This window comes from Ailuropoda melanoleuca, chromosome 14, assembly GCF_002007445.2.
Source record: "Ailuropoda melanoleuca isolate Jingjing chromosome 14, ASM200744v2, whole genome shotgun sequence".
Taxonomy (NCBI): Eukaryota; Metazoa; Chordata; class Mammalia; order Carnivora; family Ursidae; genus Ailuropoda; species Ailuropoda melanoleuca.
Window position 1 is genome coordinate 26,809,979 of NC_048231.1, and position 130,178 is coordinate 26,940,156.

General features: G+C 41.9%; 1 protein-coding gene across 4 annotated transcripts; it reads right to left on the reverse strand.

The window, feature by feature from the left end:
* Positions 1-55,903: 55,903 nt before the first annotated feature.
* GALC (galactosylceramidase) lies at positions 55,904-114,730 on the reverse strand. 4 transcript variants are annotated; one of them, XM_034642383.1, is made up of 17 exons: positions 114,535-114,730; positions 106,941-107,009; positions 106,642-106,705; positions 104,969-105,082; positions 102,655-102,794; positions 100,341-100,379; positions 97,712-97,842; positions 87,033-87,188; positions 83,669-83,793; positions 81,650-81,777; positions 72,810-72,899; positions 71,937-72,023; positions 69,666-69,816; positions 67,518-67,698; positions 63,196-63,359; positions 61,743-61,819; positions 55,904-57,774 (listed from the first exon to the last, which is right to left on the reverse strand). In XM_034642383.1, the coding sequence occupies exons 1-17, from the start codon at positions 114,712-114,714 to the stop codon at positions 57,628-57,630; spliced, it is 2,043 nt and encodes a 680-aa protein (XP_034498274.1). In that variant the 5' UTR covers positions 114,715-114,730; the 3' UTR covers positions 55,904-57,627. The 4 variants fall into 4 exon arrangements, 3 of the variants coding, with proteins under 3 accessions (XP_034498274.1, XP_002926962.2, XP_034498275.1); XM_002926916.4 differs by having other exon boundaries at positions 114,520-114,730; XM_034642384.1 differs by lacking the exon at positions 114,535-114,730 and adding an exon at positions 114,014-114,462.
* Positions 114,731-130,178: the final 15,448 nt, after the last annotated feature.

Here is a 130,178-nt window from a genome sequence, read left to right on the forward strand (position 1 = left end):
AGTCTGGGATATTATCCACAATGCTTTTCAGCAGGTGTTGGCAAACTGCAGCCCAGGACAAAGAGAGTAAGGTCCACAAACCCTAAGATATTTACTCTCTGGCCCTTTACAAAAAAGTTTGCAGAGCCTTTCTCCATGGCCTATTATTGTGCATGCACGCGCCATTTAATTGCACGGGAAAGACTTGCCACAGGGAAGCGCTATGGCTGCTACCATAAAGCCTGAAGGAAGGAGACCAGGAGCCATGCTTTCCCACTGAGAGAGCTTCCCGGAAGGCAAGAGTAGCTGAAGGCCTGTGAACAATGGTCACACTCGCTTTCTTTTATCGTTAGGGTTATTTATGCTACTTCATTTGTTATTACCACGTTTCCAGCCCTCAGGAGGAGCTTAGAAGGGAGAGAAGGAGGAGCAGAGAGCTACGGAGGAAAACACACAGGACAAGAAGAGACGTGGTCACGCTTCAGCAATGGGGGCTGTCGAGGCAAACTACTTACAAGCTTCAGGAAGAGGGTTAGGAAACACAGCATTTTAAATGGATTCCTTAGAGACCCCCGAGAGATGATGTACTCAAGGGAGGCCTTGAAAGGGTCACAGAGGCATAGGGAACCCGGCCTCATTACTTGCCTGCACAGCTATTCTGAATTTTTTTTTTAAAGATTTTATTTATTTATTTGACAGAGATAGAGACAGATAGGGAGAGAGGGAACACAAGCAGGGGGAGTGGGAGAGGAAGAAGCAGGCTCATAGCAGAGGAGCCTGATGTGGGGCTCAAACCCATAACGCCGGATCACGCCCTGAGCCGAAGGCAGATGCTTAACCGCTGTGCCACCCAGGCACCCCCTGCACAGCTATTCTAAACCCTCAGCTCCAGTGCCCTTAGTTGCAAACCCCATCAGGGGAGGGACACCTGCTATTTCTTCTCATACCGCCCTCTAGCTCAGCAGCACTGCAGAAACCCCCGTGGCTATCCTGCTCACTAGTTCACCTCGTAAACCCAGCACCCTACCTAGGATCTGCTCTTTGGTAGGCACTCAATAAATATTAGCTGAATTACTAAATGAACGCTGTGAGAATTAAATTGGATGTGTGAAAGTCAATGCAAATTTAGATATATGTTAAAACCCCTAGCCGGACACAGTACATTCAAAAGACTCAATAGATTATGTTAGTTTCGTTTTGCCCTTCTCTTTCATCTAGGAAAGAAGCCAGATCAAATTGCCCCCCTCCTTGCTAGTGGTTGCAATTTCACAAGCTTGTCATGCTAAACACCAAAATGCCACCTGCTGTGGTTTCATAAACCCCAGGGAAAAGAATAGAGTCAAAAGCAGTTTCCTTGATAAATTACCCTGGGTGTTTCTTTCACAAGCTGTTTGCACATGACATAGTCATGCATAGGAACAGACTCGAATTCTCTGCTACCATTCTCAGAAACAATGACTCATTTTCTAGAGAAAATCGAAGAAGGAAAATGTGTCTTCCTTTTCTGCAATTCCTCCTGGAAAACAGACATTCTCTTTTTTGGTTGTTTCATATTTTTAATGACAAACATTTTGAACAAGGTGATCAAAAATCTGTAACTCACATGGTCTAGAGTCTGAGTAGTGGGGCTGAAAGAATGAGTGTAGCCCCTGAAAGAGATTCCAGAATCACTCCCGTTCTTTATGTGAATTCTCCAAACTTGTGACAAACTTCTTTAAAATCCCCTCTTTCCTTTCCCTTCCACTTACTTCTCTAATTGCAGCTGCCCCCCCACCTGCACAGGTGAGACTAGGGATACCTGGGCTTTCCTTGTTTTAAAGGCCACAGGGAAGTTGAAACAATTAGTGGCCTGTCTTCCCACTGACCAGCTGTTAGATTTTGGCAAAGCTAAGTACCTTGCGAAGGCTCAGATGCCTCATCTGCAGAATGGGAATGGCCATGCCTATCTCCTGAACCGTTGTAATGAATGGTTGTATTAATGACACATGTATGTAATGCATTTGTTACCTTGCACTCGCTAACTTATGTCTTTGCAAATTATATTAATGATGTAATTAGAAGCAGTCTCCTGTCATCTAATAACAAGCGATCATCGTTTGGGTGCTTTCTATGTTCTAAGCACTATTTAAAGTGTTTTGCCCATATTTTCATGTTCTCCTTGCAATTGTTATGAGAGAAGTTTTCTAACCCCCACTTTACCCATGAGGAAACTGTTCTGGAACTGGGACACTTGACCACTAGCCTGGACTGCTCCCCTTTGGTTTTATAGTCCTGAGAAATGAGAAGAGATGCTAACGACCAACCAGGAAAGAACGTTCTCACAGTAAAAACAGATTCTCTTTTTAAATTCTTACAGTCTTTTGATCTGATTTACAAGGAGGTTAACTCTTCTCCTTGGATAATGTAGCCACACTTCCATAAATTTTCAATAAATATTTATTTTACATAAACAGAAAAACAGAAGAACACAAATTATTTTATGTATTACAACATAACACAACTATGTAAAATCAAAACACTAAGAAAAGTCCTAGAAAAGAAAGAAAATACCCCAAAATATTGACAATAATCATCTTTTAAAAGTGATTACCACCCTACTTTCTATCTTTCTGTATTTGCTAAATTGTCTTTACTTTCTAATGCATCGCCTTTATGAAGGAAAGAACACCATTTCATGAAATGAACATTACACATTCCACCAGTTGATGGCACAGAAACCAGCATCTCTCTGATTATCCTCTCCATTGACACAGAAACCAGCATCTCTCTGATTATCTGAACTCTCCATTGGAGGCCAATTGTGCTTATATAAATACTCCGAAGTTCCCTTAAACATGTAAAAAATTAACATCTTCTATTTAAATTCAACAATCTCTACTCTTCCATTTCTCACATGTGCTAGTTTAAGCCTGACATTGAGAAACTGCCCAAAACCATTTCTGTNATACCAAGGTGGTTATCTCTGGATGGTGGGATTCAGGGGTGCATTTTATTCACATTTTAATTATCTGCATTTTATAGCTTTTATGTGACACACACATAGGGCTTTGGATATTGGAAAAAAGTTTACCTTTTTTATTTTTAAAAAATGTTAAAAAGCAAACTCTCAGGGGAAATTAATCTATGAAACAAGACAAAGAGCCACAACGGTGGGCCCGCCAGAGGGTCTATGGGGGCACAGGTTGATGATGGCTGTAATTCAACTCCAGGCAAAAGTGTGGCAGGAAAAAGAAATGCATGCTGATTCTCAATTGGTTGGCTTGGCCATTTTATCCCAGGCACCCCCAAGGTGGCCAGAAAAATAAAGTGCATAGCCACTCGAGCCCAGCAGACTGGATGGTCTTCAGGCGATTCCTTGTGACTCAGATAAAGAAGAGAATGGGCACACGCAGCGGGCTTCTGTCAGGCATGAAGGCAGCAAGGGAAGACTTGTGTTCCTTGGCCTTTGCGAGCTCGAACTACACCACTTACTCTCTGTGTGAACAAATAGGGAAACGATAATGGGGGGCCCCTGGGAACCCAGCCGGAGCCTTCTCAGTGGGATGAAGCACATGACGCTGTTACCACACAACTTAATAACAGTTTTTAGGCAAATGACAGAAAGCTCATTGAAGCCACATTACCCACTGAATAGGGAAAAAAATAAATAACACAGTTTATTAACTGGTAGAGAAAATGATTATAGGGTAAATAAAGTGACTCCAGAAAACGGAGATGAGGACGTATTAAGGAAGAAAGAAAGATATTCAGCCAAAGAGGGTCTGCGGAATGAGGTGGGGAAGGGGCAGGCCGCCAGGGAAGCAAGGCTGGCTGGAAACACCAAGTGAGAACTCATTCATGGCTTTCTTAACACAATGGGGGGCAAGATGGGAAATAAAATGGGGCTCCCTTGTGCACACATTGTCCTGAAATGCAGAAATCACAGTCCTGGAGTGGCCCAGACGGGGCATACGAAGGGATGGACGCCTTTAGGAGGAAGAATGTACCCAACTGCTGGAAGAGAGCATGAAGCGGACTGCTCAGAGAAACCCAACCGCTTCTTCGAGCAATTTCTTACGTACCTCCTGCTGTGCAACCAGGGAAGGTCACCCACAACCGGTGGAGAAATAAACGCCACAGAGCCCACCTGTCCGTCCGTGGCTGCGAGAGCCGGATGGTAGCTTCCTAGGTCGACACTCATCCATCCTGACTCCAGTCTGGAGGAGATTCTCTGGAGACAGACTGGGTCTAAGTCAGTCAGAGACGCGGGCTTCACTCTGCCAAGTGCTTACTGCTTTGGGCTTTGGGTGTCCCAACTCGTACTCCACACGACACATCCCCACGCAAAGCACTTCACCTAAGATTTTGTTGGTGAAAGAAGTAATAATCGTGACCAAGCTGCTGTTCCCTCAACACCTATCTCCTTCACATGGGACACAGCTTACTTTCTGTACTTTTGCTGTTGTTCAACTAATGAAAAATTCCCCGATGCCCTCACAACCAGGTCTTTCACAATGTTGAGCCTTCAGGGTGACGCTCCCTACTTAGACAGCTGGTTTTCACCTCGCTAACTCACAGACTAAACTCCAGAGCATTGCCTCTCAGGAGGCTTCCATGCCAGCCCTTCCGTACTGGTACATTTCCATGGCGACCTGCCATAGCGTCCTTCCAGGACTGGACTGATAGCTCTCTGAAGATGTGGCTTGAGTCTTTTTCCACTTTCACTTCCGATCACCAAGCCCAGAGGCTGGCACTTTGATGAGCCTCAAAACGGCTTGCTAAGTGAGTGAGAAGTTGAGCATGCAAATGACTTCCTCTCAAAGCCATGCCTCCCTCCTTTTGTTCATGTTTTAGGAAGAAGAACACGGATTCGAGGAGAGAATGGCTAAGATAAAGTCTTGCACTGTGGTCTTCGACCCTTCCCGAGTTTCCAGGTAGATTTCATCTCAATCTCCTTGCTGTCTATTCATCCGTTCAGTATAGGGATGAAGTGCTTATCAGGAATAAGGCCTATCCTTGGCACAGTGGAGCCCAGTTGCCTTGTCCTTTGGAAGTCTGTACTTCTAAATTTATGGCTCATACTACTCATGCAAGTTTAAATATTAGCTCCTATTTATTTAACACCTGCTACTAACTCCCTGCAGGTCAAGCCCCCTTGGCTGCTGCTGGGGCCTTGCCAGTAGCCATCATGATGATTTTGGCCTCCTGGTTTCCAGGGGTTAAGCCCTGCTCCCTCACCTTTATTATTTGGGTGTTCCTTCATAAATGGAGCTTCTATACAAATTATTTTCCCCAACGCTTGTGGCATTATCATTACTTTTTCCAGATGTGAATATGAAGGTACATAGGCGTTTCAAAACTCACCAAGGTCAAGCAGAGAAAGACAATTATCCTATGGTTTCACTCATTTGTGGAACATAAGGAATATCAGGGAGATCGGTAGGAGAAGGAAGGTAAAAGTGAAGGGGGTTAAACAGAGGGGGTAATGAACCATGAGAGACTATGGACTCCGGGAAACAATCTGAGTGTTTTAGAGGGGAGGGCAGTGAGGGATGGGCTAGCCCAGTGATGGGTATTAAGGAGGGCGCGTATTGCATGGAGCACTGGGTGTTATATGCAAATAATGAATCATGGAACATTGCATCAAAAACTAAGGATGTACTGCGTGGTCACTAACATATCACAATAAACTTAAAAAATAAAAAAATTAAAAACTCACCACAGGGCATATGGTCAGTGGATGTCTGAGCTGGGATCAGAACCTGTGTCTTCCCAAAATACCAGAATGCCACTCCAACTCTATAGACCCTCCCTCTCTTAACCCTTGGCTCTCTTAACTCTTTTTGTGTGTATGTGTGTGGTTCCTTTTAAGCATTTTCTTGAAACTAGAAAAACAGTACAATAGCTGTCACAAAACGCAACAGTCAGTAAAAGGCAAGCTCGCGGCCTAGGTAATAACCGCTCTGTGCCTTGAAGTTGGAGAAATCACTTTGAGCAGGGGATGGAGCAGGTCTCTTTATAAACTAGTTTATGAACTTAGCACTTGGAGCTATGTTGTCAGGAGGAGAGAGAAGGATCACAAATTGCTTCAGAAGGAAACCGATCAATGTGGAGTCCCTGGGAAAGGTGTTTGATTTGTTGCATCTTGACAAAAAGAAATGTCCCAATGAGGAGTTGTTCCCAGATATTGAGAGACGTTCTTTGGCAAAACCCACGTTACTAAAGAGCAGGCATAACCCCTTTGAGCAAGCTATTGTGGCGCAAATATGTCAGAGGACCATGTGGCACGTTATCACCTGCCGGGGTGACCACAGCCCTGCCAGCGTCTGCATACATTTCACTCGGCTGCTTTGTATTAATTAAAGGAGCAAGTGATGTGACCCACCTGTTACTAAGGCAAGACTCCAGCCGCATGGCGTGTTCAGCCACGTGCATAAACAAGGCCTTGCCTACAAATCCTATTGTGTTTGGAACCTCCCAGAAGCAGATGCTACGCTGAGATTAGATGTGCAAGATATTTATTGGGGAAAGTGCTGGTAAGGGAAAATGGAAAGGCAGCAAGTAGAACTGGAAGAGCCATCAGAGCGCAGTGCAGATCTGACCTGTCTGAAGGGGACAGGGAAGAAGGCAGGTGTGAGTGAGCGGTCCTCATCTGTCATGCGGTCTGACCAAAGTTTCAACAGGCTATCTGGGAATCCTGAAGCCTAGGTTGCCCGTCAGAGGAGCCTTAACGTCTTGCAGAAGTGGGACTGCATCCATGTGGCCCCTGTGCTTAGCCATTGGCTGGAACAGCCCAGGGAAAGCCTAGGGACATGATCACTGAGGGAGCCCATGGAGCCCGCAGGCCACTGTGAGCTAGACTTTATCCAGGACAATACTCAGTACCTGCCGCCTTAGGCCTTCACTGTAACAGAGAGCCATGATGATGCTTTTGGTCTCTCAGTAGCTATGTCAACTCAGACCCCATGTCTAACTGTCCTCAAAATGTCCCCTTTCCCCAGTGTACAGTCTGTTCTCAGTGAAGAAAGCTCTTTTCACAGGAAATATTGAACAGCCTCAGGCTGAATGTCAGTCAGTTACTGGGAAAAAAAGAATCTGTCTCTCATTTTCTTTTTATAAAGTCACCATTCCTTTCTGATTAGGATCCCACCCTTTTCATCATTTAACTGTGATTACCTCCTAAGGGCCCCATCTTCAAATACAGTCACACTGGGGGCTAGGGATTCAACAGATGAGTTTAGAGGGAATACAATTCAGTCCATAGCAGTCCACCTTGTGCCAGGGACTATCTGTGCCCCACAACCCAGTCAGAACAAGATCCCGTTTGCTATCAGGTCACAAGGGAGCCTGTCCCAGAACCCCAACTTACTACCTGTTTCCTGGGACATCTCCGGCATCACCTGCATTGATTCAGGGTTTCCAACAAGTGGATGCCAAGACAGGATTAGATATGCAAGAGATGTATTGGGGGGAAATGCCTGTGAGGAAAACAGCATGGTCCAGAGGAGGTGGGGAAAGCCATCAGACCACAGTGTCTGGGCCCTGTGAGGGATGGAGGGAAGAAGGGGGTTTCAAAAGAAAATCCCAGACCGCAGTGTAGTTCTAGAAAGTTTCAACCAGGCTGAAGGGGAGTCCTCAAAGGATGAGCCAAAACAGATTTCTGCTGAGCAGTCATTGGCTGGAGCAGTCCATGGAAAACAAAGCTTTGTAGGAGGCCAGGGAAGGATTCCAAGCTAAAGCCATCAGTCAGGGACCTTCTCTGCAGCCACGATTCTAAGCGATATATGGGCATGGTCACCAAACCTATCTACTAGAGAGATTTTATTAGAAAACATACAAAGTATTCAGGGTCCACCAGGAAACCAGGAGACAATCAGAACTGAAAACCAAGCAAAAATGTACTTGCCATTGTTAGTGGAACTGCTGAAAATATCTATCCCCTTATGGCAGAGAGAATTCTATGACCCCCGGGGTCCTTGTCTGTGGATATGGTGAGATCCTTCCTGTGACTCTGTGACATTAGATGGCAAAAAGAATTCTTGTAGATGTAATTAAGAATACCAACCAGTTGATAATCTTTGGTTGCCTTTGGTTAATTAAAAAGTACATTATCCGAGCAGGCTTAACCTAAGCATTAATTGGCAGGCCAGAGAGTTTTCTCCAGCTGGTAGCAGAGGGAGTCATTCACAGAGTGAAGAGGATTCAGCTTGAGGCGTCTCACTACCAGCTGAGATGAGGTGGGAGGGTATGTGAGGTGCCCAACAAGGAACCACAAATGGACCTCATGACAGAGCAACCCTGCTGACAGCCAGGCAGAGGGGCCCTCAGTGCTACATCTCAAGGAACAGAATTCTACCAGCGACCTCAATGTGCTTGGAAGCGTATTCTTCCTCAGAGCCTCAGATGAGATTGCCGCCACCTGAGACACCTTTGGAATGGGACCCCAAGCAGACAACCAGTAGAGCCATGCTGGGCTTCTGACCTAAGAAACTGTGGGCTAATGATTGGGTATTGCTTTAAGCCACTATGCATTTGGTGAATTGTTACATAGGGAAAGGAAACCAATATGCCCTTCCCCAAAATATACAAATTAACTATGTATGTATGATGGATGGATGGATGAATGGATGGATGGATGGATGGATGGATGGACAGACGGTTGGATGGATGGATGGACTGTCAGATGGATGGACTGCTGGATGGATGGATGGATGCATAGATAGATAATACTCATCACATGCTCTCAAAAGCTTGTGTCTTCAAAAACGTTGCTTAAGTTCTACCATAACCCAGTTTCCTTATGTGCAAAAAGTAAGGATGAACAAAAACAAAAGATGGTTCATCTTGCAAATTAATCTCTATGCTCCTTCCTGATTCTAAGACTACAAAAGCTCTGTTATAATAACTTGCATAGCTCTGCAGATCTCATTTTATTATTTTATTATTTACTAATTTCTCTTTACTGATGTTTCTTCATAATCATTTTAATAAAAAGGCTAACCTTTCCTAAGCCTTTACGTTGTAGCAAGTGCATGTGTCATTTCATTTACTGCTCACCAAAATCCTATAAAGTAGAAGTCCTATGATGTAGAATGAAGAAATCATCTTACGGACTTGTTTGTTCCCAGTATTTATTGAGCATCTACTAGATGTTGAACACCAATCTAGGCACTCAGGATACAGTGGCAAATAAAGTTAAAAAAAATCTTGCTTTATTCATAAAACTTCTAATAGGAGGGAACTAGACCATAAATGAGTAAGCAAATACACGTATACGATGGTTTCAGATTTGATAAATGCTATGAGGGAAATAAAGCAAGGTAACAGGTTGGCGGTGACTGAGATAGAAGGAGGCCACTTCCGGCTGAGGTCTGATTAATGAAAGGAGGTCCCATAACCCAAAATTCTGAAGGAAGAGCAGGCCCCACGGAAAACACCACACGGGCGAAGCACAGAGGCCTAGTAGGGAAGAGTCTGGCATAGTCACAAAAATAAAGGCCAATGTAGAAACTGAGGGTCAAAGAAGCTGAGTTAAGTGGCCAGCTAGTAACTTATGGAAGTGGGAGTTGAATGCAGGTCTAGCTTCTGAGTCTGGGGTATTATCCACAATGCTTTTCAGCAGGTGTTGGCAAACTGCAGCCCAGGACAAAGAGAGTAAGGTCCACAAACCCTAAGATATTTACTCTCTGGCCCTTTACAAAAAAGTTTGCAGAGCCTTTCTCCATGGCCTATTATTGTGCATGCACGCGCCATTTAATTGCACGGGAAAGACTTGCCACAGGGAAGCGCTATGGCTGCTACCATAAAGCCTGAAGGAAGGAGACCCAGGAGCCATGCTTTCCCGCTGAGAGAGCTTCCTGGAAGGCAAGAGTAGCTGAAGGCCTGTGAACAATGGTCACACTCGCTTTCTTTTATCGTTAGGGTTATTTATGCTACTTCATTTGTTATTACCACGTTTCCAGCCCTCAGGAGGAGCTTAGAAGGGAGAGAAGGAGGAGCAGAGAGCTACGGAGGAAAACACACAGGACAAGAAGAGACGTGGTCACGCTTCAGCAATGGGGGCTGTCGAGGCAAACTACTTACAAGCTTCAGGAAGAGGGTTAGGAAACACAGCATTTTAAATGGATTCCTTAGAGACCCCCGAGAGATGATGTACTCAAGGGAGGCCTTGAAAGGGTCACAGAGGCATAGGGAACCCGGCCTCATTACTTGCCTGCACAGCTATTCTGAATTTTTTTTTTAAAGATTTTATTTATTTATTTGACAGAGATAGAGACAGATAGGGAGAGAGGGAACACAAGCAGGGGGAGTGGGAGAGGAAGAAGCAGGCTCATAGCAGAGGAGCCTGATGTGGGGCTCAAACCCATAACGCCGGATCACGCCCTGAGCCGAAGGCAGANCAAAAATGTACTTGCCATTGTTAGTGGAACTGCTGAAAATATCTATCCCCTTATGGCAGAGAGAATTCTATGACCCCCGGGGTCCTTGTCTGTGGATATGGTGAGATCCTTCCTGTGACTCTGTGACATTAGATGGCAAAAAGAATTCTTGTAGATGTAATTAAGAATACCAACCAGTTGATAATCTTTGGTTGCCTTTGGTTAATTAAAAAGTACATTATCCGAGCAGGCTTAACCTAAGCATTAATTGGCAGGCCAGAGAGTTTTCTCCAGCTGGTAGCAGAGGGAGTCATTCACAGAGTGAAGAGGATTCAGCTTGAGGCGTCTCACTACCAGCTGAGATGAGGTGGGAGGGTATGTGAGGTNTGCTTAACCGCTGTGCCACCCAGGCACCCCCTGCACAGCTATTCTAAACCCTCAGCTCCAGTGCCCTTAGTTGCAAACCCCATCAGGGGAGGGACACCTGCTATTTCTTCTCATACCGCCCTCTAGCTCAGCAGCACTGCAGAAACCCCCGTGGCTATCCTGCTCACTAGTTCACCTCGTAAACCCAGCACCCTACCTAGGATCTGCTCTTTGGTAGGCACTCAATAAATATTAGCTGAATTACTAAATGAACGCTGTGAGAATTAAATTGGATGTGTGAAAGTCAATGCAAATTTAGATATATGTTAAAACCCCTAGCCGGACACAGTACATTCAAAAGACTCAATAGATTATGTTAGTTTCGTTTTGCCCTTCTCTTTCATCTAGGAAAGAAGCCAGATCAAATTGCCCCCCTCCTTGCTAGTGGTTGCAATTTCACAAGCTTGTCATGCTAAACACCAAAATGCCACCTGCTGTGGTTTCATAAACCCCAGGGAAAAGAATAGAGTCAAAAGCAGTTTCCTTGATAAATTACCCTGGGTGTTTCTTTCACAAGCTGTTTGCACATGACATAGTCATGCATAGGAACAGACTCGAATTCTCTGCTACCATTCTCAGAAACAATGACTCATTTTCTAGAGAAAATCGAAGAAGGAAAATGTGTCTTCCTTTTCTGCAATTCCTCCTGGAAAACAGACATTCTCTTTTTTGGTTGTTTCATATTTTTAATGACAAACATTTTGAACAAGGTGATCAAAAATCTGTAACTCACATGGTCTAGAGTCTGAGTAGTGGGGCTGAAAGAATGAGTGTAGCCCCTGAAAGAGATTCCAGAATCACTCCCGTTCTTTATGTGAATTCTCCAAACTTGTGACAAACTTCTTTAAAATCCCCTCTTTCCTTTCCCTTCCACTTACTTCTCTAATTGCAGCTGCCCCCCCACCTGCACAGGTGAGACTAGGGATACCTGGGCTTTCCTTGTTTTAAAGGCCACAGGGAAGTTGAAACAATTAGTGGCCTGTCTTCCCACTGACCAGCTGTTAGATTTTGGCAAAGCTAAGTACCTTGCGAAGGCTCAGATGCCTCATCTGCAGAATGGGAATGGCCATGCCTATCTCCTGAACCGTTGTAATGAATGGTTGTATTAATGACATATGTATGTAATGCATTTGTTACCTTGCACTCGCTAACTTATGTCTTTGCAAATTATATTAATGATGTAATTAGAAGCAGTCTCCTGTCATCTAATAACAAGCGATCATCGTTTGGGTGCTTTCTATGTTCTAAGCACTATTTAAAGTGTTTTGCCCATATTTTCATGTTCTCCTTGCAATTGTTATGAGAGAAGTTTTCTAATCCCCACTTTACCCATGAGGAAACTGTTCTGGAACTGGGACACTTGACCACTAGCCTGGACTGCTCCCCTTTGGTTTTATAGTCCTGAGAAATGAGAAGAGATGCTAACGACCAACCAGGAAAGAACGTTCTCACAGTAAAAACAGATTCTCTTTTTAAATTCTTACAGTCTTTTGATCTGATTTCCAAGGAGGTTAACTCTTCTCCTTGGATAATGTAGCCACACTTCCATAAATTTTCAATAAATATTTATTTTACATAAACAGAAAAACAGAAGAACACAAATTATTTTATGTATTACAACATAACACAACTATGTAAAATCAAAACACTAAGAAAAGTCCTAGAAAAGAAAGAAAATGCCCCAAAATATTGACAATAATCATCTTTTAAAAGTGATTACCACCCTACTTTCTATCTTTCTGTATTTGCCAAATTGTCTTTACTTTCTAATGCATCGCCTTTATGAAGGAAAGAACACCATTTCATGAAATGAACATTACACATTCCACCAGTTGATGGCACAGAAACCAGCATCTCTCTGATTATCTGAACTCTCCATTGGAGGCCAATTGTGCTTATATAAATACTCCGAAGTTCCCTTAAACATGTAAAAAATTAACATCTTCTATTTAAANCTCTCCATTGAAGGCCAATTGTGCTTATATAAATACTCCGAAGTTCCCTTAAACATGTAAAAAATTAACATCTTCTATTTAAATTCAACAATCTCTACTCTTCCATTTCTCACATGTGCTAGTTTAAGCCTGACATTGAGAAACTGCCCAAAACCATTTCTGTGGGTGGAAACCTGCCACAAAATAAAAGTTTATTTTCTCTCTGGTTTTGTGCCATTGGATTGCTTTGCCCTCTCCNTGAACTCTCCATTGGAGGCCAATTGTGCTTATATAAATACTCCGAAGTTCCCTTAAACATGTAAAAAATTAACATCTTCTATTTAAATTCAACAATCTCTACTCTTCCATTTCTCACATGTGCTAGTTTAAGCCTGACATTGAGAAACTGCCCAAAACCATTTCTGTGGGTGGAAACCTGCCACAAAATAAAAGTTTATTTTCTCTCTGGTTTTGTGCCATTGGATTGCTTTGCCCTCTCCCGTTCAGGTGTTCTCTAAAATTCTTGCATATGTTTACTAACCATGACCATTGTGCTAAATACTATACAAGCATCAAACAGAAAATAAAGACAAACTTTATTAAATGTCATTCTTCATCACTCTAAAAGCTGGCCAACTCACCACACATAGAAAGCTTTAAACAATCATTTTCTAAAATGTGCCAAGGGGCGCCTGGGTGGCACAGCGGTTAAGCGTCTGCCTTCGGCTCAGGGCGTGATCCCGGCGTTATGGGATCGAGCCCCACATCAGGCTCCTCCGCTATGAGCCTGCTTCTTCCTCTCCCTCTCCGCCTGCTTATGTTCCCTCTCTCGCTGGCTGTCTCTATCTCTGTCAAATAAATAAAGAAAATCTTTTAAAAAAAAAAATAAATAAAAAATAAAAAATAAAATGTGCCAAGCATGGTGCTAGGTACTTTCTCAGACAGTTAATATTCTGAGAAGCCTCTTGTATTAGGGTTCTCTAGAGAACAAACAAGATCTATATCTAAATCTATAGACATGTATATTTGGGGGGATGAGATCTATGCTAGAGAATTAGCCCATATAATTGTGGAGGTGCATGTCCAAAATCTACAGGGTAGGCCAGCAAGCTTGAAACTCAGGAAGAGTTGCAGCTCAGTTCAAAGGCCAATTGCTGGCAGAATTCTTTCTTGCTCGGGGGAGACCAGGCTTTTTTCTCCTAGGGTCTGCAAGTGATTGGACGAGACCCATTACATCATGAAGGATAATCTGCTTTACTCAAAGTCTACCAGTTTAAATATTAATCTCATCCAAAAAATACCTTCCTAGAAGCATCTAGAGTAATGTTTTACCAGCTATCTAGGCACCATGGCCCAGCCAAGTTGACTCATAAAATCAACCATCATGAAGCTGTGATACTAACCAAGATTAAGAAACGAGCTTCAAAGCGTCTACAACTTTCTTTACTAAACACTACATAGTTGGCGTTTGTTAATATTTTCAAAACCCCCATGTAATCTGTTTTTATGTCTAGGAATAAAAATTCTCGAATATAATTTAAATATATGAAAAGGAAGCTGTCAACAGTGAAATATAGAAGAATCTCCGTAATTAGATGGGCTCTGCCCAAGACTGGTCGGAGACAAAGTCCTGAATTACTGGATATTCAAAGAAATGCAAGCTTATTAAGTACAACTATGTATTTTATCCAAAAATGCAATCACTACAAATTAGCAAGTCAATTTCCTTCTGGATTTGTTTTAATAATCAGATTTAAATGATGAGTAAACAGCACATTCAATTATTGATATGGAAATAGGTGTCAAATGGACTTTCAAAACTGTGTTCTCAGGGGAAGTCAAGCATGTGCATGTAGCCTGGTTTTTAATATTAATGAACATAACGTTTCAAACATATGTCTGATTGGAAAACACCTTACATAGGTGAGGCCCAAATTACTAAGATTCTTCTAAGTCTAACAATTTCACCAGGCACCTGGATTTTCTTTTCTAAGACACAAAAATTTCCATTAGTGCAACGCCAGAGAAAAAGCCAGAAAATGTTCCTTGTCTTCCACAGTGAGGGATGCTCCTTTTAGTGTGGTCAATAGAATTCTTGAGGGGAGGAATCTTTCAGAAGGACGTATAAGCAAATGTCTAGTGCAGGAATAAATGCCTGCTGGGAAAGAGACCGAGTCCTCTTCCAGGAGGCCACACTGAGGAACAATGCGCAGGCTGATTCAAGTGCAAAACTGTTTTGTGATAGACAAGAGAGAAACAGACGAAAGAGGCAGTTTATCAAAGGGGAAGGGAAGGGTGACTCTAACAATAAAACGTGATTGATGGAATCTCCTTTCAAAAGTTTTCTTTTCAAAATTCCAGAGTTCTTCTAGAAACATGACTTTGTCCATACATAGTTTCAACCCCCCCCTTTTATTATCAGAGACACAGTAAAAAAAAAAAAATGCTTTGAAATCTTTAAGTGCGTCTTACACGCAGGACACGCCCAGCCTTAACTTCTCGGTAACACCGTGCTTAATGCTTTGCCTGGATAGCCAATCATCTTTCCGTTCAAGACTCTGTTTTTTTAAAAGTCTTCAAACAGGTAACATATAACAGAATCACTACAGTTAGCCACACTCTTCTCAATTTCAGTTTATCCCATTCTGCATCCTTTTTGCCTTCAACTGCGCTGAGTGACGATTGACCTTGCATCTTCTCCATAATGTGTTGGCAAGGAGACTGGGATTCCATTTCCTACTTAAAAAAACAAAAAACAAAAAAACTGCTGGGCAAACAGGGGGTGTGGTTTGAAGCCCTCTGCAAAGATTCTGCATCTGGATGGACCTCAGAACTGAACAGCTTTGAATATATTGCCCAGATGTTTATTTTTGCTCAGAAAGTCCCCCAAAATTCAGGAGCAGGCATTTTCTGGGCATTCCCCTGAGGTGATGGGCCCAAAATGGACTGGGGGTGGGGGCGGGGCAGGCAGAAAACCTGGGTTCAAACTCTTGCTTTGGCACTGAGCTGGTTAGGTTACGTAGTCTCCTCACTAGTCAAGTGGGGATAACTCCTCATGCTTTGCAGGCCCAGCTAGAGACAAGGTCAAGTGTGAATGATGAACATGGTGCCAGATATCCCAACTGGCTGCCTGGGAATTCAGCTCAGTCCTTGAAGGCCATGCTGCCTCAGAAAGTTGCAGAGACAAAGATGCACATGTCCTTCTAGGTAGGGGCCAGAGTGGTCTTAGAAAGCCCTGCTGATACCGGCCACTGATGCCAGTGATCTTCCCATTTTTCTTCCATGGAGCCCACTTCCCTGCTCACCTTCCTTCACCCACCAGACAGTTGCTAAAAATCCTGGCCACTTATTTCCAACGCAGCATTACAAGGTTTCTACCAAAAGGGGAAGGAACATCAAAGACATCCAAACTTGAGCCTTTACTGATTGTGGGGACACGACCTCCTTTTGATTTTAGAGCTCAAAGACTCATGTGGCCCAGCAAACCCCCAAGAGAGAAGTGTCGGGCGCGCTCCAGCATAGGCTGCCCACCGAGCGGAAGTGGATGCTGAAATCCGATTGATGTATTTATGGAACCTGCTCCGTGTGTTACCTTCAAAGCATGTGATGACCAAATGCCACAAAGCTTCCTCAGAAATGCACTGTGGGCCCAATAACTATATACATAATTTGACATTTCTTTGACATTTATTGGGTTCCCAGAGGCTCACGGTATATGGAAGACAGGCCACTTGAATGTTAAACAGTATCCTACCGACGTGGCTTGCGTTACTGTTGAAAGCAGTTTGACCGAGGCACCCGCCCCCCGATACAAGTTACATAAAAGAAATGGGGATTGAAGGACTGCGACCGTGGATATTGGCAGCTGCTTGATGGTAGATGGAGACACACACCCACCTCCTCCCGGAGAGATGGAGAGCAGGGCTGCAGAACGTGCTCCCCCCCGCCCAGGAGTCTGGCCTCCCGTCCGGTAGGAAAGAGGCCTTTACTGGAAAGGTTTAATGGCATCCAGTTTGTCTGGGGTGAACTTCACATGCCGTATCAGCCAGAACATAAAGGCTCTCCTTTGATATAGGTGATGATTGTGCTGTGAATGACTAACATCACTTCGGGGCTCAGAATCAAGTCGCGGGTTTCCATTGGAACCACCTGCCCCAAGAGTGAACATAAAATCCCCAAGGAGAAGCACCAGGCAGAGGCACTGACGTGCTCCCTTCTGACATCTTGCTCCAATATGCTACGACCCATCGAGGAAGCCGTATCTCATCCTCAAATGGCTGAGCTTTCCACTGCAGCTCTTAAAAAATGCTATTTGTAATTGTAACCAGATTGTTGCCCCCCAACACACCATAGAATTTGGTAATAAAGGTAATGCTCTTCTATAAAACAACGGTTTCGTAAAATGATCAGAGCCTGGCCCAGTGTCCTAAACACTTACCTACCCCCTTCAAGCTCGGGATTAGATTAAAGTGCCATGGGGACATAACTGATGTAATGTTTCAAAATCATAAATGCAGGGGGAGGGATTTTAAAGCTGGATAATGGAGAGAATGGAATAATGCAATAAAAGCTGGCGCAAATGCTGAGTCTGTGATACTTGATTTATTGTTTTAATATAATGCCGTAAAGGCCAGGCTTGAATATACAGCAGTATTTTATTTATCTGATGGTCGTGACCCTAACAATGGGTGTTTAACAACTCCAGGCTTTCCTGGAGTCAGTGGCACACACAGACGAAGCTGGTTTCGGGACACTCCCTGAGAAAGGTAATAGAACAGCAGGGAGAGGTTGATAGGCCGTGTTTCAGGGGTACCTGAGAGCCCCACTGAAAAACAATTCCTCACCTCTCCCGCATGGCTCTGCAGTTTTAGGAACTGCCCCCAGCCCTGCAAAGCTCGGCCAATTGGACACAAGGTGAAGAGCGTTGGTGAAGAGTCAGGGCCCACAGGACTGGCCCTGAACTTTCAGGTTCTGAAGGTAGCAGTGGTGAGCACACACCAGCCATGGGAAGAGGGTCATGGGGAGGTGGGAAGAAAGCAACACCTCCACGTTTCTCGTCTCCCTGAAGACCCAGCTCTGCCCTCTTGGAATGTGCCAGAGAAAATACCATGAGCAGTGGGACCCAGGTCCCACTTTAAGTTCTCAACTGAGAGATGGAAAATTCAGCTTGATGTATTGGCCAAAATCCTTCTTTCTTTAAAAAAAAAAAATGAAATCAAACCCCACCACCTGTGAACGATTTCCAGCAGTTCATTGTCAGACTGCCCATGGCAGGGCCCTGCACTGCTTCCCCAGCAGCATGGTGCAGTGGCTCAGAGAAGCTCTGGGTTCAAGCCCTGTTGTGTGGCCTTGTGCTGATCAGTGGAAACTCTCCAAGCCTTAACTTCTTCACCTTTTCAATGGGAATAAAAAGATTACCCACCTCAGAGAAAGTTCAGTAAAATACCATCTATAACCAGTATTGATGGAACAAGCGTGGTTCAGAGGTTAGAAGCAGAACTCAACACTTCCCTTTATGATGTCTTCAGTGGCGGATGTTGTTTCTTTGCCCGTGGTGGAAGACTGTCTGAAGCATGGCCCACAACACATACACCTTAGGTCATACAATGTCCTCAAATTCATCTCAAATATGGTCTCATTTCAGAAATTTGAAGGTCCAGTTCTAGACAATAATCACATTTGACTTGCCTTCAAAACTTGTGCTCTCCCAAGTCAGTGTCCACCCCAGGAAGAACTCAATCCCTCCACATTATTCTCTTGGGCAGTCTCCTTCTAAATGATCCTAGACCCAACATTTTAAATGACCTAGACCCTGACCAGTCTGCACCTCTGGCCCACCATTCATATACCTTTGACCTACTTCCCTACTTCCTTCTCTTTCACCTCTCCTCTCCTCCATCCTGCCCACTCTCCCATATCAGACCCAGGCTCAGCATGCCCCCAAATGCCAACCAGACAACACCTTCTCCAAGTAGTCTCACTGAAGGCCCTCATCGTGGGGGGGGGGGTGGAGAATAAACCCCCTCCTTGCACTCACCTGCCAGCTCTTGCCCATTGCCCAGACATCCCTTCCAACCACACACTACTCTGTGCCTTTCCTCCAGCCACACTGGCCGTCTTCTCCTGCTGTTTCCCCAACACCCAAGCTCTTTCCTGTCTCAGGGCCTCTGCCCTCTTACTGCTGTGGCCTGAATACTCCTGCCAGACCTCTGCCCTCGGATCCCAGCCAAAAAAGCCCACCTGACCAGCCAACTGGAGTAGGCTTCTCCATCCTACCCCAAACCCAGGCACAAAAGAGCCCATTCTTAGAAAACCTTTACTTCATAGCAATTTCCACAATCTGAAACCATCTTCTTAATTTTTCCATGTGCTAATATCATGGACTGAATGTTAGTGTGGTCCTAAAATGTGTAAAGCCCTAACCCTCAGTGTGATGGTATTTAGAGGTGAGACATTTGGGAGGGAAGCAGGTTTAGATGAGGTCATGAAGATTGGGCTCTATGATGGGATCACTGCCCTTATCAGAAGAGGAAGAGAGGCCAAGTCTTCCTTCTCTCTGCCATGTGAGAAGATGGTCATCTGCAGGCCAGGAGGAAGGCTCTCACCAGGAAGCAGCCATGGTGGCCCCCTGCTCTCAGACCTCCAGCCTCCAGACTATGAGAAATACATGTCTGTTGGGTAAGCCACCTATTACGGTATTTCGTTACAGCGGCCCAAGCTAAGACAATTTATTATCTCTTCTCTCCCTCAGACAATGAGTGATTCCCTCCCTTATGATTTCCTTCTAAAGAAAAACATTTCAAGGGCGCCTGGGTGGCTCAGCTGTTAAGAGTCTGCCTTTGGCTCAGGTCATGATCCCAGGGTCCTGGGATCAAGCCCCGCCATCAGGCTCCCTGCTCGGCAGGAAGCCTGCTTCTCCCTCTCCCACTTCCACTCTCCTTGCTTGTGTTCCCTCTCTTGCTGTCTCTTTCTATCAAATAAATAAATAAAATCTTTAAAAAAAAAAGAAAAAAAGAAAAAGAAAAAATTGCCCTCTTCCCAAATGCATGGCATGCTCCTAAGACTACCCCCTGTGATGAGGGAACAGTAATAACTATTACACACACGACAATTTACAGGGGAGGCAAATGGTCTGGAGAATTAGCATACTTAACAAACTCTAGAAGGTAGGTACTTACTATGCTCATTTTCTACTGAGAAAATGAAGGCACAGAAAAGTTCAATAACCACTGTAAGTGTTACAGAGCTAATAAGCGGTGGGGTCAGAATTTGAACACAGACTGTCTGGTCCAGAATCTGGATCGTCGCCCATCATGCGGTCTGCCATCTTGTTCTTCCATCACCTCCGTGTGCGGAGTGGAGGTCTGCCAAAGAGGGGATGGGCACCCTCTCCCCTCCCCACTCCACCCACTCTCTGTCTTTCCAAATCCTCAGCATGGCTATAGATTTAAGACTGAATTTTTACACAAATGCACAGAGTAGTCATAAATTTATAGATTTAAGACTCTAAGTTTTTACCATTCAAATTCTTTTTAGCTTAATCACTATTTTATGATGTTTCTCTGAAATCTTTCTATCAACATCTGCTTGGCACTAGCTTCACTGCTAGATGACGAAACATGTTAACTGCTTACACGTGGTGTCACCCATATGCCTGTGGCACACCCATGAGATGGGGCGACTTCGAGATCAAGTCAGTGAGAATGTCTCTCTCACTCTCTCTTTGTTTTGTTTTGTTTTGTTTTGTTTTGTTTTGTTTTGTTTTGTTTTGGGGGGTTTGTTTCTGAGACAAAGCAGAGCAGAACTACGGGAGCAAACTCCAAAATATTTTTTTGTGGGCTCGATGAAAACATTAGTAGTGACCATTTGGTGAGGACTTGTCACAGAGAGACAGTGGAATACAGTGGTTTAAAGTGTGGGCTTTGTAGGCAGACATGCTCTGGACACTCACTTGAGATTCTGAGCAAGTTCCATCTCTCAGTGCCTCAGTTCCCTAATCTGAAAGATGAGGATATATTTATCATAGAATATTCTGACTATTAAATGAGTTAATATATATAAAAGTGTTTAGAACAATGCTGATATAAACGTGATGGGCCCATCCATTTGGAGCAAGCAAGGGCAAAAAAGGGATGTGTCAGAAGAGGGGGGAAACCCCCCCCAAAAAAGTAAGAGAGGAGCTCAACCAGCCTGTGGATTAGTATAAATTCGATGAAACATAACCCCAAGACAATGCATTTACAGAGAAAAGGTTTGCTGAGGTGAGCTGGAACATTACAGCACAGGGCAGAGAGGAAAAGAGAAATGCTTTCATGTTACCCAGTACAGTTTTCCCTCTTGTTGCCCATTTGCAATCACAGATTCTAAGTCCCCACATGTCCCTCCTAAAGAAGCTTCCAGCCAGCACAGGAATCACCCTCTGCCCTGTCCCCCACGGTATCCACACCCTAATCCTCAGAACCTACGAGCATTACTTCAAATGGTTAAAAGGACTTTGCAGGGTGACTAACTTAGGGATTCTGAGAGGGGGAGATTATCTTGGGTTATGCATAAATAATGAATAAATCCACCACAGAAAAATAAATATTAATAACAGTTACCAGTTTTTAAAAACATACCATTGTCTTAGTCCATTTGGGCAGCTATAACAAAATACCATAGACTGGGTCACTTAAAAAAAAAAAGCCAGAAATTTATTTCTCATAGATCTGGAGGCATGAAGATTGAGGTGCCAACATGGCTGCCTATGGCTGAGGACCCTTTCTGGTTCACAACTGGCTCCTTCTCACTGCGTCCTCACAGGGTGGAAGGGGACCATGTTCTCTCTGGAGCCTCATTTAGAAGGCACTAATGTCATTCATAAGGGCTTCCCCCTCACGACTTAAGCACCTCCCGAAAGCCTCTCTGACTAATAACCATCACCTTTGGGGATGAGGATTTCAACATATGGATTTTGAGAATACCCGTTCAGACCATCGCAACCGTTAAGCTTTTCTCTGTATATTTTCATTATATTTAACCCTTACCATAATTCCCTTTCTACAGGTGAGCAAACAAGTTTAAAGTGGTTAAGTCATCGGTCCAAAGTCATGAAGCTAATGAAATAGCCAGATGGGAATTCAAACCCAGTTTGAGTCCCTAAATAATAACACTGAATTGAACAAATAAAAATATATAAAATTTAAGTTTTCTCTCACTTTTCTTATACTTATGAGGTCTACTATCACTTATCAGTTGGCATATGCTAGCAGAGGTCCACACAAAAGAACTAGAAAAAAATAATAATATTAACAGCAAAACTCAGAATCATCCATGCCTAATAGCAAATCACTGCTTTAAAAATACTAGGTACTTGACTTGTACTGTTACTTTCTTTAATACAATGTACCATTTAGTTATATTCAGTGTTTCTAAGCATCATATACTGGAAACAAATACTGAGCGCCCTTTGAGACCTGCCATTTGTCTGTAAGTGCCTGCTTTTGTCAGGTGCCAGGCCATGATAAGCATTTAATTCTCACCGCTACACTAGGATGCCAGTGATTTTTTTATTCTTCCCATTTTACACATGGGGAAACTGAGGCCCGGGAGGTTAAGTAACTGGCCTGAAATCACCCACATTATGAACAGCAGAGCCACAGTCGAAAACAACAGCCATCTGATTCCAAAATCCTTGCTCTTTTCTGTAACACCTCTGAGAGGGGAGAAAACTAGCAAACTCTACCCATTGCCCCACACACACACACACAAAAGATGTCACCGAGAAGGACATTCCCACCCTCAGGCCCTTAGAGGGACTGGCAGATAGCAGATCAAGGAGCTCTGAGGAGAGACTTAGAGAAGCAGCCAGAGGCAAGACAGAACAGCTTAGTCTGTTGTCTTGTGGGGTTCCACAAAAACACAGTGACTTCTAGGTATGAGGCGCCCCAAGCTAGCACATTATCCGTTTTGTTGAGCCCGAGTCTGTTTGCCTGTGACCTCAACCCCCTTCCCTGGATCTTACCTCTGAGGTCACAGGAAACAAACCCACTTTCTTTCCCACCAACGGACCTGCTGTGCCTCCCTGAGTTTTTGTGTCTGAGCTAACCGATACTCCTCTTCTTCAGATGCCCTTGACAGAATCATAGAAGGTCGATAGTAGAAGGCTTCTGTGCCAGAATCTGTTACCATCGGAGATGACACCCTACCTGGCTGCTTTCTAGACTTGAGTCCTGCCAATTTATAGCATCTCAGCAAGATGGATGCCGCAGGACTTGGAGGGAGAGACCGGTCAGAGATTTTGTGTTTGTTTTTGTTTTCCTTTAGTTACTATTCGAGAGAGTATGATATAATATGCGGTTCTTCCAGTTGCTGCTTCCAGCTCCTGGCCAAGGGAGTGGTGAGTGGAATGAAGGGCAGCCGGGCCCCCAAGCTGGCACTGCTCACCTGTGCACAGGGGGTGACACATAGTAGTGGCCTGCACCTGACAGCCTACCCCATGGGCGTGAGCAGGCCTCCCTGGAGAGGGGGAGGGTCCCTTATATTTCCTCCTCTGGGCAAGAATGTTCCTACCTCCTCTAAAGTGTTAAGGAGTGGTCCCTCTCCATCTCCAGAGACGTGAGCCAGCATAATTTCTGGACAAGGAGCTTCCGGTCACAATGCCGTAACATCCCCAGGGAAAGGGCCCTGAGCACAGGTACAATGCCCACACTCAGGTAAGCCAGTTTGCCCTTGCATTAAAAGGGAAAAGTTATTCCTTTCAGGGTGAGCCCCAGTGGGTTCTTTGGGTTCCTGAAAAGAATTTGACCTGTGATCTCCTATAGCAGTTTCCATTTGTAACTTTTTGGTTCTCCTCCAGCTAATTCCATTTCAGATGGCCTCATTCACACAGTGGTAAAGTAGAGGTATTGCAGAAAATAAATGACTTACGGTACATTCTTCTCTAAGAAAGATGACAAGGCGTTAAGACCTTGCCACAAATGCCAACCAAAATACCCTAGAAGACATCGTCCTAAAAGAAAAGAGCATAGACTTGATCTGGATTTCATTTAAACACATATTGACCCAGGACGAAGGATACCATGTTGCAAACCAGATGCAAGACTTCTGACAAATCTCTGACTCTATGCCAGTATGCTTTGGGTTCCAGGGTCCCCAAGGACTTTGGTTCTGCTGCCATTTCTGACCAGGATGTGGGAGCTCTGTGGTGAGGTGGGACATGTAGAATCATGAACTCAGGGTCCAAGGCCTGCCTCCGCTTGCTTTCCATCTGGGATTTTGCACCCACCCCTCACCCTTCTGAGCTTTGATCACTTCATCCTTGGAAACATTGTCTCTTCTCACAGTAAGACTTACCCCCCTGGGGTTATTGTGAGAAATAATGACAGAATCGCTGCATTGCACAAGAGTAACTGGTGGGACACAATCAAGAAGCAGCTCTTGGTTCTTCCAGTTCATTCCATGGGACTGGCTTTTTCTGGCCCCTGTATCAAATTTAGGGTAAGTGTCAGAATCCCTCAGACGCTTTAAAGTACAGTTGAAGCATGAAAGACTATGGACTATGAGAGACAAACTGGGGGCCTCAGAGGGGAGGGGGGTGGGGGAATGCGATAGACTGGTGATGGGTAGTAAAGAGGGCACGTATTGCATGGTGCACTGGGTGTTATATGCAACTAATAAATCATCGAGCTTTACATCGGAAGCCGGGGATGTACTGTATAGTGACTAACATAATATAATAAAAAATCATTAAAAAAATAAATAAATAAAGTACAGTTGGCCCTTCAACAAAGCAGGGGTTAGGGGCACTGACCCCGCCCAGTGGAAAAACCACATATAACTTTTGACACCCAAAAACTTAACCACTAATAGCCTATCGTCCGCTGGAAGCCTTATTGATAACATAAACACTCGATTAACAGATATTTTGTATGTTATATATATTATATATCCTGTATTTTTACAATAATGAAAGCTAAAGAGAAGAAAATGTGATTGAGAAAATCATGAGGAAAATATACTTACTATACTATAAAACAATCCTTGTATACGTAGACTCACTCAGTTCAAACCTGTGCTGTTGATGGGTCAACTGTAATGAAAGCAGTCGTGGTTGGGTAATTCATAGTTTTGGGTCCAAAGGAATAAATAAAACTTTCCACTTTTATGTTCTCACTCATGACCTCTCCGTGTTCACAGCTGGCTGGGCAGGCTGGCCGCCTGCCTGGGAAAAGATGATGTTTGACTTCTTCCCCATCTTGCACATTCATCCCTTCTCCTCAAACGTGTTAATTATGGTTTCTGACCCTTTCTGGATCGGAATGTAAGGGAAGGAGAGAAGAAAAGGTGTCTCATCTTGGGATGACCTAGTGTGAGGCCCTCAGCTTCTCTCCAGGGAATTTTCCCTGAGTCTCACCCCATAGGTGAGCATTTCTCTCCTGTAGCTCTGTTGACTTGGGCAGATGCTTCCCTTCCAGCAACACTTAGAGATTCAGACCTCTGCTTCCTCCTGGGGGTGGGACCGGACTCACCCCTGCTGGTGGCCATCTTGGTCAGGATCTGAGATAGCCCCACCACTCACAAGCACGGTCCCCATCTGCTCCACAACACATACTGCCTTTGTCTAGAAAAATGCAGGAAGTGCAGCTAGCCCCAAGGCAGTGCAATTGCTCCTTCACTCCTTTCTGTCAGCAACTAGCCAGTCAGTCTCACATGCACTAAGTTCTAGAGACAAGTCACGCACCAGTCCATCTTGTCCACCAAACTTCCAGAGACACATATTACATTTTCTGGGTGAATTCCTTGCATCCCCTCTCTCTGGACCTAATGAGAATCACCCCAGCCTTCCTCCTATGGGAGCGACTCACCCCACCAACAACTCTGTGCACCATCCCCCTTCTCATACATTCATCTTTCCAGCCTCTTCTAGGCTGGTGGTCAGGAGTGAGTCAGAACTGATGTCTTGCTCATCTCCATTTTTAAGTCTTTCTTGTGGTTTTGCATCTCCCTTTGGACAGTAGCCTTTATTAACTTGAATGCACAACTGCAATTGGAAATGGTAGAGCTTGGTGTTAATACCTTATTACAAGGAGAGTTATAATGGCAGCCAATGATCATCTCTGCAACACACCGAGCCCTCTACCAAGTGCTTTTTGGGTATTCTCTTATTGACTCCTCCCTGTCCCCTATGAGGGAACTGCGATGTTTGTTTCACCCGACACAGATGATGAAAGCTGAGGTCCAGAGAGGGTTTGCGACTTGGCTGGGATCACAGAGTTTGTAAGGGGTGATGGCAGGAATGGAAAGCAGGTCGGTCTGATTCTGAGGCCAGAGCTCCAACCTCTGTCCTCACACTGGAACGCCGGTGGGGCCATCAAATCAGTCATTTATTTGATAGTCTATGAGAAAGCCTTTTGTAAAACCATAAAGTATTCCTCAATTATTTATACTGTTATTGTAGTTATAAAAAAACAATAATTTTTATTATTCCATTCTATCGGTATGGCTTTAGGCTGCTTGTATAAGATACATTAAACACTCCAGAATGATTTAAATGGGGGCTGGGGACTGGGAGGTGATAGAGTAAGTGTTACACGGCCATTAAAATGTCTTAGACACTAAGGTGCCTAAAAATGGAATTTTTAGCTGTATTAAGATCACCAAATTAAATTGGCTGTCTTCCCAAGCATGATCCGTAGCAATTGCCACTTGACTGAAAAGTGAACCAACAGAATGAAATGTGGGCAACACAAATTAGGTTCAAGGCCCCTGCTGTGCAGCCCACGAAGCTTTACTGATTGCTCAGAAAACAGAACACCTATGCTTTGCTTTGCATTCACACAAACATCAGAAACATTTGCACAAGTTTCCCTCAAAAGGACTTAAAAAGATAGCTTTCCATTAAAACACGGCATGGATACCGTACCCACAGCTAGCGGGTCATGAGTCGCTGCTGTGTGCAGGGCACTGGACTGAGCTCTTCCCGAGAATGACTCCTTCAACCTTCTCAACAACATATGTGAAACCGTGAGGATTCCTGAGTTACAGAGGGAGCTTAGAATAGGCACGTGGGAGGCAGAATAATTCCCCGAGAGTGATTCTTGATGTGGGGAGAGGCTACTAGATTGTCCAGGTGGTAATCACAAGGCTTCTTAGAATCACAATAGGATCCCAAGGATCCTTGAAAGATGGGAGAGAGAGGCAGAAGGTCTAGGTCAAATTCAAAGAGATTTGAAGATTGTAAATTCCTGTCTTTGAAGGAGGAAGAAGGGGCCGTGAGCTGAGGAATACAAGCAGCTCCTAGAGGCTGAAAAAAGCAGAAAACCAATTCTCCCCTGGAAACTCTGCTAGGCACACAGCCCTGCTGACACCTCGATTTTAGCTCAGGGGCACTCATTTGGACATCGGACCTCTAGAACTCGCAGAGAGTGAGTATGTATTGTTCTAAGCCATTAAATGTACTTTGTGTCAGCCACACAGAACACTAATACAGTCACCTGCATTAATCAGCCATGGAGGCTGCATTTGGACTCTGGTGTGCCTGACTCCAAAGTTCATCCCTGGGCTTTCTCACTGTTGCGGGTTAAAGGTGTCCCCACCAACCCCCTCAGAAAAATAATAGTACTAATATTAAAGTCCTAATCCCCAGTATCTGTAAATGTAACCTTAATTGGAAATAAGATCTTTACAGATGATGAAGTTAAGATGAGATCATTAGGGTGGGCCCTCAACCAATATGACTGGTGTCCTTATAAAGGGTGAAATTTGGACACAGACATGCACAGAGAGAAGACAAGGATGTGGAGGCACAGGGAGAAGACTAATTCTTCTTGTCCAAATTCTTTTATGAGACCCTTTATCCCAAGGAGTAAGTCACCTTATTGCCCATCAGCAAAGCCATTTTCTCAAGATAATGCTTTCGCTAGATAAAACACCAAAGACACAAAGAGGAGAAAGTCACAGCAGCCCCCACCATGCGCCACCAAGCCACTCGAGCCCCCCAAGCCTGCCATGTTCTCTTCCTGGGTCCGCTTTGCTGAGTGAGGCCGCCCCTGATAATTTACGAGCTCTTTCAGTGTTTGTAAATATACTCGGCGTCCCACAGATCCTAAAGCTGCCTTGAGACCTCCCTTCCACCCGTTATATTTTCTGCATTTATCCAACCATTTTAGAAACTGGTTCTCCTTAAAATTATGGGATGCAAAATGAAAAACCCATCAGGATTTAATGACCATATTTCAGCATCTTACCGCTTAAAGAACTTGGCTTTTTTGGCACTTTTGAAATCCTGCAAACTGGAAGCAGATCAAAAAGGTAGAGTGAGAGTTTGATTTTTTTTTTAAACTGTCACAAACCATCCATCAAAGTGAAACTACTGATAGGGGGCAGGGAGAAGGAATGAAGAGTCATGAGTGAGGAGGATTGGACAATATTAAAAAAGACAACTCTCGATCTAATAAAATACAATTAACTGAATTTCATCAAGGCTTCTATAAAAAATACACAAAGAATCAATATTAGGCATAAAACCCAAAAGTGGGTTGTTATCTTTAAACCAGAGAAAACATTTCATTAGGCTGAAGGATTTTATGCTCCCATTGGGAAAATTGCTTTTCCCTGGTACCCCTCCTTCGCTTACTTACAGAAACCCAATTGAAAAGTCAATCATCAAAATCACTTAGCAAATGTCAAAAGGTGCTGCCACTTTCTAAATATATTTGTTCCTTTATGGGAAATGCAGGCCCTGGAAACCCTGGCGCCTCGCCCCATACCAACCCACGCGTTTCCAGCATTTTGCTGTTCCGACGTTTTCACAGTTTTCTTTTTCTGTTTGTCTGCTTGTTTTTGTTGTTGTTGGAAACAGGAAGCCTGTTTTATAAGGTTATGGGCAACAGCCTTTCCTTTTAACATGTCAGTGTTCTTTAATGGCCATGCACCGTGAGACCTCCTGTTGCCCAGGTTATAAATGAGCGTCACTCCCAGGCCCAGCTCACTGCAAGCCTTTTCCAGGCTAATCGGACAACGTACGGTCATTTCACATCTCATCTTAGGAACAGGCTGTTGCTTATTTACACTCTGCCCAGGAACAAAGCGGGTTCGGTGTATGGTCCTGCGACCACAGATCAACGAGGCACACCCTCTCCTTCCCCCATTTACCAAAACACAGGTGCAGCAGATGCACAAAGACCCCCAGGAGCAGAATTTGAAGATCAGGTGCATGGTCGTTCACGTGTGTGCGTGGGCGCGCACACGAGTCAAAGCTGGAACTTCGAGGATCATCTGAAGATTTCAAGTCATACATTGCCCAACCAGAAACAGCATGATCTAAGATTGCCATGCCTGGGTACCAAGGGCCAGGCTTCTCGGAAATAGTAGCCATAGTATACTAGTAACCTACTGGGTACCCCCGACGTGCACCTGACACGTTTTACCATTCTACTTCTGAATTCTGTCTTCACTGGCTTGCTACGGCAGCTGGGGCAGATGGCTGCCTTTTCTGGGCCTAGGGTTGTTAAACTCACATGTGCTATGTCTGAACACTCTTCGTCAACCATCGAGTGCTTTAAATAGCCTCCCACAATGACTTGTTCTATTTGTGGACCAGTCTGTGTGTGTATTCACTTATTTAGCTAACTAAATTAACCAGACTGTCTGCATATTTCTAACCTACTTTGTCTCGGCCGTGTGGATGTGTCCTAAAGATGACAGATGGTGACAATTGGGGAGAGCTACAGCTGGCCCTGGTCCCCAACTAACACGTCTGCCATCGGTCTCCTAATAATCCCTAAATTTTAAAGCTGCCTCTGATATTCTCAGTTCCAAACCCTTTTCCTGATCACCCAGCTATTTCCGAAAGAACTTGCCATGATCCACAGAATAAGGGTCTAAATCTTAAAGGGACTTGTAAAAAAAAAAAGAAAAGAAGAGAAAGTTTACTTTGTACTAAAGTATGTACCTTACATATGTGTCGTGCTATCTTCCACCAACACGTCACCTCCATAAAAGTCTCATATTGTATTGCCAACAGTTCACACATGGCCTGGTGCTCAGCAAAAACATAATTCTTTAACATATTGCATCCATGAAATATCAAAAATCAAGTTGTAGTTGATATGAGATCACGGGAGAAAAAGAAGAAACGGACTCTATCGTACCTAATTCAGTGGAAGTCACAACAGACCCATAACGAGCAGTACCACAGCTGTGTGGCTAATGCTATAGACTAAAGCCATTTGGTAAATAAACATTCGCTGCCCTTTAAAGAATGTAGTTTTAGCCAAGCAAAAGTTGGGATTAGCCAAGCAACGGTGGAGGTAGCCAAAGGGTGTTTAGCCATAACATTCAACCTGCTTAAATAACACATGATATAATTAATGACAGTAGGAATTATAGTGAGAACGCCAATATACCTTGCACAATAATAGTAAGAATTATATATTAGATGTATATACTATAACTTAGAATATTTTAACAGCATATTCATATCCATAAAACCAACCGAGTTCCAACCTCTGTGCAGTGTAAAAAGATCCCTTTTCTACACCAAAAGATCCCTTTTCTACAGCATGTTCTTTACCATGGTCATGCTGCCATCTAATGGACAGACCTCAGAACAGAGGTTTTTCTGTTGCCTGAAAATGTCAGGAAAGGATACCCAGGTCCTAAGGTTCATGTCAGACATGCATTTTTCTTTTGGGGACCAATTTTTGGAATTCCTCCATAGATTTCCCTGTGTATTTGTTGGTGTATTCTTACGTTATCCCTTTCCTCTATCTTAGTAGAAAGATATTTTCAAATGTGTCCGTCATACTCAATGGGCCGGAATAGAACTTGTTTATCTGCTTTGGTTTAAAAATGAGAAGATTCCCACAAGAGGAAATGTGTCCCCCTGGAAAGAAGCACCATCAGTCTGGCAACAGCCTCTCTTTAGTTCAGCAACATGGTGCATCCTTGAGAAACTTAGACCTCAAACTAGTGACAACTTCCCTGAGTTTTTTTTTCTTTTTGTTATTGTCCCCAGACATTGATGAACGCTGTTGTGTGACAGACGTGCTACTATTCAGAAAGGGATGTTTCACTTTAGTCCCTTCCCATGCATCACAGCACTACTGAGGCCGTACCAAGGAGGACAGAGCCTCAGTTTCTCCCCCTGGCAAATGAGCAGTGGCATTAGAGGATGATTAAAGTACCTTTTCCCTCGGGGCACGTGGGTGGCTCAGTCCATTAGGCCTCTGCTTTTGGCTCCGGTCGTGGTCCCAGGGGGTCCTGGGATTGAACCCCACATCAGGCTCTCCGCTCAGCCGGGAGTCTGCTTCTCCCTCTCCCCCTGCTCCTCCACCCCCCTTATGCTCTCTCTCTCACTCTGTCTCAAAATCTTAAAAAAATAAAGTACTTCTTCCCTCAAAAGCTCATTCAGATCTATCTACATATGTAGTTTAACCACCCTGGGAGCAGGGCCAGGACTTTGCCTGGACTGCAAATGTATAAGACAATGGCAGGATTTCTCCAGATTCACCCTCCTGAGTTGCTGTCAGGCCCTCGCTTTTATCTGGAAAGTCTGGGAGAGAAGCATTGCTTTTTTCCACTCAGTGGATAGAATTGACACGCGGGATTCACACTTGTTTCTGGTCCTCCATTCACGTGCATCTTCACTTTGGGTGCCCATTGGAACCATCTGGGGAGCTTTGACAATACTGACACCTGGGCTCTACCCAGATTTCACTGGCGTGAGGTGTTCCTGGGGCCGTGGGATGGCCTGAAAGCTCTCCACGTGATGGTCATTTGCAATAAAGCTTGAGAACCGCTGCTCCAGAGAAAACAAAACACAGAGCCCTTGGACATGCATCTTTGTGAGGACGGGCAGGAGACCAAGGCAGCTGCACCCAGCCACCCCGTTCCTTGTCATCCATCACGTTAAGAACTACAGTCTACTCCGGCTTCCTTTATGCCCCTCTACTCACGCCACTGAATTCCACACCCTGCTAGTTGGCTCCTTGATGTACACGCACGCACGGCCATAACTCTCGCTTTGCCAAAGGAGGATAAATAAAAGTTAAGGGAATATTAAATTCTCCTTGCCTAGGCTTTTTAAGCACCATAGATGTTTTAAAGAGAAAGGGTAATTTAGAGATGATCTATTCTAATTCCTTGATTTGAGAGGCAAACATGCAGACCAGGGAGGATCATGAGCTGAATGTTGGTTATACGCCTTGGTACAGGCCAGACTCCTGGCGCCTGCTTCTATGTACACTATGTCATTAACGCTTCACGACAGACCAATAAGCTGCTCAATTTGCAGTTATGTTGAGATTTCATGAGGTTAAGTCACATGGGTAACGTTGGACATGGACTCGAACCTAGACCCATCCAGCTCCTGTACCAGGCAAAGTCCTGGGCCCAGAGCTCGGGGTAGCCAGGTCGGACCTGAAGCCTCAGGGCCCTCCCTCCACCACACCTCGACTGCCCTCCACCGCCCCCTTGACTGCCCTGAGCTTTATACGGCAGCTCATCTGCCAGCTCTCGTTAGGAACCCACATCAGAAAAACCTTGACTTCTCTCGTCCCCAAATCCCTACAGCATCTAATTTCCCAGCCGGAATGAAATTTCATACCTGACAACAGGGCAAAATTTGGAAACTGGGATAAACTGGGAGAATCTACATGGTGTGGTTTTTCTCTAGTGGCTTCATACGCACAAATGTTTTGTGTGCGTGTTGGTCATGTTCGTTGAAGAAACTGTAAACTTCATAGTAAAGTATAAAAAAGACAATAAGTGCCCCCCTATGTTAACCCCTGAGAAATAATCACCGTTTTCACTTCGATATTTGATGCATTTATTTCTTGTTTTTTTTATAAATACTTTTTTTATTGTCTTTGCAAAACTGGAAACATAATGTGTAAATTCTATTTTATATACTGCCTTTAAAAACTTTATATCATAAGCAGTGTCCCCTGTCATTAAACATTTTTTGCAAGCATGTTTTTTTTAAGACTTTGATTCCATAGTACAGGTATACTCAACTTCTTTACCAAAGCTTCTATCACTGGACATTTAAGTAATTTCTCATTTTTCTCTCTTACAAGAACACTGTAACAAATGTCCTTACACACACATATTTGTACCTAAAATTGTATTTTAAACATAAATAAACATACATAATCTTTGTAAATACAGAAAATACACAATAGGTTGTTTTACACATTACCTATTATATATAAAATAGTATTTATAAGAAATATTTATGTACGTATTTGTCAATGTAATAGGTGAAAAAAAGGCTGTCTTGTTATTTAATTAAGCTACCCGTTTTCATCATATCTCGCATGAACTACAGCAATGCAAGTCCCACACGGTCATCATCAGAACAACTGACTCGGGGGTTGAGAATGGCAGCTAGGATGGGTTCCTTACCACAAACAGTCCTGAAGCCCAGTGTCCAGGAACCTCAAGGTAGAGCCGTTTTGCAGGAGACACGAGGGGTTGCTATGTTCTTAGAGGCGCCACACTCAAGGGAAACACTCCTGAGAAAACGACCAGCTCCCGCTGAGCCACTGGCAGCCACTTTCTCTGAGTTTGCTCTGCGGTGCCCCAATTCACCCAGCAGGAAAGGCAAGCTTTGGGTTTTAGATTGTAGGGCAGAACTGACCCTTCCCTGGTCTAAGGCTATTAACACGACTCCCAGAGGACACTCCCTGGGTTCTGCCGCTCTCAGCTCAGGGAAGCCCTGCCGGGTGGGGCATGCCAAGGAGGTGCCAGCTGTTGACCTGGGTGACTTACACCCCCTCTCTATGCCTCAGTTTCCCCATCTGTGTAACTGGGATATTAACTGACTTATAGGGTCCACGATACTTTCTAAGATTAAATGAGCTCACAGGAAGCAGCAGGAGCAGAGTAGAATTCTGGTACCAACTGCAACGTGCATGTGGTGGGGAGGGGGGTGTTCCCTCCACCCCCAAGCAATTCTCAGACACCAGCCTACAAGTCAATTCCGACACTAGCTACCTGGACGGGACCTCAGATCCCACCGGTGAAGGGCTCAGTCCCACAAGACTGTTCTCCACTTTAGATGCCAGTTGTAAGGTTGTCACCTGTTATGACCAACTGGCTGGAGATGAGCGTTCCCACGACCCTTTCCTTGGGTTTGATTAACTTGCTAGAGCAGCTCACAGAACTCGGGAAGCCAGTTCACTCACGAGATTATCGGTTTATTGCAAAAGCTTTACAGGGTGTGAATCAGCAGCCAGACGTAAAGATGCACAGGGACGGCGAGAAAGGACGCAGAGCTTCCACGCTTGCTCAGGGCACATCCTCCCCCTATTTCCACGTGTCTGCCAACCCAGAACTCCCCCAACCCTGTCCTTTTGGGATTCTACGAAGGCTTTGTTACATAGGCATGATCGATTAGATCGTTGGCCATTGGCAATCTATTCAACCTCCCATCCCTCTCCCGATCCTGGAGGCCAGGGATGTGGGACTGAAAGTTCCAGTCTTTGGTTCTTCTGGTAACCAGCCCCCTTCCTTGGGTGACCGAGGGACTTTCTAAAAGTCACCTCATTAACATAGCAAAGAGACCGTGATCACTCTCATGCCTTCAAAAATTCCAAGGGTTTTAGGAGCTCTATGCCGGAAAGGGAACAAAGACCAAATATGTATTTCTTATTATAAATCACAACATCACACTGACTCCCCTCTGCCTGCTAGAAGGAACTTGTGACCTTGCCTCGTCCTTCCCTTAGCTGTCGAGCTGAGCTGACCAGTCCAGGAGGCAACCTCAAGGTCCCCCTGCCTCTCTCCATACAGACTGGGTCAGCCTGGCACGTAGCCAGCCCACTTCACCCCCACTGCGGCTGGTTCTCCGGATGCATGAGTGCCGACCATCTGTCCCACACACCTCAGCTATGAAGCCCCTCCCCAAGCAAAAGGACTCACCTCTTCCAAGTCTCCACATCTAGAATTCCTGGGCTCCTTTTACAAAAGATTCTCATCTATCAAAGTGACTTAAAAAAGGGACTGTGAAATTAGGGTCCACAAACTCAACTGAATGCTATCTGGCTGCCAAAAATTACAATTATGGAGACCATATAAAAAATAGATACAGAACTTTTTATGAAAATGCAGACTGTAGAATAGGGCTATGAACACTGATTATAATAAGGTCAAAATGTGCCTATACACAGGCAAGGGGATCCAAAAATAGGAAAAGCAATGTTTTGTTAGGATATGAGGACAATGAGTAAATTATTTTATTTTTTAAATTTCCATTGTTATAATGTATTCTTTTCCAGTATTAAAATGTGTTCTGACAACAATAAAATTTGGTCTAACAGGCAGGAAGCACATTTATTTAAAATCTCCATCTTAAATAGCTAAAATAAATAGAACTTGGGATTCTAAAAATAATAGCATTGAGTTAAATACTACAAGCTTATAATAAAAATAGCGATCGTTTCTGGAGTACTAAGTATATGCATTCTTGAGCTAAGTTCTTTGCATGTATTATCTCATTTAACCCGCATAACGATACCCCGAGGGTTAATTAACCTAGTTTGTTTACACCTAAGGGACCTACATCCCAGAGAAGGGGAGTGGTTGTCCAGGAACAGAGAACTAACAAGAGACAGGGGTGAGGGAGGTCTGTTTGGCCTCCAAACTCTGTGGAAGGATTTTCACTTACATCGCATGGTTCATTCCTAACAGAGCCAAACACATAAGAGGTCTTAGTAACAGCAAGTTTGGTAAAGTCTTCCGCCTTGTTTAGCACGGCAAGCATGCCCAAATACTCCATTTGGGTAATTTATATTAGTGGAAAATGCTTAAAAGCAGATTACACTTTTCACTTCGCCTATCTCTGAAATGCACTTAATAGGTAAACTGTGATACTTATTAAAATGGACTTTTACTGAATCCTAAACAGCTGTGGCAGTTCACGGTGAATTTAAAACTTGCACTGTCTTTTTTTTTTCCACTCTGAAAGTACAATTTCTATGATTGCTCACTAATACATTTCTTTTTTTTTTTTTTTAAAGATTTTATTTATTTATTTGACAGAGATAGAGACAGCCAGCAAGAGAGGGAACACACAGGGGGAGTGGGAGAGGAAGAAGCAGGCTCACAGCAGAGGAGCCTGACATGGGGCTCGATCCCACAATGCCGGGATCACGCCCTGAGCCGAAGGCAGACGCCCAAACCGCTGTGCCACCCAGGCGCCCCTCACTAATACATTTCTTATCTGATTAGTGTTTGATGACTCAAACACGGCAGCTGACACATAGGAATGATGCTGTCCACTACGGAGGACCAGGGAAGGGCTTAGTGCCGACCCACACCAAAGACAGTACTCTGTGATAGTACAGATCGATTCACATCTGCAAAGCCATTTAAGGCTTCAGGAAAACACTTGGCCATTCAGAACTTGCATGAAAATATCATTCGTCTAATGCAGTCAGTGTCCTAGAAATTCTCTGCAAACCAAGAAGCCTTCACTGAATTATTCCTTTAAGCCCCTAAATAAAAATCCTATTGGAAGGGCCCTCCATCCCAAGCCACGGCAAAAAATTATACCCCCCTTTGCAATTTTGTCTGCTAAAATGCAACTGAAGTGCCTTTGATAAAGGATATAGAAAGCTATCAATAGGTTGTCACCAGCTAGACCCCAGGACCTGACCTTTACTGCCCACCTGCTTGTACCCACTGACCTTGGTCCCACATTTTTTCTTAAGCTCTTCTTTCCCACTTTTCTCTTAACTCAGGCAAAAGACCCATGGGGCATAGCATCTCATGCTGGAAGCACACCACCTGCGCCCCAAGCCCCCTATCCTCCAGACAGGAGTGGCCCTGCTCCCATTTCATTTCCATCATCCAAGAGTTTCCTGGCTCTTCACGCCTTTCTACCGCCTCTAATCTAGGGTCTTGATTCTGCTGAATTCAGTAATCTCTGGATTCTCTCCTCACCCAACCCTGCTCTGCAGGGCAGCAACCACCCCTGAAACCTCGGGTCCTTCCACTACACAAATGACTCTGTTTCTGTCTCACATATGCACACACAGCTTACATACATACTACACACACATACACAAGCACACCACTTAGAAAAGACATGCACTTTGCACGGCATACGGACTACGGATTTCAGCAAACTGGGAGGTCAGCATTGCTAGAATGCAGCCCCTTCAACGTGAGCGTTCATCATCTCTGTGCAGAAAATTCTGTGAGCTCCTTACCAACAGGGGCACTGGGATGATTAATCTTGTCTGTCCACCTAATTGGGCCAGGAGATGTTCAGATTTCTAGTTACACCTTACTCTTGGCTGCGTCTGTGAGGGTTTTGTTTTTTTTTTTTAAAGATTTTATTTATTTATTTGACAGAGATAGAGACAGCCAGCGAGAGAGGGAACACAAGCAGGGGGAATGGGAGAGGAAGAAGCAGGCTCATAGCAGAAGAGCCTGATGTGGGGCTCGATCCCATAACGCCGGGATCACGCCCTGAGCTGAAGGCAGACGCTTAACCGCTGTGCCACCCAGGCGCCCCTGTGAGGGGGTTTTGAATCAGTTGACTGAGTACAGAAATTGGCCTCGCCATTGGGAGGGCCTCAATGCCACAGAGAGTGGAAGAAAGTTGAATTAATTCAGCTTGACTGTTTGAGCTGAGACATTGGTCTTCCCCTGCGTTTGGTGCTCCTGGTTTTTAACTTTCAGACTTGGAATCTCAACCATTAGCTCTCTGGCTCTCAGGTCTTTGAACGATATCAATATCTGCTTTCCTGGGTCTCCAGCCTGCAGAGAGCAGATCGTGGGGCTGCTCAGCCTCCATAATTGCATGAACCAGTTCTTCATAATAAATCTCTTCGTAGATAGGTAGGGAAGTCAGTAGGCAGATACGTAGATAGATAGATAGATAGATAGATAGATAGATAGATAGATGATAGATAGATAATAGATAAGATGATAGATAGAGAGATAGACAGACACATACATTTATGTATATGTCCATATCCTCTTGGTTCGGCATCTCTGGAGAACCCTGATTGATACAAGAGAGGCGTTCACACTCCACAGGCCTCTGGCCCCCTCTCCCACTGCTTCCTCTCTTCTCCTTCTCCCCACGTCTTAATATCATGTGCAAAGCACTTTGAAAATTTCTTTGGTTGTCTCGACTCCTCAAAGCCCTCAGGGCTCCCCTTCCTTCCCCAAATGACTTGTCAAGATCCTTTCCTGAAATAACTCCCTTCCTCAGAGTGTTTCTGGTAGCAGATGTCAAAATGCATTCTTCTACCACCTACATGTGTATCTCTGTCTCCTCTGCCTGCGTTTTTCATGACTTGCTACCTGGTAGCCAGGACAATACACAAAGTCGGTATTCTGGATTTGATAAAGTAATGAAAAGAAGCATTAAATAACTTTAAAATACCCCATTGTTGTGGATATCCCGCTAATTGAAAGGACTTTCCTGGCCAGAGATGCATTAAACACTGGGCAGACCTGTATATTTCTTGGCTTGGGATCCAAACCATGCCAAGGCCCCATTGGTTCTGTGGCTCTCAGCTCTATTCAGGGACAGCTGGTTGTCCATCAACCATGAGAGTTGAAGCCTTAGAAGACAGATGTTCAGTAATCCAGCAAGATAGTTGGGGGGAGGGCTAAGGGCATGATTCCACGTCAAAACAGAGGCTTGCCCAAGACTCTGCTTAGTGGGGACTAAAGAAAGCCATGCCAAGCAGGAGGGATTTCAAGATCATTCAGTAAGAGTGGGCATGGAGGGCACAGCTGGAGTGTTGCTTTCAAACCTCCGATCATCATGCCAAACACCCAAACTGAACAGAGCAGGAAAAAATAGAACAAAGGCATGAGCAGATGCAAGCCCAGAGTACTGGGTGTCAACTTTGCCATGACAAAAAAAGAAGAGAAGAAGGAAGGGACCAATCTCCTGGATCCATGACCTTACACATGGGCCAGTTCTAGGTCAAAGACACTCAAGAAGATGAGGCACAAAAGCCTGCCTGCTCCATTCCCACAGGTTCTCCACTGGGCTTTCTCCTTCCAGGACATTCTCTCACCTCTATGCTCATCCATCCTCTTTCTCCCCTGTATTTGCCTTGAAACCCACACCCTGTCACACGCATGAAAGACCATTCCTGGGGCTTTTGCCTTCATGGAAAAAAGCAGAACGCTGCCCACATCCCTCCAGGGCGGTTGTGTTTTCACCCTGTTGAGAGGATAACGCTACCTTGGCACAGAGGTTCCATCCTGCCCCAGGGCACGAGGCCAGGGGGCAGGGGCCCGAAATGATGTGCCTGTATTTTGCTCAAAAATTTTTTCCTCTTCATCCCAGAAATGATTCTCTGCCTCTGCTGGCTTCTTTTTTCAGTACAAAGAGAGCAGCTTAGCCAAGGATTATGGGCAATTTGGGAGGTGCAATTTGCCTGCCAAGTTGCCAAGTCACTAAGAAAATGCAACTTGTCTGGCAATAAAGGGACCAGGAAAGAGTGATGGCCTGGGAGTGCTCCCCCAGCAGCAGCAGGGATCCGCCGAGGGGGAAGCAAGCACGGTAGGGTAGAGCTCTCCTGCTGAGCCCTGGCATCCAATCAAGGGCAGCTCTCAGCCCGCACCCCTGTCGCCCCACCAATAGCATCCTGCCGGCCCATGCCACTCTCTACCTGAGCCCACTCTCCCTGCCTCTCTCTGGCCACGCTGCCCACTGCTGCTGTCTCCCGGGCTGCTGTCTTCTCCTCCTGACCTCCAAGCACCAGAACATGCTAGGGCTCAATCTGCTGACCTGGCTCCCACATCATTTCTCATTCCCTTGCTGATCCCGCAAGGACCCCCCATATGCTGGTGACTCTCAAATTTGTAACCAGTTCCCTCCCCTCATCCCAGACGCGGATATCCAACTGCCTACCCCACGATTTCACTTGGGTGTCAGAGAGATACCTCAAATACAACATGTCCCAAACAGGACTCTTCGTCTTCTGACCTAAACCTGTCCCTCCTACTCTCTTAGTCAGTCAATGGAAAGGCCATTCTTCCAACTACTCAGACTAAAGTCTTAGCCTTGCCCTTGACCTTCTTTCTTCCCAGACCTTCTAGAAGGATATCTAGAAGGATAGATTCTATCATTCTGACCCCCTCATCACTCCTGTCCTGGTACCAACTGCTATCCCTTTGCATCTGGACCATTGCAATATCCTCCCAGCCAGTCCCCACGTGCCCGTCCTTTCTTCAACGCATTCCGCTTGAGGCTGGGAGTCAGATCGGACCATTTCTCTGCTCAAACCTTCCAAGGATTTCTAATCTCAGCATAAATTCCTATACGATCTGTCCCCTGCTGTTCACCAAATGTCTTATTTTTATTTTTAGCACTTAGTCATACCTACCATAGTATATATCTGTTTTATTGCTTAGAATAAGAGTCAGCAAACTATAGCACCCAGGCCAGCTCCCTGCCTTGTAAATAAAGTTCTATCAGAGAGAGCCATGTCTACTCACTTATTATCTTGTCTATGGCTGCTTTAGTGCTGAAATGGCTCACAAAGCCTAAAATATTTATTATCTGACCATTTACAGAAAAAATATGCTGATCCCTGCTCTAAGAACATAAAATCCATGGAAGCAGGGATTTTGTCAATATTTGTTAGGTAAATAATACACAAACAGAAGTGCAAGGTAGTGCTCGGGGTTCCCACAAAGGATCAGAATGTGACATCCAAATGAGTGCCGTCCTGCAAAAAACAATAATTGTAATAATAAGGTAATGGGGGTAGACCTCACTGAAAATAAATCCAAAATTTTTGAATGCTACAAAAGTTTTCTGCCCCCTAAAAGAGGAGTCTTGAATTTACTTTCAAGAAAGACTATATTTTGGTTTAGAAAAATATGTATTAGCGGGTTCCCACCTGTTGCCCCTGAGAAAGATGTGTGTACAGCAGGGTAAAGTAAATGATGTTTAAGACCACTGCGTTTAATAACGCAAATAGGGTGTGTCTTTCGACAGAAATATTAGATGAGGGGAAGGCAAACAACCATACGATTCCTTTTCTGCTTAGATGCCAAGAAAGCTTGTCCTGGACCCTGAGGAAGGGAGATGCCTGGGGCTTTCCCGGTGTTGCCCGGGGAGCCACCCCTGCTGCTGCTTGGAGGCTGGCCAGGAGGTAAGCAGGGAAGGCTCCCGGGGGAGGCATCTGAGGCCAGGTCTGGGCCAGACAGTTTGTGCATACTGATACCAGTGGTGGTTTTAAGTTATTCTCTGAGGTTGCTGGGCCTCTCGTGAGCTCCTAGGAATTAGAGGAAGAGCTTGGCCCAGGCAAACATGGAAAAGCAGAGGAGAGAGGGCAGTCCATGCTCCCCTGAGCCAGAATGGGGGTGCTAGAGAGGGACACCAACCCAGGGAGCTGTGCCCACTGGAGAAGCTCACCAAGGGCAGGAGAATGAGCACATCACAGGGGAGAATGTGGGGGCCAGTTGTCCTGAGCACGAGTGACGGAGAGCCCTTCAGACAGCTCCCAGAATTCCGCTGGGTAGGGGACTCCTGTGGTCAAGGCAGTGCAGAACATGACAATGCGGATACTTCAAAAGGAATTGTGATCCTATGTTGGATCACAGCCTAGGAAGACCAGGACATTTAGCTTACAATAAAATCAGTGATTTAAAGAACATTACTTTAATGACCACTGATGACTGTTCATGTACTCATTCATTTAGTAAATATTGATTGAGTGCCTGCCATGTGCCCATCATTGGGCTGGTACTGGAGACAGAATGCTGAGCATAAGAGACATGGCTGCATTCTCTGATTCCCGGGGACCAGTGGAAGAGGCAGACAATATACAGAAATTAAACAAACATTTGTGCACTTGTTATCAATTCTACAAAGGAGAAGCACAGGGAGGGAAATAGAGAGAAGAGAGAGAGAGAGGAAGAGAGGAAGAGATGAAGAAAAAAGGGAGGGAGGAAGGAAGAATGGGTTTTCCAACTTCCCATACTCCTAAATTCATCCAATCCGTTCCGATCTTCTGGTCTAAGAGACACGCGTCACTCAGAGCTGGCTGGGTAAGTGGATCTTACGGAAGAATATCCTTCCTTTGGTCAGGAAATGGACCCCGCTCGTGCGAGCCCTCACGCACAGTCGCCGTGTCACGCACCTCCAATGAGGAGACCGCTGTCTCTTCACAACCTTGTGCATCAGGCCAGGTGACTTCTTGGTGACTTCCTAAAAATGGGAAGGTGACCCAAGCCCCCAGCAGCCTCGTGGTGGCGCAGTAAACACCAGCTGTCTACACCACACCTGAAGAAGCCCGTTGAGTCACTGGCAGTCTCACTCACTGGTGGTCTCGACGTGGAATATTCTGCTTTTGGCCAGGACCTGCCCTGCCAGGAGGATCTGCTCTGCGACCTCCTCCTGCTGGAGACAAGAGGATTTGAGTAATAGCTGAGCCCAGTTCCCGCCCTTTTTGAGCACTTGCAATTATTGGAACAAGTTAATTCCAGTTCTTGAAGACAGGCTCTTCATTTTGACCCTTCAAACTCCGACCTGCGGCCTGCAGCCAGCAGGCCCTCCCCTCGCCTCTCATTCCTGTCCTTCCGCCTTGGGGTCAGGGCAGGAAGACCTCGGCGAGGCCCAGGGGACCACCTGTGAGCAAGTGGCAGCTCCCTCCTCTCGGTAGCCTCTGCTCCTCTGTGTAACCCTGTTGGGCATCAGGCCCCTTCATGGGCTAAGGCTCCGGAATGGACTCTCAGGAGTGTGCTCGTGCAGTCTCGTGAGGGAGAGCGGTCCTCAGGGTCCCTTCCCACAGGGAGTCCCGCCGGGTGTATCCTGTACCCCCCTCCCTCAGCACCCCCAGAGGAGACCACACAGGCCCCTCTCCCAGGAGGCAACTCTCTTGCAGGGAGACCCAGAAGGCAGCCAGCCACCCCTCCTGGGGAGTGTTCTAGAACCACGGATGTGTGTATGTCCTTCCCACGCCCACGGGGAAGTGCAGGCGGCTTCACTGGGCTGCATCTGGGTCCTGTCTCCTCCCTCCGGGCCCTGTCTCCACACTCCGACAGCCCTGGGGCTTGAGGGGAGCAGACACAGGGACCGCCAGCTCCCACGCCAGAGGGAAGAGGGATGGTTCAGACTCTCCCCAGTGGTGGGAGTCTCCCATCCCTTATTTTGAAAAGGAGAGGAAAAGGAAGTCTCTCTCAGCACACACACACACACACACCCCCCCAAGAGGCTACTTCTGTCCCTCCTCCAGGAGGATGGGGCCCGTTCTCTGACTCAGGTCTCTCAGGAAACCGTGCAGGGAGGGGCTGGGGCCCACCTGCTGGCAGTTCTCCGAGCTCCGGACATGGGGTCTTAGCATCTCTGGGTCTCAGCCGTGGGGCTTTGCAGGCAATTCTAGGGAAAGATGATCCACTCCACACCTGACCCCAACCTGTTACACCATTTTAACCAGTCAAGACCAAGCTGGGTGAGAGCATGAAAATTCAAAACTGTCTCACTGAAAGGATGGGAGAGGCCCAAGGGAGGGCCCTGGTCTCCCCTGGCTGGAGCTCTCAAATCTCCAGGACACCTCCGCTGATGGAAGAGGCAACTTGTCTGCCAGCGGCTGAACCACATGCTAAGAACTAACAGAGCAGGAGGGGAATGCCATCGTAGGCTGCACCAGAAGGGGTGCCCGATCAGGGGGCTTGGTCTCCCTGTCCTCTGTGCCAGCCACACCGTAATTTCATCCCAGAGTAGGATGAGCACTTGGGAGCCAGAGATGGTCTCGAGGGGCTGTCGGTCTAACATAGGAGACAGATCTGAAAGCAAACCCGCTGCCCATGGGGCAAGGAGCAGTGGGAGAGGCTGACAACTCCCCCAGAGAACCGGGAAACCTTCTCAAAGGTATAACATCTGTCCTGAGTTTTGCAGCTAGATCAAAAGGAGCGTGTTAGGGGCCAAGAGGAGTAACTACACCAGCTTTTCAAACAAGACGGTAAAGAGATGTGTGTCTGCTTTACCAACACACCCCTAGAACTGACGAGCTTCTGAAGTACCCTACCAGAGACAATAATACCGCTTTCCAAAGCAGTCCATGACGGTGACTCTATGTACTCGAAGAGCTTTGAAGGGGGACAAGAATTAGACTTTCGGGGAGTTAATTCTGACCTAGAATTAGAATCAGTTGGTGGAAGTTTGAGAAAGGCAGGTTTGGGGCTCAAAACAACTCATTTCTGGTGATTATAACTCTCCTACAATAAAGACATCTCTCTAGACACGTAGGGACACCTGCCAGCAGAGGGGCCTGGCTGACGCTCAATCACCAGGGGTCAGAGCTGCAGAAGTGGGCGTTCCCCTCCCATCCAGGCTCCAAAGCACCTTCCGAATAACTCAAAGATTTGCTAATTCTATCTTAAAGAGAGTATCATTCATTTAGAGGCCTCCTTTCCAGCATGTTTATTAAACAATAATCTCCAGAGTCCACAGGTCATCAGAAGAGGCAACATCTTCCAAAGAGGACCGCTAGTGAGAAGAGCCCAGCTGCCAGATCGTTCCCTAGTTGTCGGAGCCTATGTCAAAGGACTGGAATTCTTGCTCTGGGCCTTTGGTGATGGAGGAAAGAAGGCTGCTGTCAAAAATATAAAAATTATAAGCTTCTTATTTTATGCCTCTAATGATAAAGAAAGGTGCTTTCTTCCCTCCAAAGTACTGTTTCAACTTTCCATTGTGGTTGCCATGGTGATGTGAGCAGGGTGCCGGACTCCTGCTAGGAGACCCCAGCTCCCTGCTGTGGTCCAGTGTGTCTCCAAGCATGGCGGACACGCCCTGCTTCTCTTTGGGGACCTCGGCACCCTGTCTGCCAGGAGTGGGCTGTGTCTTATTTTCAGCAAAATAATAAAAGGAGGCAATTTAAAGCCTGGCCCTCTGGGTTTTTTAAATAACTTTTTGAAAACTGCTGTGTGGTACATTATAAACACGCATACGTATACACACACAAAGAAGACCGTGTACATAAAATAAAAAAAAACGAAATCTCATTCAAAGAGGACTTCTGTTAATATCTCGAACGTGCTGGAAAATTCTGTGGTTGCTTCTATCCTTTATGTGTGTGTGCTCACACGTAGGCTGCTTTTTATATAAAATAGATCGTCATGTACTTGATCTTTCCCAACCTTAATTTGTCACTTAAAATGTCACGCCATGGTCATTGATCTTGAGCAACAAACATGACATCGAATATTCACTGAGAGCTAAAAAGGAGGCATCGTATTAACTCATTTAATTCTCATAAAACCCCAGCCACGAAGGTTATTATGAGTTATGCCTGCTCGGCTATTATTAGCTGTTTCACAAATGGTAAACTGACTAGGCTCCAAGATCACACAGCTAGTCCGGACCCATGTACTTTGCTTTGGAGCCTGTGGACTTACTCGGCACATGATTCTGACCCTGAGCACGGCCCCTCTTGCTCAAAAGTGGTACGGTATTTCATGGTGCAAATGTACCATCATCTGTCCTTAGTCCCTGTCTGATGGGCATTTACATTGTCTGCAACATTTTGCAATTAAGAGCCATACCTTGATAGCAGTACTCTGATGCTTGGCTATGCCTCTTGCTAACTTCATGAGATCATCTCCTTCCTTGACTGATACTTCTTGAAGTAAGTTTGCTAAGGCAGGGAACTGACTCTGACCTTAATAAAGGTTGTCTGACTTTCTGGTGGCATAAGAGTGCCCTTCCCACATCAAGAAAAGAAAAACGATCTTTTCTTTCATTCAGTACAATTATTACTTACTATGTGGGGGGCAGGGCACAAGAAATAAGACAATGGCCATAATCAAATAGTCCCACTGATTTTTAAATGCCTTCCATGGACACTTGAATGTGGGCTTTCTTCCATGTCAAGGGGTGGTAAACTTTTCCTGGAAAGGAAAATACAGTAAGTATTTGGGGCTCTCTTGGCCCTAAGGGCTCTGTGGCAACTAGTCAGCTCTGCCACTGAACCATGAAAGCAACTGTAGATAAGATGTAAGAGGACGGGCATGGCTGTATTTGGCCTGCTCGCCTCAGCTTGCCAGCCTCCGGTTCCACACCCCCCATTCATCTGTCCCCGGGCCATTACCATGCTCACTGTCTTTGTACAACTTTAACTCTGTTCTCATTATACTTCCTCATAGACTGGTTTTTTCTTGCTATCCTTGAATACCTATTCCTCCAGAGGAACTTTAGGATTGTTTTCTCAGTTAAGAAAAGCGTATTGGAATTATAATTGGAGTGTAGCGTCATTAACTAACAAATTTAAAGGGAATGCCATCCTCACAAAATTATCTTCTAATCTCCATGTAGGCAAGTCTCCTGTGATCAAGAACTTCCTTCCTGGAAGGGCACAGATTTGAATCCTGGTTCTGCTACTTCCGGGCAGGGTGACCTTGGGCAAGTTCCTTCTCTGTAGTTCTATCTTCTCATCCGGAAAATGGGAAGAACAGCATCTTCCCTGCAGGGTTTTGGGAGGATGAGATGACTTGCCTGGAACACAGCCAACGTTGCTCACTCGGTGTTCTAAGCCTCCTGTTACATCTGCTCTATCAGGGTGGCTGTGGCTGTGGGCGTCCCAACCATTGCTAACTTTAGAAACTGGCTGTGAACGTATTTTACCACTAAACATAATGAAAATAACTCATGGAAATTTCCCTAATCTGATCTACTACTATTTTACTGTCTTGTGTATCCAGAACATTACGAACTTCTATCAAATGCCCTTGCCACTTCTACTGAAATCAACATTCTTTTCCCCTCTTTTACCCATGGAAAGAGAGAGTTACGCTAGCAAATTTTCATGACTGATCCATCCTTGATTTGTTAAAATGAACCTCACTGGGCCATAGTCTTATCCTTTTCTGCCCTGCTGGATTCTATGTGCCTAAGCGTTAGTTGGAATTTTCTCATCAATGTTCTTCAGGAAGATTAGATTCTTAGCTGCTTTCAAGGACCATCCCAACCCATTATTTTATACCCATGTTGTGCTTGCTTCCTCAGATAATTCGGAAGCTTTACTGCTTTTTTCTCTGCTCTAGAATACTTTAAACAAGTCTAAGTACCATCAGATCCTCAATAATTTAAAATTATCAACTGGAAACTGTTTGCACCTTATGTTTCATGGCAAATGGCTCAATTTCTGTCATGATAATTTGTCATTCTCTGCTTTTCAGTTCCTCTCGAGTCAGTTTTATGAAAGTCTTTTTCTTAGAAAAGCATTCATTGGGCTTAATTTTTCCATTTGTTAGGAGATAACTTGCACTCAGATTTACTGGTTACAGAAAAACTATAAAAAAAACAACAACAACTACAAAACTCCTAGTTCACACTTTTTATTTTTTCCTCCCTGAGGTTCATTCATTAATTTCTAATTAAAAAGAAAAACTGTCCCTTGTTACATACACCTCACTCTGGGCTTTTTGTAGAAGGCATCCTTCCCGGCCCTCCCCTACCCCCATCAAACACAGTCTTTGACAGTCTTGGAAATGCCATCCAACATAATCGGCAGTCCTCATGTTAAAGAAGTCAGAACACAGGAAGGGGGAAAAGGAAAGAAGGACAATGGTTGCCAGGGCCAGGGCCTTGGAAAGCCACAAGAATGACCCAGCCCCCACCACACATTCAGCATCACCTGCACACTTCCAGAATAAGTACCAGTGCCAGACCCCTCCCCCAAACCAATTAAATCCAGTCCTTTTGGTGGAACCTGGTCATCAGTAGCTCCGGCCTCTTCAGATGATTCCACTGTGCACCCATGGACGGAACAACTAGGCTCCAGAAATATGGAGGGAGAGAAAAACCAAATCTTTGAAGGCATGCAGCCACATGGCCTCTAACCCACCTCGACCATGCCAAGACCTGACCCCGAGACCAAGTCAGTCCCACAGGTCTGCCTGAGCCCTTCCACTCCAGACACAATGGCTTAAGTCTCTCCGTGCGGGTCTGCGACACAGGATCATGTATTCACTACCTAACACAGGTTTCTGGCACTAGAAATGCCTCGAGCCAAACAAAAAGGAAAATAAAAAACCTCATACATAAAAATACAAAAATTTGGTCCCAATGCGGCGGAGAAGCGGTGCCTGAGACATAGACACCTCAGAGACACAGTGCCTGCAGCTCACGGCTCTCCTCCTGCACAAATGCCCCATTCCCTTTGCAAAAGAGCCTCATGGAAATGAATCCTGGGAGTAAGATCTCCGTGCCTCTCCTCTGTGTTCTAGACGTGCTTACACCACAGGATGGCATTTTCAGATTGAATGTACGGCTCAGAAGAAAGTCTCGTGACATCCCCAACAAGATAGGGCAGAAGCTTACTGAATAACTATTCCCCACTCCACCTCCCGCATCCCCAGAAATATACCCGATTATCTTCTGCTGTCCCATAGGTCGGCCTTTTCCTGTTTTATTCTTCCATTTTTTGTAAGGTTACAATAACTTATCTTTAGTGCTGGATACCATGTCAGCTACACAGCCTTTTAAATTCTTTAACCTAACAGTTTTATACATCTCTGCGATAATCAGCAGCAACCCCAAAACCTCCAACTTCCCCAGTGATTCAGAATGGAGTCAGATCGACCCATGTGGGCCCTGACGCTTACTGTGTTTGTATACTTTTCAAATTGTAGTTTCAAGTATTGCCTACCTCGTGGGATTGCGACGGGGATGCGGTGATGCCCAGTGCAAAGCGCTTCACGCGGTGTCTGCCGCCTCGTAAACACGACCTCCACCCACGCAGCCGCTGTTGATGTTTGTAGTAAATTCTGCAGCAAGGACTATGCCAGGCACTCCGGACACAGCGGTGCATGAAATCAAACCTGATCCCTGCTTCCATGAAGCTTACAAACTAATTCTCAGTAGATGCCAGCTGTTATTATTTCAAGATGCTGAGAATGGGGATGATACTTGCACTGCTAAAAAAAAATAAATAAATAGTGTGAGTGGTACAGCACGAGTCTGCAGCCTTTTACTCGGGCTTGTGATTCCCAAATGGCAGGTATTTGTGTTGGGTTCCATGGAAAGAAACAATGCAGCATCCAAGGGCCGGACAACCTTCCGACTTTGATTAAACTTGCAATGACAAGGATCATGGACATGTAGACACAGCCTGAGATGGCCCACTGCCTCCTCCAGGACATTCATGTTCCCTTTTATTCTTAGTAACTGAACCCCAATTTTATTTGAAGTTTCAAGTTTCCCAGCGAAAAGACCTGCTTCCTAGCCTCTCTTGTGACTCCAGCTAGAATTTTACCAGATTCTGGTCAATGGCATGTAAATAGCTCTTTCTAGCACATCTTCTGAAAAAAAGGAAGGGTTGGGCGCTTTTTTCCTCTCCTGAGCAGCAAAAAAGCAAAAGGAATATGTGGGAGTAAAATGCTACTGAAACATGCAAAAGAGGAATTTTCAAAAGTCAATCTTTTAACAAACGTTTTACTTAAGTATCACCATAACCCAGCAAGCAAGCTATATGCATTCTTTTTAGAGGATCAAGTTAATGGCTCTTACATCCTTTACACCTGCCAGAGGGGAAAATGTCATCACGGTTAGACTAATTGTCAGCTTTCAATTCAACATTCATTTACAAATGTTTGTGGTTATCGAAGGTTTCTCATGTTCTCCTCGATCCCCTATGAAAAACAGACCAAAATCCTCATGTTCAAAGTGACATTTTTAATAGAGAATGTAATGCAGTACCCCAAATAGAAAATTTTATCTACTTTCATTTAAGAATTCCAAGACGCACTTCCAGGATAAGACCATCTGTATTAATCCGGCCTCTCCAGAGATGCGGAACCAGTAGGATATATGCAAATAAAGAGATTTATTTTAAGGAATTGGCTCACACCATGATAGAGGCTTGGCAAGTCCAAAATCTGCCAAGTAGGCTGGCAGGACAGAGACCCAGGAAAGAGTTTCAGTTTGAGTCCAAAGGCAGTCTGCTAGCAGAATTCCCTCTTCTTCCCGGGAGGTCAGTCTTTTTTAAAAAATTGAGGCCTTCAACTGATTGATTGGATATGGCCCACCCACATTACGGAAGGGTAATCCTCTTTACTCAGTTTACTGACTTAAATGTTAATCTCATCTACAAAAATACCTTCACAGAAACATCTAGAATAATGTTTGACCAAATAGCTGAGCACATGGCCCATCCAAGTTGACACATAAAGTTAATTTTCATAGCATCTTAGGTAGTTTTATTTGCAAAAATAATCACAGGCTATATAAATCTGTCACAGTGGGTGTGTCAAGAGACTTCTGGAGGTTTTGTGACCCAGACAGATGGAGGAGTCTATACCTGAGAAATTGAACTTAAACTCACCTAGTCCTGCAGTGAATTCTCAAATTGTTCTGAGATTGTTACCAGTTACACCTAGGGAATAACCACACACATAACTGGCAGAGCAACTGGGAAGAGGCAGGTGGGTAGAGACATCCTGAATCCTCCCATTTGCAAACAACCTAATTCCCATCCCCATCGGAAGCAGGTGAAAAATCTTGTGAGCGTTCAAGGTCAGAAATCATACGCCCTCACCTGGCAGGATGCCCCTGTGTGCCCCACGCCGAGCCACCCATACACGGTTAAGATTTAGTGCCATTTGCCTACATTCAAGGAACTTGTATCCGCTGCCTGTGTCTAGTGGGGTCTTCCAACTGAGTGGCCGACAGCCTGTTTGTTATCAAACAGAGCAGTAAATCCACCACAGCGATCTCACAGTTTCCAAAGTCCATGCTGATTCCCAAAGCACGTGGTACCACCTTGCACATAAAATCCTTAATATGGGCTTAAACACACTTCCCACGTTGTGTTAAATACATACCACACAATTCAAAAACATTAATCAGTGCAATCTGTTAAACAGATGCCGAGAGTAATAAACTGCCTTTTCAGTATAATCTTCAAATCACTTACTTCTGTAATGTTTTCCGCCCCCAGGAATGTGAAAACTATAAATATCTTGTTGGAACAAAATCATTTCAAATTTCTTGTCCAACAACCCCCTACAATCTCTCAAAGTGTTTGCATTTTTCCCTAATTCAGTAACAATGATCGATTCTCTGGAGAAACCAGTTCTACTTTATTGGTGAAGGAGGGGGCAATGGAGAAAAGAAGGTGGCGAAGAAGAAGGGCGGGGGGAGGAGGGAAGAAAGACTGGGAAAAGAATGAGGGAGTGAAGAAGGAGAACACATTTTAGAACTGTTTCAAATCAGCCATGGGCTTGAATTAAGCAAAAAAAAAAAAAGGCTATTTTTAGAATAATATGATCAAATTATAATACTTCTGACGTACAAAGAAAAGCAAGCTTTCTTTCAAGTGAAAGTAAAATATTAACAAGATGAAAGAAAAATCAAGTGTTAGGAAGAATCCTCCTATGAGCAAAAACCAGAACACTGTGGTTTCTAAATTATGCCTCTTGATTACCTCTTGTTTGGACACCACGATAGCTTAAGAATATTATGAACAGTTCTGCAAGAGTCATAAAGNGAGAGGGAACACAAGCAGGGGGAGTGGGAGAGGAAGAAGCAGGCTCATAGCAGAGGAGCCTGATGTGGGGCTCGATCCCATAACGCCGGGATCACGCCCTGAGCCGAAGGCAGACGCTTAACCGCTGTGCCACCCAGGCGCCCCCATATTACTTTAAAATGAAGTAAAACACTATATGCACAATGATTTCACTTGATGAAGCCATTTGGACAGAATGGATACGAACAGGGCATCGTATGATCATCTTCAAGGCTGGGAAACAATGAGTGGCAAACATTATTGACTTGGGAAAGAAAAAAAAAGAAGTTACTCTTCAGGTAAGCAAGATTTTAATGCAACGAAGAAACGCAGCTTTACAAGTTACAGAATTAGAGAGTAAGGGGGCAGGTGTCTTAGTAACCAGCCTAGATCTTTTCCTTACACACAGCAGCTTGCATCCAGAAGGCTGAAGTGATTCAGCCCACGTTAAATTAGTAGCAGAGCTGGCATTGAACGCCAACCTTAAGACTCGAATTCCATACTCGTACCATGGCGTTCCCCCAGGTGGTCCTTTGAGGTGTGTGCTGTGCTCTGAATGTTTACGTCCAAATTCTAGGTTGAAATGCTAATGCTCGTTGTGATGGAATGGGGAGGTATGTGGGGCCTTTGGAGGTGCTTTGGTTATGAGGGTAGAGCCCTCAGGACGAGGGTGAGTGCTCTTGGGGGATTCAGAGAGCTCCCCAGCCCCCTCCACCGTGTGAGGACAGGGGACACGGTGAGAAGTTTCTGTTGCTCATAAGCTACACTGTGGTATTTCGTTACAACAGCCTGAAAGGACTAAGACAGCGTGCGGAGTCAGTCTGGCAACTTACAAAGCGCTTTCATCTCGGGGCGCTGCTGCGTCTGCTCCAGTAAATACAATTCACGGTTAGCTGTCACCACATATAAATCCAGGGTCTCACATCAACCCGATCAGAAGTCAGGTCCTCACGGAGCCCCAAAACAGGGAATGTAGAAGCATGAGCTGCATTCTTTATACCCAAAGAGCTACAAGCTACTTGCGAAGAACAAGATACCACATGAAACAGCATCAAAGTCATAATGGGATAGGGCTCAAAGTACTAGCGTTAAAGCATTTTGGAAAAGGTCCATGAAGACTAAATATTAAATGGACTGGGTTGAGTTCCATCTCCGGCCACGCGAGAGTAACAACGGTCTTTCCTCTCTAAGAAACTATTTCAGGGAGTTAGACAACAGGCACCCCAGGGCTGTGAGCCTTGAAAGAAGGGAAACAAAAGAGGTGAACCCTGTGACCCCCAATTTCTGTCTGGAGGCATTTACTAGATTCCAGGACACAGGGGTGAATACAGAGCATGGGCTTGTAGAGCTGTGAAGATAAGATCCGAGCTCGAGGAGGCTGAGACACGCAAGGCAGAGCACCTGAGAGAAGGGAGCGCTGCAAAAAACGGTGTCAGGACATGTGCAGAGGGCTCCCTTCCTGACTGTGGCTCTCGACTAAGCCACGTATTTGTAGCGAAAAACCCCGGGAGCGAGGCAAAGAATGAATCAGGAAAGAACAGTTACCAGGGTCCTGTTAGCTGTACAACTATCGGGATTCTCACAGGGCTGGGTGTGGTCAGGATCGGAACAATTCTAATGGAGAGTGCGCATTCCATCTCGAGAGAATTCCCTGCCTTGGGAATAGGGCCATACTACACCTGGAGGAAAGGCTACTCTCCCTGCCCTAGCAAAGCTCTGAAGTATTTTTATTTATTTATTTTTGAGAAAGAGAGAGAGAATGAGCAGGGGGGAAGGGCAGAGAGAGAAGCAGACTCCCTGCTGAGCAGGGAGCCCAATGCAGGACTTGATCCCAGGACCCCGAGATCATGACCTGAGCCAAAGGCAGATACCTAACCAACTGAGCCACCCAGCCGCCCCCTAGCAAAGCTCTAAAAGCCCCACGAGAGTCCAACTTTCAAAGCTGAAGGAGAAAGAGAAAACACACAATTGTATCTGGAGACTTCAATGCTCCTCTCTCGGTAATTGCTGGAACAAGTAGACAGAAAATCAGTAAACACATAGAATTCTTAAACAACACAATCAGCCAACGTGACTTAATTAATATTTGTAAAACACTACAGCCAATCACTGCAGAACGTGTACTTTTTGGAAGGGTGCATTGACCAAGATAAATTGGGTTATAAAACAAGCCTGGATACATTTAAAATAATTGAAATTCAACAGAGCATATTCTCTGACCACAATAGAATTGAGTATCAATTACAAAAATAAAATCTGGAAAATCCTCAAGTATTTGGAAATTAAACACTTCTAATTGGCATAAATGTCAAAAAAGAAAAAGGAAAAGAATATTAGAAAACACTTCCAAGTGAATAAAAAAAAGAGACATCATGACATATCAAAATATGTGAGATGCTGTTCAGTGTTTTACACAAAATTTTAGTGTTAAATGTCTATATTTTGAAAAAAAGAGATCACAACCCAAACATCTAAGCTTGTATCTTAAGAAGCTAGAAAATGAGCAAATTAAACCCAAAGTCAATAGGAGAAAATAGAGGTACAAGCAGCAATGAAAGAAAAAAACAAAGAAACAATAGGGAAAAAAATTTAAGAAACCAAAAGCTGGTTCTTTGAAAGATAGATAAAATCGACAAAACTCTTACTAATAAAGATAAAAAGAAAGCATGAATTGGCCATATCAGGAACATCTTATAGACAATAAAATAAGGAAACATTACAAACAAGTTTATGTCAATAAATTAGACAATTTATGTGAAATGGACAAATTCCTTGAAAGACACAAATGGCCAAAACTAACACAAGAAATGTAGAAATTGGAACAGCGCTGCTCCTGTTAACGGTTTCCCAGCCCCCAATCCCTGTTTTGACCTGCTCTGTGATACGAGAGCGGGATCTGTAAACCTTTCCCGTTTGCCCGGTAGCATGGAGGTACCGCAGGGGTGCTGCAGGAGAGAGGATCTTGCCATCCTTGTCCAAGGGTCCTCTTCCTCCTTGCTCCTGGTGTGTGGCCGCGAGCAGCATTTGGTACTCAGTTATGCACCCCTCCCAGGAAGGCTGGGACAAGCAGTGGTATTTACAGGTCAACGCAAGAAAAGCAACTGTATTTCAATGTATGCGCAACAAATAATTGAAAAAGGAAATAAAAAATATCATTGTCAACAGCATCAAAAAACCATAAAATATTTAATGATTAATTTAAAATACATGCAAAACCTGGTCTCTACATAATACTATAGATGTGGCTAAAGGTATGAAAAGCCTAGAAATGTGGAAGTAAAACATGTTCATGGATTGAAGGGTCGATTCTAGTAAGATATTCTCTCCAAATTGAACTGTAATTTTAATGGAACCCAAACAAAAATTCTAGCAGCAGCTTGCAGAAATATATAAGGTGGGTTTAAAATTTATATGTAAACTTGACGTTTACCTATATTAGCCAAAACAATTTTGAAGAACAAGTTGAGAGAATTTAAACTGAGTTCAACATTAACTATAAAGCTACAGAAATAAAGACAGTGTGGTATTTGCCTAAGGATAGACATACAAGTCAATAGAATACAGTGTTCACTTCTGGACGTACATATAGTCAGTCAATTGATTTTTGACAAAGGATGGTCTTTTCAACAATACTCAAAAAACTGAATATCCATATAGGACAAAAAAAATGAACCTCAAACCTCACCTCTCTGCATATACAGAAAGTACCGCAAAATGGTTCACAGACCTGAATATAAAAGCTAAAAATATAGCACTTCTAGAAGAAAACAAAGAATAAGATCCTTGTGAATTTAGGATAGACAAAGATTTCTTAGAACACCAAAAAAACACCTACCATAAAAGGAAAGGAAATTATGAACTGCACTTCCAAATTAAAATTTTGTATTCTTGAAAACATACGGACTTGGAGAAAACTATTTATAAAACATCTATCTGATTTTAAAAATATCATCTGGGGGCACCCGGATAAGTCAGGTAAGCCTCCAAATCTTGGTTTTGGCTTGGGTCATGGTTTCAGGGTCATGACACTGAGCCCACATCGGACTCCATGCTCAGCACGGAGTATGCTTGGGATTCTTTACCTCTTCCTCTCCCTCTGCCTTACTCATGCGTTCTCTCTTTCAAATAAATAAATAAAATCTTTTTTAAAAATGTATCTGAAATATATAAAGAGCTCTCACAACTCAATAAGACAGAAAAGCCATTTTTTTAAATGAGCAAAAGAGCCAGACATTTCACAAAAGAAAATATATGAGTAATGAATAAGTCCATGAAAAGATGCTCCACCTCTCAGGTGCCTACTACACACCCACACCCCTAAGATGAGGAAGAACATGACGCATGGACAAGAATGTGGAGCGATGGGAACTCTCCAACACTGTAAACAGGAGCGTAAAACCATATAATCATGTCGGAAAACAGTCTGGCAGTTTCTTATAAGGTTATACATACACTTCCCTAAAGAGCCAGCAGTATCACTCTTTGATATTTATTAAGAAATGAAAACAGGGACACATGGGTGGGGCGGTTGGTTAAGTGTCCAGCTCTTGATTTCAGCTCAGGTCATGATCTCAGGGTCATGATATCAAGCTGAGTGAGGCTCTGTGCTCAGCAGGGAGTCTGCTTTAGATTCTCTCTCTCCCTCCCTCTGCTCCTCCCCCTGTTCTCTCTCCCTCTAAAATAAATAAATCTTTAAAAAAAAAGAAATGATAACAAATGTCCACACAAAGACTATGTTCATAATAGATTTATTCGTAATTCCAAAAAGTGAGGGAGGAGGACAACAAATTGTGGTATAACCATACGATAAGCAACAAACCATTAATTTACACAGTGACACAGATAAATCTCAAAAGCATTATGCTGAATGAAAGAAACCATTCACAAGAGTACACAGTGTATGATACCACTTCTATAATGTTTTGGAACAAAGAAAACTTGTCAGTAGCAACAGAAATCCGATCAATGGTTGCCTGAGCTGGGGACAGGTGAGAGGATATTATTACACAGGTGCACCGAGAAGTTTCTGGGGTAATGGAAATGTTCCATATCTTCGTTGGGGCATTGGTTTTGTGGGTGTATCCAGTTATCAAGACTCACTGAACTCTATACTCAAAATGGGAACATTTTATTGTATGTAAATTATAACACAATAAAGTTAACTTAAAAAAAATCTGTAGAGACCTGAAGTGGAAATCACTTAGACTTGGCTTAATTTAAAATTTTTCTCTATGATCTGATGTATTCTAATATTTAGCTTCTTGTCTTTAATAGAAATACAAAGCTTCAGGTCAGTTTAGCCGATGTTAAACCATTACAAATTCCAAAATTCTAGAATTAGTCCAGTGAAATTTTCAACTTTCATGTTAGAGAATTCCAGAATTTACTTTATCGACATGACAACTGAGTCGTTTCTAGGAGGTCCACTAATGCTTAGATATAAATTATACTGCATGAGAAATATGTTCCCCACCTTAAATATAAACACATTTGCACTTTCAGGAAATAAGTGCATCTAATCACACAGAATATTAGAGGATGATCCAATTCTATGAACTAGCAGAAGCTTCGTGTTCCCCTTCCTCCACGCACACAGATCAAAGAATGCATTAGCTGTTGTCAGTCCGTCACCAGTGGCACACGAGCACAGGCCGCGAAAGGCACTAGGAAATCAGACGCAAGAAAACCGCCACAGCTCCGTCTTGAGACCCACGTACAGCACTGGCTACGCGGGATTCTCTTCCTCCTTCCAGCCACCTGGGAACATGTTCACACGGCGTTTTCAGGGTTACGAGGCTAAAGGGTGGATTTAAAAGAATTAAAAATTGCAGATAACCCAGTTAATCTGCTCATATTCGTCACTGCAGGACTAGCTTTAGAGGTAGTTTATTAGTGAGGCAGTTTTCAAATCATCCACTCATCGAATCTGTAATTCAAAAGCATCGTCGTAAAAAGGAAAAGAAAAAACACTCCTGAGAGGGTTAAGATTAGCGTGTTGAAGCGGCTGTCGCGAAGCCGCACTTCCGGGGTTCTTCAGCTCCCCGCGGCGCGCCGTGACCTCCGGACGAGGCCATCGCTCAGACACAGGGCCGTCTCCGCGACGATCCAGGGGCGCGTCCGCACGGTGCCCCGCGCCGCAGACAGCGGCCCCGCGGCGTCAGAGCCATGGCTGCCGTGAGGCACCCGAGCCGCTCCGCACAACAGCACCGCTGCACAGCTGGAATCGTAGGGGACGTATCCGGGCATGTGCAAGATTCATCAGCCTCCCCTGGGCACTAGTTCTAAAAATACCTTCCGGGAGATCAAGCAAACATGTATTTGTCTCCCCATTTTCTCTTCACTACTGTTAGCCTCCAAGAGGCTCCTGTATTGATCCATCAAAAGAATTGGCTCCCAACCAAAACCAAAACGAAAGAAAGAAAATCCAAAGAGTGGTTCTGTGGTGCTCCGTGAACATCAGCTTGTGGCTTCCACACGAAAGTTGTCAAACTGCGCAAATTCAAAGGAGCGCGTTCCAATGGCGGCCCAGCCGTTCTTCGGGAAACTCACAGGGATGTTCGTCCAGACGTAGCTGCCGTTCAGCATGCCAGAGGAGAGCCGGCCCTGCAGGAAAGACAAAGGCACCCCGAAGACATGAAAAGGGTTCTCTGAGGTTTGTTTCTTAATGCGTACGGCCAATCTGTTCAGTGGGGCAAACACGCTTCTCACTTGAGACCGTGGCAAAACACAATTCCACAGTCTGAGCAAAAGTTTGACACACAGAAAAAATTCTCGCAGAGGAAATTCTTGTCTACGTATGTAAAGAGTTTCCAAGGCACAAGGAAGACCTCAGGATTTCCTTGTTCCCCACCAAGACGCTGTAAAACCAACAGAAATGTAAAACTTTCCACGGCATCATAAAGTTTTAGACAAAAGCCCACTAAAATAAACAAACGTTTGTAATTTCCAAGTACTTGCATGCACACACGTTGGCTAACAGCCACCAGCTCTTCAGACACGGCTACTGGAGCCAAAGCATCCATTTATTTAAGTCCTTTTTGTCCCCGTTTACAGAATATCACTTCAAAGTCACATGAAGAGCCCACCCTTAGGTTAGAAAAATAGTAACCACCAGTTAACCTGATGACTGGGGGGAAAGGGGTCGGGGGAAGAAGGGGAATATCCACAGAAATGATTTACTGGTCACTGGCAGAGAAAGATAAAAATAATTTCCTCAGACAGCTGCCAATCCTCCAGAGCCAAGTGCCTGGCACCCAGCGGGCAAGAAACGCTAGCCCTTATTATCATTGTTACAGCATGTTTCTGAGCACATATTCACAGCATATCAATCGCAGCTAAACATTTAAATAAGCTAATTTCAAAGGGTGAAGAGCTAAAGATCCAAAGCGCCAGGCTAAGGACCAAAATAAAATCTGTTTTTAAGTCACAGAATGACAATGCAATGGGCATTCATCTCGTTCTTTCATCTTACGGAGAGAGATACGGAGACGTGAGACCATAAGTCAAAATCACACACGCACCAGCAGAGCGAGAGCTGAATTTTAGTTGTCCAACTCCACGCTCGGGACCCACACTCGTGCTGCCACACACGTGCCCAGCTCTCTGCAGCCCTCCGAGGGGCCGACAGGGGCTATGATGCTGAGCCAGGGCACAGTCGGTGGAACTGCCCAGCTGCCCTTCCTCCCCGCCCCACACCACCCGCTGGCCTCCGGGGGCTCCTCGCCCCAGGCCAGGCACCAGCGGGCCCTCTGCACAACGTGCTCGCCCCACCAGGCACGTCCCGGCTCAAAGAGCACCAACTCCAGGAGCCCTTCCCGTCTTCCTACCTACAGCATCCAGACGGGGGAGCTACTTTATCTCCTCGCCCATTTTTTTCTTCACAATTTGATTGACTGATTCTTTTTTTTTTTTTTTTTTTACTTTCTTAGAATAGAAGGCAGCCATCTATGGCCCACAGGCCAGCCACCTATTTTTATAAATGAAACGTTACTGGAATCACAGCCACATGCATTCATTTATCTACTGTCCGTGGCTGCTTTCTCACGACACAAAGAGAGTTAAGCAAAGTTGAACAGACCAGATGGCTCACAAAGCCTACAGCATCTACTGCCTGGCCCTTCACAGATGGACTTTGCCAACCCGTGTCCTCTAGCAGAGCAGGAGCCGTGTGTGCCTCGTTCGCTGCTGCATCCCTAGCACCTAAGAAAGTACACATAAAAGATGCTTAACAGACGTGTATTGAATGAAAAAATAAAAAACCTTTCACCCTAAAACAATCCTACAGACATTATCTCCCTTTTATAGATAAGGAAACAGAAGCCCAAAGAGGTAAATAACTTGCAGGGAGTCAGCAGGTGTCAGCAAGGAAGTAGGCACGAAGGTCGGCCTGGCTCCAACATGCCTACTGCTAACAACATTCACTTGAGGGGCGCCTGCGTGGCTCAGTCGGTTGACTGGCTAACCATCTGCCCTCAGCTCGGGTCATGATCTCAGGGTCCTGGGATCGAGCCCCACTTCAGGCTCCCTGCTCAGTGGGGAGTCTGCTTCTCCCTCTCCCTCTGCCTCTCCTCTCTACTCATTCTCTCTCGCAAATAAATAATAAAAAAATTAAAAAAAAATAAAGAACGCTCACTTCATTCACTAAGGGAGGGGGAACAGAAAGGAAAATGGGTGCTGTTTTATAGAACGTGGTCAGGAAAGAACCTGAAGTGAAGTAAGGGAGTAAACTATGTAATCAAAGATTCTGGAAAGTCAACACACTTTAAAGAGTGATACCAGATAATGAAAGACAAAGCAATATAAAGAACAAAGTTCAGAAATAACCTATGCACACGTGATGATTTGTTAAATCAAAAAGGTGGCCTTTAAATCATAGGCAAAAGGATAGTCTATGTAATAAATGGTGATGGCTATCCATTTGTTTAAAAAAAAAATTATACTGGGCCAGTCCTCCTTATGATTCATAAGTAAATTCCAGATGTATTAAAGACTTCAACATGGGGGCACCTAGGTGGCTCAATCAGTTAAGCATCCAACTCTTGATTTCAGTTCAGGTCATGATCTCAGGGTCCTGGGATCGACCCCCACGTGGGGCTCCGTGCTCAGTGGGGAGTCTTCTTGGGATTCTCTCTCTCCCTCTGCCTCTGCCTCTCCCTCCCCCTCTCTGAAATAAATAAAATCTTAAAAAAAAAAAAAAGACTTCAACATAAAAAAATCCTAAACTTTGCTTAGAGAAAAAAAAATGTCCCTCACCTTGAGAAAGGTGAAGGTCTTCTTAAAAAAGACATAAAAGCAGTGAAAAAAAATATTTGACAGAACCAAAATTTAAAACTTCCATTCATGAAACATACCATAAACAAGATTAAAATACACATGACAGGGCAGAAGAAAATATCTGTGACATATGTAATAGACAATGCATCACCACTTCATATGAATCCATCAGAAAAAGAAAACACAATAAGAAAATGAGGAAAGAATGTGAACAGGTAACTTCAGAAAAGAGAGAAAAATACAAATAGCCAATAAACATAAGAAGGGGTGCAAGCTCCCTCATTATCAAGAAAATATAAAATCATGTGAATTAGTTTGAAAAGCAATCCTTAGAAATAGGTAATATCAAATATTATTATAACTGCTACAAAAATGGATACAGCTAGGCCGGCAATAGGGCAGTACCTGCCAAAATTCAAAATGCAATTCCATTTCTAAATATCTGCCTAATCAAATACCCGCACATGCGCCCCGAGAGCCATGCAACAGACCCTCCCTCCACCTGCAGGTAAAGCCCACCCGGACCGCCTCGGTTGGCCGCTGAAGGGAAGAACTGGGAACAAAGCCGCGCCCACCGAGTGTGGCAGAGTTAAACAAAGCCGCACCCAACCCAGATGCTCAAAACGTACTGTTACCACCCGAAAAATGAGTACTGTCATTTTGGGTGGTTGGGTAAGAGACGAGAACAATTTGAAAAAGTTATCTGATTTCCATATTTACCTGCTGTTCTAACCTAAGCCAACTTATGACAGAACCATGTTGTCACAGAACAGCAGCGTATTCCACAGAAGTTTCAACACATGGACTCACGTCCATCAATAACTCATGATCGCCCAGTGAGTTGGACAAATATTTTTAGATGCCACGATCCTACAATTAATCTGGTACCTTCTTTACAAAAGTACTCATGCAAACCAACTTCCAAAAATTTGTACTCATCGCGAAAATTACTCTCAGCCACCAAAAATAAATGTATAGGCTCCAATTTATAATCTCGGTTCAGCCAACTGGGAAAAAATAATTCAATTACTGACTATCTACCAATTACCCCTGAGTTTAAAAAATCTGAAAAAACTGAGGAGTGATAAAGTCAACAGCTGGTCGTTCTCATGCGGCTTTACCCTGACACACACTGTCCCCCTCGGATCTGCTGGTTTGCTGGTATCCTGGCAGTTTCGCTGCCTATTTCCATTACTGTATTTATCACACGTTTCCCCTCTCATCTGATAACAGAAAGTGCCAGAAAGGCACAAGAAAAGAATATTTTACCTCCAGGCATTCGGATCAGCAATACTTACCTTAATAATTAATGTGAGTGTATACCATTTTTTTGCTGTAACATCAACATGTCCTAAAGCATATATGATCCATCCGGCTGCAACACAAAAAGATTATCCTGACTGACATATTTTTAAAATCGAAATCACAGAATCACATAGCTCAGTCGGGGTTCTCAGGCAGCATTTGTATATAACAAAGAAGCCTTACCAAAGATCTACATGTCCAGATCTGCCACCGATTTAGAACAGAACATTCTTCATTCAGGCATGCATTCCGCATGCATGTACTGGGATCCTTCTGTGAGCCACGCATATCGGTGAGCTCACAGGAGGACCAGTGAAATAAACTCACAAACCAACCACAGTACAGCGTGGGAGCCTCTACAGTTCAGGCACAGATTTATACTCGGCTGGACTGGATATAAAGAATAAGGAGTAGTGGTTAAAGGTCACCATAAGATTTCCAGCTGGGGTAACTGGTTACATGGAATAGCATGAACTGAGAATGAGAGAACACAATGAGTTAGTTTGGGGATAGATTATATTTGGATGCCTGACAGAAACCAGACGAAGATGCTGAGTGGGCAGTTTAAAACACAAGAACAGTGGGGACGAAGGCCTGGATGTAAATAGCTAGTTCCAGCTCTGCTACTAACTCATTCTGAGACTTTGGGCAAATCAATTAACCTCTCTGGTTTGGACTGGACAATCATCAAGGAACGTTCTAGATGGGTCATGCCATGATTTTGCAATCCTACTCTAGTGTCCTTATAACCACTCTTTTTTACTTGTGCAGCCCTTTCCACCTTAGGAAGAGGAAAAGAGTAGCAAACTATAGGAGAGAAGATTTTTTACAAATGCAGGGGGAAGTTGAGACAAGGAAATCAGGAAAACACAGCACAATACCATCTGTTTCAACAGAGCGGGGTGTACCAACACCAAAGTGAGTTAGACGGAATTCAACATGGACATACCCTAAGCACCTACCCTGGATAAAATACTGTTCTATGTAAGACAAGGGCTGTTCAAGATGAATGAAAAAAAAAGTCAAGCTCTTTTCAAATTATTAACTAAATTTGGAAACAGAATTTCTCTATTTTAAGCAGACCAAGCCCTCTCCTTGTATCTCCATAAGCACACTAGCACGTTCTTGTAGTCCTGCTTTTTATTTATGGGGTTTCCTGGGCATTCTCTCCCTACTACGTCCACCTCACCCCAGTCTATGCAAATCCTACCCTGACAGCCTAGCTCAGCTTACCTGAAAAAGCTCTGCACCATTTCTTTTCACACAGCTGCCTCTCTAATTAACTCTCAAATTTTGAATTATTTGGTATTTGCTTACATGTGTTGAATCTCTTCCCAGTTAGACGTCCAAGCCCCTTGAGGTAAAGCTCGCTCATTACACAGTAAGTGACAAGCTCACCGTGGCATATTTCATAACAAGCCATGTGCTACGGAAGAAGTCACTTACCTAGATCACCTGTAACTCTGTAGGTTCCATTTGCAAAAATCCAGAAGAAAACTCCTCTGGCGCTTCTAATCAAGATGCCACCTTTGTTTACTCTTCCAGCAATGAACACACCTCCCTTCTCAGGAGTCTCTATGTAAACATCACACGTTACAGTCAGATTGGACCTGCAGGGTGAAACTGGCAGTTAGCGCTCTTAATTATGCCACTACGGGTGCAGCACGTGTCACTTCCCAGCCACGCACTCCCAGACTTCTAACTGAGGTATGTGATTTGTGAAGTCTGCACTTGTAGCAAGGATGGGCTTTAAGAATCTTTATTGATGAAAAAAAGTATCTTCATCGATGACAGTTTTAAGTTTTACGCGCCTGAAGTTAAGTCATTTCATTGCCTCTTTTAATGTTACAGGAAAATAATATTTATTGTTTTTAAATTTTTAAGTCTCTTAACACATTTCTTGTCTCTCTATAATAAAACTACTTCTCATCCTAAGAATATAATGTTAAAAGGAGGCTTTTTTTTCCCCTTAGGAATATATAAAAGATACATACAATTCTGAACAAAAAGGTTTATTAAATTTCCATCAGTGAAGAGAAGCAGTGAAGGCAAAGCTGGGGGCCCCTAGGAGAACATAAGCTACTTTGGGGCTGGGGCGCCTGGGCGGCTCAGTCAGTTAAACATCTACCTTCAACTCAGGTCATGATCCTGGAATCCCAGGACCAAGCCCCACACGGGGTTCCCTGCTCAGTGGAAGAATCGGCTTCTCCCTCTGCCCTTCACCCCGTCTGCTCGCTCCCTCTTGCTCACCCTCTCTCAAATAAATAAATAAAATCTTTAAAAAATGAAAAATAAAAGAAGCTACTTTGGAGCTAATATTTGCCTTTAACCCTATCAAGACGTAGTAACTCCAGAAGAAAGATCTCAAATTATTTCTCTGCAAACAGAGTCAACTCTATGTTGACTCTACAGCAGGGATTTTCGAATTTGAACAGCACTGAAATCACCTGGAGGGCTTGTTAAATTCAGTCTGTTGGCCCCGCCCCACAGTGTCCAATTCAGTATGTTTGGGATGGGGCTCTTGAATCTGCCTAACAAATTCCCGGGTGCCACTGGTCCAGGAATCCTACTCTGAGAGCCATTTTCCCCTACAGAGCATCTCTGTCCATACAGGGACAGTAAATCCCTGCCTGCCATTACTAATTGACCGGGGTACAACAAAGGAGGGGGAAAATTCAGCCAGTCAGGAACTACTAGACCTTTAACAGTGAGCTCCGCTCCAGGCTTCTTTTATAAATGCTACTAGATGCCTTCTGCAGTGATACAACCACCCCAAACCTACATGATCTCTGAAAATAACTTACCTCCTACTCAAACTCTAACTGCAAACAGGAAAGAAAGCCTGAACAAAGCCAAGTAATAAGGCAAGCAATTTGCCTAAAATAAAACTAAGAACACCAAGAAATATATTTTGGAAATGGGGGGAAATTAGATCTAGAATTATGTGGCTTTTATATTTCTCAGTTTCTTATCAGTGAATTTTGCACAATGAAATTTTACTTTGTAAAGAAAAATATAAAAAAAGAAGCAGCTACAATGGGCACACGACAATCCAGAAAATCCACAATGAGTCACCTAATCAAAGCTGGGCTACTTTACAGGAAAATCAGATGCAAAGTTAACTAAAGCCCAATTTGTCTTGTACACCCTCCCAAGTAGAGGGAGGTTTTCCCTCCGTAGATTGTCCCCAGTAGGAAACCACGAAGGATCAGCATTGCTCCACACATCCCCTCCCTCTGTTCTGGTTCACCAGAAGTATAAAAAGTGTCAGCACCAGAAACTTACTCTATTTAGAGTCCGAGTGGGAGAAGATCTAACCTCCTTTTTTAGACATCACATTCCAGAAAAAAGATTCCCACATCAGAACTTGCAGGCAATTTTACAGACAATGAATGAAACTGAATAAAAGTGTGGTCTCGTCTTCCAGAGCCATAATCTCTTGGTACTGTGAAAGGCACAAAAACTGGCCAATACGTTAAGCAAATTTAACCAAAGGGAGGCAGAGTTTGGATGTGTGCAGTGAAGGTAACTTTGTGATTGTTCTCAGGTCTCAACCAAAGCTTACCAACAAGACGGAAGTCTGGAGTAGCTTTGGGAATGCCTACGCTCTGTAGTCCAATTACTGTGCTGGTACTTAACTAAATCTAAGGATGACCGAGGAAGCCCCCTTGCAAACACACCCTAAGAACTGATGACAGTATGTGCACACTGAGAGCTGACTCTAAAACAGCACTATAGGGAAACCATACTCATCCTCCCTCTCCTACTCTTAGGAAGGAGACAATGATAAAACAAGGGTGTGAGGTGGTCGTCCAAAGAACATGGGCTACGGCAACGGATAGTCCTGGCCTCTCGCCCTAGTTCTAGAACTTATAAGTATGGGAACTTGGGTAAATCTTACCCAGAAGCCTTGGTTTCCCAATCCATAAGGTGGAGAGGATGACACCTCTCCAATGGGTAGTTGTGGGACCCTCATACCCGTGTGTAGTATGACCGGGTTTTCACTCCCTCCTTTCCCTATAGTAAGGGAAACTGCAGCCAACAAACAGAAATGAGCCTGGCACGCATGGGGCTCCCTGAACAGATCTAGCTACCTCAAATCCAGGAGGAAATACTGGGAAATAGCATATAATAAATAGCATGAGCCCAAATTTGAAAGGGTCTTGAAGTGAGGCACGGACATGTAGAGCTGAGTGGGCTGCTGGAGAGAGTGACTCATAATCCTGAGCACATCCCAGTTGTACAATGGAAGCAGGCCTAAGAAGGATGAAAATAGTTTTTTTGAAGGGTGTCACTGCCCTTTCCTCATCCTTTCCCATTCAAACTATGTCACTCTTTCCCTCTCCCTGCTTTCCCCCCTCAACTCCCTTACCCCCTGCAGCAAGTAAGGATGAGTATTGCTATTTCAATACTGCAAAATCTTCAAGGTTATGAAGACATTTGGTTACTCTCTGGATGGTGCTCTAACCCACCTCTCTACTACAATTAAAGAGTTTCTCAATTTTTCTAGAGTCCCAGCCAGAAATAAGAGTTTGGGTTCAGGGAGAGCCACTCTTCCTTAGAGGAGGGTAACAGCTGTCGCAAAAAATTAAAGGTTTTCTATGCTGGCTGCCTTCCAAACTGGTAACCAAAATAATTGGGCCCCTCCCTTAGACAAGTAACCCAGCCACCTGTCTCATAATAAGACCATAGGTAGCAAATGAAAAAATTACACACCTCACTAGCATGATCAGAAAATCCAGGTAAACTGTCTACTACAGAGATGTGGGATAAATGGCATTCTTGTTGTATAGAAAGACAAGCCACCAAAGTTATCCTAAATTAGGCAAGCATTCTTCATTGTACCCCAATAACTCCCCATGGCACTGTATGGGTTCTGGAAACCAGGTAACCGGAAGTTTCTCAAGACTTACAGCAGAGCTTGGAACTAGAATTTGGGATTTCTAATAGAGAGTAGGCAATAGAGAAGGGATAAAGACTTTCTGCAGCATTCCACAGATAAACAAGTCAAGGCTTTTTTCAGGTTTATCTTCCCTGCCTGGTCCAATTTCCAAGGAATAGATATGACTGCCTGGTGACTTGGCATTAACAGTTACTATCACTAAACCTGGAATGCCTGAGTTGTTTCACAGTAGAATTATACTAGTTAAAAGAAAAAGTACAAAAGAAACACCTAAAACAGGTATACATAAGTCAGTACTTTACAATCCCACAACTGATTTAACAGGGAAGGTAAGTTTTGGTTTGGTCATTACGTTTTAAGTGTAGGATAAATACAAATCCTAAAGGAAAGAGATGAATTCACTCACCAAGTGAAAGCTGATTTGCTTTTCACTATTGCCATCTACCGTCACCCCGTAAACAGATTTTCTACAAAGGCTAAAACAGTGTAGTCTAGACTGGATCCAGCAGGTGGCAACACCAGATCAACAAATCAACTCTCCAGCAAAGCCAAAAACCACACACAAATCACAAAGTCTGTTTGTAAACAAATATGAAATTATAACTGGATCCAAAAGTCCTCAGTTTTTACATTAAAAGCAATCTGTTCCTGCAACAATCACTATTAAACCGGACAAATCGGACGGAAGGACACTGAGGCTGCGTTGCAGGTGCTCACTTGTGGCTGTGATATCCAACAATTACCACACAGCCATTAGGTTCCTGTACAAGGAAGACCATTGGAAAGTTTTCACTTCAGAATGTACCTGACACTATTACAAGGTTATTTCAGCTAGACATACATTAAGGACACCAATGTTATATACCATTTGTAATCTCCTATAATACTGATGGTGTTGGACGCATCAGCAGCCCAAGTAATGGGCCGCTGATTGAGAACTTGGCGAAGTGTGAAGCGATGCTCTCCAGGGTCTTCAATATTCGTAAAGTATTCAAAGACACCAGTCTGATCAGCGAAATTCGGAGCTTCACTAAAAAACGGGTAATCTGTTCAGAACACAATTAAATTCTCTGGTTAGTATAAAATCCTTACAGAATTTCTCCTCTCTGGTACTTTATGGCACATTTTGAAACACTTCTGTAAAGTCCTAAATAAGTAAATGATACTTATAACAAGCAGAAGTTTAGGGGTTAGGTTAATAAAGAGACTAATTTTATATCATCATTATTACTCAATACCAATATAATCAGTTTGATAGACAGACTTTACATATTTAATCCATGCAACTGCGTAGGCGGAAAGATCATGAGTTTTAGAGAAAGGCAGACTCAAGGTTTAAATTCCAGCTCAGTCTGTCCCCCTGGCCAAGTTGTTTAACTGCCCTGTGTCTCAAGTACCCTCCTTTCTTAGGACAAGAGAATTAAATGAAAGAATTCATGTAAAGTGCGTACATAAACCAGCACCCAGCAAGGACTCAGTAAGAGATAATTTTGTTATTTCTAGTATTTGCCAAATGAGGTTCTAAGTTCCTGGTAACAGTCATCAGCTGACAGATTAGAAAAGGCTCACTGTATCAACCACAGCATTTACAAATTACAAATTCTCTTCTATTTCTAATATGGAGCAAAAGCAGTTGGGCTATCTGTCAATTTTTTTTTCAGTTTTATTATATTAAATTACAGACTTACAATGACAAAGGCTATAGAAGAGCAATTTTAGCCATAATCTTACAGCTAATTTCACACTTCATGCTTTTCTAAGTGTTTTCATATTCATCATTTGAGAAATTAAGAACCACATAAAGGAGTGCTACAGCCTGACTTACAATTTTTAGTTTATTTTGTAGTCAATAAAGCATTACACTTCATATTTGTAGGTTTAGAATTGCCTTTCGGTTTTCAGGTCATAGAATAAAAAATTCTGGTGTCGGGGGAACTTCCCTCGTGTTAACTGGGCCGTACCCCACACAGACTCCTTTACTGAAGACGAGACGAGTTACCTCCGCCAACGCGGGAGAGAGCAACACAGTGCAAAGACATTCCGGGTGGCGTGTTCACGGATTCATCTAAGAGGCCACTTCAGAGAATTGGAAGAAAACAAAGCACAGAGCCCCCCGAGGGTCCCTGTTGTCTGTGTTATGCGAATAACTGAGAGGACTCCAGTACACAGTCCCAAGGGCCTTGTGCTGCAATTAACCAGGGTATCCCTTCCCGGGAAAGGCAGCTGAGACCCTGCGGCCCAGACTGTGATGGGAGGGGGTAGCAGGAGTCTCCAAGCAGACAGGCTGGAAAGAGCGGCCCTGCAGACAGGAGGTTCAAGATGCATTCTCAATGGCAATCCCCCTCCCTGCTTCTCTCCTACAGCTCCAGATTTTAGGAGCAAAGAAGAGCGCCACCTGACCCTGTCTGTGAGATCCAGAGCTGTACATCTCCTGGTCGACAAGTTCTGTCACTTACTGAGTGATCTGGGGCTATACCCACAATGACTCTGCCTTCCAACTTTTCAAGCAGTTTTCCTGAATTACCTAAAATCAAAAGCTTTTCTAACAGCTTTAGAACAGATCTTCCTAGAAAACCAGGAGAGTGCTAGTATAAAATTCCCAGGTAGATAATGAGGTGAAGCACCCAAGGGGAGCATAACAGCCCTCAGCATGCAGTCCTCTAGCCCCGTGGAAAGTGAAGGACCTTGACCACACACTCAGGGAGGAAACCAGGAATGGCTTTCATGAGATGTGGATGCCAGGGCAGTGGCAGGGTCACAAACCTTAAGCTTCACTGAAACCAACTTAGGATTATAGCTTTCATTCTGTTTTTTTCTGGCAACGAAAAATACAGGGCTCTCAAGCTGAGAGTCACCTTGAGGTAACACAGAAATGAGGTCTCAGTTACCACGCGGACATTCAGAGCCACTCTGCACAGGCCTTCTCGCACACCCGTCTGACAGGTAGAAATCTACACACTACTGCTGGAAATGGAAACCATGGTAAGGTTTAGTAGAAATAAACAAAACTTACCAACATCGAAATCGTCTTTATAAATTCTTGGGAAGGGCTGGGACTTCGGAGGCAGCGGGTAGCTGCCCTTGCCCCCGGTGGTGAGAGTGGTGAGCGTGAAGAGCTCGTCCTCCCGCAGCTCCAGGGTGAAAGTGCCCCTGCTGTCGAGGAGCTGGAAACCGAAAACGCGGGGGTCAAGGCCAGGTGCTTTGGCTCATCTCATTTGGGCAAAATCAACTTTTTGGAAAATCAACTTAATGAAAAGCCAGACTCACTTCTGCTGAAACCTCAGAACCACTCGTGAAGGCCACACCCAGGATCAAGGCCTTGGGGATCTTTTTCCTTAAGTTATTTAGAAGACTTTCTAAAATTATACTTTGTAGATAGCATTTTAAAAGAATTTCCCTCCACGGAGGGAAGGAGGACTAGATGACACCAAAATTTCTATTTGTCTATTCTTTGCCATTACACTGTAAGCTCCTCAGAGCCCGTGTACATTCAATACACATAAGCAAGAGATCTGCTTATTTACTTTTTAGGACTTTACTAAGGGAGAAAAATCCATAAAATCTCACTGATGACTCAGCTGTTAATCACAGAAAACCTTTTACTATTAAGAAAAAAAAGGTCCTACTTCTGACATGTTCAATATATATTTCAATTAGCAAGTTAGGTTTGTGTCACATTTACGCTTCTGGCAGCTTACTCTTTTTAAGCCACTTCGCCACAAAATGAGGGGAAAAAATACAGACCTCCTAGGGCTGCTGCAAGAATTAAATAACATACTGTTTTATAAAGTACTTCGCTCAGTGCACAACCTTCCCTATAGAAACACTCCCTGTATCGCAGCTATTCTATGCTACATGTAGACCTCTGAAGACACTAGAAACCTTTGCATAATTAACGTAGGCATTAGATGTATGCCCATTTTAGGAAATTTCAGCAGTTTTTTTTTTCTACTTTCAATTCTGGGGACTTATACCATATCTTTGCTTTAATAATAAATTATTGGTCAGATCTATGAAATATGTAACACCATATTCTGGCTCAGGTAATACCCCAAATGATATTATTTTTCTTATGGGGTAAATTGATTTTAATATGCTATTTCTTGCAATTTGTTGTGCAAAAAGCAGACTGCTCTTTTTTTTTTTTTTTAGAAATTTATACAGAAATGGTGTTCAATCACTAATAGTGACTAGTTGATTCACAGAACATTTATAATTCTCAGGAAAAGTAGATTTGTGTCAATTAGGTGAAGTAATGTGTTCACTTGGACCAAATCACATTCTTTGAAACATTTCCTGAGGAACTACCATGTGCTAAGTAAGCATGATAGCAGGGGCCTGGGGTAAATAGCTAAATAAGGCAGGGCCCCAATCCTCAAGGTGCCCAGTGTAGTGGGGAAAGTGCTTAACCAGGTAAGCACCTGTTCCTAGGTGGCTCTCAGCTAGGACTGGTGGGGAAAGCTTCAGAGGAAGCAGCACCTGAGCTGAGTCTTGAAGGACATCAAAGACATGAAGAGAAGGCCTTCTAGGAGGGGGAAGAAGCAAGTGCTTCTTCACAGAGGTGAGTAAAGTGGCATAGAAGTCTGGTCTGTAAGTACAGGCCACGTTAGTAGAACAAGCATCAAGAAATGAAAGCAGTCTTTTACCTCGTGAGGTGGTAACGAGGGTCGTGTGCTATGCTAAGGGATGTAAACTCACAGGAAAAATCACTGAAGGACTTTGAGCAATGGACTGACAAAACTCAGATCTGCATTTTAGACACATCATTCTGGTAGCAGTGTGATGGGTGGCCGGACAGAGTCAGATTGGAGGCTGGGAAAAGAGGAAGTTTTTTCCAAAATCCGAGAGAGAGATAATAAGGTACTGAAATGAGCAGTAGCAATGGGAAAGGAGAATAAGGAATGTGTAAGAAAAACACGTCAGTGATAGAATGCTCTGGACTAGACCAATGGTGGTATACAAAGATAGGGTCGGTGGGAAGGACAGTCTCAGATGAGACTCCATTTTCTTACTTGGGCAGCCAGGGGATGGTGGTACCATTCATCACAGCAAACTAAATGCTAAGAGCAAACACACCTATAAACACACACATTTCTATTATGCCTTGAGGAGGATTTCTATTTAAAAAAAAAAAAAACCAAAAAAACAGCTGGGGACTTTAGCTCTATTATACTTCAGTCATAAAATCAATTATAAAATTAAAAATTTTTAATTCGTTAATCAAATGTCTGTCCTCCTTTACTATTCACAATGCTCAAAATACAGGAATTTATTTTAAAACTACCCATAGAGAATCCAGTTGTTTAAAAAGAAATCTCGTAGATGGTTTTCCAAGCCTCGTATACCACACATGTAACTCTGGTATTTCACTCTGAGGAGAAAACACATAGTTAAGTGGCTCATCATATCCTCTGAGGATTTCCAAAATTAGTACCAGCAAGAATGAAGCATTGATAATGTGCACTCTATTCCTATTTGCCAAAAGACCTTCAAATCTTAAGTAGTAACATTCTGAAAGTAGGAAGATATTGTTCAAGCAAATACTTTATTTCCTATAAATACCACAGACTCTGGCAAATGTTCAAAAAGATTTTAGTGCCTTTGCTTCAAAAATATTCACTACTGTACCTGTGTAAAACACTTTTTAGGAATTTTCTAGTATTAAAAAACAATTTTTATGCAATTAGTAGTCAGAAAAGGCACTGTAGTCAAAACTTAGTAGAAATTAGTAGTCAGAAAAGGCACTGTATTTTCTGTGTTCAAAACTAACAATAGGTAGAAATAGCAAGAATCTGGTCTTTTTATGTTGTTGGGTTTTTTGTTGAGTACTGAAAGGTGAATGCTTGAAAATTCCCTAGACTACATAACTGATGCTTCTACCAACAGGAACAACTTTATTACAACTGACTTTTGTTAAGTGTTCTTCAAAGCCACAGAGAGTTTTAGCCACACAGAGTTTTGCCTCCTAGTGGCTTCTGTACTGTTTGACTAAGACCAGTCAGTAGAGAGAAGACACCAGTGCCTGTATCCATTTATATGGATATATAAGTACTTAATAGCTCCTAATAGAAGACTGCACTTATAAACTGACAGCCTGTGATACAATATATAAATTCTCAAATCAAAACCAAAATAAAAGTCCCACATATTTACTTACAAAAGAACCTTTAAGAACAAAGGTAGCAAACTGATGTGACACATTGTAGTAAGGCAGAAACGGCCGTATACACGTAGAATATTTATGGCTCTAGGAGAAAAAAAAAAAATCATGTAAGTTATCCAAATGATATACAAGCCACCTTAGGAAAAGAAAATTAAATATTTAATGTCCCAAGATTAACAGAAATGGCACATATTAGGTAACCAAAAATTTATTCCAAATTTTTAAAGACTTTTTTTCTAATATAACCTGCATTGAAAGTCTACTGAGGATGCCTAGTCAAGTATGTCCAAGTAAAGCTCTATGGCATTTTGACTAAATTAAACTGAATCCATGCCTAAACTACAGGGTCATTTTGTGGCACACAGATTAATTTTTACATTATAATCCTTTTACATGTAAAACACATCAAATAAAATGCAAATGCTTATATGTTTTCACTGAAAAGGCATCTCATCTAAATAAAACCTTCATATACAACTAAAGTCAGTAAGTACATATAACAAATAGTTCTCACATTGACAATATCATTTTTTACTGAGTAGTCACTCCTAAGGACTGGGATCAAAAGAATTATGAGACATAATCCCTACTTCAGGGGATTCAAAGATCCCAGAGCACTTAAGCATAAGGTTCTGCGCCAGGCTTTGTGGACACTAAAAAAATTAGAACTGTAGTTAGATATTCCGATACCTCATCCTCAGTAAAAGATGTGCAACTAGACAGTAAATCAACAAGGACAGAGACAATTTGCACAATGCTACCACAAAGCTTGCCTGGATTGACATCTATAGATCACCTCACCCAGCAACAGCAGATGCACATTCTTTCCAAGTACACAAGCAAAATTCACCAAGGAACACTATATTCTTAGCCATAAAAGAACTTTCAATGCATTCAAAAAGATTCAAATCACACAATGTATGTCCCCTGACCACAAGATAATTAAATGAGAGATAAATAATAGAAAAACCTCTAGAAAATTCCAAAATATTTAGAAACTAAATAACAAATTTCTAAATAATCCATGGCTCAAAGAAAAAATGGAAATAAAAAGGAAAATGAGAAAGAATTCTGAGTTGTATCAAAATAAAAATGACAATACGATTTGTGGGATGCCATGAAAGCAGTACTTAGGAGCAAATTTATAGCAATGAACACCAATTAGGGAAGAAGGATGTGAGACTTCAGCTTCCACCTGGAGATACTAGGACAAGAAGAGCAAATTTAAAACCAAAGTAAGCAGAAGGAAAACATTAAAGATCAAAGGAGAAATCAATTAAACAAAACCCAGAAAAATGAGAATAATAAAGAATAAAGAAACCACAAGCTGATTGAATGGATCAATAAAATTGATAAGCTTCTAGCTAGACTAATCAGGAAATTAGGATAAAAAGAAAGAAAATACAACTTGCCATTGTCAACAGTAAGAATGGTGACATCAGTACAAATTATATAGATATTAGAGGAATAATAGGGAATAACACCAGTAACTTTATGTCCAGAAACTGAACAACTTGAAAGAAAGAAAAAATTCTTGAAAGACACAAAAACTTGGGCATCTGGGTGGCTCAGTCAGTTATGCATCTGACTCTTGATTTCAGCTCAGGTCATGATCTCAGTGTTGTGAGATTGAGCCCTGCATCAGGCTCCACACTGAGTATGGCACCTGCTTGGGATTATCCCTCTCCCTCTGTCCCACTCACCCCACCCTCACTCTTCCACTCTAAAAAGAAAAAAAAAAAAAAAAGATATAAAAACCCAAAGCTCAGTGATGGATAACCCGAATAGTCCTGATGGCTGTACTGGGAAATGCAGGTTGACCTTGAAGCTTTGCTCAAAAATGAAGTAAAACTACTATAAAAATTGTACACTGTCTGCTTGAGCACTGACGCATACTCCAACATGCACACATAGCCCATCAGCCAAGGCCAGGAGACTTGGCAGTTCCAAACATAAGGAAACCATTGTACAGTCATGAGCTGACCACTAAGGTAACTAAGCAGAAGCTTCAGTAGGTCACATATAATAAAGCTGACAAAGTACAGAATTTGTTCAAGAAAGTCACTAAGCAAATAAACAACAACAATAAAGAGTAAATTGTTACTAGAGGTAAAGAGAGACATTTTATAATTATATAAGGATCAATCCATCAGAAAAACGTAAGAATTATAAACACATATGCACCTAATAAGAAAGACTCAAAATACATAAAAGAACAGAATAAGAGAAAGGAGGACAGATGATTCAACAATAGTAGTTGAAGACTTCAATTAGCCACTATCAACAACAGAGAGAACAACAAGGAAATAGAAGACCTGAACACTATAAACCAACAAGATCTAACAAACATCTACAAAATAGCACTCTACCCAACAATAACAGAACATACATTCTTCTCAGGGACATATGCAATATTCAAGAGAGATCATGTGCAAGGTAAATAAAATAAAATTCCATAAATTTAAAAGGATTAAAATCAAAGTATATTCTCCAATCTTAATAGATTGAGATTAAAAATCAGTAACAAAAAATTAGAAAACTCACAAAAATATACAAATTAAATAATGCACTCCTAAATAAGCAATGGGTAAAAGAAGAAATCACAAAAGAAATTAGAAAATAAGATGAATAAAAATGAAAATATAACATAATAAAACCTAAAGAGATACAGATACAGTACTACTTATAGAGTAATTCATAACTGTAAATACCCATATTAAAAAAAGAAATATCTCTATGCTAAGCAAAATAAGTCAGTCAGAGAAAGACAAATACCATATGATTTCACTCATATGTGGAATTTAAGAAACAAAATGGATGGAACATAGGGGAAGGGAAGGAAAAATAAAATAAGATAAAAACAGAGGGAGGCAAACCATAAGGGACTCTTAACTATAGGAAACAAACTGAGGGATGCTAGAGGGGAGGTGGGGGGGATGGGGTAACTGCATGATGGGCATTAAGGACAACACGTAATGTGATAAGCACTGGGTGCTATATGCAACAGATGAATCACTAAATTTTACCCCTGAAACTAGTAATACACTACATGTTAACTAAATTGAAATAAAAAATTTAAAGAAAGAAATATCTCAAAAAATAACCTAATCTTCTACGTTAAGAAAATATAAAAAACAATCTTTAAGAGCAAACTAAACTCAAAGGTAACAGAAGGGAATAAAGATTATAGTGGAAATTACTGAAATAAAGAAGAAAACAGAGAAAAATCAACAAAAGTTGTTTATTTGAAAAGATGAACAAAACTGACAAACCTTTAGGTTTTCTAACCAAGAAAAAAAGGGAAGACAAATTACTAAAATCAGGAATGAAAGAGGAACATTTCTACAAACCTTACAGAAGTTAAAAGGTAATATGTAAGGAAATACTATACACAAACATATGCAAACAAATTAGGTAACATAAATAAAAGAGACAAATTCCCTGAAAAACACAAACTACCAAAACTGACTCAAAAGGTAACGTAAAATCTGAGAAGACCTATACGAAGAGATTGAGTCCGTAAACCGAAACTTTCTTGTAGGAAAATCGCAAAATCAGATAGCTTCATTGATGAATTCTACCACACTTATAAAGATTTAATACCAATCCTTCACAGATTATCTTAAACAACATTAAGAGGAAGGAACATTTCCCAACTCAGTGTATGAGGTCAGTATTGAGTGAAATAAGTCAATCATGGAAGACAATTATCAAACGGTTTCTCTCACATGTAGAATATAAGTAATAGTGCAGAGGACAATAAGGGAAGGGAGGGAAAGCTGAGGAAGCAATCAGAGGGGGAGAAAAACGATGAGAGACTCTTGACTCCAGAAACAAACTGAGGATTGTGGAAAGAGAGGTGGGTGGGGGGATGGGGTAACTGGGTGATGGGCATTAAGGAGGGTGTTTAATGTGATGAGCACTGGGTGTTATATGCAATTAATGAATCATTGAACATTATATCAAAAAGAATGATGTACTATATGTTGGCTAATTGCATTTAAATAAAAAATAAAATAAAATATAAAAAAAAACAAAGATACTACAAGGAAAGAAAACTACATACCAGTATTCTTACGAATTTGGACACAAAAATGCTCAACAAAATACTAGCAAATCAAATCCAGCAATAAATAAGAAGAATTATACAGGATGATGAAGTAGAATTTATCCCAGAAATGCAAAGCTAGTTTAGCAGACTAAAATCAGCCAATGTAATACACCATATCAATAAAATAAAAAACAAAAACCACATGATCATCTCAATATATACAGAACGTATCCGATAAAATCCAATACCCTTTCATAATAAAAGCACTCTACATACTAGGAATATAAGGGAAGTTCTTCAATCTTATAAAAAATATTAACCAAAAAACCACAGCTAACATTACACTTAAGACTGAAACTGTTTCCCCTAAGATCAGGTACAGGATAAGAATGTACATTCTCAGGGCGCCTGGGTGGCACAGCAGTTAAGCGTCTGCCTTCGGCTCAGGGCATGATCCTGGCGTTATGGGATCGAGCCCCACATCAGGCTCCTCTGCTGGGAGCCTGCTTCTTCCTCTCCCACTCACCCTGCTTGTGCTTCCTCTCTCGCTGGCTGTCTCTATCTCTGTCGAATAAATAAAAATAAAATCTTTAAAAAAAAAAAGAATGTACATTCTCACCATTTCTATTCAATATTTACTAAAGGACAATTAAGGGAAAAAAATGAAAGGTATCTAGATTGAAAAGAAAGAAGCAAAACTATCTCTATTTGCAGATGACATAATCTTATATATAGAAAATCCTCTAAGAATCAATTTAAAAACTATGAGAACTAAGAAATAAGTACAGAAAGCTTGTGGGATACAAGATCAATATGTAAAAATTAACTGTATTTCTATACACTAGGAATGAAAAATCTGAAAATGATATTAACACAATTCATTTACCGTTATACCAAAATAATACTCAGAAATAGTAACTACAACAAAAAGAAGCACAAGACTTATACCCTGCAAACTATAAACATCTTTAAAAGAAGTAAAAATGTAAATATATGAAAAGGTATCTGTGCTCATGCACTGGAAGATTTGATACTGTTATAATGGCAATACTACCCAACTGATCTACAGATTAAATGTAATCTCTATCAAAATCCAAACTAGCCTCATTGCAGAAGTTGACAAACTGATCCCAAAATTTCTATGGAAATGCAAGGGACCCCTAATAGCCACACAGTGTTGAAAAATAACAGAGCTAGAGGACTCATGCTTCCTAACTTCAAAACATATTATAGAGCTATAGTAATTAAGACAGCATAATGCTCCCATAAGGATAGAACTGACGGTCCAGGGAAAAACCCTCGCAGTTTTTGCCAATCTATTTTCAACAAGGAAGCCTAGACAATTCAATAAGGAATGAACCAACAAATGAGGCAGGAACAATTAGATGATATCCACCTGTAAATGATGAAGTTCGATACGTATCTAACCCTGTATTGAAAAAATAAAATGGATCAAAGACCTAAATGTGAGAATTGAAACTATAAAACTCTTAGAAGAAAGCATAGGGATAAATTTCATGACCTTGGATTAAGCAGTAATTTCTTAAATCTGACACAAAAACACACAAAGAAAGAAAGAAAGAAAGAAAGAAAGAAAGAAAGACAGATAGATATATATATATGACTTCATCAAAATTTAAAACTTTCATACTTGAAAAGGCATCATTAAAAAGGGAAAAACAACAAATATAATACTGAATGTCAACTATACTGTAATTTTTTAAAAATTAAGTTTAAATTTTAAAAAAGGAAGTGAAAAACAATCCACAGAATGGGAAAAAATGTCTGAAAGTCGTATATCTGATAAGGGACTTTTATCTAGAATATGTGAAGAACTCTCATATTTCAATAATAAAAAGAGAACATCCCAATTTAAAAATGGGCAAAGGGTCTATATGGGTGCTTCTCCAAAGAAGAAATGCAGATGGCCAACACACACATGAAATGATGCCCAACATCATTAGTCACCAATAAAATACAAAATCAAAACTAAAGTGAGATCCTTCACGCCTCCAAAATGGCTACAACAAAGAGACAGGCAATAAGAATCGTTGGTCAGAAAGATGTACAATTGTTTCTATTTGGAATTATTTACAAAGAAAATCCAACAGAACCCACTAAAAAGCTACTGGAACTATAGGTGAGTTTAGCGATGTTGCAGAAAACAAGATCTTCATACAAAAATCTACTGTATTACAACATACCAGGTACTAATTGAATTAAAAATTTAAAAACTATTTACAATCAAATTGAAAATGTGAAATGCTTAGCCAAAATTTGACAAAAGATATGAAATACCTGTACACTGAAAACTATAAAATACTATTCAGAGAAATAAAAAACCTAAGTAAATTCGAGGCTATATCTTGTTAAAGGGCTGGAAGACTTGATGTTGCTCAAATATTAGTTCTCCTTAAATTGATCTATAGATGCAAGGCAATCCCAATCAAAATCTGAGCAGGCTTTTTTTTTTTTTTGGTTGAAACTGACAAGCTGATTCTAAAATTCACATGGAAGTACAAGTGACCTAGAAGAACCAAAACAACTTTGAAAAAGAACAAATTTGAAGGGCTAACGCTACCTGTTTCTAGGAATTGTTTTATACACACATGCACACAGTAATCATAGTTATTGGTGTAAAGATACATAAATAGGTCAAAGAAACAGAATAGAGTCCAGAAATAATCCTACATATACATGGATAATTGATTTTCTACAAAGGGGTAAAGGCAATGCAATGGGAAAAATAGACTTTCCAGCAAATGGTGCTAGAACAGATGGATACCCATATTCAAAAACTTCTTAGATACCATAGCAAGAGCATGTTCCATGAAAGTACAAATGAATAAACTGGACTTCAGAAAAATTAAAAAACTCCTGCTTCTCAAAAGACACTGTTAGGAAAATGAAAAAAAAAAAAAAAAAAAGCTACAGACTGGGAAATTACCTTTACAAAGCAAGTATCTGTAAAGGATTTAGACCCGGAATATGTAATATGTAAAGAATTCTCAAAATCCAACAATAAGAAAAAGCCAACAAAAAATAGGCAAAAGACTTAAACACACACTTCACCAAAAAAGATACATGAAGGGGCTCCTGGGTGGCTCAGCCGTTAAGCGTCTGCCTTCAGCTCAGGTCATGATCCCAGGGTCCTGGGATCGAGCCCCATATCGGGCTCCCTGCTCAGCGGGAAGCCTGCTTCTCCCTCTCACACTCCCCTTGCTTGTGTTCCCTCTCTTGCTGTCTCTGTCACATAAATTAATAAAATCTTTAAAAAAATTTTTTTAAAAAGATACATGAAGCCCAAGCACATGAAAAGCTCAACATCATCAGTTATTAGGGAAATGCAAACTAAAACCAAAATCAAGTACTATATCATACAGGCTAAGTGCTAAAATTTTTGTAACTGATCACAGCAAGTGTTCACAATGATAAAGAAAAACTGGAACTCCAATTATGCTGCTGATGGAAATTTAAAACAGCACAATAACTCTGGAGAACAGTTTGGCAGCTTCCTAAAAGGTTAAACAGAAGCATATCGTATTATCCAGCCATTCCATTCCTATGTATTTACCCGGGAGAAAAGAAATGTATGCCCATATAAAACCTGTGCACAAATGTTCATAGCTTTATGTGTAGCTGGAAAGTAGAAACAAGCCGAACAACCACCACCAAGTGCATAAAGAAACAAACTATGGTCCTTACAGTGGAATATGACTTAGCAATAGGTGTTCACAACAGGGATGAACCTCAAAATAATTACCCTGACTGAAAGCAGCACGACAAAAAACAGTACACACTGTACTGACTCCATACTGATTCCATGGATACAAAACTCTAGAAAATGCAAACTAATCTACAGTGACCAAAAGTGATGATCAGAGAACTCCCAGGAAATGAGGAGGAGCAGAACAGAGAGAATATTCAACAAGGGACACGAGGATTCTTTTGGGGGCTCAGAGATACATTCACTGTCTTTATTGTGACAATGGTTTATTGAGTATTTACCTACGAAAAGTTATAAAACTGTGCACTTTAAGTATGTGTTTGAAGGGGATCAGAATATGCCACTATAAAATAGGCCACTCTGGTATAATGATTATGTAAAGTTGAAGGTATTTGAGATTCAAAAGATGCCAGGAAAAAGTCTTCTCTGAGCTTCCCTTAGCTTACTCAGAGTACCAACTTCTGGGAAATAAGACTGCCACAAATCGATCTACTCTTTCGGATGGATTTACTCCCAGAAAGGAGAAATGGGACTAAAACCTCCCCCAAATCCTTTCTACAGAGGGCTATTACAGCCCTGAAGGTGAGGGAAAGACCACTCTCCAGTACAGACACACGGTGTCACAATCATTCCTGTTTGTTCTCCGGAAAACCCATTTATCTTCCCAAAAAGTCATTTATTTTCCATTAAGTGCCCTTTCTCCCCTTCTCCATTACTTACCCCTCTAGGTATATAAACCCAGATTCTAATCACCCTTCAGAGTTACTCATCACTGAGTGTCTCCCACGTGTATGCATACTGCTTGCACAAATAAAACTTTTCATTTCTCCTGTGAATCTGGGATTTTTTTGTCAGTTTAATTTATGGGGCCACAGCTTCTGACCCTAAGAGGGTATAGGAAGAAGTTTCTTCCTCCCCTACATATTGTTTATCATATGTCAATTATACTTTGGTAAAGCTAGGGTTTTTTAAAAAAAGAAGTGTTTAGTTGCGTTTTCTACTGTTTTTCCAATACTACGAGAGTGAGTTAATTCCATTAAAACAACAAAGAATTACCATAGTTTCAACGATGATGGTGAGGTTACCTAGGCCATCAGTCAGGGCCACGTAGCTTCCTCCTTTCTCTAAGTGACCAACTGTCTTCAGGTAATACCAACCTGGTTGAGTAAACTGAGTGGTATGAGCTATAGAAAAGCAGAGAAAGATCCAATAAAATAGCGATGGAAAGGTTTCTTTAAAAAATTAAAAAATAAAGCTGTCTACTGGCTTTGAGTCTGACTGAGTCTAACAAGCTATTTTCTATTTTAGAGGTAAACACCTGCCAACCTCGTGTTTCAACTTTTGAAATAATTAGTCCAGTTAAATGGTACCATTGTAGTAAGAATTAACTATAGTTAGAATTACCACTAAAAATAAATGAACCACACTGTTAACTCAAGAGTATTAATTCTTTTTTTCCCAAGAATAAGAGAATAAGATAAAGTTATCTCTTATGAACTTTTGTTCCTATTTAACTCATTCTAATATAACTACAAAAAATAAGACTAAAAAAAAGTTAATATTGCATTTCAAAAACTAAGCTTTATGGTTTCAAGCAAGTTTTATTTGCAGAATATATGTTAACTGGGTACCTCCAAAGCTGACTCTGAAAATGTACTGAGCAATATTTCATGTCCCCATCCCACCCCCAAACACAGCGACGATACTAGAAGAGCACGTTAATTCACCTAGATAATGTGGGACCAACTAATGAGGACATAACAAGTGTATTTTTGAAAGTACAACTCAGAGTTTAGAATAATGTCATGATTTCATGACTAACATCATAACTACAAATCTGAGGAAAACACATCAAATAAAAAACAAAATCCCCAAAACTAAGGTTTAAAATGAAAACAACTTCACTTCAAATTCAGAATTTTCCTATGAAAGCATCCTGTCTTTGAAGAAATGGATTTTTTTAAAAGAAGTTTTAAAGTAGTTATGATGTTAAAACAAAATGGTCATAAATGTTTAATTTTTTTACCAAAAAAACTATAGAAAGAACTTGAATATTATTTGACAACAGGATTTTTATTCTGTTTAAATTATATTCATTTTTAGTATGGTTACATCATTCATGAAAAAGTGGCACAGTGCCATCCACTTCTGCGTGATCTCAACATCCCTTGTAACTAATAACTGATACTGCAACAAAAATTCTGTTCCTACAGCTCTGTTGACTGTCTTCAAACTATTTCGAAACTTACCTAATTGTAGGTAACTGATGGATGTGTAAATTATTTCCTGCCTGGCAAGGACTTAATGGATTTCCTCCCCTCCCTGCTACAAGAAACCCAACCTGTCTCCATTTGCAATTTATCTCAAATTCCTTCACTCTAAATAAATTTGTACTGTTTTGACTTTTCCCTTGAATCGACTGATTCATCTGCCTGGTTCCTAGTATCGTGAGTAGTATAAAATCTTTAACGTGTTCGTTTTCATGTGCAGGAGTCATGATTTTACTTTTTTCTTAAAATTATCTGTAACAATACTCATAAGTATAAAGCCACAATATCTCACATAGCCTTTATATTTACTTATTCATTTAAGAATTCACTTGATTTTGTTAGCACACTATTCTCATCAACATAACTATATTAATATAAAACAATGTCTCCAAGACTAATTTTAAGACTTTTAGATACTCTTGAGTTGTAATAAATCTTTACAAATACATCATTTTATTAGCAATTATCCTAATTTATAATTACACATTTATCAACTATTTCAGGTGTTTGTTTCCATCACCAGATGATAAACCTTCTTCCTCCTCTCTTCCCCCTTTCCTTTTCTTTTCTAAGAGCCTGGTCTTAGGATAACCAAGAACGGAATACAAACAGTAGTCTAGTTACCCTAAGGTTCTTACAGAACGCTATGGCAGATCTTGCTTACAAGAGACACCAACTTAGGACTTACACACAACACGCACATACATGCACGCACACATAGGCACGCACGATCAGTGTAACCCCGTTTTCTTCCTTTACGCCCAGAGAGAAAGCTGAGGAGTGAGCGAGGGACTCTGAGCCATACCTGATACCCAGATAGGAGACTCTACTACATAGTGCCCGCTCCATGGCTCCTGAGCAGTCATCAAGCCACACCGTCCATAGGGCAACTGTTCATAGTAACTGGCCACCAAGTTCCAAGCAATTGTGCTAAAAGGTTTGTTGGATAAAAGAGAAATGCCAAAACAGCTTGTGACCAAAATGTAAATGTCTAGAAGACTATACTAATAAAAAAGAAACCTTATTAGAATTTATATAAATACACATAAAGGACCAAAAAATGACCACCCAAAACAAGAAAGTATCAGTCACCTAAGTTCAATCACATTCTGAAAACTCCAGCGCTGGATCCATCTAGGTATTGTTAATGGTGAATTGCATAATTAAAAAACACAAATGTGTATTGGGTATATAATTTTGCTGAACAGTGGTGTAGCCAGAAGATGAATCATGCCCTACCAGTACTAGACATATCACAGATTTGAGTCAAATACAAATAAAGGCTTTAGCCATACCTGCTTCCCTTCAACAGTCAGCCTTCTTAATGCCCCAGTTTCAAGACATAATTTTATGAACCTGACTCTGAGCTGCTGCAAAGTTTTACAACTGAGAACTCTTACAGTCAGACTGCCTGTGTTAAACCATGGTTCCACCACTTAACCTCTCTGTACCTCAGTTTCCTCATCTGTAAAATGAGGATAATAACTGTACCTAGCTCATGTGATTGCTGTGAGGAGTCCCTGTCCTAATGCCTGTAAAGTGTCTAGAACAAGGTCTGGGGTCTAAAACTGCGATGATTCTGTCTCATCTGCAAGTACTAAGAGGTCAGCTTGCTGGTCTGCATTTTGGCCCATTCTTTCAGCATTTGATAGCTGGTACTGAATCCTGAAATAGTGACTCTGTGGTTTTCAGGAAAATCCAAGGGGAAAAGGGAGGCTGTGGCCCCTGGTACTGCTGGGTTTCTCACAGCTCAAAATAAATAAATAAATAACAAAACAACAACAACAACAACAAAACAATAACAACAATAAAAAACCCACAGCTTACCCACAGAATTTCATTTTTTTCTTACCAAGTCCTCACCCATCATAAAATGACTTTCTAAGGAAATCAAAGCCTTCTAATTCTGTCAACACAAAGTAGAAATGATAGCTCCAATTTTCAAAACTACTTACTACAAGTGAAAACTTTAAGGGTTCCCATGATTTTACCCCTGGATTGCAAGATGCATAGTATCTTGTCTGGCTAGTAATAGAAGTGTAAACCAAAAACTACCCCATGATCATTTTGTTACATACACAAAAGTCTTTAAAATCTATGTACCTCTGACCCAGATATTTATTCCCTTTCTAGGAATATACCCTAAGGAAATAGTAACAATGGATGTGAACAAAGATATCTGTATACAATTGATCACTTCAATGTGTACAAAGCTGTTAACTTAAAATAGAAACAACTTCCATTTCTGGAAGGGAAGAACATTCAATGGGGTATAATACATTTTCTACATCAGTGCTTCCCAAACTTGTGGGGGCATCAGAATCAGCTGGGGCACTGATGACACCAACAGAGTCTCCGAAGACTTCTGGAGGGATTATGATTCAGCAGATCTGGGCAGCTGCCCAGGAATCAATGTAACAAGGGTCTCAGGTGCTTCTTGAGACGAGGCAAGTTTGGGAAGCCATGTACTATGTAACGGAATATGCATAAGCATTAAAAATGATGAAACAGAAGTACACTTAAATATGAAAAGAAGTTCATAATGCTTTGTTAAGTGAAAAGCAGCTTATTTACTAAACATTATATAGTATGATCTTAACTCTATATTAAAATTTTATACATATAAATATAAATATAAATGGGAGGACATACACCAACATTTTTAAGGATGGTTACCTCTAGATGGCAAAAATACGGGTGATTTTGTTTCCTTCTTTGTACTTATATGCAGTTACTAAATTCTCTGTCATAAGCGTGCATTACTCTTAATACCAAATTAAGTTATCAGAACCAAAATCTCCATGATAAGCACCTTTTCTTTTAAAAAGGGAAGAAAAAGAACAAAGGCTGTAAAAAGAATATATCAGCTCACATTAACATCACAAAAATATGTATTGGCTTACTTTTGTTCTATTTATTATTGTGTTAGAAAGCAAATTTGAATCTAATTACAGTGAAAGCTTCTCAAAGCATTTAAGAAATGCTTCCCTGAAAAATAAAAAGAGTTGTGTTCTGGGGTGCGTGGTGGCTCAGTGGGTTGAGCGTCAGACTCTTGATTTTGACTCAGGTCATGATCTGAGGGTTGCGAGATCAAGCCCCACTTTGGGCTCCATGATGGGCATGGAGCCTGCTTAACATTCTCCCTCTACCCTCTCTCTCTGCCCACCCCTATGCATTCATGTATGCATGCTCTCGCTTAAAAAAAAAAAAAAAAAAAAAAAAAAAGCTGTGTTCTTTCTTAAGAACTTCTGTTTTGTAAACAGTTATACAAATTAAGCGATGCTATGAGGAATCAAACAGGCAGACTGGGAAGTGGATAGTCTATAAAACCACAGGCCTGGTCTTTTTAAAAGGCTGCAGTCACAAAAAACAGGAACAGAAAGAGGGGCGCCTGGGTGGCTCAGTCAGTTAAGCATCTGCCTTTGGCTCAGGTCAGGATTCCAGGGTCCTGAGACTGAGCACGTCAGTCAGGCTCCCTGCTCAGCGGGGAGTCTGCTTCTCCCTCTCCCTCGGTGCCCCCCCCCAACTCATGCTCTCTCTCTCTCTCTCCCTCTCAAATAAATAAATTCTTAAAAAAAATAGGGAAGGAAGGAAACTATTCTAGATTAAAAGAGATTGTAGGGGCATGACTTCTAAATGTAATGCATGCTTGATTTGGCTCTTAGTTTTGTTTTTTTTTTTAAAAGGCTATAAATGACACTTTGAGGAATAATCAGGAAAATTTTAATATAGATTATCAGATATTTTTTAAAGTGCTCTTATGCTCTTATGTATCAAAATGATATAGTGATCATGTAGGAGAATATCCTTTATGTTTTGGGGCCACATGCTAAAATACTTAGGGGTAAAGTGTTATGACATCTATAATTTATAATTGTTCATTAAAAGGTATAGATAACATCAAAAATCATAGAGCTGCATAAATTTTAATATAGATAAATTATATCTCAATAAGCCTGACTTTATTCAAAACAGATGATATTCAAATACAAAAAATAGATAAGCTTAGTGTAGATGTAGGTACAGAGGAAGCTAATAAGGCCAAATGTTTACAATCACTGAATCTAGGTTGTGAGAATATGGAAGCCCGCTGTATGGTACTTTTTTCTACTTATTTTGTTTTTGAAATTTTTCAAAATAAAAACCTTTAAAAGTTTTCAATAACTTACGCAGTCATGTAGCCATTGATATAATTCTGATTCAATATGCGGCCCAAGCAGCCTGCACCCACATCACTGTTTAAAGTGCTAAAATCTTCAGAAGACCAAAGCTTCTTGTTAGTCAACTTTGCATCCTTTACTGTATGGGTCCCAGGATAATGAGCTCTAGAAAAGAAAGGATGGAAATTGGAAAAGGCAGAACACGTCACTTATATCTATTTGTTGAATGAATAAAAACACACATCTTCACCAGTGTTTCCTATTTGAAAACAATGGGCAGCTTGTGGGTAGAAGTCACACCAACTAGAAGCTTCTGCACCCCATTCTTGTGTCCAGGATGCCCTTAAAATGGGATAAGCCAATGCCAACACACAGAACAGGGAGGAACATTACCAGTAGATGAGAGATTTCTGTTTCTAGAAACCATAAAATGGTTGGAAGCACGTGGACAGACAGAAATAGCAGAGGAGGCCACAGCCTAGAACACTCCAGGAGATGAATGAGATGGAGAGAGTATTCAGACTTCCCAGGGGAAGCAGAGAGCTCAGAACAGTAGAAAGGAAGGGGCATGAAGGAAGCCAGACAAGATTAATGAGTCTATTATATATGCTGTACCTCTTCCCCCACTCCCACCTACCCCTGAGTAGAGAGAGAAAGACAGCTTGGTATTTACTGCCAGGCAGAAACAAAAAGTCAAAAACAACAAAAACCCACAGAGTTATTCCTTGAATAAAAAGAAGAAACTACCGTGAGTAAACTACAAATTATCATCCCAAAGCAGTGGTGGTTCTTAACCCGGGTGATTTTGCCTGGTGGAGAAGGCATGGCCAAGCAGGATTTGCTGCTGGCATCCAGTGGGTAGAAGCCAGAGGGGTTTCCGAACATCGTACAGTGCACAGGGCAGGTCCTCACGACAAACAACTATCCGGTGAAAACCTCAAAAGTACAGAGGTTGAGAACCTCTCCCTTATTTCATTATTTAAGAAAAGTCAAAGTATAAATGCGTATTTATTATTCTAAGAGTAAAAAACTACCTTGATGATTTTGGAAGTTACTGATCAGTGAATAAAAACAACTGAGAACTTTCAAATGTAAAACAGAAAACAGATGGAGAGTTAGCACAAGAACGAGAGAGCACATGAGCTAAGTAACTTTAGGGACATGGGTGTATACTTTCTAGGACAACAATTATTTACAGAAAATTTAATAACAACGCAAGCAGAATAATGGGGACTGGATTACATCATAATTCTAACCTTTGCAGCTTGGTGTCACAGTATGCATTACATTAAAAAAAAGATTATGAAGACCTGTTTGGTTTTTAGTTATTTAATCCCATTTAGGTCATGAACCTCTCAAGAAAAAAGTCCTATTTAGGAATTCATTCTACCTCACGAAGATGAATTAGGGCACAGCATCAATGTGGCATTTTAGGATTTCATGAGGAAGAAAAGAATATCAAACAGAGAATGAGGACCTAAAAAGAAGTATTTGAGGACGATGAGGCCGCAGCAGGATGCCGTGGCATCGCTGAACTCCGCTGCAAACAGGTATCTGACTCAGTAGCGTCAACATACAGTACAGAGACCTCGAGAGCGAGCCAGCCCCTAACAGGGTTAAGAAATTACGCTGGCACGATCATGCCCAACACGTGAAGTCTGTTACTAATCTCTGTAACAATTTTAACAAATTTTTATATTTTAGATTCATAGGAATGAATCTAAAATATCCCAGAACTTCATTCTATGATCATGATGTTCAGCCACATATTAATATTAAGGCTCATCCCGTTGTTACTCAGCCGCATGTATGCTTGGTGCATCTCTGGTCAAAATATCCTTGTAGAAAAAAGGAAAAGCCTGGGGCCGCCTGGGTGGCAGAGTCAGATAAGTATCCAACTCTTGGTTTCAGCTCAGGTCGTGATCTCAGATCTCAGGTCACGGTATCGAGCCCTGCAATGGGCTCCACGCTCAGCTCAGCTTGGAGTCTGCTTGAGACTCTCTCTCTCCCTCTCCTTCTGCTCCTCCCCGCTCTGTTCTCTGTCACACACTCTCTCTCTCTCTCTCTCATAAATAAATCTTAAAAAATAAAAATTAAAAAGTAAAAGCCTGGAAAGTAATATGCTATTGTGTTACTAATGATCTCTAGATGTTAGATTCAGAGTAAGTTCGAAGTCTATCTTTACAGGTTTCTATGTTTTCCAAATTTTCTATGATCGTGAATTATTTTTATAATCTGAAAAAGTATCTCTGTTGAAGTTATAGAAATAGGTATTATATCCCTCATTCACAAAACAACATAAACCATTATGTTAAAACTGAGTGATTTATTAAATGATCTGAGCAAAGAAGGGCAGAACTGGTAGTAAAATCTGGGTCTCTTCCAAAATCCAGTCCCACCATTAATTTAACAAAATGCAAAGGTTCTGTGAGAATATAATTTTTAAATGTATATAACTAGGCAAAACCTCTCTATCACTTCACAGCATGATTTTCTGAAATTCAAACGAATAAAACTAAGATTACCGAAAGTAAACCACAGTTATCCTAACAGAGGAACATATTTGTATTAAAAAAAAATTAGAACTTAAGGACAAGGTGGATCATGGTAGCTCCCCAGTGCCCAGTACTCCTCCTGAAACCAAACACATCAATCAGAAATGAGAAAGGGAAAACCCACAGACAATGTCCTCATCAAAAGTAGGTGACGGGAATACCCAGGAGTCTTGCAGCATCAGGACTGGCCCAGAATCAGCAGATACAACATGGAAACTGGGAGGAGAGGGGACCAGCAGGCATCACTCCCCAAGGAGCAGGCCCTACCCTCAGTGGGAGCATCAGAGAACAAGTTGGTGAAACTGGGAATGCCTTCAAAGGCTGGAGTCATTCCGTTGGGGGTGAATGGAAAACAGTGAATTCACTAAGAAATCCAAACGCGACACTGTTGACAGTTTAAATTAACAGATATACGAAGTAAGCAATACATGTATAATTTTAAATTTTGTAGCAGCTGAATTTAAACAAAGCAAAAGGGAAATTTTCCAGATATACTTTGTTTAACCCCATGTATCCAAAATATTATCATTCAACATAGTCAACATAAAAAATTAATAACACTTTACATTTTTTAAAATATCAAATCTTTAAAATCCAGTGTCTTCTTTACACTTACAACACACCTAAATTCAGACTAGCCATGTTTCAAGTGCCCCCTAGCTAACTGTGGCTAGTGGCTACCTTACTGGACAACACAGGTTCAAACCCTTCACAATTTCAGGAATAGGTAGCCAACAATCCTAACTGGAATGATAAAGCCTCACTATGAGGATAAGCTGGTTGACGAGAAACCACAGTAAGGCAGGAACACTCACAGTGAGGGAGAGACAACATTCAGGCAGTAGGGAGAATGGGGCCCAGGAAGAGCAGACCCCAGAAGGCACTATGGCTGCAAAACAAGAGCTTCCACAGTGCCCGCCAAGTACAACGTGAAGGGGGAAGGGAGATCTATACTTCCTATGGAGGGGGCAGCCATAGAATGAAGAACTCCTGAACAAAACCTCATTATACCATAATAACCTGAATTTGGAAAGAATCCAAATGACCATTAACAAAGAATTAAGATGGGTAAACTGTGACATATTACTCCAACTGAATGCAAAATAGCAATTAAAATGAACCACGTCTATACCTGACAATATGAGTTTATCTCAAAAATACAATGCTGACCAAAATAATAGATACTCTTAAGATGCCATTTAAAGTTTTTTTCTTTAAAATCAATTAGCCAACATACAGTACATCGTGAGTTTCAGATGTAGAGTTCAGCATTTCATCAGCTGCATATAACACCCAGTGCTCATTACATCACGCGCCCTCTAAATAAAGTTTTTAAACAGGCAAAATTAGTTAATGGTGTTAGGGCTAATATTAGTAATTGCCTCTGGGACCAAAGGAGAGGCTAATGATTGGAAAGATTTCCAAGGGAAGAGCTGCTTAGATACTGATAATTTTCTATTTCTTGACCTGGGTGTGATGATGCAGTTATGTTCACTTTGTAACAATTCTTATGATTTATTCTTATGATTTATATACTTTTATGTACGGATGTTGGTATGTGTGTGTATGTATGTTATACTTTGTTAAAAAAATTTTAAGGAGGATGAGATTATTAGACAACAAATGTATAGGAAACTAAAATGAGAGAATTATAGTTTACAAAAAACACATTTTAGAAATGAAGACTAGAAAAAGAATACAAGATAGAATAGATGCTGTGGAAAACACAATAAGGAAAATAGAAGATAGCAAGGATAAAATTATAGAGAATCAAACAGAAATGAGCAGACAGCAATGGTTTGAGAGAAATAGAGAACAAAGGCAATATACAAACTAGATCCAAAACGCATAACTGAGTCTTCTAAAAAGAAAACCAAAGCAATGGAGTAGGAAAATTTAAGTATATCTTATTAAAATAAGAAAATACTTAAATACAGATACTGAAAAGCCACATATACTATAGACCTGGAAAAAGTAAATTGTGTACAACCACTAGACTTTAAAGTTAAGGAAAAATATTCTTTGGATATATGGGAATTGTGCCAAGTTATTTATAAGGAAGAAAAAAATAAGTCTAAATAAGAATACTACACTCGAGAATGGCAGAACAACAAGACCGGAGAACGCCTTGTAGAACAGAGTCGCTTGATCCTCCTGTATACCGTTTTGTATTTTTACTCAAGAAACAGGCATCTATCTTGCTTAAACCACATTCTGTTTTGGTGTGTGAAAACAATCTAAAATAACTGATATGATATCCTAACACGTGGAAGCCAGAGATGGAGATATCTGACATAGTTCAGTGATCCAAGAAGCCAAGTTATAGTTTCAATTATCCCACCATGGAAATAGAACTAATTCCTTATACTAGAATATAAGATAAGCATATCCACAAAAGGATATTTGCTATTCTTGGAGACAGTTTCATTGGCTAATATGAGGCTTTTTTTAATTATTTCCATTCTGCAAAGATAAGGAATTCCAGGAACAAAACAGAATGTTTACAGAAAAAATAGGAAAAAATAGGAAATACTGTTTATAGACACCTCAGACTACAAAAAATGTAGTGGCTTAAAGAGTTTGTTTTATTTCCATATAATCATCCCAAATTGAGAGTCAAGGTTGGTGGAAGCAGCTCTTATACCTTCTCCTTAGTCAAATGGCTGCCTCACATTCCAGCCAGCAGGAAGGAAAAGGGGTAGAATAGAATGTACCCAATATCCTAGAGTATAAACCCTCAGGTGTTACTTATCAATTGTGCTCTCCTTTCATCCCCAGAAACTTAACCATATTGTCATATCTTAACTGCAAAGAATGCTAGGAGTCTTGGCTTGGGCCCAGGAAGAATAGGATAGGTTTTGGTAGACCAGCAGCAGCTTCTTCTGCATTAGGGTAAGTAAAAGGTCCAAGAGAGGGGGGAAACAACAACAAAAAAAGAAGAAATAAAAGAAGTCTAGCATCAGAATTCTCAACAGCAACGTTTCATGTAAGTAACCAACAGAGTAAATTTTACGACGTTCAGGGATTACGAAAATATGAGTCAGGGAGTTTATATCTAGCCAAACTGTCCTTCAGGTAGAAAGGCCACAGATAAAGAGTTAATAAACATGTAAGAGATCAAGAAATATTGTTTCCATTAGAACTTCCCGAAAAACATGACAAATATTAAGCTTCTGACACCCAAGAATCTAAGGAAGAAACTTCAGCAAAAAGACTTGAAAGTGAACACTGCATATGCTTAATGGCAGAACCAGATTAAAAGAAAGGGTAATTTAGTACATAAATGTTACATATTCTGATAATGTATAACATAGCAGATGCAAAACAGGAGGAGGAAAGAAAATGAAATGTAAACAAAGTTTGCCCATTGGCTGGGAGTTAAAGGTGCTGCCGCCTTGCAGCTGACAAATAAAGACAGCAGAAGCTTAAGCTCAGATAAGAGTACAAAGATTAAGAAATTCTGGTAATTAAAATTCCATTGTAGGAGTGAGAAGGGGAGAAAGAGGAAGTTATGAAATAAGTTTCCAATTGCTTATAGTAAACCAATACATAATAACTAAATAGAAAAGGAACTAAGAGTATTAAACGTTTTCTCAACTTCAGCACTACTGACATTTTGGCCAGATAATTCTTTGTTGTGGGGAAGTTACCCTGTGCTTGGGAGGATATTTAGAAATATCTATGGCTTCTGCCCATCATGCCAGTACCAATCACAAATATTCCAGGCATTACCAAAAGTTCCCTGGGAGACAAATTACCCCCGGCTGAGAACCACTGGTATAAATGTATCAGCATAAATGCAATCCATAGAACCAAAAATCAAACCTTGCTAAAAAAGATACCTCCTTCAAAAAGAGCAAAGAAAGCAAATCACAAAGCAAGATTTTGTATTAGCATATACACAGTATAAACAATTAACAAGACAATATAGACTAGAGTACATCACTATTATCATTAAGTATAGTTTCAATTATATCATGAAGTATAAATGAGTTTAAACCAAGCATTAAAATCTGAAGATTTTTAGAGCAGCGAAAAAAGCAAAATCTAAATCTATGCTTTATGAGCAACACACACGAAACGAAATGACCTCAAGAGGTAAAGAATGAAAGTATGGGCAAGACATTTCAGGCAAATATAAAGAAAACAGTGATCTCTTCCTTAATCACAGACAAAGCAAAATTCATACCAAGAAGCATAATGATGCAAAGAATGACATTTTCTTTCTTTTTTTTCAGGGTTTTTTTTTTGTCATCTCTACAACCAATGTGGGGCTCAAACTCATGACCCTAAGATCAAGAGTCACATGTTCTTCCTCCTGAGCCAGCACCCCAAAGAATGATATTTTCTAATGTCAACAGTTACAAAGAAAAGAAGACAAGACATTAGGGGCACCTGGGTGGCACAGTCGTTAAGCGTCTGCCTTCGGCTCAGGGCGTGATCCCAGCGTTCTGGGATCGAGCCCCATGTCAGGCTCCTCCACTGGGAGCCTGCTTCTTCCTTTCCCACTCCCCCTGCTTCTGTTCCCTCTCTCACTGGCTGTCTCTGTCATGTCAAATAAATAAATAAAATATTAAAAAAAAAAGATAAGACATTAATACCTGTGACATAACACAGAGGAACTTTCAAAAGCATAAACTGCATGAAACTGAAACCCACCAGTGAGAGGAAACTAACGCTCTGGGAAACCCTGGACAGGTCAAGTGAACGAAATAATCAGGATACAGAATACCTAAACAATGCAATCACTAAGGTAGATAATACACACTCAACCCTTATATCCTGATAAAAAATATATTCTAATATAATAAGACAAAAAGAAGCTCCTGGGAAAGTTTTTGAAAAAAAAAAATTTAAATACGTTCATCATTAAATGACCACAGTGTGATGAAATGAGGAAATAAAAGAGCTAAAGCAGCACTCAAAGGAGTATTTGCTGCATGAGATGCCCGTATCAATAACATAAACGAATTAAACATCCAACAACTTCATGAAGACACAACAAAACCCATACCTTCATTCAAATATTTTTTCCTAGCCAAATATATTCAAAATCAATACAACTTTGTTTTCCCCCTCAAGACTTGAGTTACTTATGAAAGTTTTAAAAATAAAGGCAAAAATTATATTCTAATTTCAATGTATGAAATACTTACATACAACTTACTTTTCTTGCCATAAATAAATGAATAAATAAACAAATAAATAATTAAACCTAAAGCTAACCTAATCATGCCTCATGTCAATTTCCAGCAAGAAACAGGGCAGACGGGCAGGTTAAACCAAACTGCAAGGATGGAACTATTAAGTCCCAGACTGTGAGACACTTCAAAGGACAAACACTCCAGTTTCTTTGACAAATGAAAGGGAATAAAAAGAGGGGGCAGCTGGGCGCCCGGGTGGCTCAGTTGGTTCAGCGCCTGCCTTCGGCTCAGGTCATAATCTCACGGTCCTGGGATCAAGCCCCACATCGGGCTCTCTGCTCAGCGGGAGCCTGCTTCTCCCTCTCTCTGCCACTCCCCCTGCTTGTACTCTCTCTCTCTCTCTGTGTCAAATAAATAAATAAAATCTTCAAAACAAAACAAAACAAAGATGGGGCAGGAACCAAAAAAATCAGAAGAGACTTAAATACCAGCCAATCACAATGTATGAATCTAAATTGGGTCCAGATTCAATTAAAACTATAAAATAAGAGTAACAAATATTTGATATCAAAAAACTGTTACATGTTTAGATGTAATAATGTATTGTTCATGGTAAAAAGAAAAAGAATTCTTATCTTTAAAGATGCATGGTAAAATTCTTATGGAAGAAATAACATAATGTGTGGGATTTGCTTCAGAATAATGTGCGAGGAAGAAGAGAAACTGTAAGCAGAAAGAGCTAGGAGTCCCTGGAAAAAGAAACAAGACAAGCTTTCTCGACATGCGAAAAGTCATCTTAGGCCCCCAGCCATCTTGTCAATTATGCCTGACTGGCACTACTTGCCCAAAGCACATTTTTTGCAGAACTTCCTGAGGTATGTTGAAACTGCAGAACAATAGATCCCAGTAGATAACAATTTTAAGGGAACCAAAAAAATCTAAGTACAAACAGCCACTATCAGGCCAGGAGATAACCTAATCATATCAGGGACAATACATCAGTGGTAAATCTTCCAGGGCTGGTTCAAAAATAAAGACTGACCTGACGCACATTCTTGAGCTATCTTTGTAGGATCTGAACCATTTTGAGCACTCAAATACCAGGAACTGATGATGCTGACCCTTGTGACTTGGACTCTGTCACTTTAAGATGACTTCTGTCCCCATCCCCATTGCGAAAGCCCCTTCACCTAAAACTTCCCCAGTTTTGTTTTTTGAGGAGACACTGCTTTGGGAAACATTCCCGGTGCTCTCCTTTACTTGTTGCAAGTAAAACCCTTATTTTTTTATTCTTTGGCCTGGCTGTGTCTTTTGGCCCTACATGCGCCAAGAGGCAAACCCAGTTTCAGTTAACAGAATGGACAAGATGTGGATGGAGAACTAGCCATGGGGCATAATCATGGAGGCTGAGTGACAGGCACATGGAGAGTCATGATATTATTCTGCCTAGTTCGTGTACATTCAAGATACTTCATTAAAAAAAAAAAAAGACACATGTAGATCAAGCAGTCTTCACACTGAATAAAGAATACATTCCACATACATGTGTATTCTATTTTTCAAATGCTTATACATGTTATCACTTGAATTCAAATACACTTAAAAAAATACTGCTAGGTGAGGGGTAGAAGAAGGGGGAATTGGAGGAAGGTGGTCAAAAGGCACAAAATTCCAGTTATAAGATAAATAAGTACCAGGGATATAATGTACAGCATGAGGACTATAATTAATTACAACTATAATTAACACGGCTGTGTGACACATAGTAAAGTCGTTAAGAAAGCAGATCCTTGGGGCGTCTGGGTGGCTCAACCCTAAGCGTCTACCTTCGGCTCAGGTCATGATCCCAGGGTCCTGGGATCGAGCCCCGCATCCGGCTCCCTGCTCAGGCTTCTTCTCCCTCTCACACTCCCCTTGCTTGTGTTCCCTCTAGCTATCTCTCTCTGTCAAATAAATAAATAAAATCTTTAAAAAAAAAAAAGTAAATCCTAAGACCTCTCATCATAAGGAGAGATTATTTTTCCTTTTCTTTTGACTGTATGTATATGAGATGATGGATGTTAACTAAACCTATCATGGTAAGTATCTCACATATATGTAAATCAAATCATCATGCTGTACACCTTAAACTTATACAGTGATGTGTATCAATTATTTCTCAATAAAACTGGAAAAAAATAAGAAAAAAATTACTAGAACTCAGGAAGGCCAAGGCCAAGTCAGAGGACTGACTGGCAGAGCTGGACTGAAGAGCAGGGTCAAAGCCAGCCTGCTAAGGAAACATGACAAGAGCCATGGTCAGTGATCAGCAGTGTCATTTACATAAGTGTTCATTCATGGAAGAACTCCCAACCACAGGAAGTCTGCCTCTTGTAATTTCTAAAATTTAAATACTACTCTGTCCCTTAATCAAAACAAAGCCATGTTTCATTACTCCAAACGTTAACACAATTTCTGAAAAGTACCGATACATTTGTCATAGAAAGATCCCAAAGTACAGCTGACCCTTGAACAACATGCCAACCCCCTCAACCATGGACATCTGGAAATCCAAATATAATCTTGGTCTCCCCAAAAACTTAACTACTAATAGCCTATTGACCAGAAAACCAATAACATAAACAATTAACACATATTTTGTATGTTCTATGTATTATACACTGTATTCTTACAATAAAGGAAGCTAGAGAAAAGAAAATGCTATTAAGAAAATCACAAGGAAGAGAAAATACATTTACAGTATCATAAAAATTCCACACAGAGTGGACTGGCACAGTTCCTACCTGTGCTGTTCAAGGGTCAACTGTACGTACATTTCAAAGAGAAAGGAATGAAACATCACTCACATATGCGTTAGTCAAGGAAATACAAGAAAGCTCCCTCTGAAAATGCAACCAAGTGGGAAGGAAAAGCAAAAATAAAGGTACAGTCAAGTATCGAAAGCAAGCAATTAGAAACTGTTAAGCTTTCAAAGCAAAACCTTCCTTACCCTATAACATCAATCACCGCCATGAGCTCAGAGTCAAGCAACATAGAAGCAGAAATAGGCTCCCAGAGATTGTCACTCGCTATGATTTTCACTCGATCGAGACCTTGATAGTTCAACATTCTTCTTAACACCTTTTAGAGAGAGAAACAGAATGCAGGAAAGTTTACAAATGAGTTTTCAGCTGTTGAATTACAACCACAATAGCTGAAGTATCTTCGAAAATCAGCATCCTGGATAATAATATCAATATTATTTCTCGATAGAAATGTGCCTCCTATGGAAAATATAAAGCATTATCGTTAAGATAACCTACTTCATGGGAATGTAAAAAGAAAAAAAACCAAGAGGTAAAAATGCTTTAGAGGGATTCTGCCTCTGACTTTAACGGAATCAACAACAGACTCGTAATATTAAAAAAAAAAATAAACTACCACCATAGCTGGAGATCATTAGTTTAAAAGAAAAAGGAAACCAGATTCTAATGTTTCCAATGCTTCCTTCAAATAAAATGAACACAACTAGAGAGGCACATGTATAATCGCAAGGAAAAACATAAGCTGTGAAATGTCAAATCTGGGTAGATAAAAAATTTCTTCACCTTCACTACTGGAACCCTGCCATGAAGCCGCCCCCAACTGCAGGGTCACAGAGAATACATGCACGAGCGTGACTTCCACTCTGGGCTCCTGCTGCTCTCATCAGCCCTGTGCTCACAGAAGCCACAACTTTCCACGAACAACCCTGTGCTTCCATCTTATACTAGCTCCACTGCCCCACCTCCCACAGCCCCACAACACCCCCTCCACCACATTCTCACCACTTCACTGATAATGCCTGCAGCCTGGAGGTGACCCTGACTTACATGGCCCTGGCTGCAAGCCACCCCATCAAACCCCACAGCTACAGATTAAAGTTTGCCATTCATTCCCCCGGTGATCACAGAGGCCTACTCGAGGCTCAGAGTCCCCACTTGTCTACTCCGTCTTTTACCCTTGCTCTTCTCCCAAATCCCTTTACTCTCAATCATCATTTCTTGGCAGTGTCCTGCCCCTGCCCTAGCAACCAGGGGAGTTCCTATCCATCCCACCTTGAAGAGTCCACCCACATGTCACCTTCTCTAACAGCATTCCCTAATCCACCCAGGGAAAAGCATCATCTCCGCTTTGTACCTTCTGACAACCCTGCATGGGCATTATTCTGCTACAGAAATTATAACGGATATTTTAGTTGTCCATCCGGGACTCTATAGGCCTCAAATGTGAACTCCTTCTAGGCAGCAAGAGTATTTTGTGTCCTTGTCTTCTAAGCATGTATGGAATGCCTGACAAACCCAGTGTTGAGTCAATGCTTGCTGATGGAATAAATGAATAAATAAATGAAAGAAATTTAGTGGACATTACCTGCTGAAAAACATAAGACACGTAAAGAAATTTTTTAAAAAACCGAAAACAAAATATAACCACAAAACTAGGTTTTTTGGAGGAAACACAGGACAAATAGAACTGGAAAGTAAACCAGAGACTACCTCCATCTGAAAAGTTAAACTGCCATTAGTTTCCCAGTGACAGAGGAGCTATTATTCTCAGTTTTTCCTTTCCTAAAAAACAGCAATAATAGTAATTACCTAATAAGGGAGCTAGTGAGAATGAAACGGAGATAAATAACTAGGAAAAGCAGCCCCAAAACACACACTTGGCAAAGGTTAGTTGCTACCCATTTGCTAATCACAGATAGAAACATCTAGAACATTCCAATATAACAGGCATTCCAAAGAAAATAACAATGAGACTATATATGAGAAATTTTGATATAAGATGTGGAACTGTATAAAATTTCTGGCCAGAAGAGACTCCATTTTCAAGCTCCAATTTCCTTTCCAGTGGGTGAACTCTTGACCTGGCCCCAAAGTGGCAACAGTTTTACAGGTAATTACTCACAACATTTCAACAGAACAACAGACAGTCAGATCATATGAGGATAGTAAAGTTAATTGATACCTTCCAGGGACAGTTTTGTTTGTGATAGCACCAACAGAATAATCAAAGAGAGAGTTATCAGAAATGGCTCAATTGGTCAGCCCCAAATTAGCAGTGTTCTCTTTTCTCTTCTTTATCTACCTTATGAATTAGCCCTTCCTTCTTGGTCATAAAAACCCCTTGCCCTCCCCACCAAGCAGGACACTTTTTTGGTTACTCCAGAATCTGTGCTCCCCAAGTGGCAATTCCGACACCCCAACTAAAGGTCTTTGTTCTTTTTTAGGTTTGCCTCCTTCTCTCAGTTGACAACGGGAAAAAAAAAAAAAAAAAGCTACATTTCTTTAAGTCCTAAAAGCCTAACATGATGCAGTTGTTTTTATAATGATTGTCATAATTCCACAAATAATGAATTTTAAAATAGGAAAATTCGACACAAGTCTTCAGACAAAGGAAATTTGGCGTTCACAAGGAATTCCCTATGCTTTAATCAGGAATTTAAATAGGATTAAGCTTTTGCTTGAATTTTATGTCACAACTAGCAAAACAAGTATCTGTGCTGTAAAAACAGTGTTCCTATCACTAATTTCCATGGAACCATAAGGGGATCATTTACTAATAACTTTAAGACAAAAAGATTTTAAAGTTGTACAGACCTTGATATAATTGATGTCAAATGACCTCTCATTCCAAATCTGCAAAACAGAAAGTCAAACAGTCTGAATTGAAAGTTAAAGGTCAGAAAGTAGACATTTCCATTAATGAGAGAGCCACTGCTCTCGTCATCTTTCATATCATCTAAAAAGCAATGTTTCTTAATTTATGGAATGTCCCGTTCTTGAATTTATAGATATTTAGAAAACAACATAACTTTATCTTGTAAAGCCTTGAATATTTGGCGGGTTTTTTTTTTTTAAGATTTTATTTATTTATTTGACAGAGATAGAGACAGCTAGCGAGACAGGGAACACAAGCAGGGGGAGTGGGAGAGGAAGAAGCAGGCTCATAGCGGAGGAGCCTGATGTGGGGCTCGATCCCATGACGCTGGGATCATGCCCTGAGCCGAAGGCAGACGCTTAACCGCTATGCCACCCAGGCGCCCCTGGCGGGTATTTTTAAATAGTCACTTATTCCAGTGATTTCTTTTTCTTTTTTAATTTTAATTTATTTTAGAGAAAGAGAGAGGGCAAGCAGAGGGAGAGGGGGAGGGAGAGAAATCCTCAGCAGACTCCCCACTGAGCATGGAGACTGACATGGGGCTCAATCCCATGACCCTGAGATCACGACGTGAGCTGAAATCAAGAGTCTGACGCTTAACTGACTGAGCCACCCAGATGCCCCCTTCCAAAGATTTCCAAAACTGGAATATTCCTTCAATCATTTAACCACCATTGACAATGTAATGTGTGCCAGGGACTCTATTAGACCCCGAAGACCCAGCAGACATGGGGAGAGAGTTATGATAAATCTTACAAGATCTTACCAGCACACCTAAAGCCAAGTATTAATAAGTATACTGTAGAAGTAATTTTTTTTAGCCCACATGACGTGCTACATCACAAAGGCAAATTCTTAATGAGGATAGATAAAAGGAAGATGCATAGCTCTCGTTGGTTTAGAATCGGAGAGATGAGGTTTTAGAACTGAAAGAGAATTTCCATGACATTCATTTTGCAGCTGAGAAAAATATTAACAACAGAGAAGGCCTATAGTCTAGGCACTATAACTCATTTTACTCTAGTGATACAGGAAAGTACTTCTTATCAGAGCGGCTCCTCACCACAGCCTATGAGTCTAAAAGAGATGTGGACTACCCATTCTTTACCAGAAACATTTTCTAAGTGTGACTTCACCAAAATAAAATGCTATTTAGATCCAAACCTATATTTAGTTTCACTACAGGTTAAAAATACCCTGACATCTGAAAGTTCTCAAATACAAACTAATTTTTTATTATAATTTGCAGAAAGATAACAAAAAACAAGTATATTCTTGCTTCTGGCTCCTTATAGCCCTTGGCCCATCCTCATGTCCTCTCTCCTCCTGTCCAGTTTCTGTCTCTCTCACTAACACTCCTTAAGGGCTTATTCATCTTGGTATCCCTAGAACATAATAGTCACAGTGCCTGCAACATAGCAGGAGCTCAATAATTTCTTGCCAATTGCATGAATGCTTTTAAAATCAGTTCTGACAGATGGCATATTAATAAGCAAACATGTACAGAGACCACTGTGTGTATGTGTGAGGCTCTGTGAGGTACATGCCCAGCCTGCCACCAGACTAGTTGGAAAGACATTATTTTTACATTTTATCAATCATTAAAAGGTGTTAAATAACAGTTTAAGATAAGGGTAGGCAGATTATAGGGTAGGCAGATTATAGCCAGCCTGCCAAATCCAGCCCACCCACCATTTGTATTTTTTACAACCCGAGAGTTAAAAATGGTTTTTACAGTTTTAAATGGCTACATTTTAAATGGCTATATAATTACCTACATAATATCCTTAATACTGCCTTTTGACCCACAAAACCTAAAATATTTACTCTCTGACACACTAAGAAAAACTTTGCCACCCCCTGGTTTAGGACAATAGAAGACTCATAGAGCAAAATGAGATTAATCATTAAACTGTATGGTAAATATAGTTTCTTGTATGACTAGAGAAACTAGGGAAAGCTTTTAAGAAGGAGAACGTGAGCTGGGGTGATACCAAAATCAAAATTAAAAAAAAAAAAGAGGTAGTTAAAGAAGGTATTATACACTTAGTAGTTTTGAAAAGGGGTTAGAATTTGGATGGGCAAAGAGGAGGAATAAAAGGTCACATGTAGTTAATTTGTTATCAGATGCCAATAGAACAAATTAGTCTCATGAAACAAATGGTTAGTCAACAAAATGCCACAGAATCAAATTACTTTAAGAAATTACAAATAAATGTCCTAAGTTAATCAAGTTTTAAATATATCACTAACCCCAATATAATCAATATCCAAATCATGATAATGCTTCGCGCCCACAATCCAGGTCATGACATAGTAGGCAGTCAGCTGAAGATTCACATAAGGCCAATTGAAATGTTTTCCTAGCCATCCAGGGAACGACCAAGGCAACCCTGCAGCAAGGAAAAGGTAAAGGCGGAGTGGGTATACCAGTGCTGGCACCATTAGAAACAAGGCAAAAGAAACCAAGAACACAAGCTAAGCAAAAAGCCAATCCCGATCTTACTAAAGATTATATACCATGCACAAATTCTCAAAATCCCTTCCAGTTTATGAAGCAACTCCTTACTGATCCCTAGAATCAGCTTCCATAATTCCAAATGCTCTTTCAAGAAAAAGAAATAAAAACAAACAGCTCTCAAAGATACTTACCAACAGAAAGAAATGTAACATGCAATTTAACTTAACCTGCCCACTGCCTGCTATAGGGATATTTAATATTCAATTTCTTTCCTCTGAAGTCAAATCGAAGAATTCTGAAAGGCTTATACCTAACCATTCCTACAGGTTAAGTATAATACAAATTCCTCATTCACTAGTACAACTTCTTAAAACTTAAGGCTCCTTAAAATACTAATTAGTCACAAACTCAAATTCAACAAAACTAGTTTGTCATCATATCAGTATAAATGCCAATGACTCAACAGGAAAATATGCCTTTGTGGTATGATTTAGATCAAATAACCCACCTTCTCCCAGCACCCTAATTATTTTTTTTAAGTAAGAAAATGAGAGGGGGCCCCTGGGTGGCACAGTCGTTAAGCGTCTGCCTTCGGCTCAGGGCGTGATCCCAGCGTTCTGGGATCGAGCCCCACATCAGGCTCCTCCACTAGGAGCCTGCTTCTTCCTCTCCCACTCCCCCTGCTTGTGTTCCCTCTCTCGCTGGCTATCTCTCTCTGCCAAATAAATAAATAAAATCTTAAAAAATAAAAAAAAAGAAAAGAAAAAAAAGAAAATGAGAATCCTAGAGAAGCACTAATTACAATTCTAAATCCTAAGTCTGTTACTACGATATCAAAATAAACTCACCAGTTAAGTTCCTCAACTATTAGTATATATCACCAATCTAGTTCACCACTGAAAAAAATCAAAATGAACAAAAGAACAAAATGCTTATTTTTCTAAACTCAGGAGAAATACCTAAGTGTGTACCCCATAAGAAATGTGACATTAAAATACTGGAACATTTTAGAACAATGAAATGCCAAATACATTCTAAAGGCCCAGCATGTGTAAGTCTTTGTTAATGTGCCAGATTTTCTACATTTAAATGAGAACTAACCTTGAAAGCAGCCCAATGGGTGAGTATGCGCTGAAGTCAATGATGCTNTTTGTTTTTTTTTTTTTTTTTTTTTTTTTTTTTTACTGCTCCAAACATTTCTGGAATCTCTTACAAAAGACTATTTCGAAAGAACACACTAACTCCTCATTTTTCAATTTAGAAAAACTTATGCTTGTCCTTTAATTTGATTGTTGAAAATGATCTTTAAAATAATCTGAAATCAAGCTTATAAAAATGGATCTCACTGATCTCACAGAGACTGGATGTGGAAGCCTGTTTCAAAAAATCAAATTCATTTCAAATGATGACTGTATGCCATCACTGGGTATGTTTGCAGTATCTTACAGGTCTGTGCACTGCTACATGAGAACTGTGGAATGGAACACTTGAGTAGTCCTACTTGAGAAATCCAATGATCCTGCCACTACAACTTAAGATCCACAAGGGCGGGAATTAGGGGCTGGATTGTTCCACATCACCAATGCCTAGAACAGTGACCACCACGTTGCTGAGGTTCAAAACAAACACTTTTATGTGTACCTCTTCTAGAAATGGGGTCTACTACTGCATGTAATACATAATTTTACAAATAATTGGTATATACGACTGCACCTAATATACAATTTTCTAGATAGTATTGCCCTTTAATAAATTTTGATACGAAATTTTGTTGAGGATAATAGTTTAGCAATCCCAAAAACAACCAGAGTGGAATTAGGTTCTATATCTGATTTTGCCATTTACTAAATATCTGAACTTAAGTCAGTGGCATAACCTAAGCCTCTACTGCTTCTATAAAATGGGAAGAGGTCTTACATATAAAAAGCGGACATAATACATAAGGGCAAAGAAAGGATCAAGCCTGGCACATGCTTTGCTGCTGGTAAGATAACTGTAGTATTAACAACATTATTAGTACTTCAGTATTAACAGTGACTCCACATACAGAATTCAGACTTCGAACGTTAAACAGATTGCAAAAGCACAGCAAACTTCACTTCTTACCCATGAGTGTAATATTAGGGTTCCGCTTCTTAGCTTCCTTCATTAACCACCACTCATATCCTCGGAAATAATTCTCATCTAATGCATAGTGCATGTGGGAGGGTTCAGTACCATCTGCATGGGAGAGAGCAGAAGAGAAAGGAAACCGCCCCATTAATGGTGTTTCATAGGGCCACTCTCCCTTATACATGCACACATTTTGGAGAAGGCATATTCTGGTTCCAATCCTGACGTGGGCCAAATAAGAATGATCTTATATAATTTGAAGATGAATGATCAAAGCGTACTATTTCATGTTTTTTCATTATTCTAAGTATCAAAAAGGTCTTGAAAAACAAAACCACAACTTTCTATTATAAGCAGCGTTGAGAGAAGTGTTACCAATTCACATACTGAAAAGTCCTTGGACTACATTCTCTTGAGCTTTGGTCTGGTCTTTCTGGGGTTTTCAAATCCCTATGTTTGACACTGGGTTCAGATCATCTCAACTTCTGGCTTTTCAATGCTAGATGTGAACCTCCGGGCTCCCATTCTCATACCCCAGGCCTTGAGCCTATAACATGCCCTGTTATACCAAGACAACAGAGCTTTAAGAGAAAAAAAGAAAGAGTGTACATCTGCATATCCTCTCTATAAGAAAATTCTATCCTAACCTCCCTGGCATGTCAAGGTAGATGGCTGATATCAGTCCTCATGTGTTACCACATTTCACAAACATCTGCCCTTGTTAGGAAGGACCTCACAAGGAGACGGGTCTTGCCCTTTTCTTCTTAAAGATAAACATCAGATTCACAAGAACTACTGGCTTCTGTATCTCGACCTTTAATTTTGCTTCAGCAAATGTAGATGGCCAGCCATTACCAATTCTGCATAAAAGGAGTGGACAATAAAATACATGTCCTCTTATGGTAGCTTGGGGGAAGTTTGTGTTACAGAGGTTTCTTTTGTTTTTGATTTGCATTTTTTTCTTTCAGTATTAATTAAACACTAATGCCACCACACAGACATATCTCCTTAACAAAAATTACTCCCAAGTCACCAATAGGAACACGGACATACAGACAATGCTATAAAGTTCACTATAATGGAATCTGGCCAGTAAATAAAAAGCTGCATTATCACCGAGAGACTTTTCTTCTTCCTGTACATTGATTGACTACATGGACCACACAAAGTCAATCAAAAGGATGACAGTGAAGATTGAAAATTTAATGGTTAAAAATAATTTTGTTTTTAAAAGAGGAAAAAGCTGTACCTCTGAAATACTGATGACTTATATGTTTGCCACATCATTTTATTTAAAGCTAATAACATAATAACATTTTACATGTTTTCTACGTTAAGGTTTCTTTTTTGAACTTCTCAATAAAAATTTCGAACCGTCTATATGCTCTATCTAGTGAATATAGTTCTTTTTTTAAAACTCTGGGTTTGTTTACTACTGATAAATCCAACTAAATAAACAATCTAAAGTCCAAATGCTATTTTTATGAGAAAAAAATGAGTATTTTGATATATTTTTAATAGACTAAAAAAGGAACTATAAGAAACAATCTATAAGCATAATCAACATCAAAAATGTTAGTATCATTTATATTCTGATTCACAGTCCTTAAATTTAAGTATAGATTAAAACGTTGAAGGGAAACAATCCCATTTCCCAAATCTCCTACCTGTTGTCTGCCCATCACCACCTATTTCGACTTTCAGAATATGCAAAGAGGCACCGAAGTTTGGCTGGGGAAAGAAGTAGGAGTATTAACACTGCGATTCACTGCATGAAGGACAAAGCACATGAAGACAATTACAGATGAGAAAACCAATTTCAAATAAATAGCAACTTATTCCAAAAGCAATTTGCCGTTTTTTTTTTTTTAAAGCTAGAATTGTGAAGGCGATCAATTCTACCACTAAAATTCACCATAGTTTCAAAAATACCACAGATGCCATTAAGTAATTATTTTCTCATTACCTTAAAGAGATAATCCAATATTTGAGAACGATAGGGCTCTGGATAATTTACTAGAAGTCGGGAGGTTGCCTAAAAAAAAAGTTCGAAAGTATGAAAAAAACAAATCCAGTCATGAACATGTTTTCATAGTGCTGAGGCACGCCACCCGGCATGCCCATGTTTAGCCAACTCTTGGGCAAAGCTGAGTGGTGGAAAGTCATTTCCCAGGTTATCTGTTTACCTGCCTATGTTTTGCCCATCTTTGGGCAAACAGGCCTGTTGTTTGTCCAATGGCTAAAACACAGGTTTCAAGCCACAGCAGTTTTCTCTTCTACTGAGATGAAGGCTGGCTGGGAGGTAAGCTAAGTCTACTGATGAACGTCATGATTACAGACTTGTCTTGAGGACCTTAACTCAGAGAGTGGTTATTAGAAGAAATGAAAATTATGTTCTCTATCTTAAGACCATCTGTCAACCACAACACCTGGGGGCAAGGATGGTAAGGATGAATATCAGGTCATTTTCCCCTTCAACATCTTGCAAGAAATTATTACAAGCAGCAATGCTGAAAGGAATCACTATTCCCCTCTTCTTTACTAGAGATTTATAAGTGCCGTTACTATTAGGAATGACCATACAATGATCCCAGGCCAAACTGTACTGAAGAAACCTCACCCAAGGCTGGCATCAGAATGGGTGAAAAGAGAGGTGGAAGGTGCAGAGAACACCTGGTCACACCTAACCCATGGCCAATGACTACTTCAACAAAGAAATCACAAACCAACAGTGGACCAATAAGCTATCTTCTGGGGAGCAATATACACAAGGGGGATAAAACAAATAGGTTTTAACATGAAACAGTGGCATGTCCCTAGACTTGGAAGCCAGACAGGCCCTAGGTTCAAAGCACTGACACCAAGTGCAAGATACCTGACTTTTGTGGGGCTCAATGTTCTGTTCTGGACTCTCACATATGCTACCACTGACGTTCCAGTGGCACCCTTACCTATCTCTCTCACACACCCACAATCTTCCCAGCCCTGCCACTGACACGCAGACCCATGGAGCTCCCCTCTCATCCCTTCAAGTTCAACATATCCCCAATCAAACGTGGCACTTTTTCCTAAGTCTATTCCTTCTCCTGCATGTGTTATCTTAGTAAAGAACACCATCTGCCTAAACCATAAACTTTCACCAAGTCCTATCCATCTTCAGTCACAAAGACCTCCTTAGTATCTCTCAAATCCATCTCCTTACTTCAACCCTACTTCCTTCATCCAGGCCCCCTCAATCATTAGAATAGCCTAAATGGTCTCCGGGCCTCCCGTTCGCCTCCTTGTATTCTAGAACACTCCTTGCCACATTAATCTTCCCAAAACACAAACACAACCATGAAAGTACTTTGTTTAAACCCCGCCAAGACCTGCCCTCTGCCAAGAGCTTTCAGGATAAAGTTCAAATTGCTCAGTTTTATACCCAAATCTCTTAACTATTTGGATCCTAACTCTGACACTTTACCCAGTACCACTCTCACACCTTCTATCTAGATATATCAAACTACTTTTTCTCTTTCTTCTGTCTGGAGTGCATTCCACACCCTCATTTGGCCAACTCCAATTCATCCTCTTCAGGAAGGACCCCTCCTGCTCTCTCCCCACTGGTCTGATGTAGACGGTCTCCTGTGGACTCCTCTGGCTTTGGGTCTACATCTCTACTGTAACTCTTCTAATCCTCCACCTTCCTCATTGCCGTACTTCTCTGTCTCACCTCTGAGTTCCTCGAGGGCAAGGACCATGTCTTACTCAAGTCCCTATTCTTATTCAGTAAACATTTAGTATCTTTTAGGGTATTGTTTGTTGCACTGGCACAGGCAACATAATATAGGAGGATCTGAGTCAAAAGGAGCTTGCATCCTGATTGCACCATTTACAAGCTATGTGACCAAGGGCAATCTGTTGGCTACCTTACTCCTAAGAACTCCTTTAGCCGTTCTAAGGCTAAAATAAGATGTATGTGAAGGACATAGCACAGTAGATGGCACACAGTAAGCTCTAAATAAATGACAGGCATTGTACAAATCATTTTTAAAAATACAGTCACTGTTCTCAAAGAGCTTACAGACTGGCGGAGGCTCAAATATTAAAGTAGGCACTCTTTAAGTGAATGAACAGCGTATATACACACAATAACCCATCCTTGATCAAAGGGAAACAATGCTTCCGGCCCTGAATTATGTCATTGGAACAGTGTGTTTGGTTGTTTGGCAGTTATTTTGCCTCTATGCAATCCTATCCTTAACACAGACAGTGCCGACTTTAAGCAAACACACCACATCCTGATGCTATTGCAAGTCGATGTCATTCTCAATGCAAAAGCATTAGTCAATGGCAATAGTCAGTTCAGAGTAGTACAGCCAAATGTTGAACTGCACCATCAAGGAATAACAAATTACCAGTCACACTCCCTGAAAAAGGTCTGGGCTGCTTCTAACCAGCCCACCAAGAAGCCTTAGCACAAGAGCTGACACACAGTAAGTTCTCAATAAATGGCAGACATTTGATACCCAAATTTTTTCATGTAACTTCCTCCTTCCTAATCAACGAAACAGGATGATATTAACCAAAATAATCATGTGCCAGATGCCATCCTAGGCACGCTACATCTATCCTCACGATGCTCCCACCAGGTTTCAAGGTCTCCCCAGAAAAGAAACTGAGACACTGGGAGGTTAATTAACCTTCCCGTGGCCGTACGGTGAATGGCAGGGCCCAAAATGGACCCCTTACAATCTGTTCCTAAACCCACATTCTTAACTACTGCCCCATACTGCCTTCCCTATCAGATTGGAAGATCAAGTGAGAACATTCCAAACTACTACCACAAACTGTGCTACGTACCAGGAACTCGGCACAGAAATCTAGAGTGATGTGCAAATGTACTGTTGTAACCATTTTCCTTCAATCAATATTCATTAAGCTTCTGAGGAACACACTGTATACACAGGGACACTATCGAATAGATAAGAGTATCCTACTCCGAGTTATGCAACATTTTAATAATCTTAAACTCATTTTAATAATCTTAAACTGAGTTAATAAATCTAAAATAACGAAGACTTCCATTTTTCAGCAAGTTCAAATATTGGATTTAATGTCACAAGTAAAGATACTAGAACAGATGAGTCTACTGTAGGTTTAAACCACAAAAATGAAAAGAAGAATGACTGTAGTGGAACACACACACATTGACCCATTAGTCCAGGTTACCCCAAAATATGATCTAGCACCTACGAGGAAGGTGGCAACATCAGAAAATAAAAGCATAAAAATCAAGATGAGTAAGTTGGGTTAAGGAAAAGGTTTGTCTCTCCCCACTTGAACAGCCCCCACCCCCACACACAAAGCAGGTCAGATCACCTACAGACCGGGTCATCCATTCTCCTGTAAGCCACAACAGTTGGCTTTTTCTTTTTGTAATGCAAATATGACTTAACTTTGATTGCCAAGGCATCCACTTTTCAACAAGAATTGTGTTTTATGGTATGTGTACTTAAAACATTACCCAAATCTCTTTGGTAACTTGAAACCTTAGAGTTTTGCCAAGTTCAATTGATGGAAATTCATTACATATATAGATCACTGCCAAGTATACAATATTGAAACATTAATTACTGAACACAGGTTTGTCTACTTTTGGTTTCTTGTAACAGAGAAGCTAAAGACATCTGGATCTGTTAGTAACCTTGTCCTGTGCTATACTGAAAAACTTACTACTTTTTTTAAAAGAGGCATATGCCTGTAGAAATTATGAAATGTATTCATAAATTTGCCAATATACAGAATGCTAACAAACAGCTCACAACTGCTTACTCACTAGTTTTCACTAGAAATTAAGGTTCCTAAGAGTTAAGAATGCTAACATATGTAATTAAAAGTACAAGAAATAAGACAACTCTAGGCAAGGACAGTAGGACGTATTTTAGCTAAGGTATGGGTATGAAGATGCATTCTTGTTAAGGCAAATGAAAGTAATATTCTAAAGTAGACAAACTGAATGGATACAGAAAGTAGGAGAAAGAAAGAAAAAAGAGAGGGAGTGAGATTTTATCTTGTGTAGACAAGCTGGCTAAAAATGAAATAATTTATTATAAAGATTTTTTAAAAAGCTTTAATAGTATATTTATGAAAACTAAAGCTTAATTTTCTTTCATCTACTAAAAGGACAGTTTTCTTGGACTACTGGTCTATTCTTGATGACTGTGCAAGGTTTTCCATTGCCTTTTAAGTAATCTGCCTAGGAAATAAAGATTCTGTATTTTACAAAATAATTTCCTGTGTTTCAAGTTGTCTTTATCATGCCCTTGATACTTAAGAAAACAAATCTTCTCTATTTAAAGAGCTAAAGTTTTTTTTTTTTTTTTTTAATAAACTATGTAGCTTTCTGAATTTGCCTATGAAGTCTTTAACTGTAATTCTGGTGAAAGTTTAAATGGATTACTCATATTTCCCAGGAATCTATGATCCAATGTAATCAAGTGTTTTAAAACCTTTTGAAATTCCTGACACATTTCCCAGAATCAAATTCTAAATGAAGTCTTTTTAAACCTTGAACTAACTGTGGGATTTTCCCAGGGGTCCTGGAACATCTCAAATGATGTGTTCTTTCTCCTTATAAAAAGAGAGATGTTAAACTACATGGAAAGCATTGTCAAATAAGTAATGAGAAACCTTCTTTAGGTTAAATTTGTATGGGTATGTGAGATTGATGTAAGTGTTCCAGAAATCATATGAAATTCCTAGACATCTGCTATGTCCTGGTATGATCCTGTCACTTAAAATTCTAGCTATTATCTGAAATGTTATATGCCACAGAAATAACCAAAGTTTCTTGCCAACTGCATTATAATCAACTCCCATCAGGTATTTAACAGGGCTATCTTTAAGCCTTTAAGTGTTCCTGGCAGCCTCACCAGGTAAGTAAGGAGGCCACTTCTTGGGAAGCCCAAAAACATCAGGATATTTGGGGGACCTTGCGAAGAGAGGAATTCACCCAAATCTACAGGTATTGTAGATGAAGTCTGAAGGCAAATCCTTGGCTTGACTGCCCAGCACTGAGAGACTTTTAGAGTCCAATCTGAGATTCCTTGTGAAAAAAAATCCAGCAAAGCACACTTAGAAAAGCCTATTTGATCAGACCTACTTACATGAGATGGCCAAGGATGTTTAAATATTTCACAAAGTTACCCAAATCTTTGAACACGTTCCTGAGCCCCAGGATCACTGACCTGGTTTCATGGCAGGACTCTTAAAGCTTGGGACAGTGACGACAGACTGGATTTCAGACTACTGTCTGTATAATCATTATCGAAGTGCTATATAATCCTACTTAGATGTGTACTTTCTGGGTTACAACGTACCCTACCCCTGGCTTTTAACCTATCAGCTATCCACGGTCACCACTGACCAATGCCTCAGCATCAAGGTGGACTATAGTGTAAACCCAGTTCTTTTTTCTGTTTTGCAAAGCAAGAGCCTGAGGGCAGACTCTTCAAAGAAGCATCCACTTCAAAGATAGCTATTTCACGGAAACACATTTCCAGCCACACACCTAGATAACCAGCCACGCTGCCCGGAGGGAAGACCCCAGCCTTCTCTATTTTAAAGATCTTGGTTGATTTTGGAAACTGACCATTTAGGCTGCTTGATTTTTCTCTTCCAGCACTTTAAATTCCCCCTGAATTTTAAATCCAAACAATGAGTGAGCTTGCGATAAAGCAGGACCCCAGGGGCTCCCACACTGTTCTCTCTAGTGCTCTCTCCCCCCACCTCCCCGCCCCAACCCACAACAGTGCTCTGTGGCCCCAGGTGTGCCATGTGCTTGCCAAGATCAGTGAGTAATAAGCCTTTTTTTTTTTTTAAAGTTTCCTGATGGTTATTGCTGAGGACATCTTACAATCATAATAGAGCCACTAGGGCCAGTCCAGCCATAACACTGGCTATCAGTAGACTGAGATCAGCACAAAACATCCATTCAGCAAACAAGCAGTCAAGCTAGTTCTGAAATGCATCTGAATATACAAGCTCCATCTGACTCAACCCAACAAACCACCCATTCAAGAGTTAGGCCTCAACATCAAATAAAATCAGCTCTAGTTGTAATTTGGGGTACAATGGAAGGGGATAACAAAGACAGGAAAAATGTTACAGAGGACATGTGATAGAAGCAAGTAAATTTTGTTACAGCCAAGAAGAATTATGCTACTAAAGAAAGCTCCCAGGCCTAGAGGCCACCTGTCAGCATGACCAGGAAACTCAGACAATTACCAGCTGTGCCCACACAATTTTACACAAAGCTGGAATGGCCCTCTTGTCTCCCATCACGTAAATCTTATGGAATGCCCACGTAACATGAACTCATTCATCGCAACTGCCACAGCCAAGAGAGGACTAAGGCATGCCAGTTAAATGCAGTTTGTATTCTGGAAGGGATCCTGGAACAGAAAATGGGCATTAGGTAACTACTACGGAAATAAGAAGCGTGGATTTTCATATGCTATCAATACTGGTTGTGACAAATGTACCATACCAATGTGGGATGCTGATAACAGAAAAATGGCTGCAGGGTCTATGAGAACTCTGTATTACCTTGGAAACTTTTCTGAAATCTAAAACTATTCTGAAATTAAGTATACTTAAAAGAATAAGGTCTCTCACTACTTAGTATACTGAGAATCAAATGGTGTATTTGTTAAAATGCAGATTCTCAGGCCCCAATCCAGAACTATAATCAGAATGGGGAGCGCATTTTAACAAGCATACCAGGTGATTCTTATACACCCAAAAGGCGGCGAGCCCCCTTGGCTGTTGACCCAATGTGCCCCACTCCCTGCACACAAAAAGAGCCATCAATGAGAAACGGAGGCACTACCCTTTCCGGTGGGCAATTCACCCCACCTTGGGCCTTGATGACTCCCAAGAAACAGCCCCCCAAAAGTAAACAACCTAGACTACCAGTTGATAGTAGCATAGCCTGCCATTAAAACAAACAAACAAAAACAATTAAAAAAACAAAACAGTCCCAGACTGGCCTCTTACCTTCCTAAAGAGGCTTTGAGGCACCTGTCACACCTCCAAACAAAAACGTATTGGCCCCTCTGAAGTTAGCCAATCTCACCCTACACTAGTGATCCCGGGCTTCCGACTTTCCGACCCGCAGTGGGGCATCTTTTTGGAAAGAGAAATGCTCCGCCGGCTCCCTGGCCATTTCTGGAGCGACCCTCAGGAATGCCCTCTCTGCGGCAAAGAGAGCCCAAGCTCCATTGCCCGGGGTGAGAGTACGAGCCCCAGCCTTGTCACTATCTACACCTGTCACTTATTCCGTGGACCTCCGCATCCTCCTCTACTAAAACGAAATGCCTCTACAGGTTCACCTAAAACGAGCAAGTGCCGCTTCCAACACTACAGGTGCCGCGACCTCTGGCCGAGGGGCCCCCGCCAGGAGCGAGACCGCGACTGGAGCGCATTGAAACGCGGGGCTGCGCCGCGGGGGTTTGTGGGACGCCCCCTAGCAACGCCCGCGCATCCCACCGCCCGCCGCTCACCCCGCCGCCGCTAACCGCGCCGATGCCATCGAACTCCCGGCCCAGCCCGTCGGAGTCGTCCAGCACGTACGCGCCGCCGGGCACCAGCAGCGCGCACAGTAGTAGGGGCACCGCGGCGCGGCCCGCCAAACCCGCGGCGGCCGTCATGGCTTTCCCTCGGCGTTGCCGGGAAGCCTGGAGTAGGCGCTCAGCCATTGTGTGGGTCACATGACTCCGGCGCAGGGAGGCGGGTCCGGCCGCCGCCATGATGGGGAAGGGCAATAGGGCGCTGACGACGAAGCCGCCATCTTGAGTGCGGGCGACAGGTCGCCGACGCAGCCGCAGTAGTGTTGTGGAGTAGCAGAGCGAGCTTTTTCTGGTCCTGACTTTGTCGGGGTGGGGCCTTCAAGTGTACTCGCTTCCCTGCTTTTCTTCCCGCCTCATCTGTTAACGAAGGGGAGGTGGATGTCCAAGGCCGCCTTAGGGAATTGAACTTCCCTCAGCATCTCAGAGAGCATTTACCACGTGCCGGTCTGTGGCAAAGCAAGAAAGAAGACCCAGCTTGCAGCCCTTAACTAGGTCTCAGTTCAGGTGTGGCCCTGGTTGAGTCTTTCAGCTTTCTGAGCCTGAGTTTCCTTTTGTGGAAGATAAAACAGGAGCAGCCAGAGGGGAACATGTGATTAAACGAAATACAGGGTAATAGGCCCTCAGTAAATATGCGCTGAATGCACTACACACTTGGCAAACGTTAGTGGCCGAGGTTCTCCATTCTGGTAACCACCATGTTTATTTAGCTTTCAGCTTCATCAGCTACCCTCCGTTGCCGGTTGACATGGTTCCAGGCAGATAACCCTAAACTGGTAGGAAAGTTGTGTTCGTGGGGTTTTGCCACATTCAGCGTCAGTCTGAGATTTCTGATTTTCTTCTTATCAGAGCAAACTGAAGAGACTGAGTGGCTGTAGAGAAAGCATTTCTCATCCCAGAATCTCTCTTTGTAGACCCATGGAATTGGTTTACAGGGTCTGCACAAGCCCTGGAGACCCAAAATGGCAAAGAGAAGACCCAAAAGCTATTGGACACACAAGTCTTTATCTTCAGGGTCCTATTTGGAGTCAGGTTGTTTTGCCCCTTAACTACAAACCTAAATTTAAGTTTCAGGATCACAGTTACACTAGGAAGAAAAGTTATCTGTGCAGTCCCAAGAAGGAAGTTGTCAGGTCCTTCTGCTATCCCTGCATTCTGAATAGACAGTAGCCATGCTTGCTTTTTCTCCTCTTAAATTACTGTAGATCTATTTTGGTTTGCCAGGAACAGTCCCAGCTTGTCTATTGTTCTAGTATAATTATTAATAGTACCCCCTTTCGCCCTCAAAAGTGTTCTAGCTTGGATGATAAGTTATATAGCTCCCTACATATGGGTCATTTTTTCTTCCATTTCTTCTTTTCCCAGTAGGTACAGCACATGTCTGAACTGTATCTTCTCTACCACCACCACCATTCTATGATACAAGTCAGGAACTATGCGGGTTCCATAGATTTACCTTCCCAGAACTCATGCTGATCCATCCCTTCTAATACAATCTTTTAAGCCAGAATTTGAGCATCAGTGGATGCAAGCCACAGATGATAAAGAAAATGAATGTTAAGCTCCCTACCAATTCTGAGATTTTGTATCTGTGATGTGTATATAACATACACGTAATAATGCAACTAGAAAGGAAGTACCAGGGTGAAAATAGAGGAAAATACCATACACAAGAAACTGAGAAGCTGAAACCAGAACCCAGCATACATCATCCTGTAACACACCATTGCACCTGTATTTGAAAGGCACATCACAAGTATTTGTATACTTTGTGATCTCTATAGAAGAGGAAACACAGAATATTTGACAGAAAAAAGTTCTCATCCCCAGTTTACATCACTAGTTCTTATTAGTTCCTATATCAAAGTAATTCCTTACACAGAAAAATATCTCTTGTTTCAAATTTCTAATCTATGTTCAGGAAACCATTAGAAAAGAAAGCTTCTAATAAAAAGGCAATTAAATATAAACGGAGGAAGAGAGATCTATGGACAGCTGGACGCAGGAGTCAGATCTGCTCAAGAGGTGAGATAAAAGAAAATAGCAGTTATGAGACAAGTAATCATGTGTTCAGCTTCCCTTGCTCCTGCGGTCTAGGGCTTGAGATAAACAAGAAAAGGAGTGCCTCTCAGTTCTCAAATTTCAGATGAGTTTTGAAAGTAAAGACTGTCTTTGTCTTCAAGGAGCAGCATTTCTGGGTATCTCATCTGCACATCACCCACAGCAAATTTCTCATTTTTCCAACGTGAAAAGTGTGATTAAAATCATATGGTCTCTTGAGAAAGATGAGAGATCTTGCCTTTTAATGCAAAGTTACTGATAAAGTCTGATAGTAGTCTGTTGTCTCTAGAAAATGGCTCTACTCTTAGAAATCTGAAGTCAGCCCTCAAATTCAAGGGCAGAGGCCAAGTCTTTTTCCTCTTTGTACTTTCCAAGTGCAATGTCCAAACTGCAGTACGTACTCAATATGTATTCGTTAAATTGAACTTAAAAAAAAAAAAATCACTGTGAAAATGGTGCCTCAAATTACTGGGGTAAGTATGGAACTTTTGAAACGTGGAGACATCTGGATAACTATTTGGGAAAAGATCAAATTTTAGATTTATGCTTCACACCACACATAAACTACAAATGGACAGAGCTCTAAATGTGAAATATGAAAACTTCTAATACAAACACAGGTAAATTCCTGAATAACTTGGGGGTCTAAATATGACTTAATATTTCAATACAAAAAAGAAGTTTACTTTAAAAAAAAATCACTGAATATGGGGCGCCAGGGTGACTCAGTCAGTTAAGCACCTACCTCCAGCTCAGGTCACCATCTCAGGGTCCTGGGATCGATGGGATGGAGCCCATGGAGCCCAGGTGGGGTTGGGCTCCCCCACTCAGTGCGGAGTCTGCTTCTCCCTCTCCCTCTGCCCCTCCCCACTTGTGCACTCGAGCACGTGCTCTCTCAAATAAATAAATAAAATTTTGTTTAAATTTTTAAAAAATATTAATAAATTCACCGAATAATCATATTAGGGGATAAGGAAGAAGGATTATTTACAAAAGAAAGTGGAAACATTTTTTTTTATAAAGATTTTATTTAATTATTCATTCGACAGAGATAGAGACAGCCAGCGAGAGAGGGAACACAAGCAGAGGGAGTGGGAGAGGAAGAAGCAGGCTCTCAGCAGAGGAGCCTGATGTGGGGCTCGATCCCATAACGCCGGGATCACGCCCAGAGCCGAAGGCAGACGCTTAACCGCTGTGCCACCCAGGCGCCCCAAAGTGGAAACATTTCTTAAAGTAAAATCTCCTGGGGCATAAAAGAGTACAAAGTATATTCCCTTCATGAACTATCCTGTAACATCGGCTGTTTATCCGATTTTTTTGACTTTGACATACGTGGCTTGATTGCACTTGCTAATAATGTCCCTCTGTTCAGTGACTTCTAAAATATGTGTAGGAATTCTGTTAATTCAGGACTTTATATAAAGACAATAACAATAGTTCAGAGGACAGAACCCACATAATGGAATAAATTATATGTTGCTTACTAAACATTTTCTTACGCAGAATTCAGATAAAAACTGCTAGAGCAGAGAACAAGGTGGTATATAGTCAGTAGAATCAGCCCTGGAGTCCCAGCCTACTTCACGGCTCGCTACAAAACTAAGACAATTCCTGTCTTCATACTAATCTGAATTTTTTCCCCCCGTTTTTGTAATCTACAGTCATTCAAACCCTTGCCCCCTGTGGCTGATCTCCCAGCCCTGGAGTCCCAGCCTACTTCACGGCTCGCTACAAAACTAAGACAATTCCTGTCTTCATACTAATCTGAATTTTTTCCCCCCCCGTTTTTGTAATCTACAGTCATTCAAACCCTTGCCCCCTGTGGCTGATTTCCCAGGAGGCAGGATCCACTGTTTCAGGAGGGAAGGAGCCAGATCATCCCTCTTCTTGCCCCCAGCAGCAGAGGCTTTGGCAGCGACCAGACTCCCTCAGCCATTTCCTTGAACCTGCGACTTCGATCGTGTAAGGGAAACTAGCTAGATGTAAGTCAGGACGGCCAAGAAAGCACCCTGGAGCCACGTCAGAGTCCAGAAGAGGCGCCGGCGGGAGGCTCCATCAGAGGAGCCCTGAGCGCCTGGAACAGCAGGGTCAGAAGTGCCATCCTAACCTATGGCTCAGGCACGGTGACCTAGGCTGTCTTTCTGGTCCTCTGGCTCCGGCCCGTTTCACAAGGCTGGTTCGGCAGCTTTTCTGCGCCCCATCTTGATTTCGAAGTCATTCATTTTCTGCTCAAGTTAGCCACAGATGGTGCTGTTGTCCTCAGCAAAGAACCAGGCTGCGATCCAGAGTGGAGGCAGTCATCCAAAAGAATTCTCAACCTCTGTATCTGCATTCCCCACCCCTACCTCCCACCCCCACCCTCATTCCCCGGCTTTAAAACACTCTCTTTGCCACCACTCGTTCTTCCCCCGGTCATTGTGGCTGTGTGGATTTGCTCAACTAAGAGAACTCCAGGAAGTTTTGCACTCCTACGTTTCACCCTTGATGTGTCTGTTCCTTGGATTGTCAATACCGTTTTTTGCACTCCTGCCAAGGGAAGAATTTCAGAATCCACTTAATCCCAAATCCTAAGCATGAAGAAAATGACAGTGCAAGAGGTTTCCACCACTTGAAAGATTTTTTTTTAAACATCTGGTGCAATGCTGTCCAACACATGTAATTTGAAATTCTCTAGTACACATTTTTTTAAAAAAGCAGATGAGATCAATTTTAATGATATATTTTATTTAATCCCAAATATCTATGTGTGATCAAATATGTTATCAATGGAAAATATATTAATACAATTCTTTGTGTTCTTTTTATCATACTGTCTTCAAAAACCTAGAGTGTATTTTACACGTACAGCACATCTCAGTTTGTATTAGCTACATTTCACGTGCACAATAGCCACGGGTGGTCAGCAGCTCCTGTATTGGACAGACCAGATCTAGTGGATGGTGGGCCCTGGGCTGGGCACACTCAGTAAATGTCTACCTCTGTGGCTAAGGATGAGGCCGAAGAATTTCCACTCTTTGCTAGAGCCACCATAACAAAATACAACAAAACTGTGGTAAATCTACTTTCTCACAGTTCTGAAGTTCAAGATCAAGGTGACAGGAGACTTGGTTTCTTCTGAGACTTCTCTCCTTGGGTTGCAGGTGGCTGCATCTCTCTGTGTCCTCACATGATCTTTCCTCCGTGCTTGCAAGTCAACGGTGTCTCTTTGTTGGTCCAAATCTTTTCTTATAAGAACATCAGTCAGATTGGACGAGGGCCCATGCTAACAGCTTCATTGTAACTTAACCACCTCTTTAAAGGCCCTGTCTGCAAATACAGTCACATTCTGAAGCACTGGGTGTTGGGGCTTCAATACACAAATTTGAGGGGGACACAATTCAGCCCGTACAATCTCTCACCATGGATAAGTATCACCCCATTGCTCAACCATAACACACCATTGAGTGTGTGATCTCTGATCAATAAACTTACAGCCAAAGTCAACAGGAGAACTTAGAATTTTCTCAGAAAACTTAAATGTACACTTTGGTGTCCGAAGGAAAATCTGTTGCATAAACAACATACTGCTATTTGTTTTGAGAATTCACAACTGTGCACACATAAGTCGGGAACTATGTTTTCCTTCCAAGGAGGAAAACATAGTTCCCGAGTTCCCGATTTCTTCTTACAGACTGTGTTAAAGGTAATCACTTGCTCTTCCCAGGACACAGCTGACAGGTGCTCTTCTGTATGACCTACCTCATGCTGTTGTGGTTGGGAAATATCCTTTCTTCCGTATGTCTAAAGTCTTCTCATTTTTATTTTATTTTTTATTTTTATTTTTTTTTAAAGATTTTATTTATTTATTTGACAGAGATAGAGACAGCCAGCAAGAGAGGGAACACAAGCAAGGGGAGTGGGAGAGGAAGAAGCAGGCTCATAGTGGAGGAGCCTGATGTGGGGCTCGATCCCAGAACGCTGGGATCACGCCCTGAGCCGAAGGCAGACGCTTAACCGCTATGCCACCCAGGCGCCCCTAAGGTCTTCTCATTTTTAAAGATACATCTGAATGCTACCTCCTTCTAATGTTGCCCTTGATTTATCTGTTTAAAGCAAACTTCCCTCCCTCTAACCTCTCATGCATCTTCTGTATAAAACTCTATAGTTGGACAAAGGTTAAGTCCTATGTATGATTCATTATAATTTCTATTACACCATCACAGTGTTATGCTATGGCACAGACAGTGTTCACTTATAATAGACACCTAGTAAGTGTTGATAAATGTTTGTGGAAAGATTTTCTGAAAGAATATTTAATCTGAAGGCTCACAATAATACCTCTTTAGCCTGCTGCCAAAACTCCACTCTGGGGGAGTGAGCCCGTGAGTTCAAGATGTTGTTAAAATGCATCAGCCACAGTCCATATATACAATGGAATATTACTCAACTATCAGAAAGAACGAATTCTCAACATTTGCTGCAACGTGGACGGCACTGGAGGAGATAATGTTAAGTGAAATAAGTCAAGCAGAGAAAGAATTATCATATGGTTTCTCTCATCTATGGAACATAAGAACTAGGAAGATTGGTAGGGGAAGAAAGGGATAAAGAAAGGGGGGGTAATCAGAAGGGGGAATGAAGCATGAGAGACTATGGGCTCTGAGAAACAAACTGAGGGCCTCCGAGGGGAGGGGGTGGGGGATTGGGATAGACCGGTGATAGGTAGTAAGGAGGGCACGTATTGCATGGTGCACGGGGTGTTATACGCAACTAATGAAGCATCAAACTTTACATCAGAATCTGGGGATGTACTGTATGGTGACTAACATAATATAATAAAAAATCATTAAAAAAATGCATCAGCCACAGAATCTTTCAAGAGATCACATTTGGGGCACAGGAGGAAGGAATAAAACAAGCAGGTCGAGAGCATCTGAGAGAAGCAGGGAAGGAGTGGAAAACAGAACAGAACTGAGAGGCTTAACCAATTTTATCACTGGATTCAGAGCGGACCCTGGTCAGAACAAAGACCCTATGGAAAAATGAACTATTGGAAATGACTCTAGCCTAATCCTACTGGGTTGGCCTTGGCCTGGGTTTCTGTCTCTGTTTTTTATTTGTAATTCTGGGGGCCAGGATTAGAGTTTAGCCCAACCTCAGGGCGTTCACCTGGACCTGACATGTTCCCTAGTTGTTGCCTACTCCCCAGGAACCAGGCCAGAACTTTCTTTCTCTGCCTGCCACCTAGAGTCCTGCTCTCAATGGTTTGACTACCTGGAACCCACAAGTGTCCACCTCATCTCTATCCCATTTAATATGGTTGGGGTATTGTGATATAGTAAGAAATATATATTTGGCCCCCAGTTCTGGTACAGAGTTCCTAAAACCCTCATCATTTGATGAGTGAGCGAGGTGATAGAAGCATCTTTGGTTATAACATGTGGCCTTAGTCCCTGGTTCTGATAGAGCTTAAAGAACTCTTGGAATCAGCAGAGTGATCAGAATCCCTTTTTATCCTAATGAGATGACTGGTGGCTTATCGCCCCTGGAGAGCTTCAGGATGAGGGGTGATCACTAGAAAGACAAAGGCATGCCAAGAGGATTAGAACTTTTAGTCCAACTTCCTGACCTCCTAAGAGAGGAGAGGGGATGGAGATTGAGTTAATCACCAAGTTCCCAATGATTTACTTAGTCATTATACCTATGTAATGAAATCTCCATGAAAAAAAAAGTAAACTATTGGGTTTGGAGAACTTCTGGGTTAGTAAATACAACCACATACTGGGAAAGTAGAGTGCCCCAATTCCACAAGACAAAAGCTCCCGAGCTCAGAACACTTCTAGACTTCTCCTATATACCTTTTCATCTGGCCATTCATCTGTATCCATTCAAAATATCCTTATATAATCTTTTATGTAACTATCCCTCATAATAAACTGATAAATGTGAGTAAAATGCTTTCTTGAGTTTGGGGAGCCATTCCAGGTAATTATTGAATCTGAGGAAGCGGTTGTAGGACCCCTTTATTGCTGGTTGGTCAGAAGTAACCGAGGCCCAGGACTTTTGACTGGCATATGAAGGGGAGGTAGTCTTGTGGGACTGAGCCCTTAACTTGTGGGATCTAATTCTCACTCCAGGTAATTAGTAACAAAATTGAATTAAATTGTAGGACATGTAGCTGGCGTCTGGAGCGTTGGACAATTATTTGTTGGTATAGTGGGAAATCCCACATATGTGGTATCAGAAGTGTTCAACATGGGTAGAAACAGACCATAATAGTAGCCGGTCCTTCCACGCACCAGCCTGCAGCAAACACAAGCCCAGCATTCGTACTCATGCCTGTTTGCAAGAACTACCTGCCGCATTCGTTCCGTCTTCCTGCTCTCTGATCTTGCTCTCTAGATTTTCGATCCCTGGCTCCATACTCCTGTTGTCAATATTGTTTTTTGGCTTTCCACCTCCACTTAGAGGCTACTTCAGCAGCCCTGGTTCCCTATTTCACTTCGTTGATTTTGACACCAACAGTTTTGGATAATGGAAGCCAAATAGAAGCCTCAAACGCTGTTTGGGTTCCTACTACCCCTTACTGCCCCACTCCCCAACATCAGGAAAGGAGAATTTGGACAACAACATGCTTTCCCCGTCCCATCTCAGACTTTATTGCCTAATACTATGGACTGAATTGTTTCCCCCAAAATTCATATGTTGAAGCCCTAGCCCCCCCCCATGGTCACTGTATTTAGAGACAGGACCTATCAGGAGGTAATTAAGGTTAAATGTGATCATAAGAGTAGGGCCCTGATACAATAAGATTAGTGCCCTGGTAAGAAGAGACCAGAGTGCTTATGCTAGCACACTTGCGTGCACACAAGCCCTCTCTTTCTCTCTCTCTCATCCCACCCTTCTATTCCCCACCCTGAACAGAGCTGTCTACAAGACAGAAAAAGAGCCCCTACCAGAAACGGAATAACAGACACCTTGCTCTTGGACTCCCAGCACCGCCCCCCCTCACTATGAGATAATCAGTTTAAGCCTCCTAGTCTATGGTATGTTGTCACAGCAGCCTGAGATGACTAAAACACCTACCATCTATGCTTGTTGCATGCCCAAACCATGGTATCGAAATTTCTTTTTTTTAAACATATGATTTTTTTTAATCAACAATAAGTAACCATGATTATTAGAAACTTCAGTTTCAAATGACTTAAAATATGCCATAAACCCAGAGCGTTAACAGAATATTTAGGTTATAAAAAGAGAACATTTCTTGAATATTGACACTTGCCTGAATTAACCCTGATTTCATAATTTCCTCCTACATCGGACTACTGGCACCCATTCTCCATGTCACAATGTTCAGAGGGACTCAACAATATATATACTGAATTAGTTATCTGTTGTTTTGTAACAGATTATCTGAAAATCAGTAGCTTTAAACAACAAACATTTAGTGTCTCTCAGTTTCCGTGAGTCAGGAATTTAGGAGCCCCTTAGCTGGGTGGTTCTAGCTCAGGGTTTGTCATGGGGTCACAGTAATTGTTAGGAGGAACTGTAATCATCTGAAGGCTTGACAATCCACTTCCAAGATGGCGCACTTAGAGACTCAGCATGTGGACCTTTTCTCATGGCACGGCAGCTGGCTTCCCTCAGACCAAAGACAGAGAGCGAGGAGGAAGTCACGGGATCTTTCTGACCTCATCTCCAAAATAGCACACCATCACTTCTGCTTTATTCTATTCACTAGGAGTGAGTTGCCAAGTCTAGCCCACACTCAAGGGGTGGGGAAATAGGCTTTACGTCTTGAAAGAAAGAGTGTCAAATAATGTGTGAACATATTTTAAAATCCCTACACATACTCATGACGGATTTCAGCAAACACTCGTACAATACAGTATAAAATACTGCAGTAACTAATATTTGGTGAATTAATTTAAAGAAATGAGTATTATAGGGGTGCCTGGGTGGCACAGCGGTTAAGCGTCTGCCTTCGGCTCAGGGCGTGATCCCAGCGTTATGAGATCGAGCCCCACATTAGGCTCCTCTGCTATGAGCCTGCTTCTTCCTCTCCCTCTCCCCCTGCTTGTGTTCCCTCTCTCGCTGGCTGTCTCTATCTCTGTCAAATAAATAAAATCTTTAAAAAGAAAAAAATAATAAAGAAATGAGTATTATAAAACACCATAAGAAATGTACTCAATTACTGCACATTTGCAAAGACATTTTAGCAACCTCTAAAAAAGTGCCAGGGAGAATAAAGACTAGCATTATTTTCCATAAAATTGCAGCTATTTCTTCCTTTTTTTAAAGATTTGTATTTTTATTTATTTTAGAGAGAGATGTACACTTACTATCCTGACATCAAAAATTAAGTTAATCATCAGTCTGTACACCTACAATACATCAGAGGAAACGAATTTGGAGTTAATATCCTTCTTAACATTTGTGGACATACTAAAGGCCATTAAAGTTATTTATGTAATTTACAGACATCAAGAAATACATATTAGGTCTCCTAAAAAGGTATTTAGCATATTAAAGCCTCTAGTCTTTAGTTTGCTAACATATCTCCCTTTTGACTATTACTCTGCTTAAGGTGATCTGACTTGACTTTGAGCCAACAGCATTTACAAATCTGAAATGACAGGCTGTATTAGCTCACGTTTTTGAAAAATGCTGGAGTCAAATAAATTAATGGTACAACGGTGCAGAATGGAATTTAATCACTGAGGAAGGGACAGTGGGAAACACAACCAAGGGCAAGAATTCAAAAGAAGGTGTTTCCTCACTCCTCTCTTTTCAGGGGTTCTGTTTTCCCCATCACAGTCTCCTACCCAGGCACCCATTCCAGACACCGGTTGTTCTCAAACTCAGGAGCATCAGAACTTCTTGGAGGGCTTGTTAGAACACACACACCGCTGGACTCCCACCTGAGCTTCTGACACCCTGCGCTTGGAGACGGATGGGTAATTGTAGCTCTCAAACATGACACCAGTCACGTGACATCGATGTTGCTAATCCGAGACCCACACCTGGAGAACCACGGATGTAGGTGAGTCCAATCTCAGGCCAGAACCACAGGTGCAAGAAATAGAACATTCTTTATCTTTCTGTAACTCAGCTAAAATCGTGTTTCAATCTCTCATTCTGCCAAGGTGGTGGAAACTTAATCCCAGTTCATTTGGGTTCTGCCTGCATTTGTATGCTAGGGCTGCCACAACAAAGTGCTCCAGACTGGTGGCTTGAACAACAGAAATTAAATTTCTCACAGTTCTGGAGGCTATATAGTCTAAGATCAAAGTGTTGGCAGGCTTAGCTTCTTCTGAGGCTTCTCTCTGTGGGTCACAGGTGGCCAGCTTCTCCCTAGGTCCTCATGTGGTCTTTCCCGGGTGTGCGTGCCTCCCTGGTATCTCTCTGTGTCCAAATATCCTCTCCTGATAAGGACGCCAGTCATACTGGATTAAGGCCCTTCGTTTTAACTTAATTGCCTCTTTAAGGGCCCCATCTCCAAATACAATCGCATCCTGAGGTATTGGGGGTTAGGACTTCAGCCTACGAGTTTTGGCAGAGGGGTGGAGGGACACAATTCAGCTCACAATACCAGCTAAGATCCAGGGAGTTTTCAAAGATACAAATGTAGCGATCCAAAGGGGCACCTGCACCCCAATGTTCATAGCAGCAATGTCCACAATAGCCAAACTGTGGAAAGAGTCCAGATCGCCATCGACAGATGAATGCATAAAGAAGATGGGATATTCCTCAGCCATCAGAAAGGATGGATACTTACCGTTTACATCAATGTGGCTAGAACTGGAGGATATTATGCTGAGCGAAACAAGTCAATCAGAGAAAGACAATTATCATGTGGTTTCACTCATGTGTGGAATATAAGAAACAGCGCAGAGGGGGCACCTGGGTGGCACAGCGGTTAAGCGTCTGCTTTCGGCTCAGGGCGTGATCCCGGCGTTATGGGATCGAGCCCCACATCAGGCTCTTTGACTATGAGCCTGCTTCTTCCTCTCCCACTCCCCCTGCTTGTGTTCCCTCTCTCGCTGGCTGTTTCTATCTCTGTCAAATAAATAAATAAAATCTTTAAAAAAAAAAAAAAAGAAACAGCGCAAAGGATCATAGGGTAACAGAGGGAAAACTGAATGGGACGTCATCAGAGAGAGAGAAAAACCATGAGAGGCTCTTGCCTCTAGGAAAGAAACCGAGGGTTGCTGGAGGGGAGGTGGGTGAGGGGATGAGGTAACTGGGTGATGGACACGAGGGAAGGCACTTGTGATGAGCACTGGGTGTTATATCCAACTGAGGAACTACTGAACTCTACCTCTGAAACAAATGATGGACTATATGTAGGCGAATTGAATTTAAATTTAAAAAGAAAGAAAGAAAAGAAAAACAAATAAAATGAAAATAGCCGGGTACCTGTCTGGCTCAGTTGGAAGAGCATGTGACTCTTCATCTCAGGGTTGTGGATTCAAGACCCATGTTGGGTGTAGAGATTACTAACAAATAAAATAAACTTGAAATGTAAATGTATAATCAGCAAAAGGTAAAAATATTTAAAAATAAATAAATAAATAAATAAATTTTTTAAAAATGGGGAAAAAAAGATCCAGGGAGTTTTCATGTTGTCAATGCTGGAGGGTAATAGCTCAACCCTTGGATCTCAAGGTGACCCTCTGTCCATGCTGGCCTCTCCTGCGATGCCCTCCTCCCTTCTGGTCTTCAGTGGTTAGCCCCTGCAGGACTCCCCCGACTTGCTCCTCGTCAATGGCTACAAGGCAGCTCCAGCCACACACTGGGCCACTGGCAACCTTTCCATCACTTGTGTGTGCCCTCTGTGGCCTTCCAGAAATGATTCTACTCCCCCTGTGCTGTGCTAGGCACAGGGGAGCTTGCTGAGGCTGTCTCTGGCCTCTCCCACACACACCCTTGGGTCTTACCACCTAGCCTTCACCCTGGACCTGAACCACAGGTCCACCCTCCACCCACCTCATCTGGAGTAACTGCCGCCCCACCTCACTGCAGGGCTCGCTGGGGAGCGGGGTGCAAGCAGTCAGGATGCCAAGTCCCTGTCTCAGATGCCACATCTGAGCTCTCATAACTTCCTCTCTCACAACCCTGCACGTCCCACCCCCACCAGGCAGAAAACCCCTTTCTCTGCTCTTGCGGGGCGGGAAGCTCCGCTTCGTCCCCACAGGACTCTCCCTAGTAGGCTGTCTGTGCTTCAGTAATTTCCACTCTCCTACGGGGCAGACATTTTTTGAAACTTAAACCTTAGGATTGTCTTCTCCCTCCCATCTGCAGGTCTACTTCTGGCCAAGAATTCCTCTTCTGATGCAAGACATGCAAAATAGCTCATTGCATTGGGTGGGGGTGAGAAAAGGAAATAGGTCCGTATTTCAGAGCATCCCCTGCCTTGTGTGCTTGCTGCTTTAGCTGCTGAAATTGCTCCCAAAAGGCCACGTGGCCTCACGGAGGCCCCTTCACCAGCGGCTTAGGCTTTTGCACTGCCTGCCCCGTGGAGAAGTGGGAACCAAGCAGAACCACATTCTCTTCCCCTTTTCCCCACGGGCGGCGCAGGCAGGTGGGCGGGCTGCTGCAGGCTAGTGCTGGCCTCCAGAGCAAATAGCTGGCTCCTCAGCAACCTCAGCCCCTGGGGCAGTGTTCTGAATTAACTGCTAAGTGGCCTTTTCTCACCGTGGAGCTGTTAAAATGTCACAGAGACTCAACGCCCTGAAATTTGCAACTGGATAGGTAGCCCTATGGCTGAAAATATGGTATGGCCATATATTCTGGACTACATGAGAAGCAAATTTACTGGGGCGCCTGGGTGGCTCAGTGGGTTAAGCGTCTGCCTTGGGCTTGGGTCATGATCTCGGGCTCCTGGGATTTGGGGGAGAATGGGGGTGTCCCTGCTCAGCGGGGAGTCTGCTTCTCTGTCTCTGCCCCTCCCCCCTCACGTTCTTTCTCTCTCTTTCTCAAATAAATAAATAAAATCTTTCCAAAAAAAATTTACTATAGGTTGTTAATGTCTTATTGCATGGAACTGGCCAAGTTTTAACATAGGATGACCGCACGGGTTTTCTCCTATTTAATCGAAAGTGAAAGTTTGATTGGGTTTCTTGGGTCTTGTAACTACATTTTTTTTCCCTGAAGATCAAAATACACAAATATTTTGATATGGATATGAATATACCTTTCCCCTAAAAGCAGAAGTCTAGTCTATTTAGGCAAAATAAGAATGTGAGAGTCATGAAAGAGCAATGCACAGAAGCCACAGGTAATTGGATGTACAAAACCAAGCAAAAATGAGAATTTTGGATTAGAGTCACAAGGAAAATGAAATCATTACTTTTGGTTCTGTAAAGTCTTAAGGGTTTTATTATTAATTTTCCACATTATACTTAAATTTTTCATTATTTCAATAAAAATATGAAGTATTCTGAATTTTTAAGTTACTGTATGCTAAATTACTTTGCAAATTCTCATGTACTTTATAAATGTGAGTTCTTACTTTTATTATTCTCCATGAGAAATCCACAAAGGAAGTAACGAAAAATCCCTTACATTCATGTTATGTCCTGAATAACTCCAAGATTAAAAGTCTTGGTTCTATCACAAGATCATCTTTTCTACTTCTGTGTGGAACTTAAAAAAACAAAAACAAAAAACCCTACCACCAACATCTTCTGATATCCTTTTACAAAAACAGACTCAGATGGTCCTGATGACAGTTTTCAAGTTTAAGTCAAATTTATCCACCCCACATTAATTCTGTCCTTATAATGTTTCCCCTTCCTTTGTAATAAAAGTTTACGAGGGCCAAGTTCAAACATGACGTCTCTGACTTTTTTATATCTCAAAAGTTCTGGCAGTTAATTTCACCTCATATTAAACCATTTATAGATTTGGCAGCACCTGTCAGCATGTTAAAGTACTACATGAGTTTTCATTAAAACAATTCTGTCTTTCTCAAATAAATGTTCAAGTTTCAAAGAATTACTGATTTGCCGAAGTCAGTTAGGTCAACTGGGTATAGCATGGTTTTTAGCAATCTCAGCTCTCTATTCTGAGAGGGCAATCAAAGGAGAAAATGGTCTACAAAACAATACTATATAGCTAATCCCATTGGTCAAAAATGATAGAAAAAAGGAAGGAAGGAAGGAAGGAAGGAAGGAAGGAAGGAAGGAAGGAAGGAAGGGAGGGAGGGAGGGAGGAAAAAGGAAAAGACTTCACAAAGTTGCCACCATGAAGCAAGGAAACATGCTCATTACACACCCACCATCCATTCTTCCCCAGCTGCTTTTGTCCCAGGAAGTTCATCCCTCTGAATCCATGTTGACCATCCTTTCCTACATCACATCCAGTGAATCATCCTTTCTTTTTTTCTTCTTTCTTTCTTTCTTTCTTTGGACATCTCTTGGAGTACTTACCCGTTTTTGCCCCTACATTATGGTTGTTACTGAACATGCCTTTCTCTCTCACTGGCTGATGAGGTCCTCGTGCACCATAGCCAGATCCTACATCACTCCCAGCACAACGCCCTGAGAGTA

Coding starts and splice junctions, on each gene's coding strand:
- GALC (XM_002926916.4), bottom strand. CDS start 114,714: ATGGCTGAGCGCCTACTCCAGGCTTCCCGGCAACGCCGAGGGAAAGCC. Junction 100,380..102,654: donor TGGATATTGATTATATTGGG/GTTAGTGATATA, acceptor TCTGTTTTGCAG/ATTTGGAATGAGAGGTCATT. Junction 63,360..67,517: donor ATTATAGGAGATTACAAATG/GTATATAACATT, acceptor TTCACCCTGCAG/GTCCAATCTGACTGTAACGT.